The 144,179-nt window shown below is 40.5% G+C and overlaps 9 protein-coding genes across 9 annotated transcripts in view; 6 read left to right on the forward strand and 3 right to left on the reverse strand.

The window, feature by feature from the left end:
- Positions 1 to 293: 293 nt before the first annotated feature.
- LOC129097464 (cholecystokinin-like) lies at positions 294 to 3,559 on the forward strand. The gene is made up of 4 exons (XM_054606337.1): positions 294 to 352; positions 953 to 1,073; positions 1,193 to 1,348; positions 3,423 to 3,559. The coding sequence occupies exons 2-4, from the start codon at positions 953 to 955 to the stop codon at positions 3,557 to 3,559; spliced, it is 414 nt and encodes a 137-aa protein (XP_054462312.1). The 5' UTR covers positions 294 to 352.
- A 6,584-nt stretch (positions 3,560 to 10,143) lies between these two features.
- Positions 10,144 to 20,271, reverse strand: LOC129097692 (trafficking kinesin-binding protein 1-like). The gene is made up of 16 exons (XM_054606601.1): positions 20,221 to 20,271; positions 19,240 to 19,356; positions 19,025 to 19,125; positions 18,809 to 18,893; positions 18,537 to 18,615; positions 17,545 to 17,675; positions 17,387 to 17,461; positions 17,166 to 17,303; positions 16,933 to 17,009; positions 16,597 to 16,842; positions 16,211 to 16,485; positions 13,515 to 13,633; positions 12,408 to 12,624; positions 12,183 to 12,288; positions 11,489 to 11,614; positions 10,144 to 10,732 (listed from the first exon to the last, which is right to left on the reverse strand). The coding sequence occupies exons 1-16, from the start codon at positions 20,269 to 20,271 to the stop codon at positions 10,144 to 10,146; spliced, it is 2,532 nt and encodes an 843-aa protein (XP_054462576.1).
- Positions 20,272 to 30,737: 10,466 nt separating this feature from the next.
- si:dkey-166k12.1 (solute carrier family 22 member 6-B) lies at positions 30,738 to 35,002 on the forward strand. Its single transcript, XM_054606620.1, has 10 exons — positions 30,738 to 31,076; positions 32,227 to 32,330; positions 32,623 to 32,777; positions 33,085 to 33,253; positions 33,416 to 33,530; positions 33,818 to 33,924; positions 34,051 to 34,262; positions 34,358 to 34,466; positions 34,569 to 34,781; positions 34,900 to 35,002. The coding sequence occupies exons 1-10, from the start codon at positions 30,738 to 30,740 to the stop codon at positions 35,000 to 35,002; spliced, it is 1,626 nt and encodes a 541-aa protein (XP_054462595.1).
- Positions 35,003 to 36,373: 1,371 nt separating this feature from the next.
- zgc:110239 (uncharacterized protein LOC550326 homolog) lies at positions 36,374 to 45,354 on the reverse strand. Its single transcript, XM_054605941.1, has 11 exons — positions 45,215 to 45,354; positions 44,445 to 44,504; positions 44,270 to 44,362; positions 42,006 to 42,178; positions 41,110 to 41,371; positions 40,813 to 41,008; positions 40,521 to 40,714; positions 40,337 to 40,428; positions 38,488 to 38,649; positions 37,340 to 37,529; positions 36,374 to 37,254 (listed from the first exon to the last, which is right to left on the reverse strand). Exons 1-11 carry the CDS (start codon positions 45,255 to 45,257, stop codon positions 37,067 to 37,069), a joined length of 1,653 nt encoding a protein of 550 aa, XP_054461916.1. The 5' UTR covers positions 45,258 to 45,354; the 3' UTR covers positions 36,374 to 37,066.
- A 9,363-nt stretch (positions 45,355 to 54,717) lies between these two features.
- LOC129097391 (SH3 domain-binding protein 5-like) lies at positions 54,718 to 67,378 on the reverse strand. Its single transcript, XM_054606231.1, is given in 10 exon segments — positions 54,718 to 55,858; positions 56,934 to 57,170; positions 57,173 to 57,307; positions 57,477 to 57,693; positions 58,522 to 58,564; positions 58,848 to 58,978; positions 59,115 to 59,279; positions 63,530 to 63,658; positions 66,360 to 66,422; positions 66,979 to 67,378. Coding segments are annotated over 10 exon segments (1,389 nt in total). The 5' UTR covers positions 67,072 to 67,378; the 3' UTR covers positions 54,718 to 55,682.
- Positions 67,379 to 71,897: 4,519 nt separating this feature from the next.
- Positions 71,898 to 78,726, forward strand: mturn (maturin, neural progenitor differentiation regulator homolog (Xenopus)). Its single transcript, XM_054606670.1, has 3 exons — positions 71,898 to 72,201; positions 77,475 to 77,597; positions 78,619 to 78,726. The coding sequence occupies exons 1-3, from the start codon at positions 72,043 to 72,045 to the stop codon at positions 78,724 to 78,726; spliced, it is 390 nt and encodes a 129-aa protein (XP_054462645.1). The 5' UTR covers positions 71,898 to 72,042.
- A 2,574-nt stretch (positions 78,727 to 81,300) lies between these two features.
- LOC129097176 (E3 ubiquitin-protein ligase ZNRF2-like) lies at positions 81,301 to 88,029 on the forward strand. Its single transcript, XM_054605929.1, has 4 exons — positions 81,301 to 82,071; positions 84,286 to 84,381; positions 85,719 to 85,824; positions 87,085 to 88,029. Exons 1-4 carry the CDS (start codon positions 81,744 to 81,746, stop codon positions 87,140 to 87,142), a joined length of 588 nt encoding a protein of 195 aa, XP_054461904.1. The 5' UTR covers positions 81,301 to 81,743; the 3' UTR covers positions 87,143 to 88,029.
- Positions 88,030 to 89,562: 1,533 nt separating this feature from the next.
- Positions 89,563 to 94,949, forward strand: txnl4a (thioredoxin-like 4A). The gene is made up of 4 exons (XM_054606023.1): positions 89,563 to 89,700; positions 89,878 to 90,058; positions 94,313 to 94,416; positions 94,551 to 94,949. The coding sequence occupies exons 2-4, from the start codon at positions 89,906 to 89,908 to the stop codon at positions 94,720 to 94,722; spliced, it is 429 nt and encodes a 142-aa protein (XP_054461998.1). The 5' UTR covers positions 89,563 to 89,700; positions 89,878 to 89,905; the 3' UTR covers positions 94,723 to 94,949.
- Positions 94,950 to 126,424: 31,475 nt separating this feature from the next.
- The window catches only part of fam49al (family with sequence similarity 49 member A, like), a 19,430-nt gene continuing 1,675 nt past the window's right edge, over positions 126,425 to 144,179 (forward strand). Inside the window, exons 1-11 of the mRNA XM_054606052.1 lie at positions 126,425 to 126,885; positions 131,248 to 131,327; positions 135,161 to 135,282; positions 137,000 to 137,105; positions 139,919 to 140,055; positions 140,174 to 140,251; positions 140,487 to 140,603; positions 141,741 to 141,820; positions 142,195 to 142,321; positions 143,674 to 143,744; positions 143,928 to 144,179. The exon at positions 143,928 to 144,179 is cut by the window's right edge and continues 1,675 nt beyond it. Of these exons, the coding sequence (XP_054462027.1) occupies positions 131,255 to 131,327; positions 135,161 to 135,282; positions 137,000 to 137,105; positions 139,919 to 140,055; positions 140,174 to 140,251; positions 140,487 to 140,603; positions 141,741 to 141,820; positions 142,195 to 142,321; positions 143,674 to 143,744; positions 143,928 to 143,991 (975 nt within the window). The 5' untranslated portion in view covers positions 126,425 to 126,885; positions 131,248 to 131,254 and the 3' untranslated portion in view covers positions 143,992 to 144,179. The remainder of the gene's footprint in view (positions 126,886 to 131,247; positions 131,328 to 135,160; positions 135,283 to 136,999; positions 137,106 to 139,918; positions 140,056 to 140,173; positions 140,252 to 140,486; positions 140,604 to 141,740; positions 141,821 to 142,194; positions 142,322 to 143,673; positions 143,745 to 143,927) is intronic.

The following is a 144,179-nucleotide window of genomic DNA, read 5'->3' on the forward strand; positions in this document are numbered from 1 at the left end:
AAACAATAAAGACGATAAAACTGAAGCACGCTGTTGGTATTGTTGAGGTTGTAGCAAATATGCTCACATGAGGCTCGCAAACACACCGAGGAATACGCAGGATGTATGCCGAGGCAACACACACAAACACACACACACACACACTCACACACACACACACACACACACACACACACACACACACACACACACACACACACACACACACACACTCTCTCTCTCTCTCACACACACACACACACACACACTGGGCGCTGAGCGTGGAGTATAAAAGGGGCATCCTTCCCACTCAACAGAGAAGTGCTCTCCTCACTCTCACACACTCCTCCGACACTGAACGTCTTTTCTCAAGGTAAGGAAACCAATATTTATTTTTTATTGTATGACAAACCAGAGCTTTAAGCATTTTATAAGATGTTTTTTTTATTTTGTGAAAACAGACTTGTATTCAGACAAGGAGGCAGTTTTCATAAAAATGCAAAGAAAAGACGCAACATTTTTACACTTTGTGTCAATTTTGCACCAATTCTTTTCATACGTAAAAGCAATGTGTGTATTACATTTGATTTATTTGTTTTAAAATGATTAGAAGGTTTAGATTTTAAATAATTAACATGCTTCACTTTTTTTTTCATTCAGATTCTCATTTCATTACATATTTGGGTCACTTTTACCTGCTGAAATCAAGATCTGACTATCCACAGTGTGTTGCGTGCTGCACCTCTTGGATGACAGTGTGAATATGCTGTTTCTGATTCACGCTCCTTTTTTTTCGATGCAGTCAGAGCGTCTGCTATAACTGCGAAAGAGCAGTTGTCTCACAGATGGGCTCACTTGTGGTTTCCTCAGCGTGGAAGATGATTGTTGGAGTCAGGAGACGAGAACACATCTCAGATTTGTTAAACTTTTCCCTGTGTGCCTTTCTGTCCTTTCTCTCTCTCTCTCTGTTCAGATGACTGCAGGGCTGTGTGTGTGTGTCGTGCTGGCAGTCTTGTGTACGAGCTGTTTGGGGCTCCCCTTCTCCTCCCAGCCTCTAGATGAAGGCCACCGCTCCGCATCCGCTGTTTCTGAAGGTACAAACTTGTCACTGCAGGGGGATAAAAATAAAAAAAAAGCCAAGCACTTTGCACTAATATATCACAGCATGTTTCCTCATCTGACATCTGCCCTTGTGTGTCTTTGTGTTGAGCAGCTCTCCTTGAGGGTGACACCCACACCTTGGGAGAGCATCACCTTCAACACAGCCGCTCTGCCCCCCAGCTGAAAGCTCTTCCTCTGGCTGAGGAGGATGCAGACTCCCGAGCAAATCTCAGCGAGCTGCTGGCAAGACTCATCTCCACCAGGAAAGGTGTGTGTTAGTTTGCACTGTCCTTGCGGCACCTGCGACATCTTGAAGGATATGAAGGGGCTGGATGTTTGTGCATGCGAAAGTGTATAAAGAAAAACATCTGGCGACTACGTAGATTTGCAAAATAGGTTCATTATCGAGACAAGTGCTTGTTTTCCTGCCATTCTCCTCCCCTCGGCTTTGCTAATTACTGGAATCAGCGCACGGCCAGCTTTGTAAAATGAATTAGTGGCTCTGAAAAGCTTTTGTGGTTTGAAAGAGCGCGTATTAGAGTGTGCAGCCTTCCGGCCATTCTCTTCATACCATCTTATTTCACTTTCTTCACCCTCCGTCTGACTGTTTTTTTTTCTTCTTCTTCAATGACAAAAGAAAAAGCCATCAACCCTGTCATAGTTCCTCATGATCAGCGTTCTGATCTCTCTGGCTGTGCGACGGGACCGGGGAGCTTCTCTGACAGAACACAACACACACACACACACACACACACACACACACACACACACACACACACACACACACACACACACACACACACACACACACACACACACACACACACACACATATACTCAGCGTCAAGATCTGAATCTTTTCTTTGGCTTCCATCAACTTCATGTGCGTCCACGTCTCTATAAAGGACCAGTAGCCTGAAAGTTTCTCATTATCACAAAGCTGCAGACATGTGAACAGTTTCAACATGTGATCAAAGTTTAGAAAAAGACTCTCTGAAGAAAAGTTTTCTGCGTCTTTGGCCACATTTACATATTCAAGCGGCAAAGTTTATAATTTGCTGTTGCATAGCGACAGTACATAAAGAATATATGCAAAAGCAGACTCGGAAAACACTCATTCAGACAGTGAAGACTACAAAATGTCAAAGGTCACATTGAAATCAATATGCATTACCTTAAGGGAATATGTGCATTTATTATTTTCTGTTTAGCCGTGCGTGTGTGTATTTGTGGGTTTCAGTGTTCGTGTGCTCGCTGTTCACTTGCATGTTTCGGTGTAGGAGGTGTCGTTGTCGAGCCTTCTGCAGCCAATCTTCCCAGCACAACAGGGAACTTAAACGCTCTGTGTGTGTGCGCTCGCGTGCGTGCATGCCTGTGTGTGTGTGTGTGTGTGTGTGTTGCGTAGGAGGATGTGGGTGGAGTGAAAACAGCATCTCTGCTAGCGCTCGATTGATTACCAAACGGATAGCAGTCCTACTTCTATTTTTCAAGAAGGGAGGTCACAGTGTGTGATGGAAGAGGAAGAAGAAAAGAGGCCGCGATGCTCATTTTGAGGGAATGGACACGTGTTGGTGCACATGTAGGCTACACATTCAATAATATACATGCATGGACACACAAGGAGATGGTAATGGTATATTGTCACCCTAAAGTCCAGCTGGTGTTGGAATGTCCCCTTTTATTTTGGTGTTGTGTGAACGTGGGATAAATGACGAGATAATTATCATGTTCAAAAAGCAAAAACCAGCTTCAGAACATTTTAAAACCCAAATATTCCCAGAAACCAAACACAAATCAGCTGAGGAGCTGCAAACACTTTTGTCTCTGGAGGGCATAGACACCAAATTGTGAAAAGCGTAATTTGGTCAGGAACTCAACTAACTAAAAAAATCACTGTAAAAGTGATGAGATTCTTCATATTAAAAGCATCAATCTCTGCAAAATACATTTTAGTTCATTAAGACTAGTGAGAGCTTCACTTGTGTCCTATCTCGCCCAAAACTGCCACTAAATTTAACAGAATGATGAGGTTTTAGTTATTAGAAAAACTAAATGAATCCACTCAACTCCGTCAGAGTGTTGAGAAGAATAAAACAAATTAAGTTATTCCACCACATTTGCTTGCAATTTCAAACTAGCTTTCTCCATCTGTCTCTACGCAGGAACAAACCAAAAGGAGGACCACAACCCAGTGAAGTTTTTTCGCCGCTCTCATCTCTACAAACTCTGAGGAATACTAATTTCCCTCCCTCTCTGTTCCTCCTCCACCCACTCTTTCTGTCACCTCCACTCCTCCTCATCCTCCCCACTTCTCCTCCTCCTCCTCCTCCTCCTCCTCCCAGGTTCTGTGCGTAGAAACTCCACGGCGAACAACAGAGCCAACGGACTGAGTGCCAACCACCGGATAGCAGACAGGGACTACTTGGGGTGGATGGATTTCGGCCGCCGCAGTGCAGAGGAGTACGAGTACTCCTCGTAAAGGGAAGTCACGGCTCACAACCCTGCGTACAGGCACACGGGAAAATGTAGAAGAAGAAGAAGAAGAAGAAAAAAAAAAAAAACACACAAGCTGGCCCCCCACTGTCTCACAATAAAGAGTCTATTTATGATGTATTTGTTGTACATTTGTTTGTAAAACTGTAATAATGCAATATACATATGCCAAATTTTGCAGAAAAGCTCTCACTGTCCAAGGTTTGTTTGATTTCTGGTTTCCTCTGGTTTCTTTATCATTTTGAGTGGAAAAGATTGGGATGGTGTGAAGATATGTTGGGAATAACTGGACTGAATAAAGATTGGAAATATCAAACTCTGCATATGAATTCTTCCAAATACAATGCATGCTGCATTAATCAGATCCATTAACATTCATTGGGTGTCACAAAGAGGATTATCTGTGGCACCTCATTACTACTGCAAACGTACAATGATCTTAGTATTCTAATGTTATGAAAGCTAATACATCACGGGTGACAACATGAGCACGTCTGAATGCTCTTAACACAGGGCTTAAGCACACACACGGTTGCTCTAAAGGTAATTTTGGTGATAGTTTATGAGGGCAACAGCCTTCTGAATAAAAGAAGATTTAAAATCATCATTAAACTTTTAAATAATTTGTTTTGTTCCACATTTTAATCAAGACTTATTTTGGTCCAAAATCATTGTCATAGAGATTGGATCAAACAAATCCATCCAATTCCATTTCTTCCTTTTCCTCTTCTCTACACTCCACCGGGTCAACCAGACTGATTTTTGATACACAGAGGATGACTGGTAAGAAATTGTTGGCTGCGTTTAAATGCAAAGTTCTGTGTCCTCCCACTGAAAGTCTGCCACTTCCTTCTCTAAAATTTAAATTGCTGGAGATATTATTCCTTCTGGCAAGGGAATGCATTTTGTTGCGATGCATAAAGGAAGACCCTTCCACTGTCACTTTGTGGGACAAAGAAATGTTATATGTGCTACCACATGTAAGATTACAGCCCTAGTACATGACCAATAAAGCTGATATTCATATTAATATTCATTAAAAATCTGCGATTCATCGGATAAACTGGATTTGGTATGGTCCAGTTTGGTACGTCACAAACTCGAAGAGCCCATCGCTGTCCAATATGTAAAAGCTGGCAAGGAAACATGAAGCTTCCAGACACAGGACTTTCATCCAGGCGGCCGATGTTCGTGTCCTGTAAAGTGGACATTTTATCACGTCACTTGTAAGGGTCTAAAATCACGCTATACCAAACTAAATGGTGTTGCTGCCTAAAGAAAAATGTCCTGTGAAGACGGTTGTTTATTTTGATAGTATAATATGTATGTAACAAGCTTAGATCCAGAATTTCTCAATGAGGGAAAATGAGCTTCCAGCCCCTTTTCAGTTTCTTTTTTCTTGTTCCTTTTTACCTAAAAATATAAACCATAGAGAAGTATTTTTTACATACTTTAAAACGTGTCTGAAGGGGAACTTTAAAGATTAAAGATAAATCATATCTGAGCTTTTGAAGACACTTCCGGATCATGTCCCTCCAGATAGTTATCATATCATTAAGTCTTTATTGAAATGTGAATCTGAGAGAAGTAGGTTGTTTATGTTCTTGTCTGAATGGAGTCTGAACTTATTACTAATGTGTATGTGAATGTATTCATCTGTTGTATTCTGGGATTTAGTTTAGCTTTATATCTTAAAAAAATAAAAATAGTTTGAAAAGAAATATGTCAAATATGTGCTTTGTACATATCAACATGAAAGATGCAGTAACGAGTCTATCGTGGGAACGGTCGTCCATTTCTCATCCTCTGCCGGATGTAGATTCTGTAACATTGATTGTTACATGCAATAAAATAAATGTATTGCAATAAAATAAATGTATTGCAATAAATTAAATGTATTGCAATAAATTAAATGTATTGACATAAAAATCACCGTCATCCCTCTGCTATTCAAATGGAAACGAATAGAGAACAAAATTATTTCAAACTTTCAACTGAAATATTGCTGGAACCGTGGTGGATTATGGGTAATGATGATGGTATGATGAATGTAAAGGGAGAGATGTCTGATGTTGAGATAAAGGGTCAGCGGGCACAAAGGAGATGAAAGTCAGTGAATGCATCATTCAAGAAGCGGGATTGGGGGAATGTTGGAGAATATCTTCAAAAGAACGGCAAGATCATCATGAGCTTTAACGTCTGTGCTAACTATCGAAACGGTTCTGAAGCGTTTGGAGGAACTGATATCGATTTGAATTATTAACGCAGGCTCAAAATAAATCTGAGTAATTGCTTTTGGCTCCGATAACAGCTTCTAGAGTGATTTAGCGTTATGAAGAAATTTTGTGTTATGAGAAAAAATGTGAAACTTCTTGAGGCTAAGGCAGGAAAAAAGAGATTAGAAGACGCGATATTGACCGACTTGACATTTCATTTGTTTTTGTTATGATGCAAACATCAAGGACAAAAGAAAAGAACGCCCCGCTGTGCAACCTGCAGAAGGTATTAGTGATGGAGAGAGGAGGAATCCACGGTGGAGGTGAATTATGATGAAGGAGGACCATTATGCCGCGTCTGGCCTCGCGTGTGAAGTGAAAGAAGTGTCTGCGTGAGTGAGAGGTGCAGAGAAGGATCGATGTACAAAGCAGACCCGTGGTTTTGGACGCCTTGAGGGGAAAGAGAGGGTTTGCTGTGTGTTTATATGTTTGTGTGTGTGTGTGTGTGTGTGTGTGTTGACACCGGCCTGGACCGAGGTTGAATCAGAACTTTAAAGACACTTCAGATTCTGAAAGGGGGCTGTGGGAACTGACTCAAACTTTCTGTTTAAAGATCTGAGGCCGACTTGAGAGTTAAAGGCTCTGGGAGGGTTTAAAGGCTTCAGTGGGACTGCCAGGAAATGTATCCACTGTTGGTGTGTGCGTGTGTGTACCTGCAGATGTGTGCATGTGTGGAGGTGGATATCTTCTAGGAGTGCCAAAGGTGGAAGAGGCGTACGCCATGTGCAGGCTGGAGCGATTCGGCCAACTCACACATGCATAAGTGCTCTGGGTTGTGTGTGCTAATGGACAAAGCCACACACTCATGAAAGGAACATGAGCTCCAAGAGTAGGGCTGTAACGAAGATCCAGCAACGGTGACGAGCAGATGGTCCCAGCTCTTCCTGGCTCCTCTGTGAAACTGGCTCGACGTTCTCGTCTTTAGTTCTCCGTCCCGTCTGTCTCCAAAAAAATTTCATTTAACCTGAGATCAGCTTTAGTCAATTCAAAGGCCTTTATACTGGCATATAAAACAGAGGAACTCTTTGTAATAGCGGGGAAGTAAGAGTTTACTCCAAAAACCTCATAATTACAAGCTTCTATAATATAAATGAATCTTGCAACCATCACCACGTCACACAGCAGCAAATGTAGTAAAGATAGTGACGCATTTAAAAGAAAGTGTTTGACATTTTGAGAACTCTTTTACACTCACTTTCTTGCCAAGAGTTGCAAGGTATATAAGTAAGTAATTAAGTATGTAAGCAAGTAATTAAGTATGTAAGCAAGTAATTAAGTATGTAAGCAAGTAAGTAATTAAGTATGTAAGCAAGTAAGTAAGTCAATTAGTAGGTAAGTTAATAAATAAACCTTTCCCACTTCAGACAAAAGGCAGATGTTTGTGGGTGTTAGTGGGGTTTTTTTAAAATCTCATTTGGTTAATTCGTCTCATTTGAGTTATGGCCGGGCGCTGATATGATAAAGAGGCCGCGTAGGATTACCTACCAGCTGGTTGTAACTGACTGGAAATCAGTGAAATTAATCATTTGGGAACAATGAATGGCTGTATATAGTTTTATGGCAGACCTTTCAATAGTTGTTGTACATGAGATATTTCAGTCTGGAATAAAAGTGATGTTACAAGCTAACAACATCTCTAGAGCCAAACTGCTCACATGGCTAAAATAATTCACTTTTATGTAAATATATTTATGTAATACTTAATGTTAATTTTAACAAACACATTTGTGTGTTTATCTGGCTGGTTGGGAGCCATTCAGATAAACACAGTACGTTATTTCTGTGCTCTGACGTGGATCCGGTTTGCACCTGAGGTTTGGATGTCCTGTTTCCCCTCAGGAAGCAGAGGATATGATCTTGTGATGAATCACATTTCCAAAATGTTATAGCGAGGAGGAAAAATATCCACAGTGAAAAGACGTCAGTGACATTTGAAACAGAGTTTCTTCTCATTCATTCGTATTAAGACTCCGCAGCTGCCAGAGAGGCATTTTTTGATTATTGCTCACCTCTCATTCACCCTGCGGCTAATAGAGGTTTAATAAGCCGCCCTCATCATTTCCCTCGGAGCACAAGAGATACAGATGGTGAATGGGTAATGGATTATGACTGGTCCAGTGTGGACGGACGGACAAAAGCACTGCACTTCACATACTGAATGGTTTTCTGGTTATTGGTGAGCACCATCTGCTGGTGGAGGGGAAAACGATGATTTCCTGTCTGGGATTCTTCTTTTCATGTCTTTTAGACGGAAAGAAAACACACAAATGGGAAAATCATACGATTAAGTTATTGTTTGATTACAGATTTTTTATTTGGAAAAGAAAATCCCTCATTACATGATTACCCCAATTACTTACAGTGATGTGTGGTTCTTGGATACGCACTATAAATATTCCTTTATGCGTGAGCCATAACTGACAATTTAGTGACAATGAACAGTATATACAGTGAGCACATGTGAGACAACAATGTTTTAAATAAAAAATAGGTCAAATTTATTTAAATAAATAAGCACAAGTGCAACAACCGCTCTTTACCACCTTATGTCCAATGCAAAAAAGAACATAAATGATCAAAAATAGATGGTGGAGGCACTATATTGCTTCATTTCTCCAAAAGCTTCCGACCACAGAGGCTGATTTGCCACTTCCCTCATCCTTCTCTCTACGTCCTCTCTGCGAGCTGTGTGGCCTCACCGCATCGATCCGTCCCGTTCAGCGGGCGCATCAACTTCCCCGTCTAATGGCCAATTAGGAAACTAAACCAAAGTATCTTTAATACTGACTTAAAATCCATTTCATGATTTGTTGAAAAGCGACATGTCGGACTCACATCTAATCCCTTCAGGAGGGATTTAGGAAAGGGGGTAAGACTGATGGGAGAGAGTGAAGGTAATCTTTCGTGTATTTGGTGTAAAGTTTTGAATCATTTATAAAACGGTGGATCTTAATCCAGTAATAGAGAAGAAGAAAGGCATGGTTTCGTGCTACAGCGATTACAATGAGCCAACTAGCGCGATGGCAGATTTAACAGAGTGCACCTGTCTGGATGTGAGTGGGAACATGTGTATGTGTTTCAGAAAACGTCAAGAGTGGGAGTACTACATCTAGCCAGCAGAGTCAGTCTCCTCAGAAGGGATGTGAGTGGACAGCAGTGGGCGATATCTCGATAATATTCATATATATACGTATATATATATATATATATATATATATATATATATATATATATATATACACACATATATATATATAATTTGATATTCTGCTTTTAATGGATCAGTTCACCCAATTACATAAATTTAAATACATAAATTTGGTTTTACATGCCCAGATTTTTACATCTCAGTGTCCATTTATCACGTTTCATAATTTGAGCACATAAAACCCCAAATATCTGCATGCTGCATATGTCAGAAAAAAATTGGGGTTAAGTGGTTTTGCTTTTGAGACAGAGCACTATTAAGTCCTGCCAACAACGGAGGGGATAACAATTCATCTTCATATTGTGTGAAGGTTCCTCCTTGTCACTTTTGTCTGCTAGCAAACAACAGAAAAATGTCTAAAAGCTGCTGTGTGGTTGGATGAACTACCACCAGGGTAAAGAAGGCAGAACTAAGTTTTTACCAGCTGTCGAACCGAAAAAACAGAGTCTGGAAAGGAATGTGGATAAATCAGAAAGCTGTGCAGTAATATGTTTGCAAGTGCAACTTCCATATAAAGTAAACAGAGTTACCCCAAGTTGCAGACATGCTGTGGTGATGTTTTGCAGTAACGAGCAGTAGAGTGGTAACGTTATAAAGAATAAAAAGCCAGAGCAAATGAGAAAAATGTAACAACTCAATGCTTCATTCACACAAAGAAGCAAATTGATATCGCCAGATAGGTGACAACTTCTTTCAGCTCATTGACTGAAACCAGTGTTGCATTTAAGGTTTCGTGGAATTAGCAAGCTAGCTAGCTAACTGGCCAAATTACCCCGAAAATAGTTTTACGTCCATCATACTCATACGACTCTATTTCTATTTTTTGGTGCTGATTGTTTTCCCCTCCAGTGAGCGTGGTTTTCAAAGTATAAGGTGTTGCGCTCTGTCTCTATGAGTCTCCTTTTAAAAGCACTAAAGCGTGGATAGTGTCTGTGAGGAACCACAGCAGTGATAAGAGACTGCTCAGTAGTGCCACGTTGTTGTTGTTCTACAGTGTTTGGGCTCCAGGTGACTGATCAACAGTCGGTCCGTGGCCCAGCCTGGTTTCTACTTCTTGGCCACTCTAATAGCCAGCAGCAGTCCAGACTACTCCTGGGGCCCCGGGGCTTTCATGGCCATGCTCGCCCCAACCATGGCTGGATAACTCCGGTTCCTCCTCATCCCCTCGGGCCCAAAAGGGGAACCGGATCTGCGCAGCCCGCCCAGAGGCCCCAGGATTGGGCCGGGACTCATTGCTCTGCCCCCCGGACCTCCACCCACACCCAACCGCTTCACCTTGTCCAGCAGGTTGAGGTTGTGGACGGTCACGCTAACGTCCGTCTGGCTTTCGCAGTCCTTCCCTCGCTGCCTGCCCCTCATCCTCCCCGTCACCTCCTTCAGGATGGAGCGGGCCGGTTTGGAGGTCAGGAAGTTGTCGTAGGAAGGGCTCTTGAAGTCGAAGCCCGCAGACGTTGGCACCGCTGAGGCTCCCTGTCCCGTGGGCGAGCTGGGAGGGGTGGAGGGGCCCAGGGGGTCCGGGTTGGGCGCTCGGTTAGGGGTGATGGAGGTGCTGAACAGGACTCCACCCTGACCGTACTCCGAGCCCTGGCTCTGGTGATACATGGCGGCTGAGATCCCTCTCTCCTGGAGGAGGCGCACCAACCCCAGGGAGGTGCTGGTGGTGCGTGTTGCATCTCTGCACAAAGACGGGAAACAAATGAGAGTCGACATCACACTAACTGCAAAATAACTGAGTCACATAAGTTATGTTAATCCTAACAACGAGGGCTGGGAGATAATTAAAAACCATAACTCATCGTCTTTCAACTGAATTATATCATAATGAAAACATATATTTAGATTTGATGGTACACAAATGTGTAATCTAAATAGATAATAAGAAGCACTTACGAAGTCAATTTCCTCAGAAAAATATATACACATAGTCAGAGTACTCCTTAAACTATTCATTCGTTTCTTTCTCTATAATTTCACTTGAAACTGTTTTGTTGGTTTTGCAACTGATTTCTTAATTCAATGAGAAAATACTTTTATTTGTCAAGTATTTAATTCACAAAGGAGTGTACAAAAATGGGCTTTACCATGTGGTTATTTTGTATAGACTGTTTATCTATTGAATTACCATGAAACATGCTATATCCTGATATATATAAGAGATATAAAATAAAATAATCCTTTATTAGTCCCACAGTGGGGAAATATTGAGATATGAAATTACTTATATTGTCATAGAAAAAAGGAGTTGCTTGTAGGGTTGGGTGAAATGGCCAAAATCTTCTATCAGTTAAACAAAATAGAACCAAGTAAACTTACATATCTTGCTTTATAAAAGTGACTGAGTAACAATCTTTTTTTCTCACAATAGAAAGAAGACTTATTCAAAAGAAAACTGCTGAAAATGAATAGTATTCTGGTGTATTTGGGACCGTGCCTGAGGTTAGTTGAGGACTCGGATGGTCTCAGTCCGAGCCTGCGGGGCGTGCAGGGTGTAGCGATCGGAGTCCCCAACAGGGTGCTGGTCATCACGCAGGAGGACGACGCTGGGACTGGGTTCAGACTGGGTGAAAAAAGTGGAAATTAGAAACACTGAAAATGATTTCTCATCATTGTAGACTGACATTTTATTTACGCACGGGGGACTTTGTTTCTCGGAACGCCACAAGCGCCTACATTTATTATTTAACGCCCTTCGCCTATCTAGCAGACAACTGACTGAAAGTTGTTGCTTGGACGTGTTCCCACCTCAACGAATGTTGTTTGAATTTTATTTGTCCAGTGGGGTTTAGTCAAATTCAAACAGAGTGCACATTTAGCACATGTGGTAATGAAGGGACATTATGTTGATTTTCAGTCTTATAACATCACATGAAATGTAATACAAAACTCATTTTAGCTGCTTTTTAAAAGCATGCAACATTTAAAACAGATTATTTCATTAGGACTTTTGCAGTAAGGCAAATGTTTGAATATGGCTGCTTTTAGCACAAAAGCAAAACTTTGAAGTTGCTGATTATGAATAAATTCAGCAGGATCAAAGAGAAACTTTGAGAAACTCAAGAGGGAAGGGCCACAAAAAGTTGACTTTGATCATACAATTTTCAAGCAGCACCACATCTGTTGCTCACCTTGGCGTGACTCGCGTCAGCTCATCGGTCGGGTGGAGGATGCGACACGTTGTGAAGGTGTAGGTAGAGCTGGTGTGGGCCATGCTTTTACCTGGGTAGTATGCAGCTGCAGGTAAAAGGCAAACACATTAAAGTCATTAAAGAATTTAAAACAACATGAAACACTGCATATGTTCCAACAATTTACATAAATACAGAATGTACAAATGTACAGTGTGTCCTCACCCAGGACGTCAGTGTTGCTGAGATGTGGCGATGGGGACGGAGATGGTAGGTCAGGTAGAACGAGGCTGGGCGGAGGTGGCACGAGGTTTGCCTCAGTCGTGCTGGAGGTGGAGGTCACGGCTGGGGATGCACAGGCGGTGGAGGTGGAGGAGGTGGGCAGATTCTGGAAGTATTGCTCCCCCGGTTCATCCTCCTCAAAGCCACCCCAGGGATAAACCTGTAGACAACACAGCACAGAGAGAAGAGTCCAAATCATTACTGATGCACTTGGATTAGGAGAAGGGGTTACTTTGCAACTATATTAGATTATTATTATATCCTTATATAGTAAATAAGTCAAGTTATATTCTATTTTCACACACAAGGTGTTTGCTACACATCCCTTTCCTCTCTACATCAAAATAAAGTTGAATCATACAAAACCCTTCCAAGCACATTTCCTCAATTGTTTTGGTCAAAATGTATTTTATTAATCATTGTATTCTGCCATGGAACTAATAAAGAGGAAGAATATAAAAGTTTAAGGTCTAATGTGTAGGGATTTGGCGCCATCTAGTGTTGAGCCTGCAGATTGCAACCAACTGAAACTTCTTCTGTGTGCCAATCAGTAGGACAACTACGCTGTCCGACACGAAAAATAAGGGCCAGGGTTTGATTTGTCCGCTCTGGGCTGTTGTAGAAAATGTAAATTTAGATATAAACATTCAAAGGTAAGGAAAACACAAGGATTCATATTTGCAGGTGATTATATTATAAAGAAGACATATTTATCAATTTTTATATTACATTTCTGATAATAGACCTCACTAAATGCTACACATTGTTCCTTTAAATGGAAATGGACTGCACATAAGAGGGATCTGATGCCCTCTATAGTAAGAAACTAGAATTTATAGTGGTAAAAATCAACAGTAATCTTTACAGTAAAATAAACCCAACACATTTGTACTTTGGTAAACATACAGAGATGCAATTTTTTAGATACGGACACACACACACACACACACACACACACACACACACACACACACACACACACACACACACACACACACACACACACACACACACACACACACACACACACACACACACACACACACAGACCTGCTCCAGCTCCAGTTCGAGGGGTCTGTAGCCCTTCGGTACGACTCCCGGCCTGGCGTCCAGAATCACACCGAGGTGCGGCTGGGCTAACTGCTGCCAGTGATGCAGCGTGGCAGAGCCTGGTGGAGAAACATGAATACTGCAATGTACTCAATATCTTCAACCACACACACACACAAGTAAACACTTATTTATAACTCTTGACATGTAACCGGTTATTTTATTTCCTATTATTTCATGTTTTTGCTATGTAGCTGTCTGGAAAAGACAGCATTGCTCACAATGGTTTCAGTTAAAAGGCTTAATATGATTTAATATTAATCTGTGAACAAATTTAGTGATATTGGTGCAGGGACAAATTGACAGAAAGATGTATGTATGTAGATATCTCATACATATGTCATGCAGTACTAGCATATTGGCTGATACAAGAATATGCCACAAAAGCATGATAAGTAACCATTAAAAGTATGCATTTAATGCTTTAAATTGCTTTTCTTATAAGTATGTTTAACTAGCATTTCAATGAAAAAACAAAAGTGGAGAAATGCTACAGAATAACCATCAGTGATCGAGATGAAAAACAAAGATGGGGTTAGATCACAGAGACGCTAAGAGGCGATGAAGAGCAAAGAGGAATACGATGAAAATGAAATGGAGGAGCAATTAGAATGAGAAAAGGTTTTTATTAACCAACTCAATGAAAAACAGAGAAAGCAAGCAGTGACAGGATGAGCGAAGAAAAATCATACAAAACAGGAAGTTAAATGATGAATAGTAAAGAAACATATAAAGAGAGAATAATACATATGTAGGAAATGAGAACGTGTGAATACAAATAACAAATGGATGTAAACAGTGACCCGGAAGTCGATCTCAGTGCATCTTAAGGATCAAGGACTGAGGAAGCTTTACAGAGGGGCTACAAGCGAGGAAACACCGGTGTTTCCTTTGCTGAAGTGTTTTCGGACCTGAGAAGTGGCTCTGAACATAACTGGAATAAATTCAAACCACAGCGGGACTTAACAAATATAACTGTTCCTTTTGTTTTCATAAATTGCAGTTATTTCAAATTTTTAAACGTTCTACCGTTTGTCTGGCGCCTCGTTGTAACCAAATTATTTAGACATTTCCCCTTCTATTACTTGTGTTTTTATCCTTTACATCCAATTCAGCCGCAATAATCGTTTAGTTTTCAACAGCTGCTGGAGTCCTTTAATTCATCCATAATAAGATTCTCCTGCATTAAGCACTAATTTGTTGTATTTCATGTTGTCATATAGATAGAAAGGAGTGTTTGTTTGTACATAATATATATCACTCAATAATTTACATAATATGTGTGTACCATTATCTGTATGGTACGTTTGTAGTGCTTCACTATATATTTGCTAGAATATATATGCGTGTGTGTGTTTATGTATTAAATAAACCAATACAAATGAATTACATCTGTGCATTCTTGTCATATTATGAGCATCTTAGTCTCCTCTCGGGACTAAGACGCGAGGAGACGAGCGCCAGGAAGCAAATCCAGGATGTACGAATTGGGAAATTGAGAAAGGCCTTACATAGAGAAGAGATTTTAGCTTGCTGCTCGTAAATGAAGTCACCAGCAGAGGGCAGCACAGGCCAACAGCAGGTTAAATCAACACTGAATCACAAAGGGAATAATTAAACGCTGCTGCTGCTCCCTCTGGGTTCAAACTTGTGAGTTACTCTCGTGGCCAATCAGGTGCAGCTGTCGAATTAAAAACACCAGCTGTGACATCATTAAATCACTGGCCTACAGGTTAAGTGTTACACTAACTGGAATCATCCATCCATCCATTTTCCATAACCTGCTTATCCAGTTAAGGGTCGCAGGGGTGCTGGAGCCGATCTCAGCTGTCAATGGGCGAAGGCAGGGTTCACCCTGGACAGGTCTCCAGCCTATCACAGGGCTGACATATAGAGACAGACAACCACTCACACTCACATCCACACCTACGGGCAATTTAGAGTCTTCAATGCACCTAAGCTGCATGTCTTTAGACTGTGGGAGGAAGCCGGAGAACCCGGAGAGAACCCACGCTGACACGGGGAGAACATGCAAACTCCACACAGAAGGTTGTCCAGCCCGGGAATTGAACCCGGGCCCCTCTTGCTGTGAGGCGACAGTGCTAACCACTACACCACCGTGCAGCCCTAACTGGAATCATGTCCTTCTAATTTTATTTCTGTTTTCCCTTATCCCAGAGGGAGGTTTAGACCAGTCCAAGAGGCCAATGATTTGGACGCCATGGCGAGTGTTTCGGTCTACAGCCATCCCCTCGGCTGCGTGTCTTTGTAGTAGCTGTGTGGAGATGCAAAGCTGCCTGACTTGTGATGGTGCATCAGAGACCAGAAGGAGTTGAAGAGCATCAGTGGCAGAGGCCTCTTTTCTGCTCCCTTCACCTTCCTGCTCCCGGATCTCTCTCTGGCCCACCTCCTCCCTCTCTCCCTCTCTATCCCAGCTCCGGTCTTCCTCGCCCATCCCCGCTCTCTCTCCCTCTCCCCCTCCGTTGGCATCCACCCATCCCGGCTCTCCGGCCTTGCCTCCCCCTCCGTCCCCCAGCCTCGCTTACTCCCTTTCTTTGACCCGACCCCTCTCCGTCGCTCGCCCTCCCGCTTCCTCCCCGCCTTGCAGCTCGTCCCGCCCTCCCTTTCACCCTCACCTTCGAGCGGTTTGACGATCTGGAGCTTGTCGGGGAGGTAGGGCCCTCGTGAGGCCCAAAGGTGGAGGTTCCCAAGGGACATGATGCTCTCCGAGGGGGTCAGCGGGCTCTCCTGGACCAGGGAGTCGTGCAGACCTCCGTGTCCTCCCCGTCTGCGCTCATCTTCAAAGAAGCGCCTCTCGCTCAGGTTGTTTTGTCGTCGAAGTGACAGACGGCGCAGGGCGATACGCAGATCCTCAGGCCCGGTGGCCTTCTTATCTCGATTATCTGTGTTGCTGCAGATGACAGAGGGTCATATAAACTTTACTAGTAACATTTGGTATAAAGGTACTCTAGATGAATGCATATGTTTCAAAAAATGTCCCCCTTTATTATCTGTTCCTCACCTATCCTGATTGGCCGCCGTCTCCATCAGGATGCTCTGCGTTCGGTTGTCGAGGGCAACACCGTCTCCGCTGACGTCACCTCCGTACACGCTGGAGTGAGGTGTGCAGAGGCCGCTGGACTGTGGCGACGTACGCGCCGACAGAGACTGGTTGGAGCCCGGGATGTTGGCGTTGGTCGGGGTCAGAGAGCGCTGGCGGACCGTCTGGTTGACGTTCTTCACCGTCTCGAACACGCGCCTCCGATGGCTCCTGCACACAAACACACACACGAGAATGAGCCAACAGTTTGTGTTTTAATTCTAAAATGTAAACTCTTTCTGTTTAGTCCAGACGTACTTCTGTTCCTCACACTCGGGGTCATCCAGGCTCAACTCCTTCCTCATCGTTCCCTCGATCTCAGCTGCCAGAGAATCCTGCAAAAAAAAAAACACTCCTCATGAAGGACTGGACGATGATCTTGCACACACACACACACACACACACACACACACACACACACACACACACACACACACACACACACACACACACACACACACATCTACAGACGCGCCCACACACTCCCTCACCATCGGGTACAGTCCCAGAGGATGGAAGCGTCGAGGGGTTCCTGCAGGGAAGTTCCTGTTCCTCAGGTTCTTCAGCTCCTCCTGGGCCTCGTGCAGCATCTCTATACACTCTAAATACTTCTCGTCCAACTCCTGGAGCTGTTTGAAGACAATCAAATAATATTTTTCAGCTTGGCAAGGAAGGGAATTTAGTCAAGACAGGGCAGCGATGTGAAAGTTACCTCTGCTGTTAGCTGCCTTTGGGCGTCTTTAGCTGCCACCAGGTGTTGAGAAAGCTCCTCATTCTCCACCGCAAACTAGAAACACACATGCAGGTTTGAATTAGCAGAAATGAGCAGCGTATAATAACAGTGACATGTGTCGGTTCATGTGTGCTCACAGATTTGGTTTTCTTCTGCAGGTCTACGATCTGAGAGAGGAGGTGTGTGATCTCCTCTTGCTGGCGGGAAGCATCCCCAGTCTTACGAGCCAATTCCTCCGCTATGGTGGAGATTTGGAGACTGGACAACCCTGATAGGAGGGAAAGGAAAAGTTTAGAGGGGAGGGACAAGAGACGTGGGAGTAAAAGGAGACAGAGACAAGCAGATAATTAAAGAATCCAGCTCAGTCTCAGTAAGAGGTTCCCAAACTCTTCAGACCATGTACCACTATGCACCAAAACCACATTTCCAACACTTTCCTCTGCAGATACCAACAAGGTTTAAATAAAATGCTTAGTCATAGTCAGAAAGTCTTAGTCATGTCATCGATTAGTTGATTTAATCGGCAGATCTGTAAAACTGAGCCACCAACCACAGATTTGTTCAGAAGTTTCTTGGAAATAAATTCATGACCAGAGAGGGTCATCTTTCGTTATTCCTCTAATTTTCTCAGAAAAAATCAACAGTTTTTTGGAGCGTGTAGCCATTTAAAAATTGCACTCACATTTAGCTTTAATCAACGTCTGAGGAGTCAGAATCAAACTGCATTTAACAAATGTTACAATAAACGTTACGCTAAAGTTACTAGTTCACGCTCTGTCAGACATTGCGTCCTGTTGACACTACATGGCTAAGCTCAGTCAAATTGTATATTTAAAATATTTTAATGATAAATACATTTTTACAGAATTGATTGTCATCTGATATGTATATGTTTACTGTAATATAATGACGATAAACTTAAATGTATTGATTTTGAGTTATGGACTTTAGAGCAAGTTGGACTGCAATTGTTTGGTCTTTCAGCAAAGCTCTCGCGTACCACCAGCGGTTCGTGGACCAACGTTTGGGAATCGCTCTTCTAAATTATTTAAGTTCAGACTCATATAGACAAACACATAAAAGCTGAATAAAAACACAGATAAACAAATGCAACTGAGACAAGACTTACGGAGCTCTTTCACACATTCATTGACAAGCTGCTGCTCCTTTTCTTCATAAATTTCAGTCTCTGATTTCAGATGGTGTGCCTGTGTAGAAACAGCATTAATGTTTATATCTTAATAAACACTTTATAATCCAATATACGTGTCTTACATCATGTCAGTGTGTGTGTGTGTGTGTGTGTGTGTGTGTGTGTGTGTGTGTGTGTGTGTGTGTGTGTGTGTGTGTGTGTGTGTGTGTGTGTGTGTGTGTGTGTGTGTGTGTGTGTGTGTTGTGTACCTCTGAGCGGAGGGAGAGGTTCTCCTCTTCCAGCTCTTGGAGTTTCTTCTGGAGTGTTCCTCCTGAAGCAGTTTCCACTTTACTTCTCTTTCCCCTTTTGACAGATAAATATATACAATAAACGTATGATTATACATCTCTATAGTGTGTAAATTATGAGATACATTTTTACAGATTTGGAGGAGCGATATTGAGTAATAAAGAAAGGAGGCTAACGTTGGGGAGCTGCTGGACTCGTCCTCGCTCTCCTCCGCTGCGTTGGTGTAAAACTGCAGCAGCTCATCCTTCAGGTTCAGCTCGTGGTGCAGCTGGGCCACCTGGAAGAGGACCGTTCATATTCATGAAGACTTTGATTCATGTGAAAGCTACAGAAAAAGCTACTAAGTGGTGCCAGAGTTTGGATTGTTTGAATACATGTGAGAGCAGCAGACCTCCTCTGTGATTTGTGCCACTCGCTCCTCCAGATATTCGTTCTGCTCCGTCAGAGTTCGGTTCTTCTTGAGAAGCGACTGGCCGATTCTGGCAGCCAACTCCAAATCTCTCTCTTTCTATTGGCGGGAGGAGACAAATGTTAAGGTTTAAAAGCATATACAAGCACTGAGTAAATTGAGGAAGTAGCTGATTCAGAACGTTGCTGCTCACTAAAACAAAGAACCTAGATCAAACCACTCCAGGTCTGAGCTTCCAATGCTGGCTTCCTGAATTGATTTAAAAAATACTACTGTTGGTTTATAAAGCAGTGAATGGTTTATTTCTGATCTTCTTCTACATTATGGACCATCCAGACCTCTCAGGTTGGAGAAGCAGCGTTTAAATTGTATGCATTATATATTTGGAACAAACTAGTTCGCTGCAACTTTTGTTTCCTTTAATTCAAGAAGAAGACTTTACTGTTTGCCGCTGCCTTTATAGTAAATAAAAAATATGAATTTCCTACACTGTACTGTAACTTTAAATCCTGTATGTTTTACCTGTCTCATTCTATTTTAGCTTGTTTTTATAGTTTCTATTATCTTGGCCCTTAAATAACTGTTTTTAATTTGAAATGTGTTTCTTTTGCATTTTCTCCTGATGGTTTTATTGTTTATTTCGATTGCCTTGTTGTTGAAATGTGCTTTATAAATACACTACCCTTGCCAATATACCAACATCCCACAACGGTTTTAAACTACACGTGTTCTTGTTCCCGTCCTGTGGGGGTGCAGGTTCACCCACTGTAGGTAAACTTAGAGGCAGAACTCACTCTCAGCTTTCTGTGTTTTGCTGTTTACTTAACCACAATTGTTCAGACCATAAACACATTTAATTCGTGCAAATCTACACTTCTCTTCAGCGTCTTCCCAGTTGCACTTTGTGATTTAGACTAATTAAAAATCACACTGATAGAACAGACAGAAAAAAGTCTGTCTCACCTCCTCCAACAGACGTGTGACGGCATCGATGTCATTGTAGGTCTTCGTCATCTGGCCCACTCTGTCTGCACATAGCACTGTGGAAACATAGAAACACACCAGCAGAGTGAGAGGAAGGTAGCGAGGTTCACTTTTATACATTAAAAAAAAATCACTTCTTGTGTGATGCACAATGGCACGCACACACATTATGTAACACAGAAAGTTAAAGAGGTGGTGGACGGGTCATGTTTAGGATGTGATGCTTCCATCACCATTGATCCAGGGTTGGTGAACGAAAGAGCAGCACAGCAGTTGGCTCTGTTACCCTGAGGGGAAATTGATTTATGCACTCTAATCAATAACATGCTGTGAAAAAAATGATCTAATATGTTCTGTTAATCCTCTGTAATCCTAATCTGTATTGGAACCAGAACTAAATAATGTAATTGTGGTTTCATTGGATCACCTTTGAGTTTCTCCTCAACACTTCAACAGTGTTCAGAAGCAAGTGGACTGTGGGGATTTTGTGTGTGCATGCATGTGCGCTCGAGGGCTGTTATGTCAAAACAGAGCAAACTCAAAGTCAGTGGACTTCTGGGAAAAAAAATCCTCTTAATGAGAAGGACAAAAGCTCGGAAGTAAGTTGACCAAAAACACACAAAACTGTTACAAAATGCAGGTTTTGTTGCTAGATAATCCTAAAATAATAAAAAGAGCAATCTGATGATTAAACAGATTACAGCAACAAACAAATCTCGAGCTACAAAAGTCACCTTGCACTTTAATCTACTGCGCACAAAAATCTACGTAATGGAAAGAGATAAATGCCCCAATTAAACTCCCTCATCACACATTAAACCTGTACTGTATTTTCTGAACTTTACCTTCCTTGTCCTCCTTATAACTCCAGTCATCCAGCTCACGTTCAACACTCGCTAATCTGTCCGTCTCGCTCTTGTTGTCCATCTCTCGCTGACCTCCACGATGACCTCCTTTTCCAGCAGAAAAGCCGGTCCAAACACTGATCCATTCGCTTTCCCTCTCCTCCTCCTACTGCTCAGCTTCCGTATGACGGGAACAACCCTCCGCCCACATGGACGCTGTGAGAGCGTGGGAGGCGGAGAGATGAGAGAGAGTGTGCAGCGCTCTACAGCGACTGGAGTCGGAGTAGAAGTTGTATTTCAATTGAGAGGATTGAGGATGGAAGGAAGAGCCGATCAGTGATGGACTCCCACATCGCTCTCCTTTTTTTTAAACCTTTCTTTCCTCTCCTCCCCTGCCTCCTCCCTGCTCTGTGAGGCTGCCAAACATCTATCCGCCTCCAGCAACTGTTACCATGGTGACCCTCATCCGCAAACAAACCATTGACTCACACACATACACACACACACACACACACACACACACACACACACACACACACACACACACACACACACACACACACACACACACACACACACACACACACACACACACACACACACTAACTCTTAACCATTGATAATGCTGCAAACAGAGTTTGCTTGTACTTTACTTGAGTATTTCCATTTTAAGTTGCTTTATACTTTTAATCCACTACATTTTGAATGTAAATATTGTTCTTTTTACTTTTTTTTTACATGTATTTGACAGCTTTAATTACTTTGCATTTTCAGATTATTAATACAACATATAAATAAACAGATAAACTATGATAAAATATCACAAGTTCAAGTTACCAAGCAGTACTTAAAGCATTATAATTCAGTTATATATTTAATTCTAAAAAAGGGCCGTTCTGAATAATGAGTACTTTTACTTTTGGTGCTTAAAGTTGATGCTAATATTTATTTTACTTTCACTTAAGTAAGATTTTGAACTATACTTTTAACCATAATCTGTATATAAGAAGTGGACGTGGTCACTGTGACGTCCGTTGGTTTGTGGTTTTGAAGTGTCAAAGTGAAACCCATCAACACAAGATATTTGGAAAGCATATATTTTATACTATTTCTACATATTGCAAGATCATGAAAATGTAGTAATATGACATTAATACTATCCCATTTTTAACATACTAAATAGAGAGTATTCCCATAGTTTCTTGGTTTTAATACATTTTTTAAGTTTCATGTATGTGAGTTGTTGGTTTTGTCGTAAGCATTTGTGGTCTCCCCAATAACAAATGAAATAAAAATGTCGGCATGCTCTCAAGTCTCATGTGTTTAAATCTGCAAAGAAATTCCCCCTCACATTCACACAAACCAAAGTAGATTATCTTTCCAAGAAGTATTTGAAGGATTAAATGTACCCAGGTGGTGAAATCCTTCTCATGATTCTGACACCAGAGATAAAACCCCAGCAGTTTAATCTCCAGTGTCCCTCCTCACTTATTTCTCTGCTTCGTTTCCACCGCCTGAGTGGAGATGAAGCTTCCTGCACGCTTCATCATCGGCATCAGCAGCAAAGGAAACAGATACATTCTGTACGTAATTCTTTATATTCTGTCCTCTCTCCAGACTTACAGAAGTATTTGAGAGTCTCCTCGATCTGCTCGGTGGTCAGGTCGAGCCTGGCGTCCGGGGCGACGAGGGGAGTGTGCAGCCAGTCATCGTGCTCGTAGCCGTAGACGGTGTCAGCACGCAGCCGGTACACCGGCAGCTGCTCCTCCAGAAGGCTGATGATCTCAAACTCTGGGAGGTCGGTGCTGTTGCAGACATCTGGACATCACAGAGAGGAGAGAGGAGGGAGGGGACAATCAATGAACTGATGGTGGTGGAGCCCCGCAGGCCTTTATGATGTCACTGTGTCGGGGTCACATGGTGGTGGTGATATTTTTACTGTCAATCAGTGTGTCAATACTAAAATTCAAATCGAACCAATGGTACAAATCAGAGTTAATTGGTTTTTATTCAATATCTTTAAATTTAAATTTCCCCAAAAATATGTCATTGGAAACATTCATGTTAAACAATCTGTGTAGATCTGATCATTTTAAAGCAACACCAGTTTAACGATTTTACATCAATGTTATCAACTAATACCTTTAAAAAGTTCTTTGCTGTAACTAATTATTACTTACTGCCAATACTTGATTTAATCAGGTGGATACTTTTTATGTACACAAACTCTTTATCTGATCACTTACTTTAGAGTTGATGTTAGCATGTTGTTTGGAGTAAGAATAATACTATTTAACCAATAATGTTCTTAAGCCTGTGACGGATACTGGACATATATTTGATGTAAGCAGTGAAGTACATTTACTCAAGAGCTGCACTTAAGTACTGTTTTTTTTTAATTTATTTAACTTTATACTTTAGAATACATTCAAAGACAGACGTTGAACTGTTAACGCCACTTCACTTATCTGACAGTGTTAGTTTCTTTGCAGATTAAGTTTGTACCGTACATGTAAAAGCTTTGTCCACTTTATAATAAAAAAAAAACCCAGTATATAAAGTTTTTAGCTCCACCTTAACTAGCGACAACATCAAAATGCTAAATACACATTCATTATTCAGTATTAAACATCCAACAATATACACTCACAGGGGGCATTCTTCTACATCAACAGTATTTTAAATACCTGAAGTACACCTGTGTTGCTAATACATAAATTAACATTAAGCATTAAAACTGTTTACAATCTTTTCTTGATTATTTTTCATAAAATTATGCCATTAGGGATTTTAAAGCAGCATTACTTTATAACACAGATAATAAAAAAAGAACAAAAAAGAAATTAATTGAACTTAATCTACATTATAAATGATAAAGCAGGGCTGCTTATGTTTTTTGCTAGAAGGAACAGCAAGTTTCAGAATGCAGATGTGATGTGCAGAATTTGTAGCTATATTTAGAGATTGTGATGTTTTCAGTTCAGTTCCAGATGCATCCTTAGATGCTTGAGTTAACTTTCTTACAACTCACTGGATTCTTTGTAATACAAACTGAAATCAAAGCTCTGTTTTCTCAACATGCACACACACACACACACACACACACACACACACACACACACACACACACACACACACACACACACACACACACACACACACACATACCTGTGATGGTCTCGGCGTCCCTGCAGTCGGGCGGCGCCGGGTGCGTGTCGAGCAGGATGGACTCGCCCTCGCTCACATACTGCTCCTCGTTGGTGCGGAGGTCGGGATCTGGGTCCGGGTCCGGGTCCAGGTCTGGGGCCGGGGGCAGGGAGGGGGCCGGGGAGGCCAGCTTGGCTCACCTCTCACTGGTGGGGAGAAACAGGGGCCATGGGCCTCTGGAGCTGGAGCTCCACGGGGTCAGCAGATCCACCTCACAGAGCAGAGACGGCAGCGACCTGGAGGGGAGAGAAAGGGAGAAAAAGTCCTCACTCATCAGTCCGCCTCTCTGTTTCCCTACAGAGTCTTTAACTCCAAGTGCTGAGTCGGCATTGTGCTGCCTGCCAGCAAGCTGAATAAATCACAGGCCATCCACTGCAGACGCCACTCTTCATCTGTCAGGAAATGAAGGAAGGCACATGAGGGGGTTAAGAGCAGCTCTTGTTAACAGAATGATATCATAAAAGAGAACTTCTTAATTGATCCATGAACGGGAAGTTCTTATCTCTTGTTCTCCTGAAGTGGTTGATCAGATGACAGGTAAAACCGAAGAGCAGTGGCTCTCTGCCAGAGAGGAGTTCTGTGTTTCTAGACCACTTCAGCAGCAAGAATAAATGTCAACATCACATTTAAGAAAAGGCATCCAATGAAACGCCCACATAGATTTCTGACATTAAGACAAATACTTTTTGTATCACAAGTTTTCTGATATTGTATGTTTGAATATGAATAGGTGGCATTTTGTTGACATATTTGAGTCAAAGGATTGTACAGGGTAACCCTTTTATAACTCCATTAATCTTAAAATACTGTCAACAGCCATAGAACATTTGGATACAATATTCTATAAATCAGGCTATGATTGATAAATGGACAAAACCCTTCTGTAAAAACCTTCAGAATATAAATAGGAAATAAAGTGGAAATGTTGGTGTAGGTAAGTGCTACTGAAGTGGAGAATCTAAGTAAAGATATGTATTGTTAAATTAAATACTATTTTGAAGACACTGCAGGTTAATAGAATACATAAACATTAACAAATACATATTATTATGAAATTTCCCGAGTTGATTACTTACATTAAGGCAATTCTTTTTTCTATTACATTTTTCTGAAATTGTATATTTAAATATGCAACTGAGGCATTACCAAATGGTCACTTTTGTAGAATTTAGGAGAGATCTACAGACACAAATAGACAAAGTAGTAAAATAAACACTTGAATGTGTATTTTGGATGTTTTCTTTCCACTAGTCTGAAAATAGACATGTTATGGGGGCAAAAAAGCTCAAAATCTAAAAATGAACCAGTGCATTAAAACAACATCTCTTGCTTTAAGAGACAAACTCTTGAACCACTAAACCAACATTGCAACCCCACATCTCCTGACCTCCCAGTGACCCATCATGGACCTCCTCACACAGTACAGACTACTGAAGTGGCCCAGTAAGACCAGAGTTTGATCCTGGTCCCAGGACCTGAGGTATATACAGCAGTGCTCGTGCATAGCGACCTTGCAGCTCCCTGTCTTTATCCTGCAGGGCTCATTGTGTCGCTGCAGAAGCTCGGCAGGCTACAGTCGGATAAACACACCTCAGATCTGTGTCAGATCAAACAGCTAGCGATGAGGAGAATATAAATAGAGACGGAGAAGTGATTGTGTGTGTGCTCCACAGCTGCATGGATAGCTGGTCGTCTCTGCTTGCAAAAAGATGAAAGACAGCTGCTGATGGACGAGTGCATCCGACCTAAAACTCTCCCATAACTGACAAGAACATGGGGCGGCTGTGGCGTAGTGGAGAGCAAGGTAGTTCTCCATTCAGAGGGTCGGTGGTTCGATACCCGGCTTCGGCAGTCGATGTGTCCTTGGGCAAGACACTTAACCCCAAGTTGCTCCTGAAGGCTTGCCATCGGTGTGGACTGGATGTTGCATGAATGTTAGTTAGAGTCTGATGGTGGCACCTTGCATGGTAGCCTGTCATCAGTGTGTGAATGGGTGAATGATATGTAATATACTACTGATTGTAAGTCGCTTTGGATAAAAGCGTCTGCTAAATGACTGTAATGTAATGTAATGTAACATGCATGACCACACCAACACGTATGCAGGTGCACGGATGCTTTTTTGCACATGCTCTGTTCTCCGTGAAGCAGCTCTAAGACCTTGGGACGTCTTTCCCATTGCGGCAGTTGCACTGCTGTATTCACTCTCTGTTGGACTTGTGTTTGAGAGGGGATTTATTTGGCCTGTAGAACCCTTTTCATTGGGGGCGGATTTCATATTCAAACTTCCAACAAGCATATGCAAATTTGGGATTAATGGCCATTCTAACAAACTCCCAGATCACTCTCCCTTTAACCAACTCAAGCATATATGTCAATTTGTAAAAACTCCTCATGCTCACATCTTCAAAAGAGGACCCAAAAGATGAGCTTTTAGCAAGTAAAAGTTATTTAAAACATCTCCACGAAGACAAATATATCCAGACCCCAATGATTTAGAAATGAATTCCTGATCTATAGTTGGGAATCTGACAGTTATGAGAATAAAAATAAGGCTGGTTGTTTATTTTAATAATCCAAAATTACATTAAAATGATATTTCTTAGAAAGCTCAACAGCACACTGGATGTCCTACAGTAAATATGACTGAATGCTGCTGCAGCTGATCATGCAGCTGGCACTATCCCCAGTAAATAGGCCAGGGCTCATTCATGCATGTGGCACAAACAATGTGATTTAAATATTAGTCTGTCTGAGGGTGTGGCCTCATCGGCATCAGAGGATCAGGGGTGTCCATAATTCAGGTCTTTACAGTAACACAATAAGCGTGGAGGAAGCATGATCAGCTGACCTTATGATGCATGACATCACCATTTAAGAATCATCCATTCGTGCACAGAGCTCTATACTCACACTCAGGACTGACTGATCCAAAGAGTTTCTATTGGGAAGAAATTCTGGTGCATTAAGGAATCCTTCAGGGAGGAGATCTGCTTTAGATTATTGATGATTGTCCTCTGGATGAGCAGGGAGAACACGGTCTGTGTGTGGAGGCCGGGAGGGTCGCTGAGATATGCCTCTGGTCTGGTTTCTCTTCACAGATGATCTGGATGATCAAGGTCACCTTATGTTGGTTTCTCCTGACCCGGTCCAGTCCTCCCTCCCTTCAGCCATCTCCCTCTGTCTCTCGCTCTCTCTTTCTTGTCTCTCACTCTCTCCGGAGCCTCCCTCACCACCATGAAGCCATCCAGGAGGAGAACAACACGACTTCTGCTCATCTCCTTCAAAATAAAATCCGTATCTGTGGATGGATTTTTAACCCCCTAAAACAAGATTAAATTAAAGATAGATATTTCCCTTATTATAGCATACATTCATTGCTATTAAAGGCATGCATGTCCAATGTGAATACACTTTTATAAAGGATTGTCATATTAAGCAACCTAAACGGAGGAAATGGAGCTCCGATGACTATCCAGAATAAAATGTCATAATAATAATAATAATAATAATAATAATAATAATAATAATAATAATAATAATAGGCAAAAGAAGAAGAATAAAGAAGAAGAAGAAGAAGAAGAAGAAGAAGAAGAAGAAGAAGAAGAAGAAGAAAAAAACAACAACAACAACAACAACAATAATAATACTAATAAAACTACTACAAATAATAATAATAAAAATAATAATAATAGGCGGAAGAAGAAGAAAGAGAAGAAGAAGGAAAACAACAATAACAATACTAATACTAACTAATAATAATAATAATAATAATAATAATAATAATAATAATAATAATAATAATAATACAACTTTATCTATATAGCACCTTTCATACAGGGGATATAGTTTAAAGTGCTTTACAACAAGGTGAAGAAACAAGAGAATGAATAAAACCCAACCAATAAAAACAAAAAGGAATGTAAAAGTAATTATAAAACAAAGAAAGAGCGACAGCTATTTAAAGGCAATGTTGCAATAATCTGCTATTGATCAATTCATATGCTGAGATTTGAATGTGTATGCTACTGATATGGTTTATTGGTTATGAAAACCACAAGTTTTCTTTACTGTTTATTTCATTTGGTAATTCTGAAGAGTAGTTTGTGCTTTTAATTCTAAAGCGACGGTTTTGTTTCCGCTGTGCTTCCTGTGGAAGTCTATCTGACTTGACAGTTTATCTCCAGACTCCCAAACCAGCACCCAACCCAGTCTGAATGGAGCATCAGTGACGTCACGGGCACCCACAACAGGAAGCAGACAGGCTTCCGTTCTATAACACACATGTGAAGTAGGAAAACCCAGGTCCAAGTCATCCATATAATCCATCCAATAATAAATGTCTTCAATGTCTGTCATTTTTACTTGTTTAATTCAGTTTAGACCTAATTACATTATATTAACACACAGACATTATGTCCCAGCCAGGTGGATTATTATGCATTAAACATTAATTCATCCAAATACTGTGTGAAAATAGTATTTTTTATTTATTGAACACTGACTGAAAGATCAAACTAATTCCTATGAATCCTCAGCAGTGGTTTCTTCCCACTGAACCAGCATGACTGAAGAGAGAGGATCTATTGTTCTCCAGAGAATAACTAGAATACTTGGCTGAGTCATAAAATATCGCCTTTTCCAACTGAAGCGGTTCACTCAGGTCAACATGTAGTGCTTTCATCCTATCTTGCTTTATTTTGTGGGTCCTGATAGTCTGTTTATTTATGATCTGTGCTTGACATTTACTGTCATCATGGCTTTTATTGATTCAGACCTGAGCTCTTTGCTACTTTATACACAACTATACACATTATGGTGAGTGATATCAGGTGACTAGTGTCTGACCTTTTAGCAACACAGTGTTGTCAGTGTTTTTAATGACCTGGATACATAAATAATCAAGTAGAATTAATGTACCAAGGCTGTTCAGTGTATTACATAATTTCATATTGATGGTTTATGCACTTAGCAATCATATAGGCCTACTGAATTAGTCGTAGTTATCATATAACTATGTTTTCCTCTTTTTTTTTAAGTCGGAATCACCTTTATTGGTAAATTAGAAATATTAAATATATATTTATTTATAAAAAGCACCAATGACCAACAATAAAATAGATAAAATAAAAAAATCTATATACAAGTCAAGTGGTCTGTAAGTTCTAGAAAATACAAATAAATGAATACAGAATGTATGGACTTATGATTAATGTAATTAAAGATGTGTCCTGTGCAAAGTTCCCCGACTTACCCCAACTGTAAATATTTCATTTTACATATTGATATATCTTCAGTTCAAGTCAATTTAATTTATATAGCCAAACATAAAGAAAAAAAATACCTTAGGATTAACAATCTGCACAAAATGGCACCATCTATCAGGAAATAAAGTTCACAATAAAAACATTATGGTACCCCATCATTTTAACAAGCACATTTCTTATGTCTTGAATACAGCTCATAAAGTATTATCAGCCTGCAGAGAGTGATCGGGGTGCACCTGAACGCAGCAGTTAACCTTAATGATTGTCAACCAACAGGGACCAATAATATCAATGAGCACAAATACATTCACTGATCAGTTATCAGTAATAGCAGACACAATGAGGTCGCTGTAATTCAATCTTTTAACAGCAGATGGCAGCAGATGGACATCATCACACCATGTTTATTGCACATTTATAGCAGAGATGTATCATGTAGGTGTTATGTACACCACAAATAAACAATGGGTGCAAAGAACACTCAACATGGATAAGAAAATAATTATAATAATAAAACAATTAGCCTATAGGATCACAGTGCGTCAGTGGAGTGATGTCAGTCTATGGAGCGTCTATTATGGGATTTATTAATGAGGCTATAGCCCTGCCCTATAAGTCACAGATACATCACTCCACTCGGTGGGTTTCTCCAGATTTTGCACCGTGTGGAAAACAGCAGGAGCATCAAAAACAACACCGGACAAGTACTGCATGTGTGACATTTTCTTCCACTTTCTAATATTCTAAACATCAAAAGAACATCAAATTTTGCATTTAGTTTTTTTTCATGCATCAAGGTGATGCAGATTTCTGGATCGTTGTGAATCATCATTCAAGTAAACTGATGGACCTTTGCTCTTAAATGGACCTGTGTGAGTGTGCATCCTCGTTTTGGAGAGAATAGATGCTGTAAGGTGGGAAATGTGGATGTGAAGTTGATGTCAGTTCATGTTTCCTTCAGGTTCTTTTGGAGAATATTAAATATGGGTCATGTTGTTGGGCTGCAGCTGCACTAAAGGGACATGCACATGGGAATGGATGTGCCTTGTTTACCTGGTGAACAACAGTCCACTGCTCTCCACTGCCCCTCTGGTTGTCTACATCCAGCCTGACGCACTGGCTGATCCACTGGAACAGAGCCAATCTCCAAATTGACCCATAATCCCCACCCCAAAATATGAATTTCGACCAGATTCTCTCTGCCATCGGAGGCTTTGGCAAGTATCAGAAAATCTTGTACGTATGGATTTGTTTGCCCCAGATCCTCCTCGCCTTCCACATGATGGTGAGCATCTTCACCGGATCCACGCCGCCCTACCAGTGCCGAGAGAGCTCCATCTCAGTGGCCGGGAATCAGTCCTCTTTCCCCGCAACGCTCAGTCGGAACTTCAGCCTCTCTGATTCCTCCTGCTTCTCCTCAGACGTCCTGCTGCAGGGAAACCGGACCGAGCGGGTCCCATGTGGCCACGGATGGGTGTACAGCAAGGAGACTTTCCAGAGTACAACAGTCACAGAGGTACAGTGGGATGCTGATGTGGACATTATTAGTGATCTGTTATCACAGATGAGAAGTTTGCAACTCTCTCCTGCATGGTGGAATCAATTATTCCACTGCACAAATGAATATAACTCATCTGTTTACTATTATGCTTTAATTAACAAGAAATAAAAAACAAAAGTGGACTAATACATTCAAGAGTAACACCAAGATATTAGTATTAAAGCAATGCACCACCATCTTTACAACTTAAGATCATCACACTTACATAATGAAGGAACTACACAAAGTCCCTATTTAATGTAGACACAGATTATCCTGCTAGGCAGACAGTGTCACAAAATAATCTGCATGGTCCACTATCTCAGCTCATGTTAGCAATTAATTTAGGAAAAAGTAGGTGCAATTAATTAAGTGTTTCAAATTAATTCAGGATATTGCTCAGTGTAAGAACAGTAATCAGCTGAAACATTTTTTTGTATGGACTTAAAGGAGTCTACATGCTCTGAAATATTTGCTTTTTTTTCTCAGAGTAAAATGAAAGATTGACACCACTTTTATTTAAATTAAATTATACAAAACATCTGACCTGGCTTTGTTTTTATCTCTCCCTAATTAGCATGCTACTTCAAAAGATGGAGTGAGTCACTGTCCAACAACCCATCTGTAAAATAGTGATGGTAGTCGGTTTAAATACTTTTTATACAGTTTAAACAAAAATATATAACATGTTAATAAGTCAGCCAGGCTGGATGTTTCCCCCTATTTTCACTTTTTATGCTAAGTTAAGCTAATCGACTCTAATCGCCATATATTTACGGGACAGAAATGACAATAGTGTTTATTTTCTCTGCAAACTTTCAGCAAAAATGCAAGCGTATATCCCCCAAACTGTCAAATTATTTCTCTAAAGCTACGTTTTGATGAAGGGCACCTCGGCATAAAGCAGGACCCGACTTAAGGCCCTCATCATGTCTGTTAACATTGTGTTCTAGTGCTGCATGTTCTCATCTCCCCAAATGATATTCATATTACCATAAACCAATTACAACACAGTGAACCTTCAGCTTTGTACCATTTATTATTATCATGTCAGTATGGATACATTTTTTGGGAGCACCAGTCTATAAATGAAGAAAAAAGCTTCTTTGGTTTTCCCTTCTACCAGTGGGACCTGGTGTGTGACAAAGCTGGACTGAACAGTCTGGGTTCGTCCGTCTACATGCTCGGCCTGTTGGTGGGGTCGCTGCTGTTTGGGGCGATGGCCGACAGGTAGGCTTCACTGCTCTCTCTCAGTCTGGAGCCCTGCAGCCTCCGACTCTGTGCAGATACAACGCTCAGCCAGATCCTCAGCATCAAAGAGGGGCTGCAGGCGTAGACACATGTGGAGTCTTTGGCATGTCTGGTTTGACTGACACTGTGATGGGATTGAGTTTATAGTCAATGTTTGCACTTAAAGATGTGAATGTGTTGCCGTTTTCACACCCTGTAGCAGTCACAGTGGTTCACTTATGCACTCATTTTATTGTTTAATCTCATGTCCACTCCTCTTTCTCTCTGCAAGGTATGGCCGACGTTTCATCCTGCTGCTGTCCATCGCCCTCCAGACTGTGTTCGGAGTCGCCGTGGCCTTCGCACCCAACTTCCCCGTCTATGTGATTCTTCGCTTTTTAGTCGGCACCACGATATCCGGAGTCATCATCAATGCCTTTGTACTGGGTACTTACAAAACACAGATAATCAGTTGTAACAAGATTGAATTCCTCACATATGGATTCAAGATAAGAAACAGTGGATGTTCATCTCATTTGTCAGACCTTATAATGGCTTTCTTGTGCTATTTTTGCCCAGACCCACAACCCAATCCCTTACCACTCCTTCCACAACCTTAAAGCTCCAAACCACCACCACCACAGTTTAACCCTCTCCCCATGATTCCTCCTCTCCTCTCCTCTCCTCTCCTCTCCTCTCCTCTCCTCTCCTCTCCTCCCCTTCCAAACCCTGCACTGTTTTTTTTCCTCCAAAGGCACCGAGTGGACCTGCACCAAGAGGCGCATGCTAGCCGGTATCTTCACCGACTATGCGTTTGGTCTTGGCTACATGCTGCTAGCAGGCATAGCGTACTTGATACGAGACTGGAGAAAGTTGCAGTTGGCCATATCGGCCCCAGGGTTCCTGCTCATCTTCTATATATGGTGAGGAAAGGGCATCTGAACATTAGATCCACTGTGAATTCACACAATTCCTTGTCAGGGCACATGAATGCCCTCTTTGTGATGTGTGATGCACGTTTCCTCCTCTGCCCTTATGTCTGGGCCTTCCTCTTGCCCCTGTGCCCTCTCTCTCTCTCCTGTCAGGGTGCTTCCTCAGTCCGCCAGATGGTTGTTGGCCAACGACAGGGGGGAGGAAGCCATCGCACTCCTCCGCAAGGCCGCACTCGTCAACGGACGCATCTTATCTCCTGCTGTACAAGTGTGTCTCTCTGCATTTTACTCCATACTCTCTCATGCTTCTCAGCTCCATGCTAAGTTGAAGAATTATCTGTTAAAATAGTCCCATAAAAAACCAACAAAACCAAAACCAACCATGTGTTGTCCTTCTCTCCATACTTTCTTCACTCTGTCTGTGTCACTCTGCCTAAAGTAACATTTTTTTCCTCGTTGCAGCTGTAAATCTTTTCATTCGATAAGTTAAAAATAAGAGCAATGTAGAATATCACCACCCTTATCTTTGAAATGTTTGGGTTTACTTGTCTCCAGGTTGAGAAGTGTCAGATTTCAGGTGGAGGGAAGAGAAGTTATTCAGCTGTGGATCTCGTACGAACACCTCAGATGAGAAAGAGGTCCATCATCTTGTTCTACATCTGGTAAATACTGTGTGTATGTGTGCATGCATGTAAACTTTATAGTTTCTTTTTACATCTTTTACAAATCAAATTCATATTCCTTTTACCATTTTTTCTTCCATCCCTGTTCCTTCTCTTCCCCCCTAGGTTTGTGAATGTGCTGGTGTATTACGGCCTCTCTCTGGGCGTGTCCAGGTTAGGCACAAACCTCTACCTGACCCAGTTTGTCTTCGGGTTGATTGAGATTCCGGCTCGTTCTCTGGTCCTGCTCGTCTTACCCTACAGTCGCCGACTCTCCCAAAGCGGATTTCTGGCTGTGGGAGGGCTCGCCTGTCTGCTCATGCTCGTTGTCCCTGCTGGTATAGGATGGACGCTGTGTGTATCTGTTGTGCTCTGACAAGACTGCTACTCAAATGCATTTTGTCTTTGATCATTTCCCTCCCTCTGTCTGTAGATCATCCTAATGTCCTGACTGGTCTTGCTATGGTTGGGAAGTTTGGCATAACAGCTTCCTTTGCTGTAATCTATGTGTACACCGCTGAGATATTCCCCACTGTGCTCCGGTAAATCATCTGTCTGTCTGTGCAGTTTTTATTACGTCAATACAAACACGACCCCAAAAGTCTTTGTGGGTAATAACTACAACTTCCCTTGTCTACCTACAGGCAAACAGGAATAGGTGTATCCTGTATGTTTGCGAGGGTGGGCGGCGTGTTAGCTCCCGTTATAAACATGTTTCACGACCACAGCCCCAACACACCTCTGGCCATCTTCGGTGTCTCCCCGCTGCTGGGGGCTGTCCTGGCCCTGGCACTGCCCGAAACTGCCGACAGACCTCTTCCTGACACGGTGGAGGATGCAGAAAACTGGGACACGAGGTACCAGGATGTGACCTCTGCTCTTTACTTTGTGAGCTCTTTAGGCTACCGTGTATCTAATGCAGCCTCCGTGACCCTGAACAGGATATAAAATCTCTGTGCCCCTTTTGTCCGACAGGTCGCCTCTCGACAAGGAGAACCCTGAGATGTCTGGGGATGTGAGCCAATCAGCAAGTAGCACAGAGGAGCAGGAGCTACGACATCTGGCAAGCCAGGCCTAACGGTGTGAAAAAGGCAGCACACAGTAGATTATTCACATATCATGTAGAATATAAAATTAAAATTAAAATTAGTTCTTAAAGGTGCTACAGTCAGAGCATTAATATAGCAGCAAACAACTATTACCTTCGCCATGTTGTAAGCCATTTAGATGCAATAGAAATACTCTAAATCTCCAATATGGCACATTTAAAGGGAGAGTTCACCCCCAAATCCAAAATACATATATTTCTCCTCTTATCTGTAGTGCTATTTATCAGTCTAGACTGATCTGGTGTGAGTTGCCGAGTAAATTCTGCGCGGTGAAAAGTTTAGCGTTTGTAGTTTGACAAAAAGAAAATAGCTCCTGCACAAATCTGTTCACAGCCAGGTCATGATTTCTGTAAAGAGATAATACTGTTGAATTTTTCAAATAAACTTTTGGGGTGTTTTGAGCACCACAAGATGAGGGCCATTTAGTTAAATTATATTGGAGAAAAGCCAGACATCTCTACGGTCGCTATCTACAACACACAATCTGGATTGATAAATAGCACTACAGGTAAGAGGAAAAATATAGATTTTTAATTTTGGGGTGAACTGCCCCTTCAACATAACATCCTCTGTGCAGTTACATGTCAGGATCTGATAAAGAGCTCTATGCAAGAAACACCTTTCACCCACCAAAATAGCACATGTTCACGTGCACAAAGCAGGCATTCATATGTTTCACCAGGTAAACACACGATTAAGTCAGGAACAGTCGTACTTTACAATCTTGTGCATTTCTCAGATGTTTACACCTTAATTCCACTGTTGACGAGTGGTTTGATACTTTTTACAAATAATGAGTTCCCCTCAAGACTTCGCAGATACACAGATTGCATTTTTGTATATGTTGATATATCTAAAGGCATCAAGTCAGAGCTCAACTTTCTAAACCTGTGCTGATTCTGAAGAATCTGGACAAGTCTTTGGCACACTGCCACGTCCTCTCGCTGCAGTACACATTGAACAGCTATAATTAGGACTTCGTATTTTTAGGGCTTGAGGATTTATTACATTTTTGCATTTAATATTAGCACATATCTAATATTTTTGTATAAAAGTGTGCCATGTCTGTGGACTGTTTGTTGTATCTTAATGCTGTATTGAACAAGTAACTGCCTTGTTTTCTATGTCCTCATTCTCAAGCAGAGATAAAAAAAAAACTTGTCAAGTGAGAGATTGCATGCACTAGTTAACTTTATTGTGCAGAATGTAGCCTTTTGTTAGACTAATGTAGCACATTTGTAGTTTTGTAGGGATACTATGAGATGCGACTGTGATCAGCATGTGAAGAAATATTTAATTTCAGCATAATTTGTTGAGATTTGTTATCTTTTTATTATATTGAATTATACTCAGATTTATATTACTTACAGTGACTTGGTTCTGTGATATACTTTTTCTTTCACTGTTAAATGTTAAAGGGCTGTTTATTGTGAATACAAAAAACAGGCATGGATCAAAAGAGCAGGTCATGTAATATGCAATGATACTCAGGCAAAAGGAATTTGATTCTTCAAAATCGATTATTCCTCTAGCAAAGATATTTGAGAGCAGTGTGCTTGAAATGCATAAAATCTTGAAATCATGCCTCACTGTTACTCAACAGCATTTGAGTATGTTAGATTAAACCAGACAGGTCACTGAAGCCAGCAAATGGAAAACTTTCCAGTTTTTTTTTATTGCATTGATTCCATTCCAGTGCATTTGAATGCAATACATTATAAAGACCAAGTGGAAATATGTCACAAAATGTACCGTGTACAACTGAAAAGAAGGCACTGCAGCAATGTGCCACCAGCAATAAACTTGTTATAACCATGTTTGCAAAAAAGCGACTTGTTCTGTGTGCGAGTTCTGCAGCGTCTTACTTCACTGTGACACCGTTCAACTGCAACATTTAACACATCATTAACACCAAGCAGCACAGTTTGACGTGATATCCACACCTCAGCACATCCAACATAAGGTGTCATTCATCCTCAGGCACTCACATAGTGGCATTAACATTTGGTTAAACATAGAGTGAAGGGGTAAATCTATGCCAGTGTGACGTATGTCGCATCGGTGGTGACGCCACAGTTGTTATCCTTCATCGACATGAGGATGTAGCCGTCATTGCCCCAGTAGGTGGACCATGAGTTCTTTACCAACCAGTATGGCTCTCCACTCAGGGTGCCGTATCCCACCGCGAGCACAGCATGGTCCAAGTCTGCAGTGGTATTACCTGGAGAGCACAAGGAGCATGCAGAGTTATGGAGCGAGAAAAGACCGTTTCTGCTGTAGAAAGCGTGAGTGAGAGGCAAACCTACCACACGCCGGTTCATAGTAGACTCCGTGGCTGTAGAAAACAAATGAGCGGTGGGATGCGTCGATGCTGACAGCCGTCGGGCCGTTTTTAAAGAGCGCCAGCTTAAGGGCCTCTGCGTCTCCTGATGTCACGTTGGTGTAGCTCTGGATTTGTGCAGTGAGCTGGGACTCGTTCACGTGGCAAAATCCATTCTGTTCAGAGAGGGAGGCAGAAAGTTCAAACCGTAACCCTGTAGTGCAGCAGGACTGGAAACTGGAAATCTTCCTTTTGAAGGAAAGTAATATGACTAATCTGGAAATATTCACATAGGAACTTGCAACTCTAGTAGATGGTTTAAAAGGTGCAATATATGACATTTAGAGCATTAATATAGCAGCAATTATTTATGTAAAGCAAGTTCGCCATTGTTTCTACTTCTCTACGGTTAGCTGAGAGCCACCAGCTCAGCCGCCGCCATGTTGAGAGCCGTTGAGAGGCAACAGAAAAGCTCCCAAATGTCGTGTATAGCACCTTTAAAAATGTCCGTCTGAGCTTTGATGCCTCAGTTCAGATGTTAATCTAACATTAAATGCCATCTGAGTAAAAATATATTTTTTTAAAATGGAAATTAACCATTCATCTTAAATAAAGAGGGTGTTTCATTATCAGCCAAAATTAAACACATTCACAGTTGCATGAAATCCTAAAAAGAAAGGGTTTCAAAGCAGTGCTTTCTAATTTTGACTATGGACTCAGGCTCAACACTAACTTTTCATTTTACAAAACTAAAAATACAGTTGTCATTTTTAGTTACTTTATATTTGAGTAATTAAGATACTATGCAGTTATAAATCAGCTTAAAAATGAATATGAAACAAAAGAACAAAAACGTTTAAAACAGTAACCAAACTAAATTCTTTGCAGTTGTGTTTGTGTTCTGACAGTAAACATCCCCAAAAACAACATAATGTCATCAACAACAAACAAACATTGTGTATTGTCTGGTTCCAGTTCTAACTGTAACGGAAATATATTTAAATATCACTAATGCAACAAATATTGATAATGTATTTATTTTGGGGTGCACATTTTGCTGTCGAGCCCTGGCTTTACAGGTTATTCTGCTCCAACAGGTACAAGCTTTACACCATCAACACCAGTATCTCTCACCATTCCCATATAGGCTCCGTAGGTTTCTGTTGTGGCGATGCCTCCGTGTTTCATGATCCACTCGTACCCCCTCCACTCCTCCCCTCCATCACAGCCGTTATTGCCGAAACCCCAGGAACAGTCCACAAGCATCTGCTGGGACAGAACCTGCAGGGAGCCCGTCTGAAAGACAAGAGCCAAGAAACAGGATCACACTCTGCACACGGATGAGTAACCGACTCACATTCTCTGAAGTACAGTACAAGTGCAGAAAAGACATAGATGGTTTGGGGACTTAACCTTGACGTTCATAATGGACATTTTTACACCAGCTGTTATCTGCAGGTTGCTAGGCAGACGCTGTGAGGTCACGGAGAAGTACATTTAAAATTGGCCCCTGGGGAGCGGCTCTGTTTATGAACCTGCAGCATCACTTCCTGCTGCGTGCTGGCAGAGGAACAAAGACGAACCGCCGCTGCTTCACAGCAGTGCTTCCTCCAGGCCAACTGTACTCGGAAAACACTGAAACAATTAGTGGAGTACTCGTGCACAGTGAAGCTCAAACATCTTCTCCCTCTGTGGCCTCATTATTTTTGACAAATCCCTTTAGTGAATCCAAATGCCGAACATTTTTATGTCAGATATTAAACAGCAGGATTTGCTTGATTCTCACCATTTCCTTTCATTAAATAGAGGAAAAGAAAATTGCATAAAAGCAATTGTTTTAGCAAGTTGTTGAACATTTCAATGGTTAAAATATTAGTTTAAAATGCACTTAATGGATTTATTATAGATGTTACTTTCATAATGAGAGTCACATAAGATCATATTACACCGCCTTTTCTCCCGTTATATAGCACTCCACCAACACATTACCCTCTGCCCAGAACAACACTTCTTAAGGACTCTGTAAGGCCCCTCTTTATACAAAACCATATCTTTTTTAATAACCACCCAACTCCCAATTCTTTTTTTTCATTTTTCCCTGCAGTGGGTCAAGTGCCTACTTAGAACAAATCCAATATCAGCCTCAATTAAACAACTTCGGTCCCGATGCAAGAGACAAAATCAAGAGTTTGTGAGTGAGAGAGTCAAAGAAGTTGCTGCCATCAAATCCCATAATGAACCATCCAATGTTTGGGTTGAGTTGCTTGGCAACACAGTACAAGGAATGCCTTTGAGCATCGCCCTGCATTGGGATGGGGGCAGGCCAGAGCTGACACTCACTCAGTTCAATTTCTTTGTACACACTGTCAGGTCTGTTCAACGTGAGTAAAAGTGGCTCAACAAAGTTTCTTTTCGGGGGAGGACTTGTTTTCACTCACAGGGAGAATTAATGAGCAGCATCTCAAATCCAGAGCATCAGATGCAGATTTGTGCAGAAATAACTGTCACTAAGATGACTGAACACAGAGTCAAATTTGACCAAGACATGAAAGAATAATGCATTTCTCCACATTTAGATTTTTCACATCCTCAGTCCATCTTTAAACAAATGTCTACATTAATTACATTATCACGTTGGCCATTTTAACCTTCTATATTGATTTGGTGTCATTTATTTTCCCTTTCTTGCCGTTCTACTGGCGTCTTTGACTCACTTCACCTCAAATCTGCCTTTTCAATCATGCATTTATATTATATTATTTGGTTTTATTTCATTTTCCTTAATAACCCCTCTTCCCTACAACTACAAGGATCATCAAAGTGACATCTACTAATTTCTTAAATATTTAGAAAGCTGCCAATTATAGATAAATATCAAACGCTGGGCATCTGTGGCTTCAAAGAGCATAAGGAATCACCCCGTAGGTTAGAAAAACTGGAACGTGGCCAGTGACTGTGTTTATAAAGAATATATATTTTTCACCTTTAGGAAGAGAGCGCCCTCTACTGCTCCAGTGGTGGCAAAGCTCCAGCAGGAGCCGCAGATGGCCTGGTCCTTCACCGGGGTCACAGCACCTGAAAGAGCAGAGATGAGTTAAAAACTAGGATGTCCTGCCAGGAAGATGCATCTTTGTTTGACTTGTTTTTTTTTTATTGCATATTCGTACCGTAAAGCCTCCAGTCAAGTGACTCGGGCACTTTCACTCCTTCGTAATTCTTTAAGGGGAAAGGGAGCCCTCTGTTTGGGGTCTTCCCTTGTTTCCTCCCCCTCATGGTGGCCAACTCTGACATGGTTCTATCAGACAGAGAGTTCAGAGCCAGAGAGAAGGGCAGCCCCGCTCTGTTCTTGGAGTGGACGTACCTATAGTAACATGAAAACACTCATCAGATATAGATCTGTGCTTAACTTATTGGTAGGTCGCAGTGACACAGCGTATCAGTATTTAATCTTCCTCTCACCGGAGGTTATGAACAAAAGCGTGTCCCCGTTTCTCGTGTTCTCTTTCATCGCTGTACTGACGCTGGAACTTGTCCTTGAAATGGTCGAACATGCGCTCTGAGTGGCCCGATGCCGAGGTGTGGATGAGATCTTTCATTGGATTGGCCAACATGTGGTGCTCCGCTCCCGGACCAGGAAACCCACCACAGCTCATCCCTGTAGGAGGAAAAACAAACAAACAAACAGGAAACTTTTTTTTTTCCCCCTATCTTTTTTAACTTTTCTTAAACGTCTTGCACCTACAACGGAGCACAAACCTTCAGGCAGCAAGAAAACGTGGCGGTCCACATGAGTGCTGAACTCTTTGTAGTCCACCAGGTACTTGTCATAATGTGAGCCCAGCAGCGTGTTGTAACCCATCATCTCATAGTGGAGCGGCGTGGCAGGCTCGTCCTTGCCGTCCGCACCCCTCTCCGACCGGGTCACCCACAGTGTGTATGTGTTCTTCTTGTGGCCCACAGAGGTCACATTCTGCCAGACTTCACACAGGGAACCTCCAAAGTACTCCATCCTCAGGAACTGTGAGGCAGATCAACATGTTGACTTGAATGTGAAACTTTGGTATAATTAATTACAAAACAGTCTGTGGTTGAAATGTGGCACACACTTTCCATAACAATGTCTATTCTACCAGTGGCCAAAAAAAAAAAACTGTATAATCCTCCTCATTTTGCAGGAAGGAAAACTTCAAATCATGTGCAATATTACTTTTTTGGACATTTTACATTTCAGTATCATGTACAATGTAGGTTTTGATTACTTTTCAATATTACTCTTAATATTATGCAAAGTATTACCATCTCTTTTAAATTTATATTAGGCACTGATGTTAGTTTTACTTCTTGTGCACTTTTTATTTTAACTCTTTACTTTTTTTCTTATGTTGTTGTAATTTGCTTTTTTTGTGTTAGCTGAATTATTTAAATAAATGTATCATACTCTTAGTGCTATTCTGTTTTGCACTGGTTTAAGTATTACTTCTAATACTGGAAGTATTTATTATTCTATTTTGCATTGGGGTAAGTATTACTTCCGATACTATTAGTACATTATACATGTTATATTTCTACTCTATTGTCTTTTGGAACATTTGGTCGGTCTCTATGTTTTGATGTTGAAATACTTCACAGAGTGCTTTTTTACTCTCACCGACCTGGAAGCCCTGCACATCAGGCAGCGACGCCTGCGATGTGACTGCTTCCTCCTTCGTTCCGTTGGCCTGGAAACACTTCATCACATTCTGCTCCGTCTCCGTGGTCTCAGGAGTGATTTTATAGGCAACGCCCCACGGCTTCTCCGCCTCCAACTGGTAGGTCGACACCTGGCCTGTTGACGATAAATGTGAGAAGTTAAGACATTATTAGTTCCTTAAATTTCAGTTTGCATTTTCATGAAGCCATACATTACTGTTCTTGCTGTTACAGCTTTATTTTGTGCCCTTCGTGACACCCCTTATATATTAAGTATGGTGCTTGGTCACCCTTCTGCTTCCCCATTTTACTTATTTTATAACTAATCCCTGAACTGGAAGTGTGTGTCTCAATAAAATGTAACTGAGTGAATAATTCATATTCAATTGTCCACATTTTTGCGTAACAACATGTTAAACATGCATTATTTTCAGTGCAAAAATCAGTTAATGTTTTCTAAAAGGAAACAGAAGTTGGAGGTCTGCTGATCCTGGATCTGCTTTGGCTTTCTGAATTGAGTAGAGAGTACAGAGCGTTAGGATGATCACGTAGCGGCTGGACTTTAAAAGCAGGAGGCTTGACACAGAGGTTAGGTGCAGACCAACCAGGTGTTTATATCACCCATAACTATCACATAAATACATGACAGTCATCTTTTCACACAGTGGACGATGGGCAGCATGTGGTCTTGGCAGCGACAGCGCTTGATTGGAATATGGCAGCGTATATATAGACCTCAACCCCACTAAAATATAGATAACTCTGCCCCTCACATGACAACACAATTACCAAAACCACAACAAATACATTCAAATACATTCCTGTCACCTTAATGCCAATCATCTGCGTGATCTCTATTTATGTAACACGTCACAATAGAGTCAAATAAAGCCTGAACAGGGAACACCCCTCTACTAATTACTACATGGTACCTCCCGGAACTATAAATTGGTGCTCAGGTACACTGTGGAGTCTTTTAGCATGAGCACCCTTGAGAGGAGACACAACAGTGATAAGTGGTTTGAACCCAATACACGTTACATGTTGAATTCTTATTCGTTTACTGCACTTATCCTATTCGTAGTAGTTTGTAGCACTTATTATATTCGTATTAGTCTGTTGCAATTATTGTTTTCGTAGTAATTTGCCTCTGCACTATACTTTTGCTCTGGTTTATGCTTTAAGATGCTTGTTTAAGAAAGGAGATGCACTTATGACTTCTGGTGACTAGTAGTTCTCTTGAATACCTATGTTGAATACACTTCCTGTAAGTCGCTTTGGATAAAAGCGTCTGCTAAATGACTGTAATGTAATGTAATGTAATATATAACTGCACAATCAAGCAACAGTTTATCCCCTCAATCATCATTTTGGCCAAGATTAAACTACAATGAGCATATTATGTTGAGATAACCCAACTAGACAAACTAATCGTACTTTTGTCTTTACAAGCCCAGCCTCCAAACACTTCTGAGGCAGCTACAACATCTAACAGAAACCAATCAACATATTTTAATAAAACATTCAACCCTTTCGAGTGTGTGCATTACTCCTTTAAGCAGTCCTGTATACAAATTACATTACACAGAGCAAGCAAATGCTACAGACCACAGCCGTCTCTGGTTACATCAGAGCACCTACTCTGCAATACTGTGGCTATTCTGCCGACCTCTGAAGATGTTACTTATTTTGTTAATTAGTATTTGCTTTTTGTTTTGTTTTGATAAATACAGTAACATAAACTGATACAACACAGACACTAGATAAATGTAGGTACGTTTATAGCCACTGACAGAAACGGGGTGTACATAAGTAAACTATGTGCTCAAAGCACCAGGAACTTTACAATAAAAAAAAAACATTTCTGCTGCTGCAACACAAACATTAATAAGTTTCAATGCATATGTGATTATTACTTATAACTTAGAAATTAAAATTCTTACATTTTACTTCCTGGGGATGGCGAGGATACAAAAGAGACCGTTTACAAAATTGGCTTAAAAAGTAATGAGTATGTAACACGAGTCAATAAATTCCCCCAGAAATGCTTATTCATTCTTTTTCACTTCTTTGGTTATGTGCTGACCTTATGTTTTGCTCTGGTGACTTTAGTCTGACACATCAGGTTCTCAGTTTCACATCGTTAATCAAGCCAAGCAGGGAAAATACAGAGTCCAGTGAAAGGAGATAAAAAAAAAAAAAACACACAAGTCAAGAGGTTTCTTACCATGATAATAGTCTATTCTGCTGGACTTTGCGGCTAGGTCTAACCAGGCCTCAAATGGCTCCTTGATCTCAGCATAGGGCAAAGAGATCACTCCTGCAATACAAATGTGAAACAGTTCTGTAATGAGAATCAATTCTGAGGGTAAAGATGTGTATTCTAATGTATTACTGCTTACCTTTGACATGATAGCTGTTCCCAAAATTAGGAGGGGAAGGGACTGCTTTTCCCTCTGTAGCTGAAAACAAAAATTGTTAAATGGCGCTTTAAAAAAAAACTACATTTTCAGTATCGCTGACCTTCGCTGAACAATTCTACTTCTCCTTTGGACAACAGCATGAATGTTTCTGGGAATATTGATAGGTGACCTTGAACATTTTGCTAAAACAGTGTGTCAATATCACTTACAAAACAATCAAACAGCTGCAAGAAAGTGTGGTAATATAGTCAATACTGTATTCTTTCATTCTTAAAATACTCCAATGCAGACAATGAACTGAAGCAGTTTAAGATGCATTTTGTAGGGAAATGTAACAATTAGAAAACTGTATTTAGACCAGTCACCAGAGAAGGGCTTTTGACAAATAGTGATAGTTTTATCAATAAAGTGTCCACTATGGTGTGTTGCATGTATGCCGAATTAAAGGATAAGTTTCATCAGTTCATTCGGTATCATAATGCATAATTTAGGATACATGCAACTCCCATAATAATCAAGTGAACTTTAAATTGACAGATATTTGCATTGAGTCTGGCTCTGCAATCTCTGCAATGCAAAGCACGTCTCAGAGACAAAAGACACAGTTTCCTTAGTGTCTGCATGAATGTACTTGAATATGCATTTACCACAGCTGTGGAGCACCTGTCTCTGAAAGTATTTTATCATGAAATTGGCTATATAACAACACCAATTGCTAGTGTTAGCTCCTATTGTAGCATGCAACTTACCTGTGACAGCCCACAGAAGAGCAGCTGCGATGTGCCAACGCATTGCTTCTGCTGTGAGATCAGAAATACAGGAGATAAAGCAGTCACACTCTCAACAGAAACACGGAAACCTGCTGTGTGCAAAACACAGATATCATAATGACCGCAAACACAGACTTTGGGGGACATCCTCTCTCGACCAATCAGATTGCGGCGTGGAAGAGCGTCGTCCAATCAGATGCGAGGGGGGGCGGGGTTTTAAAATTACCTATCATGTGATCTGTGTCATGTGACTAAATGACCTGTACAGCTGTCTGTAGTGCTTTTTTAAATGGTAAATGTTGATTTTATTTTGTAGTAGTGAACATAGGTGATAATAATAAATACATTAGACACATACAGGACTTTGCAGTGCAGGAAAGGGGTCCTAACTAACAGATAAAGGGAGGAACACAGCATTAGGTCCTTGATGACTGTTTCATTTAAACATTTTCAGCCTCATCATGTGACAAGATCCTCAAACTAAATCATATTTCAATAAAAGTGTCCTCTCACGTATTTTTATTGGATCTTGATGGATATGGAGGGAATAAACCTGTTTTAACAAATAAATCATTAACCATTACTACCTATGAACACGCATACCATTTAAAATATACAGTACCAGTCAAAAGTTTGGACACACCTTCTCATTCAATGGTTTTTCTTTATTTTTCTTTATATATTTTTTTCTACATTGTAGATTAATATTGAAGACATCCAAACTATGAAGGAACACATATGGAATTATGTGGTAAACAAACAAATGCTCAACAAACCAGAATATGTTTTATATTTTAGATTCTTCAAAGTAGTTCAATGAGAAGGTGTGTCCAAACTTTTGACTGGTACTGTATGTATCAATACAACGCCTCTACAAATTGCCTGCTACAACAATATGTTACTGCTCCTGCAGTGACTTGGTTACACAGACATGTTAAAGTGTCTCTTTTATTTTACTTCATTGTATTAATTAATGTTAATGAATATCATGTTCTCTAGACACTTGGGGGGGAAGAAGTTAATTTTGCAGGCAAGATTTAAAGGTTGAGTTTGATTACGAACATGCTAGGTGGTTTGTTAAATGGTTATTTATAAAAATGAATGTTGAATTAATACTGTGAGATCATGCCTTGCTACGCCCCCATTGGTTCAGCCCTGCTCCTGCATGTTTGTGTATTTAATTAAGGAGATTGATGGCGGCACAGGTGACACCTGATGAGACTGGGGAGCAAACAGTTGTGGACCGTTTACCACTGCAAGAGTACACCGCTGAAATAGTTGTAGAAGTTTCTGTTACGTTTGATATTCAAGTTGATATCTTTGTTAAGAAATACCTTTGTTGCCCTCTTTATCAGGTCTGAGAAGAAGCACGCGGTTTGCATAAAAAGATGGACACGTAGAAGCAGACAGATTGGGCCCAGTCGTGAGTAAATGAATTGCTACTTCTTATATACAGTCTATGATTGATACGCTGTAAATCGTGTAACTTTATCGGTTGTTTGAGGAAATCATAAAGGTGGTTTAAAAACAGGAAAATTCAATGTGTACATTTGAGCAGGCTGTTTGGTTTGATCGAAAACTGCTCTGTATGACACGCAGCAATGGAGCATAACATACATTTGCAACGCACATCCTAAAAACAAATGAACAAACATGAATGACAACCCTGAGACTTTTGAATGGTTAAAAATCAAAGCACTAAAACCATGATCATTTTAAAAAAATGAATTACATAAAAGCTTTTCTGGTGAATGGTGGATTAACCGGAACTATTCAATGTATCCTTGGATACATTGTGACCGATCTCAACGTACTGTTACATTATTTCTCAGATGTTGTGCTCTCATGCTATAAACATTGATGCCATATGCCTACATTTCATGTATTTGTTAATGCTGTGCTATTAAAATAATTTCTATTACTTTCAGTTGGATTACTATTTGCATTTTTAAGTGGAACTGAATTATTTTTGTGTGACAGTGATTTCTCCTGTGGTTTAGTCCGTAATGGATTTTTTGACTGCATACAGCCGCTATATTTCGTCAACAGACTGTGTCCAATCCAAAGTGTTGATTTACAGAAACAAGCTGTTTTTATCACAAAATCCTTGGGACGCTTTGGATCTTTAGGAATCATTGAAACGCCAGGATTGCGTCTTAATTGGAGAGTTCATTCATGGTGTCAATTCTACTGTGTGGTTGATCATTTATTGGGCTGTGTCGATGGGATTTCTTGCACATTCGCATTTGAGAAATGGAAAACATTGGATCAATGTCAAATGTCAATGACTCAAAAATGGGTGAACACAAATGAGGAATCAATCTTGCTAACAGGGCTTGTGTGCCTTGGTCCAGAATGAGCATCAAGCAAAGGTTCACAAAATGAAGGGTGTGATAAAAACAACAAAGGATCTCATGCAAAAGGATGACAATGCCCCACAAGTGGGTTCTCAACTTCAGAAGTGAATTAAATGGTTGGAGCAACCACTGTTACATGTGTCTGACTGATTTACGTCCTAAAAAACTTCTGGAAAGACTAAATGGTTTGTGAATATATTCAAACGCAGCAATGGAGTTATTGAGAATGTACAGCATTGTTTTTGAAACTGGGAGACAAATAATCAATACCATTCGCCATGTTGCCACAAATTACATATCTTATGGACACCGTGATGAGGAGTCTCAGGTTTAAAGACACTATGGGCAAAATGTTGAAACTTCTGTCACACAAGATGAGATTAAACCATGCGATGTGTCAAACACTGGAAGCAGGAGGTCTGTCAAGCAAAGCTCTGCTGGAACTAGGAAGTGTCACAACTATATTATCAGCATGCATCAAAGCTGAGGATTATGTGGACGCTCTAAATGTACAACAAAGGAAATTAAAGGACACACATGCATTGGAAGCACAAGTGGAGGCGCTAAGGAAAAACGGGAGCAATTGGAACTTGAAGTGGAAATGGCCGCATCAAAGGCTAAAGTGAACACGTTAAGAGGCGATGGAGGGCTTTGTGTTGCAAGTAGCACATGTGAATTCTAATGGAAAGTACTCTGACATGAACTATTTGGAAAAGGGACAAAGGAAAGTCCAAACTGTGCTGATGCGGAACACTTGCGGCTCATACAAGCGTCATTACAAGGAAATCTAGCTCAAGATCAACAACACACATTTATATCGGCTTCTGAGCACAGCATTGAAGGGAAGACTGACGACCCTAAACGCCGCTTAAACTTCCTCAAACAGTACACTAGAGGGCAGCCTTGGGAGCTTGTTGGAAGCTGTCTGCATATGACTCATGCAGAGGTTATGCTATTGCAAAAGCTTTGCTACAAGTACATTTTGGTTATGCATAGAAAATGCTTCTGCCTAAATGGAAAGGGCACTTTACTGGCAGTCTATTTCTGAGAAGATGTTGCAACGCCATTGAAGAGTTGATTACATCTATGATTTGAACATGCCTACCACTATGCCAATCGTAGTAAAAGTTGCCCAACAAACACTGGGAAAGATGGAGGACTGTGGCCTATAAGTTGTAAGAAATCCACTGTTTGGAGATAGAGGATGCTCCAACAATGGCAGCAAATAAACGTGGAGAAATCCAAGCTTCATCCTCGTTCAAGAGCAAAGCGGAGTAGCTTTACCACCGACATTGCAACAGTGGAAAGGAAAGCTGAACTTGTTTTTGTGAACTGCCTTTATCTACTCGCAGTAAAACATGACCTATCATCGAGGCAGCATTCCTCAACAAAGACCTTCAAAGGTGGCCACAGCTGAAACGTGCAGTTAACTGAACCTGATTCAGGGATTGACCTGTTGATTTGGAATCAGTGTTCCCGAGCCTTTTGGAGCCATGGCAAGTTAAACGATGTGTAGATGGCGGCCCATGCATAGTCAAAACTATGGTGGGGTGAATGGACTTCTCAGAGGAGACGAAATTGGTAAAACTACTTGTGGACAGCCAGATGTGGAGTTCAAACTCTTTTGAAAACCTTGATCTGTGGAAGCCGATTTCCCTGAATGCTGTCAGGATGATCAGATTGGATCAACAGAAGGATGGTCAATATATGGAGTACGTCACAAAGTCTGCTAAATTGATGGATAACATTACAGTATTTTTTTTACCTTTTGAGGAAAAGGGATAAATATGCCCAACCAGAGTTGCAAAACAACTGGCTCTGAGCCTCAGGAGGACGTTTGATAAAGATGCTTCATTTCATGTTGGTTACGCTGCTTTCATGAACAATATAATATCAAAGAGCTTTGCAAAGAAGGTGCCGGCTGAGGATCTGGAACGTAGTGATGGTATAGTATATACCGGACCATGGTGTATACTACTTGAAGAAGAGAGCTGAGGGCCATCGACTGTGGAGTTACATTCCAGGAAACATCGCTGAATGTGCAGCTCCTACAGGGACCAGATCTTGCCGGCACACTGAACAGAGGAGACTGTTGTGCATAAGGCATTACGGGACATGAATGAGCATGTCAAGGCTCATTCATCAGATTACTGTCCCTGAGGATACAGATTTTTTTTCTGAAATGTCTCTTGTGGTTGGATTGAGACCATGATCATAGCGTGGAGAACGGATTGATTGCACATCTATTTGGAGCTACATCCTCACCCAGTTTTGCCCTTAAAGTATGAAGAGGACAATCTGAAGCAGTTCAGCTCCAAAGTACTTGAGGAAGTCCTGCACAATGTCTGTTGATGATTGCCTTGGATGCCATGGTTGCAAGATGATTGGACAAGATATGGAGGAATGAGCTGCAGATGCAACTTCAAAAGTCAGTTTTTGGACAGTACGTCAGGAATGAGATCTCAAGGTTTCAAACCTTTGCAGCCAACAGGCTTTCAAATCTCAGTGGAGGTATGTTAATACCACAAGCAAGCGTGTTGATTTGGCCTCCAGGGGAATCAAAGTGGAAACAATTCTGAAAGATTAAACATGGGTGTCTGGACCTCAAGAGGAGTGGCCCGGAAACCCTGATGGCTCTGGAAGAATCTCTCCAGATGACCTTGAGGTCAGGAGGAGTTTGATGGTGAATGTTGTGTAGGCTAAAGAGCTGGACCAGGTAACCGGTTTGACCAATCACTTCTCCTCTTGGATCCATATGAAGAAGACAATTGGTTGGATCCTCAAGCTTAAGATCCTGCTACTGTGTCTTAGAGGAAGCATTTGAGTGTGACTCTTGCTCAATCTGGAATGGATAAGGACCAACAAGAAAGGGAGACAAAATAAATGAAGACTATCAAGGTTTGCTGAGATGGAGATTATCTGCTTTTGTCAAAGGATGAGGTTTTCAGAGGGATTCTACAAGGAAGATCTCAACACCTCTGACATTATTTAGCATGTACACCAAGAGGTGGGACATGGTGGTCTTCACCACATGCTATCAAGACTGCGTCAAAAATATTGAATTCCTGGTTCAAGTGTCGGTATAATAATAATAATAATAATAATTATAATTAAGCCTTTATTAGTCCCACAATGGGGAAATTCGGTTCTCTGCATTTGACCCATCCCGGAGGAGCAGTGGGCTGCAATGAAGCGCCCGGGGAGAAATCTTTGGGGTTAGGTGTCTCGCTCAAGGACACCTCGGCATGTTGCCTGTAGAGGGGTTTGAACCACCGACCTTGTGGTTGTGGATCAAGTGCTCTACCTCATGTGCCACAGCCGCCAAGGAAGGAAAATCCTGTTCAACTGTATTGTCTCTTGGCAACTGCATGAAGCTCTAAGTCACCAGCAGATGACTTAAGCATTGGAGTACATCTGGAAAAATACCTCAATGTTTCGACCCTGTGTAGCAACATTCCAGGGGAATCAAAGTAGAAACACTTCTGAAAGATGACACGTGTCTGGACCTGATTTTCTCATTGGGCCTGAGGAGGATTGGCCTGTAAACCCTTGTGGCTCTGGAAAAATCTCTCTATAACCTTGAGGTCTGGATAAGTTTGATGGTGAATGCTCCTGAAAAGGAGATGAACGCATTAACCTGCTTGACCAATCACTTTTCCTCTTGGATCCATATGAAGTAGACGATTGGTTCGATACGTAAGCTTAAGAGCCTGTTACTGTGTTTTATTTAGAAGAGGAAGCATTTGAGTGACTCTTGCTCAATCTGGCTTGGACAAGGCCTCATAACAAGTATTGGAATTGCACTGGATCCAACTTGGTAGGAGCAGGGCATTTACTGATGAAAGCAATGGAAAGTTGGAATATTTCTCAAATGAACGACGCCTTCCCCAAGAAAAGAACTGGGTGGATTTTTACTCCCTGGAGAAGTATGGGACATGCTGTTGAGGTCTATCAGGAAGATCCTAGAAGAAGAGGGTCATCACACAGTTGTCTGCAAAGCAGAAGCTATTAACGGTTGTCACATTACCAGAGCATCCAGTGACTAAGAAGCTCTAACCCCTAAGGTTGCTTCTTCAGACCATGCCATTGTTGCCATAAGGATGGTTCTAGAAGGAGGGCATATGCTTGACGCAGATGGAAACAAGTTAAATACATGGTTGACTTGTAGCTCAACGTCAGGAGTGTCAGTGTGTCATAAGTGAAGTGTCATGAGCAACTTCATTCCCGGAGGTATGGTGCTCATAGTTGATGACTAACACCATGCAACTCATGGCATACAGGTAGAATTGTGCAAACTATCCCAGACAGAAGATGAGTTGTACGTCAAGTGTCAAAGATCAAGGTCACCTTGAATTTACGTCTCTGAGGTAAGATGATTTTTAATTATGGATAAAAATCTGTTAGTTTAAGTAGATACCTCAAGTGTGCTGCTACAATACTCTCACTTCAACCTTTATTTAAATTGGTAGTTTTATTTAGAGGATCAGATTGCTTTTCTGTATTTTTTGTTTTTTTAATACTGGTTTGTAAGAAAAGTTTTGACTTTTAATTATGGAGCAAAACAGGTAAGTTTAGACACTTCAGTTGTGATACTTCATGCTCACACTTGACAATCTCTACTTAGTTGCATATTTCCAACATAACTTTTTTTAAATAGAACTTTCTTTAGAGATTAAGGTTGACTTTGTGTATTTAAAATGTTTTTTGGGTAATCACCAGATTTTAATGAAATTAAACTTGTAAATTAGGAGAATAAGATTGTTTTTATGCCTCCCTTCTGGCGACAGCTGTGGCTGTTTGCATTATGTTTTCGGGTTGTCGTCCGTCCGTACCGACGTCTGTTCTATTTTTGCCAAGACCATATCTCAGGAATGCCTTGAGGGAATTTCTTCTAACTTGACACTAACGTCTACTTCAGACTCACTTGAATTCACGTCTGTGAGATAAGATGATTTTCTATTATGAAGCAAAGCTTTTAAGATTGTGTAGAAACATCAAGCGTGCTGATTGAAAACTCACGCTTGACGATCTCTCCTGCAAACCAGTGCTTTATTTTGAGAAGTTCGGTTTTATTATTATTTTACTTATTCTCAAAAAATCAAGTAATTAAGAAAATAGACTTTTATGAGTAACACATTTTCAAATATTTTTAGGTTGAGTTAAAGTGGAGTAAAAATGTAAATTACTTGTTTATCAATGCTATCAATGGAAATAAATGCATAATCCTCGACCAGGTAAACCTCTTGTTTTGTCCAACAGCCATGAAAGCATAAGCACCCAAACTAAGTCTTTATCTTTTTTTTAAACAATGTTGTTTCATTCTGACACGAATGATGAGTTTCATATATGATGAGAGTATTTGTCACAAATAGGCTGAAGCTCAGGCTAAAAGCCACCAGATTGGAGTGTATAAAAAACAGACTTGTCACTAGATGTCAGTATCCTACAGAACATGATTATATTATTGCCCAATTTTAGAGTCCAGGGCTTCTCTTGCACAGATGATTGAAATCACAGGATGCTGCATAATTGAAAGGTAGCATGCATTCAGGAACATATTTGCTGTAACAACGTGATAACCTGAAAATATCAGAATCGGTGATGTTCGAGGATGAAAAAAGACTGAAGAAACTCCTGAAAATTGCAGTCTGTAGAAAATGGTTGAACTGACTAATTGTCTTACAAATCCTTGAACTTTGAAACCATACCCCTTTTAACATACTAAACCTTTTGGGTATTTGTTAGTAGTTTGTGTTTTTGATGGGTCCGGTAGTCCTGTTTTCGTGGCTTTATTTCTGTTAGGTTTAGGTTGATGTTGGTTGTGGTTAGAGGGGAGAGTCCAGATCCTACGACCCATCGTGGGTTGGTCTGGGTGTCTTCCCTTCTTTTTATTTATTTTGGCCGGCCCATCAGTCTGTTTTTGGTAGGGTTGGGTTGACGTTTTTATTCCATGTCTTTTGAATGTAATTTATCTTGTTTATCAATAATGAAAATATTGTTTTTCTGCAACTCCTTGACTCTTCGGATCATGTTCGGCCTCTTTGGTGGCGTAACATCATTTGGGGGCTTTTCCATACTGATTGAAAACTTGTTGCCGAGGAACCAATAAATAAGGGGAAAAAACCTTTGCTCAGTCTTTCAAAAAGCAGCAGTTTGTGTCTGGACATGATTTAAACCATTTGGATTATGTTGGCGCTTTGTTGTTTTGATGGGTCCGGTAGTCCTGTTTCCGTGGCTTTATTTCTGTTAGGTTTAGGTTGATGTTGGTTGTGGTTAGAGGGGAGAGTCCAGATCCTACGACCCATTGTGGGTTGGTCTGGGTGTCTTTCCTTTTTATTTATTTTGGCCGGCCCATCAGTCTTTTGTTTACAGGTTTGGGTATGTTTAAGCTGTTTTTTAATCGTCATTTATCTTATAAATAAATCGAATGTTATTACCTGCAACTCCTTGACTCTTGATTCTTCTTTAACTCTATTATAAAGGACCCTCTCTTGGGGTCCTAACAACCTCTCCCATCTATTCTATATAATGATTAAGGTGTAAATTGTGTGACAAATCAGTTTCAGACTTTTAACCTCTTTCTTATACATACATTTTTCAATTGTTTTAACAGGTATAGACTTTTAATTCCTGGCACTCAGTAATTCTGATTCAGAAAAAATGGTCAGCGTTACTGTTAACTATCACTGCTAACAAGGTCTTTCTGGGCAAATCTGTTGGTTGAACATTAAAGAATAGTTTGCCATTGTGGGAAGCATGCATATTTTTTTTTTTGTTGTTGCTGAGAAAATAAAAGTTTAATTTAAACACTGTCCTCATTGAACTTTATACTTTGAAGGCGTTGGTTATTCATTAATTAATTAAAATGTAATTTTAACTTAGTGCCTGAGATATGTTTCAGACTGCTGACCTACTGGACTTTCATTCAAAGTCAGCTTGATGGTCACTTTTTTAATTGTTCACTGCAATGCCATATCTTCCCTGATGGAGTTGTTTAAAACCAAATTATCCTGTTTTAAAAGTATTTTTTTCAAAAAAGGCTTTGACAAATATTTTGTTTTATAACATTGAGTACTAACAGACATTGTTTAAAACTGAAATCTGTTAAGTGTAGCACATATTTATTGCTTATTTTGTGTTAAACAATAACAATAGTAACCACAAACCACTGTTCAAATACAAGAATACAGGAGTATAAATATAGATTATCTGTTCTACAGGGTAGTATTTGATCATTACTCAAAATCACAAGACACACTCACATAATGTGCTCAATCACCACCACCTCAGATGGTGATCTGCAGTTAAAACATTCACTCACTCATTCACAAATCCAAATGGAAGACCACTTGTTTCCAGTCCCGTCTGAAGAGTTTCTTCTTTTGTTTAGTGCTCAGAGTGCTGCTTGCACTCCGCGTTCCTCCTTGACAATTACTCCGCCTAAACAGTCGGCATCTTACATTTCAACTTTACATTTAGGAGCTAAAAGAGGAGCTCAATAATCCAGGCAGATCAAGCAATGAACCAAGATTCGGCATCTTGTTTTGTCCCATTTTGATCCTCATGTGCAGATACAGATCCAAAAAAAGAGGCTCCCTGTTGACATCTTAGTGGTGCCAACTGTATTATATTTACATCAATACATGTTTGACACATTACTTTAAAGCTGTAGACATGTTACAACATTATTTGAGAAATTTGACAGCCTCTACAATATGCCAAAGGAAAGACAATTTCCCATACTGCTGTACAAAACAGAAATGGAGCTACTGAAATCAGTTTCATGGCAACAAAGTCTCTCTTTGCAGCAGAAAGCATGGGTATTTATGAGAAATGCATCTTTTTGAATAATGCTAGCACTAATGATACCAACACAGACCGACCCCTCCTGTCCCTGCTCTTTTTTGTTGACACAACAGGTTCACAATTTACTTGAAAATGATGTACTGATGTTCAAAAACACTACTTATAGCACCTTCTAATATGACGCCATCGGATGTTAAGACAATATGAAGACACGATGTCAGGGTGCTTTGAGCTTGGGGTGTGTAGGTTCCTCTCTTCTGCCACAGAGTCCAGACAGAAGTTCCTTAGACACTGTTGAGTAACAGAATGTTTGTGGCTGAGCTGGGAGAGGGTATTTCAGGGTTAATGAGATGTGGGTCTTGTTCGTCCCCGGAGTCCTCTTCTTGTTTTTGAGCTACAGTCAAGGTCAACTTGTTCAAACCGGCTTCTAGCGTCGCCTCCGCTCCCTCTGCTCTGTCACCTGCAGCACACAGAAACAGAGGGCATGCAACTGTGAATAAATATGCATGTTAAATGAAACAATAATACACCATTTTATCTTTGCTGACTGAAACGGAACTCTACTGAAAACCTAACACGGATGGCATTCATTTTCCAGTTAATGCCATCCGCCTCTAGCATGGTGAACAGCATGCTGTTTTTTGCACAATAAAAAAATATTAATTGGGGTCACCCGGAGTTAAGATTCCATGCAAGAAAGCCTATATTTCTATATATAAACAAATGATACTTGTTTGGAGTAATATCTACGGTTTGAGTGGACCACATTACTACTTTTTCTTCCCAACGGACAGAATAAATACTTAAGAATCTTCGGAGTGTACGATATTGGTTTTGTATATTAAAAATATGCTAAATACTATATTAGACAAAATCAGGCTAAATCCTGATAACTATTACACAGTATCAATAAAAGCTAAGCTATTTCAAGTTATGATTAAAGTTTCATATTGGTGTTATGTGCTGAAACTGTTTTGTTTTTGATGAATAATGTATCAACATCTAAATCTAATTTGCAATAAAGACTCTCAAACCCACTTATAATGCCTGAAATGGATAATTGATTAATATTTGTTATGAATCAGAAATGTATCTTTATTTGACATTATCCAGTTTAATATTTTGGAAAAATGCTTCCTTTTCCATAGGGCGACGAGAATATAGATTTCAATCATCTTTGTGTATTACTTGGAGTCGGAGCTAAAGTTAGCTTCAGAGGTGGTGGTATTCAGATCTTTGAACGTTTGGCGGAGCCAGGCTTGTGGTTTCTCCTCTGTCTTCATGCTAAGCTAGCTATGCTACACATGTCCTGACTCCATCACTGTCCTTTATGCACTTGAAACATGAAATGTAATATTGATCTTCTTCACATACTCTGAAAGAAAAAGTATAAGCATATCGCATAACTAAAGGTTGAAATGTTTTTGTTTTTGTTTTTAAAAAGGCTTCAAAAATACAAACGCACACATGTTGAATCATCATCATCATCATCATAATTCAACACACATCTACACACTGATGTGATGAACACACACCTCTCTCCTGGTCGCAGTCTGGAGAAGAAGCTCCACTGCACTGGCTGCGAGGGCCCAGGAGAGGTGAGGCATGCTGGGAACCCCACACTGGGTCTGGGTCATGAGGGCTACAGGGGCTCGCTAACTCCTCTTCACCGGGGCAGGAGGAGGAAGAGAGGACGGAGGGAGAGGAGGAGAGGCACGAGCAGGGGGTGGAGGAGGAGGGGGAGGGGGAGGGGAAAGGGCGGGGCATGTCCAGGGGGTGGAGGCAGAGGTGGAAGGCTGGGAGGAGGATGAGGAGGGAATGGTTTGGGCGGAGGAGGTGGAGTGAGTGTCGGTCTCCTCCTCTGAGCTGCTACTGTGACAGCCCTCCTCTTCAATTGATACGGACACCACTGAAACACACACACACACACACACACACACACACACACACACACACACACACACACACACACACACACACACACACACACACACACACACAGAGATGCACATTAAACATGCAGACACACAGATGCACAAAAAAACAAACTTAATGTGGATGCATATAGTCGTACTCACTCGACAGACCGTCGGACTCCATCGTGAAGTTGGTGATGTCCTCGTTGGGCCCGTCTCCCTCCGCTCCGACACCCTGCTCCCTGGTTCCCATGGCGAGGGAGCGTCGCTGGGCATGGATCTCTTCGGAGATGCTCTCTAGGTTGCGTAGTGCTGTGCGGTAGTCGGCCTTGGCAGCCACAAGTTTGGCCTGACGCTCTTCCACATGGCGCTTGAGTTGCTATGAGGGTTTAAACAGTTTTTCAGTAAACACACTGTCTCGGTAAAACTGTGTTTACATATGAATATTTACTTTTTTGACACACTGTTTCCTATGCTTAGTGAGCATAACATTTACACAGTAGTAGTAGTGACCACAACTAAGAGTCCAAAGTCATGTAGCATTGTGTGGTTGTACTGTGGAACAGTGGTACTTTTGAGCTAAATTTGGGACACTAGCGGCAGGTCCCGAGTCCATTAACTTCACTGGAAGAAGTGAACCTGAACATAGATTATGAATTCATTCTTTTGCTCCATACTCAAAATATATATATTGGGCCGATTTCTCATTAGTCCCATATCTTTCAAACAGTCTGACACTGAAATGTCAATTTCAATAAACGTTTGTCAGCGCCTATTTTTCTGAACAAATGTGTATATATGAAAAATATTTGTATCCAAATATAACCCTTCTAAACAAGGGGGGAGGAGATAAACATATCATTACCACGTCCAGTAAAGAGATAGGAAGTGTTTACCTTTTCAAAAATATTGGCAGAGCTTGTAATGCTTTATCTTTATTGTAGAACATCTTTTTGTATATTGTTTACCATGTTGTCTCAGTTTAGCATGCTAACATTTACTTATTTAGACTAAATAAAGTACAGCTTTCATTAGTGTTGAAGGTATTTGGTCATAAACTGAAATACTTGTCATATTAAAACTTTAAACAATGATTGTGCTGGATGGAAAGCTATGACAAATGTTATTAAAAATGTTTAAACTCCAGGGCTTTGAACTGTTTTGGCCTCAAATTTTAAATTGTTTAAAAGCATGCTAACATACGTACCTCAAGCTGTAGATAACACTTGGCTTTCAGTTCAAAATACGGCCTACAGGGGGAGAAAAAAGAAGAAAAACTGAGAAAGGGAAAGGAGAAACTGTGCCAACTGTCACTGGAGAAACTGCTGGAAGAATAACACTCCTCTGTGAGCAGTCACATTCCTTGGCTCTTACAAAGGGAGCACACCCCAACACTGCACAACCAACAAATGAAACATCTGGACTGCATCAGATGACATCAAATTAGCCCCTCGCTTTCCCACACACAGCGAGGCCCGAGCAGGGGGGAAAAAAAATAAAGGAGACATTCAGAGCGCAGACAAAGGAACAGACCTGGATTTGTGGATGGAGCGTTTGAGTTTCTTCTCCAACTGCCTCATGTGGCTGATACAAGAGTTGTAATTGGCCGCTGTTTTCCTGTGTTCGGCTTCACTGCGTGTTCTCGTCTGCTCGGCCTCCATCACCTGAAACAACCAAGAGGTTTTTATTCATTGTAGAAACGAAGCAAAAGATGGGAGCGTTCGGTCTAAACTTCAACCCTCATGCAAGCTTGGAACTTTTCCCCTATTCTTCAGCTGTCTTGCGTCATGTTTCGTGTACCCTCTGTGTGGCGTGGTTGAGCATTTCCTGCCAGGCGGAGTCAAACTGGCGGCTGTCCTCCTCCAGCAGCCTCTCCTCGGCCAGGGCGATGGTCTCCTTGGCCGCCCGCAGGATCTCAACCGCACGCTGGAACTCTTGAGTGGCCTTTTGGGCTTCAAGCTGGGCCTTGAGATCAAAGAGAAGAATCCGTTATAGCTCTAATAACATCAAGTGTGAAAGCGAGGCAGCTACAAATTTCCTGCTTAAACTTAGGGTTTGATGATGGATTGGGATTTCACTCGATTGAGTGTGAAAAGCTTAAATCATAGCGTTGTGACATTAATTTGACATTAATCTCTACCAGCAGGTTGGCCCAGCCTTTGTTCCCACATGGTACGAGTGCAGCGGTTGACCTTGTGCTGCTTCCAGCTCTGTGTTTATCTTATGACCTACATTTCCTCCAGAAGAACCGCAGTCGATTCCTTATGACAGTCATAGAGGGGCGAATAACTCGCACACAGACACGGAAAGACAACCGTGCCTTCCTCCAATGGACAAACAGGAGCTTTGTCGCTAAGAAAATTCGACACACTTTTAGTGGGCTTTTCCTGCCCACAGTCTCGGTCAATAGGAGGATTCATCCCGTCATGCTGGACATATTTGGACCCACTCTCTCCACTCAAGACAGGCGTCACTTTAAAGGTCAATGTATTGGCTGAATACTAAGCAGATACAGGGAGGGGAAAAAATCTGGTTTTCCTAGAAAAAGATAAGAAATGATAATGAAAATTGGGTTATCTGGGTAATTTGTAAATTGAATTGGGATATTATATCTTTAAACTTTGCATTTGAGGATTCCCACATGGAAATGAGTTATAGCAAGGACTTATCTTAGACAATCACCTTTACTTTCTGGTGAAAGTATTATATTTAAAGGCATAATAATAAACTAATATGAATTAATTTGTTGCAAGACAAAGCAACCGTATAGAAATAAGCTTGGGCTGTGACACAGACATAAATACACACATTAACATCACAATACATATGTATGGAATGTTTGAGGAAAGCTCAACCGCTGTATATCAACCATAAATCACAAACATATAAAAGAACCCAACATCTTAGCCCTTCTATCCATCGTACAGATCTTCAGTTTAAGCAACTGAAATGGTTTCAAGTATGCAAAAAAGCAAACTTGTATGTTAAATACTCTGCTCTTAGCCAACTGGCGTATCATTTTACATGCATCTGAGACATTATGCAACAGCAGGCCGTCCCACTGTTACTCTTCCTCTGGTCCTTTAACTGCTTAATGGGGTTAAAGAACATTTTGTACAGAGCAAGAGTTTAATTTAGAACACATTTCCCTTTTAAGCTGAAGGGAAATCAGTTATTGTACGTGGTGTTCAACACTTTGACATTTTACAACACGTCTGTAAGTCCCCTTGTCCTGTTTTAACTGATTAGCCTGTCTGCAGTGACCGTATACTACAATGGTAATGACTCTGTCCTTGAGCATTTTGAATGGATTATTGTTTGCTATTGTTGCAGCTAAACGGCCATTTTAAAGTACGATATAAAGCCTTCCATTCATGTTAAAACGATACAGTTTCTACAGATTTAAACATAGATTGTTTGAGATTCAAATGTATTCTTTGCAAAAATCAATAGATGACAGGAGAGAAAACTTGACCCCACCATAGAAATAGTTGTTTTCCTCTACCTTAATCTGCTACTCGGTGCTTTGTTTTTAGAAAAGTTTTATTAATGATATGGCTATACTCACAGTGTGCATTAGAACACTGAAATGTTCGGGATTTGACACATTATACCTTACAAAATGTATAATAAGAGTGGAACCAACACAGTTTGAGCTCCTACTGCCGCTGTGTTCTGCACACAAAACCAAACTACAGGTGTGAAAGCACCATAAAACAGTAAAGATGTGTGACGTAAAAGCAAAATATTGCGCTAAGCTACCAATAGAGATGAGGGGAACCGCAGTTCTCTGTGTGTTCGTCACTATGAGCGACACGTTTCACATTAAACAGCTGTAACAGCTCCCAAAAGGGTCAGTGTAGGTCCTCTCAGCTGTTGCACGCTTTTTTCTCACGGCGTTCCCTGGCTTTCTGTTGCATTAACCCCCGTGACATGACCTCCTGCCACTGTCAGCCATGTATATGATAACGGCTCCTACGGTGACGTGAGCAAGCGTGGATCTGCATCATCTTGCGCAAATTGTAGAAAATCCAGCAGCGGGCATCTTTTGTGTCTATTGTGGCGTTATCTTGACAGGTTAGATAACTTATCCTGGTTTGTCGAAGCCCCTTAGAGAAGGTGAAGAGAGAGAGGAAAGGAGTGGGAAGATAACAGCTGATCTTTGCACCTAATCTGTTAGTTTGACTGGCAAAGATGACTCCGACCTCTTTGTCTCCCATCATGACCCATTTCCCAGGCTCGGAGAAGAGAAGGGGTGCAGGGGAAAACAGAAGGACGATGATGGATATTTGATGAGGACGGAATAGAGAAGAAACAGAGACTTTAACACTATCAATCAATGGCTTTTGTCAAGTTGAAGATAAAAAAATAAAAAAATAAAAAGTCACCCAGAAGTGACCGTCCTCCAGCAGCACACTTCCTTTCTCATGCCGGTTTGGTGTTTTACTCACAGTGTTGTCAGTGGCGTAGCTGACCAAACACAGTGACTCTGCCTCTGTGAGCAGCATGCATCGAGGGTGGAGGACACAATTTCCCCGTTATCTTTGTGGCACAGAAGCCTGCTGAGCATTGAGGGGGCATTGTTATCAGTTAATTAACTTGATGTCACAGAGCCCACAATATCTGACTGTATGTGAGGGAAAACAATACAATGGTTTTAGTCTTAAATGCCATGACACGCTGTCAGCTCGCATATGCACGAGCTGGCTGTGCACATGATTCATTTTTTAATTCACGTGTCGGAGGCATCATCATGTCTGACGCCTTTTTGTCTTGAAAATTCACCCCATTTACAGCTTTCTGGAGGTGAGAGATGGAGGGTGAGGACGTGGAGAGAGGTGAGGAAACAGGAAGAGAGAGAGAGAGAGAGAGAGAGAGAGAGAGAGAGAGAGAGGGGTACAGGAGACAGACAGGCAGCGGGGCAGAAGACAATGCTGGGTAAAAAGGACAGTAGAGGCAAATTCCTGAACACCGAACCCCAGTTTGTTGGAATGTGGGAGGATAAACATGGGGGGTTGGGGTATGAGACTGGCTATTGGGTGGGGGTAGGTGCAAGTGTGTGTGTGTGTGTGTGTGTGTGTGTGTGTGTGTGTGTGTGTGTGTGTGTGTGTGTGTGTGTGTGTGTGTGTGTTGTTAGGGTCAGTGAGGATAAGCATTTGAATTCCTTTAAAGTAGGTCATGTATTAAATATTAAATATTCCTCCATAAATCATGACCAGACAATACGCCAGTTTAACTTTGGGGATTCATCGGCTTTGCTCTATTTAATCCCCCCAGATCATGCACACACACACACACACACACACACACACACACACACACACACACACACACACACACACACACACACACACACACACACACACACACACCCATAAACACGTGCACAAAGCTAAGGAAGGCTTTGCATCTTTTCACGTGGTGCCATCAAAATTCAAAACCTCCCAGTAATCCCAGACTCCCTCGTGTAACTGGCAGGTAGTTTGTCATACAGCAACAGGGATAAGCAAGGACACACACACACACACACACACACACACACACACACACACACACACACACACACACACACACACACACACACACACACACACATACAAAATCTATTTCAGTTTGACATCTCAGCTCTGACACACAAATGTCAGCCATCTGATGAACGACTCATAAGCTTCTTCCCTATTGGCTGAGAAGAGGGGGTTGCCGGACTCTAAATTTCTGGTGCTGCCCAATCAGATGAAAGCCTCAGGAGGCCGGAGCGACTGAAACGGTGAAGGACGTGACCCATCAGAGAGGGAGCGGCACACACAAATGCCCCGACCATCGCTCCCCGCTTTGCTTCTACCTGCAACAGTGCAGCAAAGGAGGCAACACAGATTGTGGAAAAAAAAATATGCCAAAACCAGCAGTTTTAAAGCAGCTTAATTCCTCTTTCCCACACTGGGTCGGTGTGTGTGTTGGTGTGTGTTTGTTTGTGTGACACCAGTTTAGGATACAGAGGTGTGACTGAGTTTAAAAATAGGCATCACGTGACTGTGCTCCCTTTAAGTAGATATAAACTGAGCTCCTTAAACTTCTCATCGGTAATCCTCAGTAAGCCTGACCTCACGCTCCCTATCTGCCGACACACCAGCTCTCTTTTGTGAATGTGTGTGTACGTGTGTGTGTGTGTGTGTGTGTGTGTGTGTGTGTGTGTGTGTGTGTGTGTGTGTCTCTACCTGTCTTGCTAATTTGCGGGCTTCCCAGTACGGTTTGGATTCGTCCACAGGTCGTCCGACCCTCTTCGCCTGCTCGTCCAGCTTCAATGTCGCCTCCACCAGCACGGCGCGAAACCGCTGACGGTAGTCCTAGACACAGATACATACACAAGATTCATTATTTTCTATAGACTTTATCATCTATTGATCTCATTGTCAGTTGACCACTCATCCTGTTGTGTTAGCAATAATAGCAATACAATCAAATAGCTTATTTATTAGGCTAAAATATGAATCACTGATACAGTATGCATAAGTTTAAAGGTATTTTTTTTTTTTATTTTACATTTTTACCAGTTCTATGTGACTGATAGAGAAAAAAGGTCTGTTCCCTACATTTAAGAAGGCCTGACATTATCATTTATATTACTGAGAACCTTGAATAAAATGTCCACAACATGACTTTTTTTAAAGCTACTGCAAATTCATCTAGCTGTAGAAACTCTAAAAAATACTTGGATTACAAATGTTATATGAGTTTATCTCATTAAATAGATACACCACAGAAAAATGTGCAATTAACCACCCAGCCACATATGTACAGTAACAGAATGTACCACATGCTGGCTATCTCACTGCTGCACAGCATGAATGTTGATGTGCATGCTCTATAGGAAGAGCATGCCAGTTTAGACCTATGATAACTTGAATGGATATAAAATGATTCAAACGTGACTTCTGGACTTTCCAAATATCATGCGGCTGAACTGATCAAATTCTGATAGTGAAACGTGTCATTTTGCTCAAAACTATCCAACACTGAGAGCCAGTCAGCATGATTGTGTAACGCCACAATTCAGTACTCTTTAGTTCACAATTTTTGCACTTTTTCTGCAATTCTTTTCTAACATGTAATTAGAAACAAATCCCAGATTTCTACTTTACTCAAGACTTTAATGTTTTAAGCTTCAGCCACGAGTCGGCTTGCCCTGCAGCATGTACTGTCCTGCTGGCCCTGATCAATTTGGCCTGGCGCCTCCAAAACGGCTCTTCTAATTCAAGTCACCACTAAACCATAAGCCAAATACAAGCACATGCACTGATATACAGTGCTGCTGTGTCTCACTTTTATTTGCATGCTCCTGAGTGTGGTTGTGCCTACATTCTTTGGAGGTTAAATCATGTTTTGAGAACTGTTATTGCGCAATTGGCAATATCTCTGTGTGTGTGTGTGTGTGTGTGTGTGCGCTTCTTTGGGGTGAAGCCCAAGGTGGCACGGTGACAGTAGACCTTTTATTCATGGGCGACGTCTGTCATCTCCTAATCTATACGCCGGGGTTACTTAGTGTGAGTCTGCATGTGTTGCAATTCTCAGAGAGGAGAGTTTGAAAGACAGCGACACCTGCATCCTGTCCGTTACGACGGACGGAAGAATACGAGCGAGGGTAAAAGAAGAAAAAGGGTGAGGGCGCTACAGGAAGCACACTTCCTGTGACTTCATGATGTTTCCTGACTTCCTGTTCCTGCATAAAGATAGTGATGCAGCATGAAGGCTAGGAAGTATATTCTGTCCAGTCATATGTATACATTGTAGGAGATGTCACTCACTCTTCATCTCTAAACGCAATCTTGAATCTCTGCCATGAGAGGTTTTTAACTTTATGTTGGCAGAGTGGAGAACCTCAAATATGAGGTTGGATTTTTAACCTCGCTGCCTCGGCTTTTCCTGAATCCTCTGAATCTACTGTACACGCTCCTTAATCAACTCCAGACTCTGCAGGGAAACAGCCTGCAGCCTGCCAGCGGCACTTCTCACATTCTTCAGCTCCCCGACTTTAATTCTGCCTCACGACGAATTACCTTCTTTTTTTTTTCCTTCTATGTTTGCTTGTGTCTGTGTATGTTTTTATATCAGTTATGGAAATATTTCCAGTTTTTCCACCGAATAAACCCTGCAAACAGCCGTTAAAAACCGCTCACAGCAGATGGGTAAACTTGAGCAGCAATTATCCAGTATTTATCTGGAAAATCTAAATTAAGCCATTTCTAATAATAGTCCCAACATTGAGACGTGTGTGTATACAAATCCTGTCCTCTACATTTATTCCTGCAACTTCCTTGTGGCATTTGGATGTGAGTGAAGGTCTAATGAGAAACAGAAGGGGCCTACTTCGAGGAAAAGAAAACATGGACGGCCTCTGGAATGTTTTGACTTTTGCTGAACAGTAACCTTCCTAGTAAGCGTTTCAATCCAGGCGAGCGCTGTAAAAAAAACAAAAAACTACCACCCTCCATCTTTCTGCTCTTTCTCAATGCATTGTGCAGCTTTTTTCCTGCTTTAAAAAAATGTGAGGTATGTTCTTAAAGGAAACAAGGAGAGCACTTGGGTTTTACATTGCTCCAAATGTGCCATTCAAATATTATATTTAACATTCAGATCACAGTTACGCCTCTTGTAGCACTAAGAGTTCCTACGCTGCAGCGTTATTAAGGAGGAGTGACAGTCAGCCGCTTCAGTTTTTCCAGATTTTCCCACAGAAGCAGCTCCCGCATTTAGAAAAAAAAAAATCTCCATCTTTGCAAGACTTTCCATGCAAACAGTTTCTATGATGACCTCGCTGCTAGGCAGATTCGTGAAACCCAACTGGAAACAAGATGAATGATCTCACAGCTCCAACGGGGTTTCCCTTTTGTTCAGAGTGAGATTTTGAATCTGAATGTGAGACTTAATGGCTCCTCGAGGTTGGTGTTTTAGTTCATCCATGACTGGGAGTGTTTACCCCAGCAGGGAGACAGGCACTGATGATGATGACATTCACGTTGGTGGTTGGTGGTTGGTGTTTGGTCTTACCTCCAGCTCGCTCTCCCAGCGGTTAATGTCATCTGTGGACTGGTTCAACTTCTCCAGTTCTCCCTGTTTACAGAAAACAAGGCATGCATGGAAGGACACGGAGGGAAAGAGGGTTAAAAAACAGATTGTGAGTCTGGAGGCCAAACTGTGTGACTTCTGTCTACCAGACTGCTGAGCATGCACGTGTATATGTGTGTGTGTGTGTGTGTGTGTGTGTGTGTGTGTGTGTGTGTGTGTGTGTGTGTGTGTGTGAGAAAGCCTTAAAGGACAAGAACTCTCAATTTATTTAAGATTCTATTCAATTTCATGCACAGATGACACATTCAGTAAATAATAACTTGTGTTGAGTGGAACAGTAGTTGTTGCATTAATACAATAAAGCAGTTATATTTCATATATATACATATATATGTGTGTATATATACATATCTATCTATCTATCTATCTATCTATCTATCTATCTATCTATCTATCTATCTATCTATATTTAAATGTCCACTGTATAACATTTCAATTCATATTCTACACGACCTGACTTTGACTGGGCTTCTTTTTTCAATCTCAATGTCACTTTCACTGGTGGCCACATCTGGATTTAATTTTTTTTTTTAAATCCCACCTGGATTCTTGGATCCACTTGTTCCTCTTCTTCTTCCTCATCGGCACACTGCGAGTCCTCCTCACAATTATGCCCATTTTGTAAAGGATCCATTTTCGGGATATCTGCTGGTTTATTAATTTTTGGGGTGAAAGAAAATGTGGGTCTCCACTGCAAACAAAAGAGCGACCCCGGAGAGTGCTGGACAGCTGTGTGCGTCCTCACCAACCTTTACACTGAGTCCACTCCATGCTCCAGCCTTTTCTTTTTCTTTCTTTCTTTCTTTCTTTCTTTCTTTCTTTCTGTCTGTCTTTCTTTCAGGCTGCAGGTCTTCCAGAGGAGCAGAGGATCCGCAGTCTGCAGCCCGGGGAGCGCGTCTATCCGCTGGGAGATCCGACACTCACTCACTCACTGTGGGGAAGACCACAACCTCAGGGATAGGCAGCAGAAAAGACTGTGGAAAAGAAAGTAGTAAAGTATCTATAATGATCCACATGGATACTTCTGCTGTAGACTTTCAAAATAAAAGCCATTTAGTGTAGCAGCAGTTGTATTTCAAAACGTGGGCAGACTATGATAGCTATCAATATGTTGATGCTTTGTCAAACAAACTTATCATGCAATAAATACTTGGCTTTATATATATATATATATATATATATATATATATATATATAAAGAAAAAAAACAGCTTGGACCCTTTGCTTAAATTGACCTTAGTGGACGTAATGATGGTTTTGGATAGCGTCCTAAGAAGTATGGGCCTAACGTCAATTCAGGAATCAAACTGGTGACAAGTCCTCAATTAGAACCTTTACTGTACATTTTGGATGTCGATATTCAGCCCTAAGATAAGATAAGATAAGATAAGATAATCCTTTATTAGTCCCGCAACGGGGGAATTTGCAGGCTTACAACAGCTTAGAGTAAAGTGCACACAAGAGACATAGTAGAAGAAGACAAGATAAAAAATGAAAAATAAAAATAAAATAAAACAAGTATTATAAATAAGCAATAAAAAAAACAGTAGAAAAAACAACAATAACTGAAATATTATATTTACAGACAGAGAAAAAAACAACAACTATTTTAAACTTTTTTTTTTAAAACACTAAACCTACACATGACTACTAGTGTGTTAACCAGTTAAGATCCTAACAAGGAATGACATTGAGCATTGCATAATAATAGTACAAATAGTGTAATGTCGACTCATAGATGAATCATAATAGTTATAATGATGATTTTGACTCAGCAGACGAGGAGGAGTTTTGGAGGTGTCTAAAGTTGGATTAAGAGTCGGGCCATGGCCACAATCTCCCCTGCTGTGACCATTAGACCATTCTCCCCACAGGTATATGCAAACACAATTTTGGACTTTGATACATGTTGACACCTTGTTTTTGTATTTATTTTATTTTTCTATTGTCTCCTCTTCTTAGTGTTTGTTTGTTTTTTACTCTATTGAAGCTAATTTCCCGTGCCCACATTTCTTTTATAATCTTCAGTTTGTTTTATTACTTGTTTTACTTTCATCCACTATATTAACTGGTTTTGTGTGCCATTATGTTTGCATTTAATTGAAAAGTTAATTAACAACTTCAATTAAAATACATACCTATTTTGATACTTTCTCATAATGTACTTCCGGGAGCCTGTTGCAGCAGCTCTCTCCCAACTTTGCTCCTTTTCCATTTTTTTCTTCTACTTTTATTCATTGTTGTTTTCTTTTTTCTTTTTTTTGTATGTTCCTGCTTCAGCATCTTAGTTGTAGCGTTTTTTTTTTCCTCTCTCTTCGTACAATTGGATTTTTATTTTTATTTTATTGTATAATATGTTTTATTTATTATCTTAATCTGTTTCTCTGTACTTGAGCTGCTGCAACACCCGAATTTCCCCCATGGGGATCAATAAAGGAATATCTATCTATCTATATCATAATCTATATCTATAACCTATAGCCATTAACAATTTGTGACTGATTCTTGTTCTTGTGTCATACTACTAAAACAAGTGTTATTTAGATAATCTTATTTAACCTTAATGTAAATACGATTATCTAAATAACACTTTAGCCCGGAAGTTCATTATGAGAAAATATCAAAATAGGTATGTATTTTAATTTAAGTTGTTAATTAACTTTTCAATTAAATGCAAACATAATGGCACAAGAAACCAGTTACTATATTGGATCAAAGTAAAACAAGTAATAAAACAAACTGAAGATTATAAAATAAATATGATCACGGGAAATTAGCTTCAATAGAGTAAAAAAACAAACAAACAAACACTAAGAAGTGGAGACAAGAGAAAAAAATCAACATATATGACACAGTTTCTTTGCCCAAATCCTTTTACTTTCCCCCAAACTACGCTTTTATTTTGGCAGGACACTTGCTCATACTTCCTGGTCTTATTGCAGCTTCTTGATGGGAGCTTGGAGCAGCTCCAGCCTGGGATGGGATGGTGAGCTGGTTTCACTCGCCCTCTGGTGGTGAGGACTCCTGGGAGCAGGGAGGGTGAGACCGGAGGCATGATAATGGGCAGCCCATTCCAGTAAACACTGTGGTGGATAGTTAAACCAGTGGCTTCCAGTATGGCATCGGTGGGAGGTCATTTAAGGTTGTTGTTATTGTGTCAGAGAGTTTAGGTGAAGTAGTAATTCTATACATATTTTAGAATGAAAGTTTATGTTTTTATGAAAAGGAATACATTAAAACAGTATCTTGTGCTTTAACTTTCCATTTAATGCAGTTAATTAAGTGAAAAAAACATAAGGTTTTGGGTCAAAATATGACATTATTTTAATGAATATTGATGTTGTATCCACATATTATTTTACTATCTGAGCCGGAGATTTCATTGCTCACTCTCGAAATAGTAGTTTGACAACAAAAAAAATAATCTTAGCACAAGGTCTAAGGTCAACCACTTGGTAGAAATGTTCCAGAGCTTTCTGATCTTGTGCAATTTTAAGAAAACACATTATAAATATTACATACCAAACCTACTCATCCTAAGCAAGTAAAACCAAGCCTACATTATGGGGATATGATTATGTATCAGATAGTTTTTTATATATTCGTGATTTGGGGTGAACTAGTCTAAATCTATATCAACTTTATTGGGGGGGGAAAAACGTATATTATGGTAGTATCGGTATTTAGACAGCATTCATTAGACAATGATGACTCTAGTGTTTTCCTCAGTATAGCTATAATAGCTATTCCTCATAGCTATAATAGTTTTTCTGTCTGTACATATAATATTTCAGTTATTGTGGATTCTTTACTGTTTTTATTGCTTATTTATAATACTTGTTTTTTATTTTATCTTGTTTTTCTTTTACTATGTCTCTTGTTTGCACTATACCCTATGCTGCTGTAATCCTGTAAATGTCCCCGCTGCGGGACTAATAAAGGATTATCTTATTTTATATTGTATTCATATTAGTCTGTTGCACTTATTGTATTCATATTAGTTTGTTTCTGTACTTTTGCTCTGGTTTATGCTCTTAGATGCTTGTTTAAGAAAGGAGATGCACTTATGACTTCTGGTGACTAGTAGTTCTCTTGAATACCTATGTTGAATACACTTATTGTAAGTCGCTTTGGATAAAAGCGTCTGCTAAATGACTGTAATGTAATGTATAGTGGACAGACAAGGACATGTAATGTAATGTAATGTAATCTTATTTTATAGTGTCTATATATATATATATATATATATATATATATATATATATATATATATTGGATTCTTTACTGTTTTTTACTGTTTTTTTATTACTTATTTGCTAATTTATAATACTTATTTTTGATCTTGTTTTTTTACTATGTCTCTTGTTTGCACTATACCCTATGCTGCTGTAATCCTGTATCCTGATTATCTTATCTTATCTTGTATTCGTATTAGTTTGTTGCACTTATTGTATTTTTTTTGCACTTATTGTATTCGTATTAGTCTGTTTCTGTACTTTTGCTCTGGTTTATGCTCTTAGATGCTTGTTTAAGAAAGGAGATGCACTTATGACTTCTGGTGACTAGTAGTTCTCTTGAATACCTATGTTGAATACACTTATTGTAAGTCTCTTTGGATAAAAGCATCTGCTAAATGACTGTAATGTAATGCAATGTAATGTAATCTTATTTTATAGGGTCTATATATATATATATTGGATTCTATATATTATATTTGCTTATATATACTTATTTTTGATGGATTCTTTACTGTTTTTTATTTTATCTTATCTTATAGTGTCTTTTTTTGGATTACTTATTGCTCATTTGCTTATTTATAATACTTATTTTTACTATCTTGTTTTTTTTATGTCTCTTGTTTGCACTATACCCTATGCTGCTGTAATCCTGTAAATTTCTTATTTTATCTTATCTTATAGTGTCTATATATATATATATTGGATTCTTTACTGTTTTTTTATTGCTCATTTGCTTATTTATAATACTTATTTTTGATCTTGTTGTTTTTATACTATGTCTCTTGTTTGCACTATCCCCTATGCTGCTGTAATCCTGTACATTCCTCATCTTATCTTATCTCATAGTGTCTATAGCTCTATAAAACATTCACATGATTCTTCTTTCCGCAGCTTCTACAGGACTAATGCATAATGCAAAAACCCTCCCATAACTATAATGTAATCCCCTCCTGCAGGATAAAACACCATGCAGTGGCCCAGCCTGCAGTGTGAGACAGCTGCAGCGGGCCTATAGGCTGCAGCGCCTCAGACATGGACGGCTGCCCGGCTCCACTGTTCGTCATCGCGTTTTTCCACCGGCGTCCTTGTGCGTATGCATGCATGCGACCGACGGGGCTGGTTTCATAACGTGGGGAGGAAGAGTCTGGGCACCCAGACCCGGTAGGCTCTATGCACCAACGGTGTTATCTCTATTTCCCTGGCCGTGCAGGCGGCGCACTGAGAGGTGGGATGCGGTAGTGGTAGGCTGCTGATGCTGCTGATGCCGTCTTTTTTTTGCGTCTTGAGCATCATCGCCAGAGGAGAGACCATCAAGACCACCAAGATCACCCCGGAGCCAGGGACACCGCAGACTGGATAACGGAGGGATGGAGTTCAAGCATCTGGTGGAGTCGGCGGAGAAGTGGTGCTCCGGGAACCCGTTCGACCTCATCTTCGCCGAGGAGGACGACGAGAGGCGGCTGGACTTTTACGCAGAGCCCGGCGTCTCCTTCTACGTGCTGTGTCCAAGTGGCACCGACAGCTTTGTGAGTGGGAGCTTCTTGCAGGGCCTGTGGGTGTAGGTGTGGGTGTAGGTGTAGGTGTAGGTGTAGGTGTGTGTAGGGTGGGTTGGAGATGGGATTGTCTTGGATCTTGGATGATTACGCACGGCCAGGAGGAGGAGGAGAGGGGCGCATTGGGCCGAAGTGTGAAGGAGATGATGTCATTTCAGTTTGGGTGCACACCACACCCACACACACACACACACACACACACACACACACACACACACACACACACACACACACACACACACACACACACACACACACACACACACCTCCACCCACTTCTGTCGATGGTGTTTTCTTTCCTCCATCATAATCTACTGCGATAAACCCCCCCACCAAACGAAACACAGCTCCATCAAGTCATCCAGGTTATAAAAAAACACCAGGCCTGTGGATTTCAAAATAAAAGCTCTCTGCAGGCTTCTCATGTTGCATTAGGAACACACAGAAGGGCCTTCTCATATTCAAATCAAGAACTTGATGTAGTCTTTGGGGGATTATAATGAGCAGATTCTGCCTTTTTTATTATAATGTCATTTTCGTTATATTCTTTTTTTTATTTATAGCAATGAAGGCCTCCTTCTGTCACTTATTGCATTCGTATTAGTTGTTGCACTTACTGTATTCGTATCAGTTCGCTGCACTTATTGAATTCGTATTCGTTTACTGCACTTATCCTATTCGTAGTAGTTTGTAGCACTTATTATATTCGTATTAGTCTGTTGCAATTATTGTTTTCGTAGTAATTTGCCTCTGCACTGTACTTTTGCTCTGGTTTATGCTTTGAGATGCTTGTTTAAGAAAGGAGATGCACTTATGACTTCTGGTGACTAGTAGTTCTCTTGAATACCTATGTTGAATACACTTATTGTAAGTGGCTTTGGATAAAAGCATCTGCTAAATGACTGTAATGTAATGTAATGTAATGTAATGTAAAAAGCTCAAACTTCAGTTTGTTTTTTTACACCAGACTAGTGAGTAGACAATTCTCTTCATAGTTAATTAACTGACTGATTTATTTGAGAAGTTGTTGTTCTGCAGACCTAGAGTCAATAATTAACAAGGGACACGTTTTCACAACTTTATTTTGAAGGAATTATTGACAGCTCTTTGCTCTGATACATAATCCAAATAATCCCAGTGAAAGTTTATGAATAAAAAATGTTTGCCTAGACAAAAAAATAAAGTGAACTAATTTAAAAGTGTTCTCCACACATGATGGTCTAAATAACGTTTCTAAGAATTCTCCACACTGATATAGTGGAGAAATAGCAAACCATTTCATTTGACTTTTACCTAATTTGTTTTATCTTAAACAGCCACATGTAAAGACCCTATATGATATCAGAGTCAGCCTTAAAGAAACACCATATGGATTTTTCTGTTTATAAATGATTGAACATAAACTCCTTAAATTGTTAAAATCCTATAAATACCCAAAACAATATGGAGGATATGAGCTCAGTGAAGGTCTTGGCGATGTGTGGAAAATAAAACATTACAATATTTATACCAAATACCTTGATATTGATATTGTGACGATATTATAGGGCTGAGCAAAAAATATCTACACAATCAGATTTCTGATAAATAGTATCAGTAATGTGGATATTATGATTTAAGTGAACAAAGGCAGATAATAAAACAACATTTTACTGTAATGAAGCGTTAAAACCAGTAAAAGACAACACTTATGCCATATAACGTTATACAAATCTAACATGGTATCTAATCTCATATTACAATATCTATATATAATGTTGATATACTGCCCAGCCCTTAGCTCAGTGTCTTCGTTGGCAGCCCCTCAGACTGTCTTGACACGAGTTATATCCTACTCCAGTGTGGTGCAGTGGTGGTGCTGGCCCTGCTCCTCCCTCCTCCTGCTCAGTGACAGGGGCTAACAGGGTGGGGTGGGGGGGGGGGGGGGCAGATGGAGATGACCCAAGGAGCCGAGGCTCAGTAAATAACACATTATGTCACACCGACCATGCCTGTGTGTTAGGACGACGTTTGGTCCGTCCCACAGACAGAAGAGCAGGGCTGCTCAAAAGGTGTGTGGGGGGGGGGGGGGGGGGGGGGCTGCTATTTTATTCAGAATATCATTACAGAGAAGAAAAAAACACAACAGAGGGTTAAATAACAGTCAAACACACAATATGTAGGTACATCATGTGGTTAGTTGTCTCACCACCAACTTCATTTCTCTCACTTTATCTCCCTCACAACACTTTTTCTCCAGCTTTTAAATCTAATGCATGCTCACTGCAGCAGCACTGACATTCATGGACACATTTCCACAGTTCTCTCTCCAGAATAACACTCTGTCTCTCTGCAGGACCCTTGAGATTTAGTTACTCTGGCTCGATCAATACTTCTATCAGCAGGGCGTCTCACTGTCTCTCTCTCTCTCTCTCTCTCTGTCTCTCTGTCTCGTGTTGTAGCAGTGTTCTTTCTCTGGAGGGCGCTGTGAGATCAGTTCCACCATAAACAAGAGCACAGCTGCACATCACTGTTTCCAGATCTGTAATTTCCCTCAGGGCGAGTTTTAGTAGTTTTCAGTCATCCAGGTCGGGTCATAAAGCGTTAAGCAGCTGAACAACAAGAAGGGTCTGATTTGTTTTGTGAGAGCTGCTGAAAGATGGAGATTTTCCCGGTGCAGCAGAGGCACACCCTCATGTGAGAGTTCATCCATCAGTGTCAAAACTGGAACAACCACCCATGAGCAGAGAGAGCCAGAGGGCTCCGTATAATCCCCGTCTACAACACTGTGAAAACAATATTCCCCGGACTGATTCACTTAACTCTGACATGACTTCAAAAACTCTACCATGAAAGTGCGTCTTCCACACATGGTGAAACAAAATCCCTTAAGAGAGTCAAACCTTACAAATCCATAAATTAGCTAACTAATAATGATGACATTAAGGAGATTTTAATGGAATTTTAATGGGAAAATCAATGGATGAATTAATAAATTATAATACCTTTAGGCATTTTGAAGAGGGTCTTATTTTTTAATTAGGCTTACATTTAGAAATGCTTTTCATGAGGTTAGGTCTATTTTTAAGGGTTTTATTATAATAAAAATAACTCCTGAGTATGATAAAAGTACCTTATTATAACAAAACAGAAATTATTATTAGTATTAGTATTCGTCAATATCCTCATGTTTGGCATAAACCCCTGTATGTTCACCTGAATTAAAATATAAAACTATTTTAAGGTGTAGATTAAGGGATGGTTTTCATTGTTTTGATCTTTGCATTTAATACATTTAATTAATATTTTACAATTGAATAATTTACCCAAAATTTGTGGTATGAATACCAAAATACTTTTAGGAATACAACTATTTTTATTATCACCTGAATTCTTAAACTGAAATCCCAATAATCCCAGATGATATCCTGAAATAATCAAATCAAACATCAGTCTCAAAGGTTTTTTAGTTGAACACACCCAAACATTTACTTCAAAGCCTGCAGACTCCACATTAAGATCACCTGCTTTTGTTTTACACCTGCTGCTTATTTCCTCCATGTCACACCTTATGTCATTATCCAATAAATTATCAGTAACAGTTTGGCCTTTCACCTCCAATCAAACAACACTAAAAGTAAGTGAGGCGGTACAACAGCCTTTTACAAGCAGATGTTTATCTGTGCAGATTTTTGAGGTAGCAAACTTTGTTGATTTTAATCACAAATGATGTAGAAAGCAAGACATTAATCCACTTTTATAGCAACATAAAGAACATGTCTACAAACTGAGAGGGGTTTTATAATTTGAGAGGAAAATGTATTAAAACAATCGTGCAGAAGAGCTTCAGTAAAACAATTTGTGGGCGGCATTTATGGAATGGGTTGGATAAATAAATTAAGCAAAGTAAAAATACAATAAAATGTAAGAAAACGTATGAAAATATGTTTTTGAGGAGGAGGGGGCCTGGTCTCTCTTGAGACTATGATGCTTGTTGTTGTTGTTGTTTTTTTATTGTTTATATGTTAATGTGATTATTTTGGGGTTTATTCTTCTCAAACATATCAAATTTATTAAAAAATCTTTGCTTGCTGTATATGTTTATTTTTCATATTATCACTTATTCTTGTTTTTTTCTTATTATCTGTTACATGTTATAAATACAATTATCTACTGTTATCTAATCTGACTGGAACTCTTTTATCCGAGAAGGACGTACAATTCATTGTTACTTTATACAGTTTTATTGGCCATCAGCAATATTTCTGATGTAAGTATTAACTATCAAGAAAGTTACAGTTCATTGTACAGCACATGTGTGAATGGATGTTCATCTAACGAGCGTAACAAATGAAGTTTTCTTCAGGTAACACTTTACAATAAGGCACAAAAAGTCATGAAACTAAAAGTTGAATTTCCACTTCAACCCAGTGGCTGCAGTGGTGAGATCAGTGGTAATGTTATGATGAGGAAATCATGCATTCCTGGGGTTAATGAAAAACGTTACTAATACTGGGTACAAAAGGGAATGAATTATTAACCATTGGTTTCGAGACATTTAGCACCGGATGCAGAGTTAATATGCAATGATCCATGAAGACAGTGGTCAGAATTTAGATCCATAAGTAGTATGTAGATATGTAATAATCATAATAATAATGATAATCTTTATGTATATAGCACATTTCATAAAGACTAGCTAGCTCAAAGTGCTGCACATTTTTTAAAATAAATGAAAACAGAAAAATCAACAGATGAATAAATCAGTGTGCTCTCAAGAATTTATCTCTAATCCTTGTTCCCGATTTATTCAGGAACTATTATTGTTAATTTCTTACAATTTAAGTAAATATTCATAACCTTGTGTATGTTGTTATTTTCACTCCTTTGTGCAGCATGTCCTTGAAAAAAGGACTTTTTTTTCTGGTTTAATTGCTTTGTTCTAGTTTTTCTTCTCTTCTGCACCGCCCCTGACCCAGCTTCACATATTTACTGGTTAATTCCTGCAAGTTGTTTCTCTACATTCAGCCCCCCTGAGTATTACATCTACTGTCACAGTGTTAGTTTACTTTAATTTTATTTGTTTGATTTACACAGAGGAATAAAGTTTACCCTTCCTCTCCTTTCATGCACAAGCTGAATCATGTTTTTCTTCTTTCAGCAACGTTAAGCGTCTGCATACAAATTGGTTAACTCATGCAATGTTTTTTCGCCGTGACATGTTTGGAATGAAGCCTACTCACATGATCTTCTGTCTTTGTCTGCAGCACGTGTGGAGCGAGAGTGAGGACTGCCTTCCCTTCCTTCAGTTGGCCCAGGACTACATCTCCTCCTGCGGGAAGAAGACCCTGCTGGAGGTGCTGGAGAAGGTCTTCACGTCCTTCAGGCCTGTAAGGGAACAAAATGTTTTCTTTTTAACCCACTGCACCAAACCGAAGCACAGTGACCCCTGCTCACTGTTTTTTTGGGTCCGTTACAACCCTGATACATTCTGTTCTCGCTGGTTCGGACAAAACATGCTGAACTCCACCCAGAGTTATGACATTTTCATGTTGCATTGCTTATCGGCAAATGTTACAAAACAGGACCAGCATATAGAACATGATTCAAAGCATGTTTTTTTTTTTATGAATTCTTGGAATATTCCTGCTATTTGACCTCAGACTTATGAACTGATTTGCACTGCTTGGCACTTTCTTCCTCAAGCTTTGTCATGGTAAATAGGAACACATTAGAATGAAAACTAACATAATTAAACTTATTTTTAGAAATAAAAAATAGGTGTTGCTTGGTGCGCTGTGTGGTTTCACTACGAAACCTAATACCTTATTTTCCTTTTACCCAAAAATTCCATTAATTCAGTCAACAATAATGATGCATATAAGGTATTGTTAAGGGCATCTTATGCGGATCATTAATGAAGAAATGAATGGATTGTCACATGTAAATTTCTATTAATGGATTAAAAGAATGCAAATATGGGCGTCTCCCAAAATGTTGGATGACTCATTTAAGATCTTTGATGTGTTTTCAGGGGAAAAAACAAAAGTATTATCATCAAATTATACACAACATTGTTGTTCAGGTAAATCTGTAATGTATGAGTTGATTATATTTTGTATTGATAGTATGAATTTGCAAAGTATCTCGTACTAAAGCTGTGGTGGAGCGAGAAGCGTAAATATTCCACCTCTGGATGTGCAGTATGTTTAGGAAAATAGATCAGCCTAATTATTAATATAAGGCTGTAGATCTTGTTTTACCTGCTACTGAATGTTTCCCAAAAAAACAAAGCGCCATTAAACTGCCTCCGTATGACACACAAAGAAATGTGGTTTGACACACATACTGTACACACACATCTTCATGTCACGACCTGTCTAACTCAACCTTTTCCTTTTCACCCGTCAGCTGCTCGGCCTGCCAGACATAGAAGACGACAGTTTCGAGCATTACCACGCTGACATGGAGGGGGAACCAGGGCCGGACCACCAGCAGATGGGGGTCAGCCAGCAGTGAATTCGAGGCCTGAGACGAGGCCTGCCGGCGTGGGGGTGGGTGGGGGGGGGGGAGGAGGAGGGAGCCGACCTGCTCAGAAGCCCCCGAGGCCTCCTCGACTAATCAACCCAAACACTTAACGACACACACATACTTAGGGCCAACTTGCTAAAAAAAATGCACCACCATGTTCTTGAATGTCTCAGTGGCTTTTGCTTCCCAAAGAGTGCACTCTGTTGCACTGTGTTGAGCCCCCCGTCCCGCCGCCCCGAACCAAACACACACCTACACACACACACACACACACACACACACACACACACACACACACACACACACACACACACACACACACATTGGAGCTACGTGAGCAGTACCATGTACATGGCAACTATCATAATCATTCACCATCTGGTTAGTTAAAGTTCCACAGCTCAGCAATATTACATCAGCCTCAGCTGGCTTTGTTATGCAGAAAAACAGTTGGATGTTACCCCAATGCACACATCCCCCCCCCACACCCACACCCACACACCCACCCTCTGTGGCTTTGGAGATGAATGTGACAGATAACCTACTTTCTCAGCCTGCCTGTTGACACAAAGGATACACGAGAGCTAGTTTGAAGAACAAATGGGTGAAAACTGACGGTTTGTGGCTGCGTGAGGGCAACTGGAGGGTTGCAGATAAAGAGAGGGAAGGAAGGGAGGAGAAGCGGTCTAAAGTTTTCCACTTAACGGAAGGAAACAAGGAGGGAACTGAGGGACGTATAGCGGTGACGTAGATTCAGAAGGGGAAGCTCTCAAACTATCCGGTTTCAAACACACGGTTAACATAGTTTAGTCTCGGTTGTAATCAAAAGCATTTTACGCCTCGTGTGGGAATCAAAGTGTGCAGCTTTACAGTAGCATGGATCATATCTGAAGGTGTGTGTCTTAATGTTTCTAAGGCTGTGCACCTCAAAGAGTTAAAAGTCACAAAATGAGGACGTTTTTAAAATCAGTGTTACTATCATATGACCATCAAAACAAAAGGCCCACGCTGCAGCTTAAGCCCTTCCCGTTTTGGGTGTCTCATTGTCACATGACACCTTAGTTCTTCTGTTCCGTAGTCTTCCTGGTTGTTGGTGGTTCGCAGTTTGTCCTCCTTTCTCAGCACAATCTGATGAGATACCTTCCCAAATCTAGAAAAAGAATCTCTCCTTTTGCGTGTGATGTTTTGAATTTACTGGCGCCTTTCGTGGGTTCCTCTTAACCATAACCATAGTTTAATAAGTGCACACACAAAACCCTGAGTGATATCATAAAGGGGGGGAGAGAAAACATCCATTGACAGCCACCCTTTTCGTCTGCCCTGTTATCGCTAATCTCACAGTGTGTTGTTGTATGTCACATCCAGTGCACTGCAATGCTTCAGGCCTTCAACCACTCGATCCACAAGACTGTTTCAGAGGTTTATCTTTAGCCTGTTTACTTTGGCTTGTAAATGTTTGTCTTTTTATTGCCTATTTGAATGTTTCTCATGCAGTGTATCTTCTGTTTGTCCCTCCGATGTGTGTGAAATTGTTCAATAAACCGTGTGAACAGAGTGTTCCTCGTGCCTATTTTTGCCTACTCTTAATGGCCTGAGGTTAATGTAACACAAAGGTCCAAACATGGAGGGCTTTTCATATCACAGAGTGGACTGGTGACCTGCTGCTGTGCCAACAGCCTGCTGGTGTTACTGGGATTGACGTCATGCGCCACCTGATGTGCCCACTCAGAGCTGCGTGAAGCTGGAGACAAGGATGGGACTGCAGACAGGAGGCTTTGTGTAGGCCTTCAAAGTAAAAGCACAAACGCTGTGTATTAATGTTAAAGTTTTCAGTACAGTTCAGATAGAAATATAATCTTTTAAGACTAGTTGTTTTCCATATTAAGCTATAAAATATATGAACAGTTTATAAAATATGATGCACTTTTACGGATTAAAGTGTATGTGTATGATGCAGTTAAATGAGCTTCATCTCTAAAATAAGATAAGATAAAATAAAATAATCCTTTAATCCCGCAGAGGGGAAATTTACAGGATTACAGCAGCATAGAGGATAGTGCAAACAAGAGACATAGTAAAAGAAAAACAAGATCAGATAAAATGAAATAAAAAACAAGTATTATAAATAAGCAATAAAACATCTCTACCACCTGCATCTTTCAAGGACTGCTTTAATGTCAATGCACCAATATAATGATCCAATAATCTTTGGTGGAAGAAGTATTCTGATCCGTTTCTCAAATAAAAGTACTTATACTGTTCAAATACATGAAAGCGAAAGTCCTGCTTTGAAATGTTACTCCAATAAAAAAATAAATATAATCAGCAAAATGTAATTTATGTATCCAAAGTAAAAGCACAGAGAAATGCTCCCTGTGATTATTATATCATTTTAGACTTTGTCATTAAATGTATACTATGTACTAATGTGAAACGATATTTTTATGGCTTCATTTTACTCTGAAGGCGACTTTATGTTATCATGGTGAAGTTCAGGTGGTTTGACGGAGCTGGAGGAGGAGGAGGAGGAGGAGGAGGAGGGCAATCCCTGCTTTTATTTTTCTTTCCAGACGGCCACAGTTGAGCACAAAAACAAACTTGAACCAGGCGAGCTGTGAGTCAACACTCAGCCCAAATGTCCTCGTCTGAGGTGGACAATCCGACTACTTTTATCTGAAGAGATTATTTTTAATTTTTTTTTCCATTGTTGGAAAAAAAAAAAAAAAAAAAGGGAAGGGAAGGGCTCTGCCAAGAAAACAAAAACAACCATTTGGAAATGAAGTTATGGTTCAGAAAGTGCGCACTTTACGCACGGCGCGCACCCGTGAACCACTGAGATGTTGGAGCACCTCGCCTCTGTTGCTGTTCTCCTCTTGTTCTTTATTTCCTTTGTTGCTGTCAGTTCTTCAGAACACTCTGTAACAATGTATCGTTGCGCAATACTTTAAAGCGCACACATACACCCAAACAACAACAACAGCAGGAGAAAACAGACCAGAGACAGCATGGGGGCCAAGCAGAGCAGCCCTGTGTTTGATGGCAGAACTCGGGCTTATTCCAGCTCTGATCTCCCATCTGGAAACTCCAGCGGAGGGGGACGGATTGCGGGGTTCAGGTACACCAATGGACCAGATGGCCCCCGGATCCGTTACACAGGTGGGGGGCCAACCAGCTCCGGTCTCAGTATCCCAGCTGGCGGCAGGTCAGGGTCACACGGACTCAATCAGAGCCTCGATGGCACGGATGGTGACCTGGAGGGCGAGATGCCGCCCGAGGGCCACAGGTTGCTTATTGGATCCCTGCCGGCCCACCTGTCACCTCATCTGCTGGGAGGTAAGACTGTGACGCGTGGTTTACTTCAAACTCATAACAGCTGCTCCATAGAACATTATTATTATTATTATTATTATTATTATTATTAATTATATTCCTTTATTGATCCCCATGGGGGAAATTCAAGTGTTGCAGCAGCTCAACTACATAGACACAGAAATAAATACACATACTATACAACTACACAGACAATAAATACACATACTATACAACTACACAGACAATAAATACACATACTATACAACTACACAGACAATAAATACACATACTATACAACTACACAGACAATAAATACACATACTATACAACTACACAGACACAGACAATAAATACACATACTATACAACTACACAGACAATAAATACACATACTATACAACTACACAGACAATAAATACACATACTATACAACTACACAGACAATAAATACACATACTATACAACTACACAGACAATAAATACACATACTATACAACTACACAGACAATAAATACACATACTATACAACTACACAGACAATAAATACACATACTATACAACTACACAGACAATAAATACACATACTATACAACTACACAGACAATAAATACACATACTATACAACTACACAGACAATAAATACACATACTATACAACTACACAGACAATAAATACACATACTATACAACTACACAGACAATAAATACACATACTATACAACTACACAGACAATAAATACACATACTATACAACTACACAGACAATAAATACACATACTATACAACTACACAGACACAACTACAATAACATACTATACAACTACACAGACAATAAATACACATACTATACAACTACACAGACAATAAATACACATACTATACAACAAAATAAAGAACTCAGTCACATTCATACCAGTAATATGTCATTGCTCTGTGCCTTTTTAAGACTTTTTTCATCTCCTTAATTCCTTATTCTAATATTTATTGCGTGTTTGTTGTTTTAAGTGCGCTGTCTGTCTGGTGTCCTTACCCTAAGGAACATTGTTTTCATCTCATGTGCCATAACTGCAAAATGTCTGGTCTTATTACTGTGTTTATGGCACCCAGAAAGAGTTTAGAGTCAACATGTCAGTTCTTGTTCGAGATATCATAAACTATAGGTTACCCATTACAGTCAAAGTTGCTTAGTATTTTTCCATTTGACACAGGACACCTGGCATATGGTAAAAGCAGTGTGGTGACTGACTGAGCCCTTTGTTTAGCACTTCTGCACTTTTATTGAAGCCACAGGTGGCTCCGCTGTTCTGCACTGTCTTCCTCTGCCTCTCTACATGTCTTGCAAAACACGGCCTGTTTTTCTCGCCGACTGAGAGGGAAGAGTGCTTTATGTAGGTCAGCAGATAAGAGCTTCCTGCTGGTTACACATTGCCTGACACACAAACACGCGCATGCACACATACATACACACACACTTCCTGAATGCGCAAGTCTAGATGTTTGTCAACTGGTGGACCACAGCAAAACAAAAACAGACCTAAACTTATAGGACTGTCTCAGCGCTCCAACATCCACGCCTTTGAATAAAAACTCATTATTTAACAGTGTTTCCTGAATCTTTATTGCTGTTGGAGATATTTTAAACGCGCCAACTTCCTCATCTTTCATAACATAGTCTAATTTCCAGTAATTTCCCAGATGAGGATGTCTAATCATTACAAACCTCATCAATAACCTTTGCTCATCAGATCCATGTGATTATTACCCTGCAGGCCTGATATTGTGCCCACAGGATTATCCCGCCTTACATACACATGACACAACACAAACATGAGGTTCACACCAGACACATATATACATACTCCCTGCATATATAAATGCATTTGTTGTTACTTTCTCGGTTTAGGTGTTATAATGTTAGACATGCTGTTAGGTAATCTCAGGTCAAGCAGCGCCTGGCTTATCAGTCTTTATGCAGCTGAGAAGATGCACAGAGGGGGGGGCACTGCATGTATGAAATGTTCGTACATTTCATACATGCAGTGCCATAAGTTGTTTACAGCAGACAAAGAGCTTCTAACTGCATGGAGGTGGAACACCATGCAGGTGTCCATGTAGGATCAAACTCATGCAAACCGTCCCACGCCCTCTGTTGTGTACATATCAATAAAAAAGTAATAAGAGATAAGTTGGCACATCTCTGCCCTCATGTTCTTGTCTTTGTGTTTTTCCTTCCGCAGGCTTCCACTGTCCTGTTTGCTCCAAGTTTATGGCGTCAGATGAAATAGAGAAGCACCTGCTCATGTGTTTCAGCAAATCGCGCCTCACCTACAACAGTAAGAAATCAGGGATGAAGGTTCAAGAGGGCAGGGGAGGTTCTTTAAGAGGAAGGAGCTGGTAATAGTTTTTGGCCACAGCTGCCATGTTAATCTGTTATTTTTCAATTCTACTTGTTCATTTTGGTTTAAAAAAAAAAAAAAAAGACATGCAAAAGAATGCATGAAACTTAACAATGACAATGGTAACTTCTGGTGCAGATCACATCGCAGTATTCAGATCTATTACTACAATAGAAGTCGCAGTACCACAATGTAAAAATACTTCATTACAAGTAAAGGTAGAGGTAATCAAGTACAAGAACATCAAAGTTTTACTTGAGTGCAGTACAAAAATGTACTTATTTACATTCGACCATTGCATCTGCGTTCCCTTCCTTAGTCACAATGGTATGCCATATTTTTCCTACAACTGGATCATGAGGATGATCATTAATTGAAATACAAAGTCTTGCAATAAACGATTTGTAGATAGACAAAGAACTCGTTAGCCACAGAAATACACCAGTACCAGATGTTATTCATTGTTGCATGCTGATATGCAGCCGCACATCTACACGGCCACCTATATGTATGTGTGTCAACTGTGTTGGCTTCCTGCTGCTAAAACACACACACAATCACACACTTACACAGGAAAAGGCAAACATATTTTGCCTGTTGACATACAGCTGTCACGTCACACGCTCTCTGCCAATAGAGACGTCCAAGGCTCGAGAGTGTTGCATGGATGCAAACAAGAGTAGACCGCTCGTCTTTAAATGTTGACGCATGCGCGGAGACCTGCGCACACGCACTCACAGCAGCATGCGTATTACTGACAAATGTACAGTTCACGCAGCTCACGGACTGCTCAGTTTGTCGTAGCTCATCGAAGGCATACGGACATGTAAAACCTGTACAATCATCCTTTTATCATTCACCTCGCCCATGCAAATATTTTCAAAAGCGCATTTTAATTGTCTATCTTACCTCTCCTGCAGGATTCATTTTTAAAAAGAGCAGGTATTGACACTAGGGCCTATCATAGTTTAATATACAGGTAAACATGTGACACAAAAGAACTTAATCACATCTGTTATTGAAATATACCATCAAGCAATTATACAGGTAGGATAGTAAAAACTAAACTATGATCCAATAACACAACCTTTTCCCAGTGGAGTCGGCATCATTTACTGCAGAGGGATACCAGTTCTCATCTGGGCATTTCTGGTACCAAAGGTTAAACAGATGGTTGTGCAGGATTCAGTGACTGAGCTGAACATCTGATGCATGGTTTGGTGTGCGAGGCGGCTCTTCCCTCAGTTTGTCTCAATGCGTATTGTCTTTCTCAGAGGACATCCTGTCCAGAGACTCTGGGGAATGTGCCATCTGTTTAGATGAGCTGGAGCAGGGAGACACCATTGCCAGGCTGCCCTGCCTCTGTATCTATCATAAAGGGTAACTAACACACACAAACACACAAAAATAAACAGATTGTGGTTGAAGAAAAGTTTGACAAATGCACAAATGGCATCAAGCGTAAACAGTCACGACTTCCAAAAGCAACCTAAGCTTCACTTTTAGAATACTAACATCAGAGTGGTAGCAGTCTTCTCAAGAGAAAAAACAAGCGTGTATCTCAAAATGTCAAATTATTCCTGTAATATAGAAGTTACTAGATTGTCAATAGCAACGCAAGAACTTTAAACTGTATGTATAAAGTAGAATAAGTCACACACTAGTTTGTTGACCACGGTTTTGGGGCCTTGAACTCAAAAATGTAGCCGTCATCATCTATGATTGTTTTTCGCAGCCGGAAGTGACACGAGAGGGTGGAGCTAAGTACAATTGAACGTTGAATTGACACAGAACTTTTTTAGGCCACCAGAAATGTTCCAATTAACTTAACTGAAAACACACTGAGAAAGAGTTAAAGTTCAAAGACGAAAACACGGACAACCGCCGGACTGGACAACGTCATTGTAGAGACCTGTCCATCACAAGGTAGCCGCGCTGTAAAGCATCTGCTGCTTTTTCTTTTTAAATTACAATAATGAAAAGACAGATGCAGTGAAACAAAGTGTTTATTGACAATTTAAAACTTTTATCATTATAAAAGAAATAAAAAAAACACAGAGTTACATAAAACGATTGACACCACTCTCATGTCTTTATGCTGAATATGAAACTACCACCAACATCTGGTAAGTTTAGCTCAGCAGAAAGGGGAAACAGCTAGCTCTGTCCAAAGGTAACAAAATCAGCAAAACAAGATACAACACTTCAGTAAGTGAACTTTAAAGGTGCTGGTAGGCCAGTTTTGTTACCTTCGGAGGGAGCCAGGCTAGCCGTTTACCCCTGTTTCCATTCTTAATGCTAAGCTAAGCTAACCTGCCACTCATGGTAGCCCTATAGTAAACAGACTAATATGAGAGTGGTATGAATCTTCTCATCAATACCTCAGCAAGAAAGAAAATCGGCACAGCAACAGGCCACAAATATAATATCACTTATATCAGCTATTGAATGAAACTACTTGAGAAAGCACACATATTGCCATCCATTTAATTAGATAATTTATAAAATAAGAGATAATTTGATAAAAATAAATGGAGATTATTATTATTATTGTGTGCTAAACGTAATTCAGCTCATGTTTTCAACTTCCTTTGATCACAGCAGATTAACTTCCCTGTTGTCTTCCTCTTCCTGTTTCAGGTGTATAGACGAGTGGTTTGAGGTGAATCGCTCGTGTCCGGAGCATCCCTCCGACTAGGAGCTGCAGGAGTACAGTTTCAGTCTGCTGTACGTCACTGTGGTGGACTGTGTGCCCTGACCTCATCATCACAACACTGTCTGTTCCAGCCGAGCATCAGCGCTCCTCAGGGATTGCAAGACATTGTTGTGCACAGAATTTTTCATATTGCCTCATGGAATAGTGATGTACTTTGGATATGTTTCTCTAGACGTCGTGGGACGTTCAAAGAACCACTGGTCGAGTCATTTTATCTCCAGAAAATATGTGAATGTTCCTTGTGCCACCTTCTGGCCTAAAGTGGGTTCATGAAACCTGGGATCTGAACCGTTCTGCTGAACAGGGTGTGGCTTTATGGGAGAGGACTTGTGTAACCAATGCGGTGCGAGAATTACGTCTCTTTTCAGCAGAGATTTAGATTGAGAGACTGTTCAGACTTGATCAGAAGGCTGATGTTGTGCAATGTGAAAACAAACCCAGCCGTTCAGAGTTAGAAATGCCTTTTTTCAGCTTTAAGGGATGATTACAGTGTTGATCGTAGCTAGGATGTAAATCTTAATTTTATCGTGAAATTGGCCAAATCAACCTTTTGTTAAACAATCGTGCCCTCGACCAAATAGTCTAATGTGAAAAAGTCAGACTTTGTTAATCATTTGTCCATTCAGAACCACAGTAAAGTGATCGTGTAGTTTAGTGGTGGAATCAAAGATAGGCTACAACATATCTAATTATGATTCATACTCTAAGGAGTGCCATAATATGCTGCTATGTCATAGACTGGAATGTTTCCTATAACCTTTGAACCTTTGTTCAATGTTCTTTCTATTTGTACTGTAATGTTTTGCACAACAATAAATGTTTTGTCTTTGTGTCTCAATACTGCATACAAAGTAGTAAAAATGTTAATGTAAAGGCATAATTTATATATTTCTCCATATGAAATGGAAATGAGTCTAAGATGGTTGGAGAAGAAGAATAAGGGAAGGGAAATAAAAATAGATTTTTTTTAAAAAGTATTCATACATTGGATGTATCATTAACACAGAGAGTCTGCGGCCTGCAGTTTGCAGTAGTGAAACTTCTCAAAAGTCATAAAGATATTTTATCATCTATCAAAGAGTCTCCACTATTACAATCCAAAAACAAGACAGCTGATTACTTAAGTTCTATCAGCCGTAGACAGCAGTGGAGATGACTAATGACTCGCTAGAAGTGGGCATGCATGGACATGGATAACATTGATTAAGTGTTCTTTCTCTTGGTTGCAAAATGAGCAGCCTGAGGAAATGCTATTTTCATTTGTTGTGTTGCAGAGATAATACCTTAGCCTTTCTTTTACTATATCACAAAGGGTATTTTTCCTGTGTCCAGGAGAAGATAGCATTTGAAGGACAACTATTATTTTCTGAGAAGAATTTCTGATGTTTACCTATTCCATTTTCTATACAGACTGAAACCCCCCATGTTAGAGAGATGTAAAAGAAAAGTCACTTCACTAACTGTCTTTATCTTATATGTGTTTTATTTTTTTCTAGATTGTAGATTAATATTGAAGACATCCAAACTATGAAGGAACACGTGGAATTTAGTGGTAAACAAACAAATGCTCAACAAACCAGAATATGTTTTATATTTTACATTCTTCAAAGTAGTTGAATGAGAAGGTGTGTCCAAACTTTTGACTGGTACTGTATGTGTTTTATGGCAAATGTTAGGCCATTGTATCGATTGGAGAAATTTAAAAATGCACCTTCAATAAGTCAAAAACAAGGAGTCCGTCTTGATACTAGTGTTAAATGAAGATGGTCTTAATTTTTTATTGTATATTTAGTATGTTTGAATTCTTCCATCAGTGTTTTTTGGTTTGCTTTTTTAAAATCCAAGATACAGTACCAGTCAAAAGTTTGGACACACCGCCTCATTTAATGGTTTTAATTTATTTTTATTTTTACCTACATTGTAGATTAATATTGAAGACATCCAAACTATGAAGGAACACATATGGAATTATGTGGTAAACAAACAAAGAATATATTTTAGATTTTAGATTCTTCAAAGTAGTTGAATGAGAAGATGTGTCCAAACTTTTGACTGGTACTGTATATTGTCAATCTTTGCACAGACTGGTATCAATTATTTTTTTATCCTTAATATGGGCATGGAAACAAATAGAAAAACATCCTTACACATGGTTTCACTATGCAAAGTCAGCTGGGTGAAATAAAACCATATATTTATTATATGTTAATAATTCCATCAGTTTTTTGGTATGCTTTTATTTAAATCCAATATATATTAAGAGAGTAAAACATCCAAAACAATCTTAATTTTTGATAAACTCCAGAAAATCACAACATCATCAAAACCTTCCACCACATGTCATCCTGTTCAACTGACTGACTTCCATCGATTACGTTTTCTGTGACGTAATCACGTCGTGGACGCGCTGTCGCAGGTTGATGACGTAACGCGCAGAGAACGTAACATTTGCGAAAAAAGTACACAGCAGCAGCGGCTAACGGGGAGTTTTGTCCTATTGTTGTTGTACGTTTTATATACTTATTGTGTTTTTTTATTAGGTAAGTTTTTAGGTTGCTATCCTCTCATTCATATCTGACATGTACAAGTTTAATTATTTAATCCAGACTTGTCCTTGGCTAACGAAACAAGCTAGCTAGCTAGTGTTAGCTCACAGCTAGCTAGCTAGCTAGCTAAAGGCCATTTTGTGTGTGTGTGTGTGTGTGTGTGTGTTTCAGCTTTGGGGGTTGTTGACTTGCTATCAGGATGTCGTACATGCTACCTCATCTCCACAATGGCTGGCAGGTGGACCAGGCCATCCTGTCTGAGGAGGACCGGGTCCTGGTGATCCGGTTCGGTCACGACTGGGACCCCACGTGTATGAAGATGGACGAGGTTCTGTACAGCATCGCTGAGAAGGTCTGTCTGTCTGTCTGTCTGTCTGAGCCTCCAGTGGCTGTGTGTGTGGAGGGCGACACATGACATGATGTGAATAAATAAATGCATAAATGAATACAGGAATAAATAAATTAATGCATAAATAAATACAGGAATAAATTAATAAATGCATAAATAATTGTGTAAATAAATACAGGAATAATGAAAATAAATAGTAAATGCTTATATAAATGTAAAAATAAATCAAGAAATAAATAAATGCGTAAAAAATTGTATAAATAAATACAGGAATAATTTAAAAAGTAAATGCTTATATAAATGTAAAAATAAATTAATAAATACAGAAATGAATATCGATCGATCACACTCCTGTAACCAATCCTGCTTTAGACAGAGGTTAAGACACAGAAATAGATAAATGTAAGTGAAAAGGAATGTAGAGATAAATGTAGGATATGTATTTATTGTCCTGTTTGATTATTAACTTTTATTTATTTATCTTTAGATTAATGTATTCATTTCCATATTTATTTTAGCATTTACTTATTTATTTATTCTTTTATTTATTTATTTCAGTATTTATTTAACCATTTATTTATTACTGTATTTATTTAAGCATTTATTTATTTATTCCTGTATTTATTTATACAATTATTTATGCATTTAATTATTTATACCTATGTCATTGTTCGTCCTCCATACATGCATGTGTCATTGTGTTGTAGTTGTTTGTGTGTTGTACACATTGTGTCAGCATCAGAAGTCAACCAAGATGTTTGTAATTCAGACTCATTCAGTAATATTATTACTTATTACATGTTTGATGCAGAGCAGAGATATTACTGTGCTGTTTCTCTGTAGAGAGGAGGCAAAGGGACGAATTCATCTCGTGGATAAAGTACTATAAAATAGTAAAGTAAGGATAGCGTTAAAATGGTGAAGGAGAGCACATGAATAAATATATAATATGTTTATATACATGTTACATTTATTTATTACATTAGTATTTTCAGTGCTTAACATTAAATATAGGACTAAAAATGTATTTAATAAGTCAATAGACATCAAATTAATCAAAAATGTTGTCAGAAATTGTTCAAGCAAAATGCTCAACATTTTCTGTTTGACATTTGTCTGCTCATCTGCATTGTTGTAAATTGACTATCTTTGAAGTTTTGGTCTAGTAACAGGTATACATACACCAGCATCCAAAGACTGGAACACTGTTCTTTCCTTAAACAATTCAATTCAGTTTATTTTGTAGAGCCCAGAATCACAAATTTGCCTCAGAGGGCTTTACAATCTGTACACATGCGACATCCTCTGTTCCTGAACCCTCACATCGGCACAGGAAAAACTCCCCTAAAAAAACCCTTTAACAGGGAGAGAAAAGGAAGAAACCTCTGGGAGAGCGACAGAGGAGGGATCCTTCTCCCAGGATGGACAGAATGAACAGCATAACAGAGATACAACACATTCAATGTATATGACATAAATTATTCATATAATAAGAGTAGTAAGCAGAGTAACGAAGGAAAAAATTGAGACTACTTATAATAACAGCAGCAATTATTATAGTGGAATTATAATTATGAAATAGTGAATAGTAATGTGACTAATAATAATAATCGAAGTAGCAGTGGGTGTCAGCCGGGTCTACGGTCCAGGGACCACAACGATTCATGGAAACCTGCAAAGTGAGAAAGCAAAAAGGGCTTCAGGGTGGAAGCAAAGCTAATATGCGCAATGGTACAGGAAATAATAATAGTAATGTGACTAATAATAATAATGGTAGTAGCAGTAGGTGTCAGCGGTGCCATAGCAGGATGCACGTCCACGGTCCAGGTACAGCCACGATTTATAGAAGCCTGCGAAGCGAGAAAGCACAAAGACTCCAGGGTAGAAGCAAAGACAACAAGCGTAATAGTACAGGCAATAATAATAGTAATGTGACTAATAATGATAGTGGTAGTAGCAGTGGGTGTCACATGTTTACTAGATAACCTAGCCCTGTTTCAGGAAGCAGATTTAGTGAAAAACTCTGAGTTAGTTTACCCTGAGATTAAGGAAACAGGGTTTATTCCAGATGTGTGACAATCCTTAAGATTTTAGTGCTGGTTGATTTAGGGTTTTTTTTGCATGTAAACAATGGAATTGTGCTTCGAGTTTAGCAGTCTGGAGTCTTTGGCTGCCATGGCAACTGACTGAAGCTAACCTGCTCACTGAGACGTTTTCTCAGTTTCTCTTTGTCTCCTCCCTCTTCAAGCTAGACACACAACTCTGTTTCCCTATTTATTCAGCTCGAATTAAAGCTCGAATCTCAGTGCAGTAATTAGCCGGATTTTACTGGTCAGATATTATAAGATAGATATTATCTTGATATTAGTTTGTTACTTGGCAACAAAGTTTCTGCATATATGTGCGTTGTCAGTCATTTATTTGAACAGCTTTAAGTTGCCCTCACATTCTAACATTACACAGCGTCACTCAGTGCAAAATGTCTGCATTTCTTTCTTATTTGAGAGGAAGTATTGTTTTTTTTTGGTTTTTTTTACATACACTGAGTCTGTGCCCACAGTTGATGTCAGCTGTCCACTGATGGAATATGATTCCTATAATATTGGAGATTATAAATCAATATTTCTCAGTGAGCATGACCGTGGTGCAGCTTCAGAATTCAGTTTAAATGTGAGTTTCTTAAATATGCTGCTTTAAGGTTGAACATGTTTAAACATTAGCATTTAAATTATTAATTAACACTTCTCCTTGCTCTTACTCAGGCTCCTTTTTTAGAGATAAATGTGCACAGTTCATACATTGCTTACTTAAAATGGAGTCTCTGCCTTCTATTTACCTGTTGCCATGGTGAATCCTGGTATTGGAGCTCCATTGATAAAGGCTTTTTTCAGTTACCGTGCACACGCTTTACTCAGAGAGAACTTGGAGTGCAGACTTAGGCTCAGAGTTTGTTAAACCTGCTTTCTGAAGCAGGGCAATTTACTGTTTAGTCTTCACTTTATTCCAACACTCCACATCAGCTTCATCAATAAACCTTTTAGAAATGCTTTCTGGGGAAATTCACACATTCAGCTGTTGAGACCATAAGGAGCATCACAGTTTATGGTTTTCACCTCAGCTGAAAATCATATTGATTTTGCAGGTAACAAAATCATGTGCGCTTTCTGGGATGCTGTAGATTTATTTTCCAGTGCAGATTTATACTGTCTGCTAAAGGGGTGTAAAGATTCATCACTATTTTCATCAGGGTGCCCACTGCTCCTGGCAGTTTATTGCTGATTTTACAACAGAGATCCCTATCACAGGATTTTATATTGGAGTATTTTACTCTCAGTCAGCAGTTTGTAGACCGTTTTCAGCACATGCTGCCCAAATCTATGATGGCTGTTGAAAAGCTGAGGCATTGCAATCATTTCTTAAAGATATAAGTTATATTCTTTTTGAAGCCCATTTTTCATACTAGTGAGGTACTGCAGGTAAGGCAAAGGAGGTTTATGGCAAACTGGATTTATTGAACTTTTAAATACAATCTAATCCAAATTTATTTATACAGCACATTTAAAAGCATACTATACTAAAACAGTTGAACAAAGTGCTGTATAGTAAAGAAAAACACAAAGCACCCAAATAAACAGAGCAGTTATATAGACAAAAAGACAATACAATTATAAAAGCATTCAGAATTAAAAGCCCCAAAATATAAAGATGTTACTTGAAACAGGGTTTAAAAAACAGGCAGTGTGCTGAACATGCAGAGGCAACTCGTCCCAGAGTTTGGTGGCTGCAACTCCAGAGCCAGGATCTCCCATGAGCCTCAGCCTTGATATTCAGACAGCCAGAGGCAACTAGCCAGCGGACCTGAGTGATCTTGAGGGGTCGTGTGGTTGTCAAAGGTCATAGAGAGGCTGGAGCTAGCCCCTCTAATGATCTGTAGACAAACACTAAAATCTTAAAATCAATCCTAAAACGAACAGGGAACCTGTGAAGGGGAAATGTCCTCTTTCTTGTGTGATGCTGTTATGAGACGAGCTGATAAGCCAGGTCGTGTGTCATGGAAATAATCCCAAAAAGTAGTGTAAAGCAGGTACTGCCATTTTCAAAAGAAATAAGTCGTCCAAGAGAACAGTTTTTTTTATTTTGAAACTAACCTTTCCCTTTTGTGTTGTTCTGCCTATAATGTTAATTACTCTGATGTTCATATTGATACATTGATGGTTTACTGTTGTATCATTATTCTGCCTATGTACTTTGTCGCAGGTGAAGAATTTTGCAGTCATTTACCTGGTGGACATCACAGAAGTGCCTGACTTCAACAAGATGTACGAGTTGTACGACCCCTGCACCGTCATGTTCTTCTTCAGGTAAGGCACTCCATGTCTGATTTCAAAATATCAGAGAAAATGCTACTTCCTGTAATGTCATTTAAAAGAAAATTGGTGTCATTGTTGAGGAAGTACTGTAAGTAACTTCAGAACTTCATATTGTTGTTTTTCAGGAACAAACACATCATGATTGATTTGGGTACTGGTAACAACAACAAGATCAACTGGACAATGGAGGACAAGCAGGAGATGATAGACATTGTTGAAACCGTGTACCGGGGAGCCAGAAAAGGACGAGGTCTGGTGGTGTCTCCAAAGGATTATTCTACAAAATACAGATATTGATTTTTTTTGATTTTTTTTTAAGGAGTTGTTTTTTTTACCTGATATTTTGTGACATAACACACAGACTACAAGTTACAGAAGACATGGAAGATCTCTTTCAACATTTTTTTTTTGCAAGTGAAAGAAGAACAATATTCTTATTAATGGCCGTGATCGTGTTACATTGAGCCATTTGTGTTTTTTTTGTGTAGACTGATGTGTAAATCAGTTTCTTCAACAAGTTGTTTTTGAAAACAAAAACAAATTTCTGGGAAACAAGTGCTCAAAAAAAAAACTGTGTAAAAGCCCCCATACTTAATTGTAATAAACATGGATGAATATTTACATGTTACAAGTCTATTGCTGTAGATCCTTTCAAGTTTTTCCAATCTGACTTTCAGTGTGATTCACACAGTAAAGTTGTTATAATGGGACAAAGTAGTTCAGAGCTTTTTTTTTTTTAATTGTGCAGAAAAGTGAGTAGAAAACAAGTGCAGACAAGTACATTAACACATACAACCTGACTATTTCAATGCCTGAAGCCAGAGATTGTATTTCCCTAAAATCTCCATCAGGTGGAGCCAGAGATGTTTGGCAGCATCACTGATTACATTTCTCTAAAACTGAAGATTCAGAGTGCTTATTTATCACTGATTAGATTAGTTGAGGGTATTCATTTGTCATGGACTATGTACAAATACAATTAAGAGATAGTTAAACCCAAAAGAAAAACATACATGTTTTTCCTCTTACCTGTAGTGCTAATTATCAATCTAGATTGTTTTGGAGATATCGGCCTTCTTTGAATTTAATGGGACTATATGACAAACTAGCTCATAGTGCTCAAAGCACCCAAAAATATATTTGAAAGATTCAACAGAAATGTATCTTTTGACCCAGTTATTCAAGATTATCCCCAAACCTTAAGGGCGGTTTCTACCCAGCTTTTTTTTGGGGGGCTTTGAACACCACAAGCTAAGTTCAAAAGTGTCCCATTCCATTCAAGAGAAGACCGACATCTCTACGACAGATATCTCCAAAACTAGGCAACTAACATCCAAAGAATTCAAATTGATAAATAGTACTATTGGTAAGAGGGAAATGTGTATTTTGGATTATGGGGTGAATTGTCCCTTTTTAAAGAAAGCCGATGTACCAGATGTTACAACAAAAAAAAAATGCAAGGGGGGCATGACCTCAGACCACCCCCTTGTAAGCAAATATGACCAACATGCATCCTCCATATAAACCTGCCACACCTCCTGCCCGTTACCACCTCCCTTTCCACCCCCTAGCAGACAGAGTGCAGGGGCAAACGGGTCGTCATGTTGGTGTGAACCTATGTCCGAACCAAAGATATTATTATTCTGTGCCCACTTTAAAGTTTTCCACATATTTTATACAGGCGTAATTCAATAAAAAAATTAAAATCCCATCAAAACTTTATAAGATATTACACCTTCATTATCTTAAAATGCAAGTTTGATTCATTGACCTTGCTGGCGTTAGCCCGCTGCTATGGTTCTTTGCATGCTAGGCTGCTAGCTTTAGTCTGAAGCATATGTGTTAGCTGGCCAGCTAACTAGTACACTAGAACATTAATCTAGTACAATAGAACATTAATCTAGTACAATAGAACAGTAATCTAGTACAATAGAACATTAATCTAGTACAATAGAACATTAATCTAGTACAATAGAACATTAATCTAGTACAATAGAACATTAATCTAGTACAATAGGACATTAATCTAGTACACTAGAACATTAATCTAGTACACTAGAACATTAATCTAGTACAATAGAACATTAATCTAGAACAGTAATCTAGTACAATAGAACATTAATCTAGTACACTAGAACATTAAACTAGTACAATAGAACATTCATCTATAATGTTATAGTTTAACTTTTATAGTTTTATACTAGTTGTACTTTTTTACGTATTAGGCCACACCTTTCTAGAAATGTTTTCAATTTACTATACTAGACGTTTTTATTATTTTTTCAATGTACTCTACCATGACTTTTATTTTTTTATTTCTTTAACATTTTTTTATATATCAAGACTTTTTTTATGAAATGTTTCGCGTACTATTTTATGACTTTTTTAAATATTTTTTTTTTCAACATACAGACGGACTATACCAATTTCTTTTATGGCGTTTGTCAAAACACCTTCATATGACTTTTTTCAACATACTATACTATGACCTTTTTATGTCTTTTTTCCAAGGTACTCTGCAATGACTTCATTTCTACAACATTTTTTATATAACATGACTTATTCATGGCATCTGTCGACATACTGTTCAATTTTTTTAGACTTTTTAAATAACTGCATGCTATTCTATTACTTTTTTTCCCAAATACTATACTATGACTTTTTTTGACACACCATACTATGATGTTTTTGGACATACTATACCAATACTTTTTTCAGCATAATATATTCTTTTTTTAATAACTTTTTTAGACATACTATACACCTTAATATGACTTTTAAATGGCTTTTTTGACGGACCATACTAAGATGTTTTTTGACATATTATGCTATGACTTTTTGTGACTTTCTCGACACCCTATACTTTGACTTTTATATTACTTTTTTCAACATGCTATACTATATTTTAATACATATTTTTCAACATGCTATACTATGACTTTTTTCGACCTGCTATACTCTACATTTTTTTTCGACATAATATACTATGACTTTTTTCGACCTGCTATACTATGACCTTTTTATGACTTTCTCGACATACTATACTCCTTTACTAGACATACTTTTTTGACATACTAAACTATAAAACATTACATTACATTACATTACAGTCATTTAGCAGACGCTTTTATCCAAAGCGACTTACAGGAAGTGTATTCAACATAGGTATTCAAGAGAACTACTAGTCACCAGAAGTCATAAGTGCATCTCCTTTCTTAAACAAGCATCTAAGAGCATAAACCAGAGACACTACTCATTACTCCCACTAACCAGCCTATTCCTGGCTGTGATTTCAATGTCGCTAAAAAATAAGATGGATAAATCAAGACTTCAGGCAAGCAACGGGAGGACGGTGACTGTTTTGCCTCCATCTTTACAGCGACCTGGCTCCATCGTGTTATCCAGGATCAATATGCCCTTGAAGGACAGAGCGCAGGAATCCAATTTGACGAGAGGAGGCGGACTCTGTGTTTATATCAATGATGCCCGGTCAAAGTTGATGCACAATGTTTTTCTGATCTTGAATGTTAAATTGTTAAGATGCCAGCATTGTTTATTGTTTATTCACTGGATCCCCTTCAGCTGACCCCTTGGCGGCTGCTAATCTTCCTGGGGTCCACAGAAAGGAAAAAACATAATACATACAATACATGATGTAAAACAAACAGTTAAAACAGTACAGTCAGAATAGTGAAAAATGCCTTAAAGGAATGTACAACTGGTCTTGAATTGCTTTTTGTCTTTTGTCTTGTGATGCAAATAAACTATGGCTGCATTTTGTTATAAATCACTGTGTTGCATAATGATAATAAAATATATTTAAATCCTTGAGTCATGTACTATGATATTTCTACATGCTTTAATGCCATTTTTTATTACATAATATACAATAACTTGACTTTTTTTCGACATACTATACTATGACTTTTTATCGACATACTATACTATGACAATTACTTTTTCGACATACTATACTATAACTTTTTTTATACATGCTATACTATGACTTTTTTTCAACACACTATACTATGACTTTTTTTCAACATACTATAATATGACTTTTTTCAACACGCTATACTATGACGTTTTAATTACTTTTTCGACATACTATACTATGACTTTTTTCGAATACTATACTATGACTTTTTTTACATACTATACTATGACTTTTTTAACATACTATACTATGACTTTTTTTCACATACTATACTATGACTTTTTAATTACTTTTTCGACATACTATACTATGACTTTTTTTCATACATACTATATTATGACTTTTTTTCAACACACTATACTATGACTTTTTTTATACATACTATACTGTGACTTTTTTTCAACACACTATACTATGACTTTTTTTCGACATGCTAGACTATGACTTTTAATTACTTTTTCATACATAATATACTATGACTTTTTTCTACTCAACATACTATACAATTACTTTTTTGACATGCTATGCTATGACTTTTTAATAACTTTTTCGACATACTATACTTTGACTTTTTTATGACTTTTCCAACATGCTATACTATGATTTTCTCACATGTTATACTATGACTTTTTCTCTCAAACACTCCCATTATACAAATGGAATGGATCAGGGAGATGCTTTGAGATTCTGCCAAACACGAACGGCCATTGTTCTATCACAGAGAAGCCTGCGTAGATAGAGAGAGAGAGAGAGAGAGAGAGAGAGAGAGAGAGAGAGGAGCATTATTAAGATACAAATATTTCAAAAAGTTAATAATATTCTTTCTAGCAGGTAGAGCAAGGACTATAACTACTGAGTTGTCATTATATATAGAGGCTGAGACGACTCTAGCATCAGGATAATGCCATGCTAAACTATGCTAGAAAACAGCATATATAGTGTGACATTTTATATGATATTTTGACAAATAATACTTCAATATTTCTGTTTTATGACAAACTATATTATAACTATATTTCATATTTTTTTTAAAGTTTTTAGTTATGACATACTATGCTATATATGCTTTATCATTTCTTCAGAAATTGCCCTTTTTACCTGAACCATGGTGAACAAATCAAAGCATCTACTGTAGACAGACAAAGCAAAAAACTAGCAACTTATAGGCAACATTACTTTTATATTGATAAATTACTACATGCCTTGATTTTTCCACTGGATCTTTAGATTCCTCACAGTTTTCAGCAGTTATCTATCAATGAGACAATGATAAATACTGACAGAAATGAGGATAGCAAAGAAAAGAGAAAGTTAAAAGTTGAGATTGAAGTGAGTCTCAATAATATTGGTTAGCTGTCAGCTCCATCTCTCGCAGCTCCTTATAACCAAACACCACACATTACTAGGGAGTCCAATTTAGTGAGTGACGGATGAAGTGAAAGGGGAAAAATGCTGTGTCTCTCAGTCAGTTTGGACCAAAGAGAAACAGCGATCCTCTCCAGAATAAATAGCCCGACCGTTTCACCTCTCCTGAGTGAGACAAGTTGGGAGTCACTTGGCATAAGACTCTCTTCTTCCCTCTAGCTAGACAATCCACTGTACTGTATGTCTCTGGTCTTGGAACAACAACCAGATCCCCCCCCCCCCCCCAGCTGGCTGCCGAGAGGAGGTGAGGGAGGGGAGAGGAGGCCGATCTGCTGTGGCTGCTGCAAAAACAAAATACTCTAAACACACTTAGTAAAATAGTACAAAATCTCTTCAATATCAGTTTTTCAAGAACTAGAATTGTTCTAGCGCACAGAGTGACCTCATTGTACTAATGTGTGTACACTGGCAGGCATGACTGTATTTACAGTTCAAAATAAACTCATTTCCTCATCTCTCTTTGTGTGTAGACCATGTTGAGGACCTACAGACATCCCCTCCAGGCCTCCCATGTCCATTCCACTTACATTAACTTACAGTGTGCCATGCTTTTTGCCCTTTGTCTGGCCCGTCGCTGCAGGGCTTATGTACACCATTACTGTGCCATTGGCCTCATATGGAGCGCAGGGCCAAAGGCCGCCTCCATTGGTCCATTATAATTCATATTATCATGCATTGTTGTTCTCTATTAGTGTTAATCAGCTCAGCCTCTGGGGGAAAAGGAGAGGTCTGGACAAGTAAGAGTAAGCGGGGAAACTCCAGTCTGGACCCATATGGAGACATGACGGGATGCACAGCACAGTGCAGTGTTCATCTGCGTGTGAGGAGAGAAAGTGTTTTGTTTTTCGTATAGACTATATAGGTAGTATGCACATTCCCCCCTAAAGCTGCAGTAATCCTGGATCTGTTTTCAGCTGATAGTGTTCAAACGGGTCTGCACAAAGAGGGTGCAGCAGACAGGCCGTGAGGATCATCTGGAGCCAGGGGGAAGACATGCTGGCATACCTCCATCTCCTCTGTCTTGCTTTCCTCCCCCCTCCTTTTTTCTAGTCTGTCACTTTCCATGTGGGTGCCCAGCGTGGGGGAAGGGTGAAGGGCAATTGCCAATTTCTGGGACAACCGACCCCCACCAACGCTGCAGCTTCGCCTATTGGCACTGATGCAGACGCACACATATGCATCCTTTTGCCCAGTAACTGTGTAACTGTGGTAACTGCGACTCACATCCAGCTGTGCATCACATCTTGTTTTGAGCCGATGGCTTCTGAAAGTCGGTCTCACAGTCAACCTGAATCATCACCATGAGTAAGTCAATGTTGCCTTCCTGGCTTGTGATCACTAAAACAAAGTTGTGGACCACTTCTCATATCTCTACACTTGGTTGCCATTTAAACCAAAAATTCAAATAGCACCAATTAAGTACTTGCTGGATATCCCACTGGGTACAAAGGTGGAGTAATTAAGGGGAATAATGTGCATTTAAATGAGACCTAGGAATAAATTACAGTGCCAGTACTTTGTTTCAATTGCCCAGTATATTTAGTGTAAAGGAAACTGGACCAGCAGGCGTATAGTGGAGATACACCAAGAAACAGAAAGACGTGGCAGAACTCAAACCGGTCCAAACTTTCTCATTTTACAGCTGAGCAGTTCAATAAAAAATGTTTCTGCATAGATATGTGGGTAAAAATAGGCATCAGCGTCGTCTAGTTTGACAGTTTGATCTGACTTTAGCGAGGCGTTGTGCATGTTTGCTCCAGCCGGTGGCTCTTCTGGAGGTTAGAAAAAGAGCATTTAGTGATTTTGTTTTGCAAAAATAATATTAACCCTTGCCACTTTCACATTAAAATAGCCTTTTGTGTTAATATGCATGTATACAGTCATCCCGTCAAATCTCCAACTGTGTAAATCTGTGACATCTTTCCTGCATGTCCTTTATATTGCTCCATCTCTCCTCTTGGGTTATATCACAGTCTCTTTACATAACCGGGACACCAGAGAGAGCTATCAAGACTCATCTCTCTCGCAACAGTTTTCATTCCCTAATTTGCTTCCTTCAAAGTGAATGCCCATCGAGCAACATGATGGAGAGATGTGAGGAGATAGTTCACAGTTACATATATAGAGGAGACATGGTGAGCAGAAAGGCTTATCTCCAAACTCCTTCTCAATCAAGATCCTATGTATCCATCTGATCTATTTTCTTTTAAGATATGCTCAGTTGCGTGGGCTTTACTGTGGGTTTGAGTTTTTGTCCCCATGGGGGAACCACTCTGAGTAAATGAAATATTGCCATCAGGTTGGTAAAGATTAAGAGCAGATGTTTCATACTGATAATATGCTAAAACAAACTCCTTCCCTGACTCCTTTAGATGCTGACACACTTAGCAGCAGGGTGTTATGTTGGTTTTAATTCCCTTCTCTTCCCCTCCTTGCGTCTGCTTTTTACTCCTCTTGGGGACCTGTGACTAAATGGATTTGCATCTCTCTTCCAGCATCATTCCCAAAGGGGTGTCTTCCCTCCATCTGCGACAAAATGGGGGGTCCATTTAATTTAACGGAGACAGATACGAGCAGAGAGGAGGTGCATTTATGCAGTCTGAGGCACTGCTGACGCTGATGAACAAACACACATGGATCACATGAGTCCCTTTCGCTCTACGCATTCACATCCATTCATGGCAGGCTCCGCCATTCAGAAGCTTCAGGCCCAATTAGCACCTGCACAGTCCTCACAGTCAGACCAGGCCTCCTGCTACACAGGAGGTGTGACGCTGGGAAATGCTCCAGCTGAACCAACAGGACCAGCACACACACACACACACACACACACACACACACACACACACACACACACACACAACACACCAAACACACACAAAACCCAAACACACGAAAGGGGAAAAACTCAATTTTATCTGTTCCCTGTCACTTGCACTAGAAACCGAGACTCCCAACCCTCCCACACACTCTCTGTCACACACAACACTCTTACGGAAACTGAACTTTGTAATTGAAACTGGTCATGCATGCTCAAAAATCATCTTTTTTTATGTAATGGAGTGCATTTATTTTTACATATATCGCATCAAAGTCTAATTACAGGTATTGGGGAGTGGTACTATAATATATCATTTATAATATATAATAATAAAAGTTGTATAAAGCCTTTTGTGGGTCCAGAGGGAGCGACGCAAAGTTGAATAAATTAATAAATTGGCTCAAATGATGTCAGTGTCGTTAAAGGTTGAAGACGACCCGTTTAAAAATGCCTGCTCTTAATCTCTGCTCGTGGCTACATTAGCTACTACTAGCATAACACTTCCCGAATCCGCAAATGAACTGTCACAGGTCAAGTTGGATTGTGGGTAATGTAGGTGTCAGGTTTTTTAATAGCCAGAAGACTCTGTGGAATAAGTAAAAAAATATATCTCTGGTTCTGCTGCATCGGTTATGACTTATGTTTTAGAAAAACAATGCTAAATATGTGCAGTACTCTTTTACGTAAATTTGCTTTTGTTCCTAAAATTGTGCGATTATGTAAAGCCTAATTTTTGTACTCTTAATAGTTTTCTTTTCTCAGCTTAAACCAACTCCTTTTCTTGCCCCTGACAATGCTTCTTTATTTTATTAAGGTGAGATTAAAGGGTTAATCTTACTACCACTACTTTATATTTGATTATCAGTTTACTGGTCATTGGGATCACTACTGTGAAAACGATTGTATAATGTTTTCTGTGGCTGTGGAGGAGCTTATACTTCAAACTGGGGATGCAGAGTTTGAAAGATGTGGGCATTAACCAGGCAAATGAAAAGACACTATCAAGTTGCATCATGGGAAGAATAGGACCCATCATTTTTGAAGATGAATCCATACTACGGATTACGTTGATTCGCACAATTATTTTTGTCTTTTGCAAGTCATCCATCTTCATGAATGTAAAAAACTAAACTGCTGGTGCAGCCCATTATTATCTTAGATCAATATTGGCCTTTTTCTAGAAAATGCATATTGACCATATTAAATGGATTCAAAGCTTTTTGTTTGATTACATTTTGTATAACTGATCAATACTTTATTGATGGTGGGTGAAGCTGAAAAGTGACATGTGATCACCCGATGAAATATATTTATGCAAATATGATTACAATTAGGACATATGATCACTGTGATGATCGTGACGAGGAAGAACAGGATGTCAATAATGATGATGCTGTCATTGTTATCAACACTGATGCAACTGGCGTTATTAGTGCAAATGGAGTTCGTGAGCACTGCTTCCCACCAACCAGCAATTACATTTTTCTGTGTCAGCTATTGTGGCTTGCTGATATGACCTTTGGGGATAACAAACATCATCGACTGGGATGAAGCTTTTATGCATTTTACAGTGATATATTACAAGCAATGAGGAAAAGGCTAAAATTGTATAATTGCTAATTCTGGATCCAAAGCCTCCTGTGTATAATTTATGTAACAAAATAAGGTTTAGCGTGGCCTACTGTATAAGTGAGCATGATCGATGCATAGTGTTCATTCACATAGTTCATTTTATGAATGGCAAATTTAAAACGTGCTAGGATTTTTGGTCTGCATTACCCATGCTTCTTTAAGCTTTGGAGACATTATCATTACGTTGGATATATTATCATGATGGGTTTTGGAAGAAATATTTGAAATATCATGGTCCAACAGCTGTTTTTTCTCTTTTTTTGTCTTTCCAAAAATAACATTTAGAAATTTTATTAGGAAATCTTATATTCAAAACAGAAATCAGCCGTTTCTGATCAAATTAACCTTTGGTTTTAATGGATAGTCCCTCTGTCTAAATTCTGTTTCTTTGTAGGTTTTTCACCCTGCAATGACATGAAATTCTGGGAGAAAAACTAGCCCTCGAAATATTTTGCATGAGACTGAAAATCGATGCAACAAATATGCTTCTGGCCTCCACAGTTGAAATCACACGATCACCATCACACCCTCTCTCCCTGGCCATCTTCATCCCTCCTCCTCCTCCTCCCTGTTCACAATAAACTAATCTCTGCTCCTCTTCCCTCCACATCATCTTTCTCTCCTCCTGTTGTCGAGCCACTGTCCCCCTACCTGCCTGCCTGCGCTGGTACAGCCCCCGTTTTCTGCCTCTGTCAATGTATTTTGCCCTTATAAGGAGAGAGCACAGGCAGACTGTACTAACCGCGTGAGCTCAGCGGGGGTGTTGCCGGGGCAGGGAGACCACAGCGACTGAAACGGCAGGGCGAGATAGGAGGAGGATGGAGATGGAGGAGAGCGGATGGGGTGGGGGGGAGTGGGTGGAGGTGTGGAGCTTCCACACTTCTATCAATGACTCCAAATGAGACGACAGAAATAGGCACAGGGGGAGGAGGAGGTGGGGCGACGGAGGAGAGGCTGGAGATTGGGGAGAGAGGATGGAGAGGAGAAGCAGGTGAATGTATCTGTGAGTGTGGATGTGTGGATGTCAGGTTGCTAAGTGACGGAGCACTTCCCCGGCAACATTTAACTTCCATGTCAAAAGCCAAAGTCTGCCCACACTGATGATATACATTTACAAAGCTCTCATTTTCTCAACTCTAATGCGGTGTGTAGTGTTTGCGTGATGCCAGCTCACCAGCTGCCCACGTACTCATCGATATGGAGGTCTAACATTTAGCTGGTGAGAGTCATGGAGGGAGAGTGTGGGCTTCAGAACCGACGTCTGTAGTGCAACGTGACGGGTCCGGGCTTCAGATGTTCTGTCCTTTGATGAGACGAAGAAGACGCCCTTTGACTTGGTGAACACAGTCATACAAAATAATTGATTTAACATGCCCTATTATGCTATTTTCCGGGTGCATATTTTTATCTCAAGTTACAGTTACAACATGTTTACATGCATTAATGCTCATAATCCTCCTTGTTTTTCTGTCCTGCAGCACCTCTTCTCACCCTCTCTCTGAAACGCTCCATTGTAGCGCTTGCTCCTCCCTCCAGAAAGCAAAGTCTGCTCTGATTGGTCAGCTAGCCCGCTCTGTTGTGATTGGTCAACGTTTCACATTTCAAAAAACTCTTCTTCCGGAGCTTCAGCTCCATCTCTCTCTTTTGTTGTTTGAGGGCCAAACTAGCCAGAAGTTTTATGTCACTTCTGTAACATTATGACCTCATAAAGTTACAGAAGTGAAGGAGAGAATTCAATGGAGCCGTTTCAGGAGCTCAGGAGCTTCTGAGGGGGAGGGTAACTCCTTTTAGGGTGGACTTCAGGTTTTACACTCTACGGACCATTTACATGTACAAAAAAATATATAACACACTAAAGAAGAGGGAAAAAGTGGAAAAGCATAATAGGGCCACTTTAAGGTTCTTGAGCATGTTCACGTTAATTATCTTTAGTACTTTACAGATTTAGCATTGCTAAAACTAACAATGGACAGTTAAAAAAAAAAGGCAGAAGAATAAAATATTTAAAACATGACTGGATAAAGTCTGAAATGAGTGTCCTCAGCTTTGATTTTCTCACCCCAGGTTGCTCTTTCACTGTAACTCACCTCAATGGTACTGGTGCACTTTACTTCTGCTCATAATTCATTAAGTCTGCCTTTATAAAGACTGAACTCATCCGAGGACACGCTCACACACCACGGGGCAGTCTCTGCCATTCATGCAACAGAAAGCAGGACGGGACAACTGACCTAAAAAATAATAGACATTGTATAAATAATCCAAGGTGCTGGTTGGCAATAATGCTTAGATATTAATATTTCAGCAAAGACCTCCACATCTGTCTTGCACTTTTCCATATTGCTGACTGGTTCTTGAAGAGAGCTTGTCCTCCTTTACACCTTTAATCAATACAGACAATCAAACTGAAAATGCTTTCAATTTCACAGCTATAATGATGTTAAAGGAGAATTATGGTTATCAGATAAAGAGCATGAAATAAAGGCCTCTGTGCAATTAACCAAGTAAATGAGCGGCTTAGCAATCATTCACTCATATGTATGGACTAAAGGACTGTATACAGTAGGTTTCTCTGGAGGCAAACTTTCCCTAGAAGCTTATGCAAATTGACTTACTCACCATCCTCCCTCAGTATCCTTGGATACCAGCTATTTATTCATTTTGGTCTCCTTTCGCTGCAGAGCCGCTGTCTTTCAGAGCAGGTGATGATCATGTGTCTCAGCCGGGGTCTGCAGTATCTGCCTTTCAATCAGGCACACACACACACACACACACACACACACACACACACACACACACACACACACACACACACACACACACACACACACACACACACACACACACACACACACACACACACACATTGGTCTGCCCTTAACAGCATACACAATTGAATTTCACAGTGTGGTGAGATGTGAACAATTTAACTATTAGCCTGAGTTCAGTTGGTCAGAGGGAACCAATACAAGGCCTCACATCAAAGATGCTGTTTATTCACAGACAACAAGCAAAACTCTCTGCCCTGTTTCTTGTTTCAGAGAGAACATCTGGTCCCGTCATGAGGGGTGTCCATGCTTGCTACAACTGTGAAACTGAAGTATTTGATTGTTTGAAAGCATTCCAGATTGGGATGCACTGAGTAAATAAATGATCTCTGTTGGAATCGTTTTCAAAAGAAGAAATTAGAATGGCATCATTGATCGTATTGGTAAGACAAGACAGTGAGTCAGTGGGGTCACACATTCAAAAACGCCCCGCAAGACGCCTCAGGCCAACATGTTTAACCTGCTGTGCACCGAAACCAACAGATGCCACCATTTATGTGCTCAAGTTTCAGGATGTATCCTCAGGACCTGTTCACTCAACAGATGGGTGCAAACCTACTTGTTTCCCATACTGAGGTAGGAGGCTCAGTGCCCATTTGGGGAGCCAGATCCCAAAAAAACTAAAATACAGTATCACATCAGACTGAGATCTCACACTAGCTTTATAATAACCTCCCACTCAAGGGGCTTCAGTGACTCATGAAACATTGGCATTGACATCGGTTCTCCTCCATTCCTCAGCCTCATCTGACACCCCTGTGGAGAGGAACTCTTGTCCCAGCATGTGTTTAATAAAAAGCTAAAACATCCTCACACCACGACAAAATGAAGTGCTCACTGTTCTTTCCTTTCATTGTCTTTGATGTCCCTCTTGTCTTTGTGGCACTCAGTTGCCAGCTAACAGGAGGGTGTCAACCACTGCAGCACCACTTCCATGTCTCTGTGCGTCTCGTCCTCTGTGATGGACTACAGATGGCACAGGTGCATTCTGGTATATGAAGTCTACACAGTGTTATTTCTTTAGAAGTTTGACTGGAGATTATAATGCTCAAATATATATGTATGCATGCAGTGGGTGAAATATATTGCACCTATGTGTGTTTTTCTTACTAAATCATGGTGTGGTTTATATTCAATTTATTCTGCAAACTTTTTCATTCATATTACAAGATGATGACTGCAGATTATGTAACGTAGCATCACGGGGAAGTTGAGGCAAAAACGTTTGATTTGTTCATGTGATTACAAGCTGCCTCTCTAACGTCTGTTTTTCTGAGTTGTGAAAGTAGCAGTCTGATGATTCTCCACAAAAACAGGAAGACCCATATTTACTGTTAGTCATTAAAATCTTCCTTTGGTTTTGGTTTAGGTTGAGCAGACAGCACAGAGCCTATCAAAACCATATGCAACCGAGCTTTGTTCAAACTGAACTGAATTGAAAAAGTAAAAATGTTTTAAACAAAAATGTACATTGCATACATTTGGTATTATTAGCTACTAGCACGCTAGATGGGTCCTTTTCCATAAGGGCCAACAAACAGCATTTCTTTTGACAAGCCAAATCAGTTTGGTGAACAATTAAAGTGCAAAAGCAAATTTTGGAGTCTGATTGCATCTCCTCATATTCTCCCGAGAAGCATCCCCTTGTGCTCATTTGACCCAACAACCTGTTTAAATATTAATAAAAGTCTGCAGTGGGAAGAGTTCATCAACTGGACTCCTCTCACTGTCCCCAAATACACACACCAACATGACCTGATTATAAAAAGGTCACCAGGTCTTTCTGCCCCAACTTTGGCTCGAATGCAAACTGTGGTTGAGTATTTCAGTGCAGCATGTGGCCTTCAGCTCTTTTACAATGTTCCAGTCCCCCGGGTAGTCAGGACTGGTCTGGGTACAAGACCACCAGACAAAAGACACTCTGTCCCCCCCCATCACACACAAACACACAAAAAGCTGTACATCCATACTTGCGAGGACCCTCATTGACATAATGCATTCTCTAGCCAATAACCCCAAACCTTTACCATCACCACTTAATACCTAACCCATTCCTTAACCTCAGCCTAACCTGACCTGAACCCTACAAGTCTGAAGCCTCAAACAGATCTGTGCAAAGTCGAGGACACACAAATGTCCTCACACACACACACACACACATCGGTCACATAACCTGTAAGTGAACGTTTCCTAAATACCAGCTCGTCTATGCTCATGGTTGATATGTGCTGTAACTCTTTCCTTTCCCCTCTCTGCGGGCAGCACAGTAGCGAGTGATGCTCGGCAGTCACCCACTCAGTTTGCAAAAATACCCTGCTGCACATCCTTACTCACCATGATTCACTTTCACACCGTATGGACAAAAAGTCACTCTGCTACTGAAACAATGTCAAACACAATACAACTCCTATGCACCGCAAACACACACACACACACACACACACACACACACACACACACACACACACACACACACACACACACACACACACACACACACACAGAGAGAGAGAGAGAGAGAGAGTGGTGCCCCCTCCTCTTATTGCCAGCAGGCTAGTGGTAGATGTTAAGGGGGAGGGGGTGTTGTGAGGACATGCTGCATGTGTGTGTGTGTGTGTGTGTGTCTGTGTGTGTGTGGTGGGGGTCTTTGTGAGCGAGCGTGGTGGGAGGAGAAGGGGAGAGGGAGGGGGGACATGGCGTTCTATTTCTCATAGACCAACAGCTGCTGTCTTTAGTGCAGAGAGAGCGAGCGAGCGAGAGGAAGAGGGAGGGCTGTGTGGCGTGAGGCAGTGCGTGTGCTCAGTGTTTAGGTGAATCCACAGCCCTCTGGCTCACAAGGATAAAGGAGTCTCTCCAAGGAAGACAGAGGAAAAGCAACACAAGGACCCATTTTCCCCCTCTTTTTAATCTGCATCCTCTGTCTCCTTGCTTCATTCTCTGACGAAGCCACCAGCGGCTGGTGTCTGTGTTTTGTCTCTTTTTCTGCCCTGCTCTTTTGTTCCCTGCATCCGTCTGTGTTTCACCCCCTCGGTCCAGAGAGAAGGAAGGAAAGAGCAGAGTCCGAGGCATCATCCTCTCCTCCTGCACGCCCAGCCGGTAAGCTGAGCCAGCGCTCTCTTCATTTATTTTCTCTCATCATCTTATCTCACTCCATCTTTTCAGTTCTGATATTAGCAGGATGGGGCCTTACAGTCCCACCCTGCACCTTAAAGAGAGGATGCGAGCTGGCTTTTTTTTCCTGGAGATGGAGGCTGAGCCCGATCAGGATGGATGTGGGTTAGACTCTAGACTGAGGCTGGTGGCTGACTGGTGCTTGGTTTAGGAGGAAGGGGAGGAGGGGGTGAGTGGTTTGGCTGAGGGACAACGCTAGAGCCTGTGGGAGAGAGGACTGGATGTGGAGGACTAGCGTGGGTCAGGATCCCGAGGGAAGGGAGGTAGTGTTGAATTTGGCCCGACCACGTCAAACCCGTTGGGCTGGTCAACCGTTGGCTCGTCCTCTTTCACTGCAGTGCTTATAGCCAGAGCGCCACGGTCACTGCCACACTCACAGTCACACACACACACACACACACACACACACACACACACACACACACACACACACACACACACACACACACACACACACACACACACACACACACACACCTCAGCAAAGATCCATATATCCTCTGTGTGTTAGCAGGACTCCATCAGGAGAATATGGAGTCCACATAGGCTTTAATGTGTGTGTGTGTGTGTGTGTGTGTGTGTGTGTGTGTGTGTGTGTGTGTGTGTGTGTGTGTGTGTGTGTGTGTGTGTGTGTGTGTGTGTGTGTGTATTCAGTGATGGATGACGGTTTGGTTACAGGACATATGTGACCTAGAAGCATCACAACACATGCATCATATATCACATCGATGCACTGGAGTGTTCTGGGAACAATGTGGGTAAAATGCATGTCAAGCCTCGTCCCCCCTTTTCAGCTCCATTATCACACATGCAGTACATCAGGAGCTATTAGCATCACTACAAAAGGGCGACTCATTTCACATACAGTGAGGTAGGTGTTTGAGGTGTATGTGTGTGTGCTTGTGCAAGCCGTCTCTGCAAACAGCCTGCTAAAAACAATAGCCCCAGATTGCACTGCTGATCAGAAGGGGTGGGTTCATGCGACTAGAGTGGAAAACAGGGAGGAGGGAAGGAAGATAGCGAGGGGGGGGGGGGGGAGGAAAAAACTGAATGGAGGAATGAATGAATGAATGAATAAGGGTTAAGGCTTTTCAGGGGTGTTTCGTTATCTTTCATATGTGACACATATCAGGTGGAGGAAAAAGGGTGTGCATGAGGTTGTCGGAACGGAGCCGGAGAGCGGAGAGGGTGAAGCAACCGTGTGACTCTGCAGGTCTTCTTTGTGTGTGCGGGAGGAATGTCAGAGAGAGAGAGAGAGAGAGAGAGAGAGAGAGAGAGTGATGGAGATCCATGGAGAGATGGATAAACAGTAAGGTGGAAAGAGAAAGCATGATGAAGTACTGTGGGTGTTGGAGTGCGTATGGGCGGGTGGAGGGGGAGAACCAGACGGGAGAGGTGTGTAATTGAAATATCGGGTCCCTGCCTATCCCTCTGTAATCTACTGACTCTGGTTATAATCCATGTGAGTAGATTAAATGATGATTTACTGCCATGTTGACTTTGCACACAGACACACACAAAAATTTGGTTTAGAAGGAAGTCAATGTGTGGTGCCTTTCTGCACATAGCTATACATACACCTATTCATCCAAGCGTGTGTGTGTGTATGTGTATATATATTAATATACATAGTACTGAACGTCATATATCTTGTCTATATTTATTAATAAATAGAGAAAATATATGTTTCATGTCCATCATAATTTATTGTTATTGTAAATGTGCTGTCATACAATAAGTGATTTATAGGTTTCGCAGTACATGAATCCAATTATGCAGATTTTAACCCATTTACTTGCGTGAATAAGCAGCAAGGTGCACTGGAACAACTAAAGTGTGATAATAAATGTATGTGTGTGTGTGTGTGTGTGTGTGTGTGTGTGTGTGTGTGTGTGTGTGTGTGTGTGTGTGTGTGTGTGTGTGTGTGTGTGTGTGTGTGTGTGTAAGCGTTTTTTTCGGTCTAAAATGGAACGGTGGAGCGATGGTATTTACTCTGCTGTTGCTAGGACACTCCCTTTGAACATTTTAACCGAGCCTTCCCATTGGCCCCGCTGCGATGATGCAAGATTCCCTCATCCCAAATCTTTCCTGAGCGCCCATAGAAACATGCCCGTCTGCATTTCCTCCTCTCTCCTCACTCCTTCTCTGTCACTCTTTGTCTCACACCCCCTCATCTCCTCTCACTCTCTTTTTCCTGTCTGTCAAATCTTCCCCTCTATTCATCTCTCTCGCTCCGTCATCAACTCATTAATTCATCCCTGCTTCCGATCAGTCTTAATCAACTCGGTACATTCTGTCACTTCCTTCACCCCCATGTAGTCAGAAATGCTCCGCGCAAAATGGTGTTGACAGCATGTGGCGGTGTCTTCCAGCGCTGCACAATCATTCTGTCCTGCTGTCTTGCAGAGGATTAGTTCTCTGTGTGTCTCACAAAGTACCATTTCCTTTATCCATATGAGGTGCAGTATCTTAGTAGGTTGCCTTAGCATGTGTCAGGATTATCAGGTTTGACAAAGCGGAAGACAGGACTGGGGGTTGGGGTGTCAAGGCGGTGGATGCTCACTTTATATTTCCCTTAATGCACATCACCTTCTGTATTTAAATATTTTTCTCCTCAACAACATGCACAGATGATTCACGTTGTAACTGCCATTACCCCAAGTTCACAGCCACACAATATGTATCATGATGACATGTGTTTCACGCTACAGATGTGTTTAATCTAACGACTCCAGCATGTCGGTTACTACTTGTTGAGGGACTGGGAATAGAGGATGGGGGGCATGTAAGGTTAGAAGGAATGAGAAAAAGAGGAGGATGGGTAATGGTTTGTCTTGTTTGCTGCTTTCTCGCAGTATTTGTCGCCTTCGAAGCACTGTCAACACAACCCAACCGGTGTAATGATGTGTAATGATCTCTCCCAGCCTTCATTGAACTAGACATGGCTGAGGTCGCAGCATAACCCTCACTGGCAGTCTATGAATAAGGCATGAGTGACACGTCAATGACACGGAAATGTGTGCAGCTACTTCAAAGTGTCATGGTTCACGCCTGAAAACGTGTTTTGTCAAAACATTTTGACACTGAATAGACGCTGATAGGACAGCCTGTAATGGCATTTCATAGAAAGCGTAGCATCACAATGACGGTTAAAGACACAAGGACATTTGCTTCTTCTTGCATCGTTCGCTGAAGCAGTGATGTTAAGAATGTCTTATATCATTTAACTTACTTATATAAGTTTTACTTATATAATTTAACCATGCCATGATTGCATTGTGAGGAAAATGTGTTTTTTTTTAAACCCAAACCATGTCTGAACATCCTTTACATGATTCAATGATGGATTATTGCTCTTTTTTTACTTAGAAAAGCTTAGCAGACACACTTCCAGTGTTATATAATGATGTCAAAGACAAGCGGATGGACAACCATGTTGCTTTCAATCCTTTGATTAAAATACAACATCATCCATATGTTTGTCCATGTGGCTCAACTGATTTCCTCAAAAAGGCCAGACAATCCCCATAACCACTCGTAATCTTGTTGACTGGCCGACCCATCTGTCCTGCTCTAACATCTGTCTTTCAGACATCTGTGACTTAAGCTTTCATCCTTGAAATTGATGATCCTTTTTTTGTTTTCACTGAAGTTCAAAGGTCGGATCAGACTAGAACAGGAGCCAAGGTTGAGAGAATTTGGGAATTTGAGATGTGATCCGTCTCCACCTGGTAATCTTTGTGGTTTTTAAGCCAGTATAGTCAGAAATTAGGGATTACTACTTCAAAGCAGAGATGATCGTGTTAATGGGGGACGGGGTGGCGCCGAAACGGTTCAGAATCAGAAACGGTTTATTGCCAAGTACGTTTGAACATACAATAATTTGGGCTTGGTGCATGACAATAAACACACTGCAATAGTAAAAAACATAATTTAAGTATAGAAAATATGACATATATATATATATATATATATATATATATATATATATATATATATATATATATACATCCATCTTCCGTAACCGCTCATCCAGTTAAGGGTCGCGGGGGTGCTGGAGCCGATCCCAGCTGTCAATGGGTGAAGGCAGGGTTCACCCTGGACAGGTCGCCAGCCTATCACAGGGCAGACATATATAGACAGACAACCACTCACGCTCACATTCACACCTACGGGCAATTTCAGAGTCATCAATTAACCTAACCTGCATGTCTTTGGACTGTGGGAGGAAGCCGGAGAACCCGGAGAGAACCCACGCTGACACAGGGAGAACATGCAAACTCCACACAGAAGGTTGTCTGGCCCGGGAATTGAACCCGGGCCCCTCTTGCTATGAGGCGACTAAATATAAGGCTTTAGTCAGCAGCTGGTTAGCTAAACTTAGCATAAAGATGGGAAATTGGGGCAACCAGCTGGACTGGCTCTGCCCAAAGGTAACAAAACGCACCTGCCAGCATCTCTAAAGCTCACTAATTAACACTTTATATTTTTTTCTGTTCAAAATACAAGCAAAAGTAAAAAAGAAGAAGTTGTGGTTTTAGAGTGGGCTTGAATGTATGTGCCAAACAATTTCTTGGCCACGAATTGAAACTTACTGAAGTCTCAGCTGGTTGCCTGGCAACCTCAAGTTGATGAGATGACTTTAACACTTTTGAACAGAATAAAGTATAAAGATATTCTATGTTAGTTACAGAGGTTTCGAGGTGCTGGTAGACATGCTTTGTTGTTTTGTATCGAGCCAGGCTTGCTGCTTCCCCTGCTTCCTGTCTTTATACTAAGCTAAGCTAACCAGCTACCAGCTTTACAGACATGTGAGCACCATAGATCGTCTTTCCCAAACTGTCACACAATACCTTTAAGAGGAATTAATGAATTCTGCTTGGTAAAGTTACTTGTTTCCTGTGCATTTCAAATTGAACAATATTGTCAAATGATTCAGGAATTTTCTGGTGTCAGTAAAGAAAGGAGGGCGAGAAAGAGAGGGGTGTGACATGCAACTTAGGACAGAATCTTACCCTCGGACATTGTGGTTACAAACCCTTGGCGAACAAAGCGAGTGTCTGATTTGTCTAGAAATAAAGAGGACGAAAGTTGACAAAATAAAACACTGATGTGAAAAGCTGATTTGACAGAAAACAACATTTTCTAATCAGCCATCCCACTTAGATATAAACCTAACTTAATACTCAACACTTGCCAAACAAGTTTCGAATCGAGCGATTGTTTAATTTACCACACGTCTATGAAGTAACTCACTGAACCATTGAGAAAATAGATTGAGGAGACAGTGAGATTTAATTCACAGTGACAAGGGAGCCAAGATCTGATAACTCTTTGATCATACTACCTAACTCTGGATGCTGAGTGGCACTTGTGGAAACTACTGAAAAGTCTTATTAAACTCTGTTATCGTCCTTGTGACGGGTGTCCTGCTGAAACTCCTTGAAATGTGCGATATAACATCCAGTAAGGCACAGAGACAGGCCAAAGCGAATCCTCTCCCGCCTCTGCGAGTCTATTTCTAACCAGACATGACTTGGCTTGTCAAACTCTCCTCTTTATATGGCAATAAAAGAGGAGATGGAGAATTTCTGGATGTAATCGGATTACTCCAGATCTGCTCTGCGAGGACTTCCTACAGGATCATGGCCTGCTGGCAGTTGATCGGATCAATTTCTGTCCACTAACGTCAATAAACAGCACTAACGCCCGCCCTCTGGTCATATTTAAGATCAATAACCCAAATTCAATGGGAAGGTGAAGCCAAATTAGGTCGATGGAAAGCTAAAGAAAGCAGAGCGGGAAGAGAGGAAGCGAGGGAGTATTGCAATTAGTGTGTATTAAGTGAAGAGGCAAAATATCTACTTAGCGATGGTATCTCAATGGAGGCTCCAGCTCTGGTAGTAGATTTTGCTGGATAATATAGCTGACTGTTTAGTTACTAAGGCCCCAAATAAATACACTATCATGAAAGAGGAACCCTTTCACTATCTCATATTGAAAACAGAGTGCATTTAGTGTAACTGTCATGATGTTTGTTTGATAACACTGCTCATCATGGTTCCTCAATCTCTATCTTTATTCAGTTGAACGTTGGCTAACAGCCTGAACATGGACTGTCCAATCACAGCTTAGCTTTTTGTATGCCTTTTCAAAACCAAATACACAAGATGTGTGTATCTTCTGCTGCAACAGTTAACATTTCCAGCTAACTAGCTTACATTATTATTGATAATGTAGCGCTACTTCCACAACCAAAGCAGCATATCATGATCAAACTAGAAGGACACTCGGAGAAGCCAGATCCAAGCCAAGGCCAAAAGCCAAATCATGCATGTTAACAAAAGTTATTGTTTTAATTCGTCGTGTGATTTGGATCCAATCCAAAATGTTATGGGTTCTTCCTTGGGCCAATCCACACCTTCTTATCTTAAAGGTAAACAAGAAGTTGCTAAACTTTCGCAAGATGGTGGCAGTTGGGCATTGCTTGGTTAAGGTTAGGATAGGTTGTCTACAGCAAGTCTTGCAAGAGTTTTCGCAAGTCATGGGTAACCATCTAGACCAGGCCGTGCTACGTCCTCCCGCCAAGTTTCACGAAAATCGTAGTAGTTTTTCTGTCATCCTGCTGACAAGACAGACAAAACCACCAAACTGAAAACACACCGTCCTTGTTAGAGGTAAATACATTATTTATCCAGGTTACCTTCAGGACTAGGACCTCCATTGTGTAGTATCTACCGACAGCGTGGGGGTTCTGAATGCTAGGCTACTATATCAGAGTCTAGGCTCTGTCATGCTGTTCATTGGATTTGACACTCCAGCGACCCCAGACCACATTTCTGGATATCATTACATTTGCCAAACACATCAGTCAGTCCTTATCCTCAAGTTTTGGTTTGTAAAGGTAAAGTGAGACCTTTCTTTAAATACTCCCAATAAAGCATTAATATAACTTTAAACTCTGTGTCACTCCAAGTATGTTTTCCTGTAATATAAGCAAAGAAACAGGGTTATATCTCAGCAGCTGTCTGATCTTAAAATGATCATACTGTCCTGTATGTTATACTCTAGCCTGCAGTGCATAAACAACACTGTTCCTTTATTTCCATGTCTCATACATGTATCACCAACTGATGAGGATGGTGAACAACTTGCTTTTGTCTACATGTGAAAAAAATGACCAAACATTTGGAGTGACAGGCTGATCAATCGTTATCATTGTAAACTGCATGTGTTGTGCAAGAAAGGAAAGCTTGACAACAGAAACCAAGGAGGGTGGGGCTTAATGAACGGTTATTTCTTATTTCAGTATCATCTATGTCTTTTTATATTGCTATCTTTGTGTTTGTGTGTGTTTGTGTGTGTGTGTGTGTGTGTGTGTGTGTGTGTGTGTGTGTGTGTGTGTGTGTGTGTGTGTGTGTGTGTGTGTGTGTGCTTGTCCACATGTGTGTATGCCAGATCTGCGGTGGGCACACCGGGGGTGCTGGCAACCACGCTTGTGTTCAGTGTTTGATCAGGCTTTTGAGACGATATATTTTTCCCCTTTCTGTGCACACAAACACTCACTAATTAGTTCAGCTTTAGCCTGTGAGGATTCATCTTCTCTATACATCATTATTTTTTGCATCAAACAATAGGTATGCAATCCAAAAATAAATCACTGGACTAAAATAAACCACAAACACAGCCAAGATCTCAAACTTTCACACTGGGGATCCACCAAAACGTCCCAAATCGACGTTTTTTCATTCTCATCCTGTTCCATCTTTTTTTTTTCTCTTTTCTCCGCGTCATCTTGAGACCATACATTACATCGCAGCCAATTTCCTATATTTGAGCACTACTGCTGCTATTCTACCCCTCCCAGTGGGACCAGGAATAGTGTAACACTGCATCCTCTGCCATGCGAGACACACTGCAGCACAGTGTGATGGAGCATCGTCTCTTTCAAGGACACACTTCCCGGTATGTAGAGGGTGGACGAATTTGACGCACCGAGCTGTATATAGATTCTAGGTCACGCTGGTGTCAGAGGTCACCCCATTCATTCATTCATTCTCTGTGGTCATGTGCTGCTGTGTCCCGATTCCAGACTATGTAGTAATAGTACAGTATGTACTACATATAAGAATAAATAGGATACTGCTTCTGTTGTTCATTTACAAAAATACTGATCATCAGACTGCCAGTAGAAGCCCTTTCATTTTCATTCCATTATCCCCTCTTTCATCAATTTTGTTTGTTTTAGCTGCTTTCTGTTGAGGTTGTTATTTTGTAAGTGATGTTTCTATCACGCCAACATGATTTTCATTAAGCTCTGATATTGGTTTCTATGAGCAGTTAAAGCTTTTCACAGTGTAGAACTTATTTTTGCTGTATTCGTTGGCTTATAACAACATGTAGCCGCTGAGTCAAGTTACATGCATGTTGCCAATTTTGGTTTTTAGTCCCACATATAAGACATTTTTTCCCAACGAGTGAAACAGCCGTCAATGTGCACGACACCAAACCCTTTGGAATTTCAGAAAACTCACAGATGAGGACAATGATTCAGAGGTCTGTTTTACTGTTTTGTGCAAGAGAAAGCAAAATGCTTTTCCAAAGATGAATTACTATTTTTGTTTTCCATTATCACTCTGAAAATGTCCTGCAAATTCTACTATTATCTAGTCCCATTGTGATATAATAGATAATACATTTATGGGCATTTTTTTCCAGTGTTTACACATTATAGACTTAAAGAATAAGAATAAGAATGCCAAGAATATGTAAGAATGGGGGTTTGGTGCTTTAGACACAAACAACATTTACAGTTTGATGAACATTTCCTGACTGGGCTTCTTTTTTGCATGTCATACCGTTCTCTCTCCTGCCAATTTTTCAGTCTGTGCCAGTATAATCATTAACAGTCCAATAAAGGTAAAGAAAGACAAAAGTCTGCAGTATGGAGTTGGAACACACCTTGAATGAAAGAATAGGAATTTATATTTTATGCCTGCTCCACAAACCAATTATATAATTGTATTAAAGAAGAGACCGATGGCTGACGTACATGCTGACAGTGTAAAGGGCGGGGAAGTGGACAGACAGAAAGACAGACAGGCAGACGGACAATGAATGGACTGAAAGAGTGAAGGAGAGTTAAAGGAGAGTTGAAGGAGAGTTGAAGGAGAGCGAAGAATCACAACGTGACAGCAGGGAGTTGAGTTCAAACTGCCTTTATGTCCTGTTTTATGGAAGTCCTTGTCCCCCACTCTCTGTTTTACACACACACACACACACACACACACACACACACACACACACACACACACACACACACACACACACACACACACACACACACACACACACACACACACACACTAATGTTTAGTTATCTCCTCAAGAGGGTTCATGCGATCTGTTGCATGTGTAAGTGTGCACATGGATGGTAGGGGATGCATGTTACAACACAGCTGAGTGCATTTGAGTGAGTGTTTTGTGTTCACTTTTACTGTTTTGGACGGTGTGTTTGACTATAAGCCAACAGTTTACGGAACTAAAAAATAACCAAATTACTGCTGAGTACACCGCTGCAAGTGGGCAAACAGCTTTGCGCTTTTAATTTCGTTTTTGACAAGATTCTATTAAATGTCTCAAATGTCGACTACGAGCGAATTGCCTGCAGACACACCTGGCGGAGATCTGCACCCTACTGAATGCACCTTTCTAGTTCAATTTGATTCAAGTCAAACCACTTCAGCTCAAATTAATTCAAATGAATTCCAGTTGGATTTACACACACACACAAACAGAAACACATACTGTACTTACAGGACTCTGCTCACACACACACACACACACACACACACACACACACACACACACACACACACACACACACACACACACACACACACACACACACACACACACAGTACAATTAAACTCCATTCAAATCAATTCAAATTTTATTTTCATCCTGATTGAATTAACTTCATATGTAAACACCCACTCACACACACACACACACACACACACACACACACACACACACACACACACACACACACACACACACACACACACACACACACACACACACACACACACACACACACACACACACTGCCCTGACCCACATAAAGCAGTGTGTAAGCAGTCCATCAGGGACAAAGAGTTTCTAGCTGTACAGACGTATATCGCTTCTGTCTTTGTTTACAGATAGCAGGGGGTCATGGAAGGATAAGGAAAGGGGGGGGTGCAACAATAGCCCTAGAAATCACAGTAACAGGGTATGCACATACACACATCACGAGCCCCCATGTGAGTGCGTATAGACCCCTAAAAGCCTATAGCGCTTCCTTTGATAGCAGCTAATTGGCATCCCACATCACAAATAAGGATAACAAGCGCTTTACTGTACATCCATTCATCGTCTGACAGCCAAAGCTCTGAGAGCTTAAATTTGCAACTAAAAGCTGAATTTATTCCAACTCGGCTTTTCCAAGGTTTCAAAATGCCCAAGAGCCAAATTGTGGTATTCAAATATTTATGGCTGAATTAAATATAAGGCATATATTCATCTCCGTGGCAGAGAAAAGAACGAAAACAGAGCATTAAAATTGAGTTTTATTACCAATAACCTCTCATGCTGGACCCTCTGACAAACAGGATACTGTAAATAGCCAATGCAAACACACTTGATGTATATAAACCTTCATAGTATTGACACAATAGAGACATTAGAGCTTTTCGAACGTTTTTTATCCACCTCTGAGGAGATAAGCCTTGAAATCCATCAGTTGCTGCCCCAGCTCTTTATTACAACTGAAAAAACGATCAAGCTGAAGCTTGTTACACAATGAAAATGGATTCAAGTACCAGCTTAAACATGCCATACCCTCCCTCACCGTCTCTCACTCTCTGACATCTTTCCTGTCTCTCACTCTATCCACCCCTTTTTCTTTGTCAGCCTCGTGGCACAGAATCACAATGCTCATTTGCAATCGCCCTTTCATGAGGCACTGTGCACCACACTGGACTGTGTGTGTGTGTGTGTGTGTGTGTGTGTGTGTGTGTGTGTGTGTGTGTGTGTGTGTGTGTGTGTGTGTGTGTGTGCGTGTGCGTGAGGGAGAGTGTGAGAGAAGGGGGAGGGGTGATGCTGAAGAATCGTAACCTCCTTCCATTTTCCTCTCTTTTTTTTTTGCTCTTTGGGGCTTCATCCTTTGCTCTCACGCTCAGTCAATCTAACCTTTTACACTCCTTTGCTCCATCAACTCAGCGAGGGACGGCAGTATCTATAATTGTATATGAATGTGTGTGTGTGTGTGTGTGTGTGTGTGTGTGTGTGTGTGTGTGTGTGTGTGTGTGTGTGTGTGTGTGTGTGTGTGTGTGTGTGTGTGTGTGTGTGTGTGTAGGCCTGAGGCAAATCAGCTGTAGCATTCCATCGGCAGTCAATCTTTAACGATGGTCTAGCTGGGTTTGACACTGCCGACTCCCATTATACTCTGAAACTAGCTCTTTGTCAATGCTCCTCTCCTCTCCTCTCCTCTCCTCTCCTTTCCTTTCCTCTCCTTCCCTTTTCTGTCTTCTCCTTCTCTTCCCTCTTCTCTCCCCTCCATTCCTTTCTTCTTCCTCTCTTCTCCTCACCTTTCCTGTCCTTTCCTTTCTTCTTCCTTTCCTCACCTTCCCTCTCCTCTATTCTCCTCTCGTCGCTTCTCCTCTTCTGTCTTCTCCTTTCGTTTCCTCATCTCTCCTTTCCTTTTCTGTCTCCCACTTTCCTCGAGTTTCCTTTCCAAATTTCTTTTTCTGCATTGTCCTGTCCTCTCCTCTTCTCTCCCGTCCTTCTCCCTTCTCTCATCTCCTCTCCTCCCACAGAACTTTCCTCTGGTATTTAGTCATCCATTTCCCTTCCCACCTACCACCAGCATCAGCATGATGCTACTAGCAGAAATATACAGTAAACTAACACTGTACATTAGTTCCCATTTCCTCCAAACAAAACAAAAGGATTAACTGAGTTCAGGTGGGTGTGTAGAGTTCATCCCTATCTCTAAACCTCCTGTCTGTCAAAACACAGCCACTCATCTCTACCTTTAGGGAGGATATGCAGAGAACAAAGAAGGAGAGGATGTTAAAGACCCACAAATAGAGGAAGAGGTCAAAAGTGTGTGTGCGGTGAGAAGATGAGTGAATGAACCGCTGCATAAAAGAGTCAAAAGAGGGCGGAGAAAGAGGGGTGGGCCGAGAGAACTCTGTGATCCCTTACTTTCTCCCTTTCCTCCCCCCTCTGACCCTCCGACTCTCTCGCCATCTCTTTCTGAGATCGCTGAAAAAGCAACTATACATTATAAGAGTCTCCCTCTCGTTGGTCAGACTGCTCTCTCAGTGTCTGCTCACTGGAGGCTGCAGAGTAGTCCAGTATTTGATTAGCGGGACACTGATTCATGACGGGGCTCATTAAGTGACAGCTCCAATATCAAAGTCTTCCAGGAATCTGATTGCATTAGTTTTGACTTTAAATACTTAAACCGGAAAAAATTGTATTAACACAGACTAGAGAGAAATTAAAAAGGAAAAATTCACTAAATATGTGGAGAAACAACAAATCCATATGCTACTTTACTAGGCAGTGTTCATTGAATGTGTAAATGAATATACAGATGATATGAATGAATTGATGCTTTGGCAATTAGAGCCACCAGATCATCTAAGCAAGCTATGAGAAATTCTGGAGCTGTTTGTCATCTGCGATTAAACACCAAATGAGGGGAGAATCATGCTCAGTCAGCCAAACAAGTTATGTTTAGGCAGCAAAACAACCTAGGTTTAGAAAAAGAGCACAGCTGACATAAACTTGACTGACTAACAATCCACGCGACAAAATGTGAGCATGTTTGTTTAACTCTTTGGTGTTTTGATTGGACTGTGTTCTAATATATAAAATCAAAGTTTAAATGTGTCTCAGATTGACTAAATCTGATCGAACTGTATGCAGTTGCATCTCAAACCCTCATGCTGTAGAGCAACTACAGAGACTGAAGTTGAAGTTTGTGTAAGTATCAGACTAAAGCAGCAGTGCTGAGAAGGCAAACAAGTGGCAGGGAGCTCTAATGGCAAAGTAAAGCACTGAACTAATTAACAGAATTGAAAATGGTAATCCATCAAACTGTGTAGTCAGGGCCCTGAAGCAGGAGTAAAAATTATATGTCTGCTCTCAATTTGATCTGAACAAATCCATTAATATTTATGACAACAGCTGCTGGCCTTTCATTAATGATACATTGTACCTTAAACAAATACTTCTCTGCGGTTCAAAAAATGAGAAAATGTACATGATGTGAGTTTTACCGTTGACACATTGCAGACATAGTTTGTTACCACTTCACGTCAGTTTTAAAGGACAACGGGTAGAAGACTTTAATAAGCAAAGTGAGACTCATAAAGATGTAAATACCTCAACTCTGTCCACACACGTTAACGTCAGTGTCTTAGTTCAAGTCGTCACCTCTCTTGACCTCATCATCCTGTGCAGTACCCGACCTTTGCCCTTTCACTGACAGGAGAGATCAATAAGCGTTAGGCAATTTACTTTAAGGGAACACACACTCAAAATAAAAATCTCTATATATGGTAAAGGACATGGAGTGGATGATCTGGTTTACAACCCTCTAGAGGAGGAGAGTATAGTCCATCCATCCATCCATCAAGCCATCCAATCCAGTTGATTGCTTACACTAAACGGTACCCGACTTTGTGTTGCCATGAGAATAAGAGGCTGTGTTTCCCTGGCAACTATTCTTCAAAGGCCCTGCACCTCTCTCCTGTCTGCACTCTCTCTTGATGAGATTGGATGATGCAAGGGCAGCAGCAGTAGTGTTAATAGTTACACCAGTGAGCGGGCAAGACAGCGCTGGAGCTGTGAGAGCCGCACAATGATGTGAGATAAGCTTAATGAGCTTGATCCATTATCGAAATGTAAAAATAGGAGAGAAAGAAACACCTTCTAGGTTCTCAGATTAGACCGCTTTTGGGTGTGAAATACTGATCATTTTGGATTAAGTACATCTTTTGTCTCTGACCATGATCCACATGTGTTTTAATGCTGTATAGAAACTGTATAGCTCAGATAGCATCAGTGCCATCATAGGACACTTAAAGTAGCTTATCTTGAGATATAATAATATAAAAGCTGAAATGACTACATGTAATGTAAAAGGGGTTGTTCGTAGTTGCAAAATCACAGAGAATTATCAACCGAATCTGAAGTTCCTCAAAGCGCTACTGTTTCAAAGCACTGTTAGTTTGCTCTTCACCCTTATCAGTCAGCTGTTTTCAGAGAAAGAATAAGAATAAGCTCTAAAGAACCACTGCATGCCGCCTGCTAATCCCCGAATGGCAGAAAGAGTTAGCGGCTAGTGAGCTACTGTAGTGAACATAATGTAGTAGCATTACCAGCTAAGAGTCTGATATTTTTCACAGGAGTTAGCGGCGTCCAAAACAGGATTAAAAAAAAAAGTGAATATTGGATTTACATTCATTTTGGACACAAAAACAACTTAAAATCTATGCTAATGTTAAACTATATCTGCTCGATGTGCAGGTTAGTTACGTAACGTGTTCACTCAATCAGCTCAGGTGATTATTTGTTAGTGCTGTGATAAAAGCTTGTTTTTGATGCCACCTAGTTGACAAAAACAGTTATAGCAGGTTTGATTTAGTAGCAGGTTAAATATGTGATTCTCAAGTGTCACTGTAAAGCTAGCTAAAGTTAGGTAAAATCATATCCTTATCTGATTGCAAACTAGCACTAGCCTATCATTTTTTGTTCTTATGTTAATTTGGCCTTCTTGGTCCATGCTTTTCTTTGCCACGACTAACTCAATGCTTCTTAAAACCAAAACTTCTACACTCCTGCTTTTTCCCCCACCAGTCTGCTGTACATGTTGTTGAATTTTATGTTAATTTCTCTTTCTCTCTGTCCACCTCTCCGTCTCTTTGTCAGGTGGTGGGTGCTGATGCTGTAACCACTGTGAGGAGCTGACAAGCACCTGGTTGATGCAGTGAAGTGTTCCAGAGGGATAAACACAAGCGAAGGTAGGAATGAAAAATGAGGAGTGGAAAAATGCTGAGAGAAAACAAAACATGTAAAAACAAAAAGAACAGCAGCTAAAAAAATAAGGACACAGCAGAGAAAACACCAAATAGAGGAGTCGGAGAGAGGAGAGATGGATGGAAGATTTAGGAATAAGGAAAGAGGAAAGATGAGAGCTAGTGGAGGACAGTCGCTGCATCCGTTGTATACAGTACGGCTGCTGCATGGGTTTGATTCACTGAGGCCACTGAATACCCAGTGTGTGACAGAAAGAGAGATCATTGTGGTCTTGAGGCAGAGAGAACGACACACAGACGGAGAACGGGAGTTCAGATGGTATTATTGGTGAGCTAATAGCGGTTGGACTTGGCAAAGACGAGCGGTGCTGCGTTTCTGTGCTCAGTAAATCCACACTGGTGAGGCTCCTGGGCCGTAACAGGAGGAATCTTTCAGTGAGAGCTGAAAGGAAGCTGGGAGGCCTCGCTTTGACGCCTTGGCTTCCAGTCTGGAACCAGGTTTTGCTTTTCAGCCGCCATGTGGGGAGCCGAGCCGTGTCTTTATTAAGACTCAAGGAGCCCCCTCTCGGTTTGTTTTTTTCTCTCCTGCCGGACTACAGATGAGAGCTGTGTGCTGCACAGTTGCATAAGGCGAGCACTTTGCTCCACTTTCACGCTGGCTGACTGCAAACGTTGTGTGTCGGAGAGAGAAACTGAAACCAGTGGCCACCAAACACACTTCCTAATTTGCAAAATGCCATGTCTTAATGCTCAAACAGTGAGCCTGTGATACAGCCAAGGGCTTTTTATGTCACGCACATTATGGACGCCAGTTTAAGAGGAAAGGTGTGTTTGCCGTTTTTAGGTTCTGCCACTTAGATTTGTTTGCACCTAAGGGCCACCGGTGAGACTGAACTGCACCGTGACAGAGATGTTGTGTGACAAGACAAGGGCAGATAAGTGGGGAGAGTGCTGCTGAGTGGTGAAATAGAGAAGTGAGGCGGAGAGGAGAGCTGGAGGGGATATTTTTGAGGAACCCATTCTGACGTCAGAAACGAAAAGAGAGAAGGAGTTTTCTCTATTTGTGTAACTGTTGAAATATTACGGACACACATCAGGACGATGCAGTCTGAGGAGAAAAAACAAAAAAGGCAGAAATGCAAATGCGATAAACATTTATTATTCTCTTAGTACTAACAACCTCACCCAGCAGAATATGTTCTTCTACAAACAGCTTGAAAAACCAAAAAAACAAAACAAAAGCGCAGCATCGAGCGCACAGACCAAATAGAGAAAACCACAGGCCTTTAAATAGACGGCTGAAAACGAGAAGTGTGAAGTGGACGGAGATGTACGGAGGCAGCAGGGTAGAAAGAGCGAGAGCAGAAGTTTACATCAGTCTCTACGAAGAGCAGAGTGGCAACCGGTGCCACCGTGGGACTGCAGCCATCGCTCAGAGCCGGAGCCAAGCGGGGATTTAATACCATTTAATACAACGAGTTCACAAAAGCAGGGAGGGACAAGGACGGGGGAGAGGAAACTAAAGATAAAGGAAGAGGTTTACCAAGAGGGTAAGAAGAGAGAAGCTGTTGGTTAGTTTCTTGATTTCCTGTTTAAGGTTTAGTGTATTTTTGTGTTTATCAGATGTGTTGTGCAGTTAACACAAAGACAGATTGCTGCTTAGAGCACTAAAGATTGGTGCATCAGATCACTGTTGTGAGCAACTGACCCAGTGTGTGCGCAGAGCTGGATGCTTTTTCTATTTTTTATTTATTTTTTTATCTTCTGCTGAGACGTGCAGACGATATCACCAGGCCAACAGTATCCTGGCAACCATCAGCCGAGCTCTGCTCTGAGGATGGACCACATGCTGCTCCAGACTCAGTGTGTGTGTGTTAACGTTTGTGTGTTTTTGTGTGTTTGTGTAGCTCTGAAACACACACACACACACACACACTCACCTGCTCACATGTCAGAGAGCTTTTATTGCTTTATATGAAAGCTCCGATTTAAATCTCAGCCTGTTTTTTTTTTGTTTTTTTTGCCTTTGCCATCTTCAACCTTGTCAGGCTGAAGATGTGAATCAGTTATTCATATATTCATAGTTCAGCGTGCATCTTGGAGCAGGTGGTGTTAAAAGTCAGAGAGGAGACGGGGTGCGTTTTACACGTCTGGACGGATGCTCACAGGTTAAAGTAGTGACTCAGCATAAAGCTCTCTCTCTCATCCAACAGATTTAGTAGATGGCGTAAACTTATAAGAAAGTAGATACAGTACTCATCTGAGAGAGAAAAATCGCTACTTTGGAGAGTGTCAGCGATCTGTCTCAACGACTGGATGGTGTAACTCCATCCCCTCTCTGTCTGTACCTCAGTGCTGCATTGCAACACCCGTTCTTGCTGAGTTACAGTGAAAAAGGCCGGGCTTTTCCTTTTTTTTGCAGCGACGGTAGCATCTCATAAACATGCTAATGCTGGATCCATTAATCACCCTTGCAGTGGGGAAACTGATAGGCCTCCGCTATGTGCTAACATGGCACATAAACACAGAGGATACGGCAGAGGAAGTGAAACTTGGCAGCTGATCACCTTCAGCTACCGAAGGCCCTTTATGATCGAGAAGGAAAGGGAAATGGGGGGGGATTAACGAAGGGAGGCTTTCATACTCACACAGCTGAGAGTCATTTTTGAATATTGGATTCCACTTGTTTTTTTGTTTTATTGTGGGGTTTTTTTTTATGCGACACATGTTGCCTCTAAATCCTCTTCCTCTTTGATTCACTTTTTTCTTAAAATGTCCTCTTTAAGTAGCTGTCAGTTTGTTAAAAACATGTTATAATTCCACACTGTCTGATAATACCACATTTACACTCTGCATCAGCTTGTTCCTGCTCTTTATTGGAGCTGCATGACGTTTACAAGGGTTATGTTTACGAGTGAAATATTCAAACCCGAGACTACATGTTTCATATGGCTGCTACATTCAACGAAATGGAAATTACAACATATTTGGTATCTGTAGAAACTTTGAAATCTCCGCTAATTACACTGCACTAAACTGTGGGTTTGAACTTGGGCTTAGATACCTTAAGTATAGATACCGCTAATGCTAAAATACTAAGTCCTGTTTTAAGTATAGATACTACTATAGATAAAAAGATAGATCCATCTCATGTTAGATCATCTTCCTGTGTGAATAATAGTTATAATTCATCACTGTTAGTTAAAAAAATTCAATTCAAATCATAATTTCCCATCAAAAATGGTCCTGTCTCTTTTTACACGCTTGTGATTAATAAACTAAAGAATAGTAAAAACATGTGGTTAATATTAAGTGGCAATGAAAATGTATTCAGAAGGATCTTATTAATGATGCATCCACCTTATAAATTATGACACATAGCTCCTTCACTTACATGATAGAACATACGCTGCTCTTCATTTTTAAATGCTGGCTCTGGCCTTTTTACTTGGTATCAGATCAAAATCAGATTTTGTGGTTTATTGGCTCCACAGCGTGAGTTTACACTGTCTGACCTACGGGGATTTAAGAGGTTAAGAGCAGGGACAACTGACATGGTCTTCAGTTTTAAAACACTCCACATTTGTTGGTCCTGTATATCAACATTACAGGCATGTCTTCCTGTATCTGCCGCCCGTCTGACCCAGAGTTTAATCTGATAAAGCTTGCATCATCGTTTTCATAAAGTTCAAGTATCTGACGTTTGGTTATGAAGTATAGAGAGCTGGTCGTAAAGTATCTATAGGCTGCTGTACTTAAAGAGCATTAAGAGAAAGTAGGCTGTACATAGCAGGTCTTTTATTAGGTTACTATAGTGTAACTGGATTAAAACCACTGCTCAGCTCTAGAGACTCCCGATGAGTGAGCTAAATGATTCACTACTAGACTTCGGCCCCCCTCTAATCGAATACACGCTGTGTATGGGATGTGATCAGTGCCATTTATAACTAGAATGTCTGACTTCGCTCTGGAAATATTGCTTAAACAGAAGGATTAGAGGAGGAGAGGAAGAAGAGATAATTAGAAAAAGTGCAGATGGGTAAAAAAAAAAAATGAAAGACTCACAAGCTGCTGTGCTCTCTTTTTTGTGCATGCTGTGTGTTGCCATTGCGGGTTGCCAGGTTCTGCGTACTGTATGCATTTTGTTGTTTCCTCCCGTCCAGGTCGCCAGCCATGGGGAACCTCATTAAGGTCCTTGGCAAGGATTTAGAGAACTGTCCACATTTTTTCCTGGACTTTGAAAGTAAGTGAGTCCGCCGGGGCTGTGTGCACGTGTCTGTGTGCTTGAAACGTGTGTGCACATGTGTGCAGCAGAGGTGTTCAGTGGGAGGTGGACGGGTGGGGTCACCGGAGGTATATTTGGATGTGAGCTGCTGAGTTGTTGATGGTGTGATGGAGTGTTGTTGTGGGCGTGGTTTGTCATTATCAGATGCTCTCTAGTCCCACTCTCAGGGCTTTCTGACTCTGAAAGCGGTTCTATCCAATGATGGTATAAATATACGGTGCGTAGGTTTAATAAAAATGGTGCTCAGGTAATCACAGTGAGAGAAACAAGCATCAGTATGAATAAAAACAAACACATTTTCAGAGAAGAGTTGCCTCTTAAACACTGTCCTCAAATGTTAAAAATAAAAAAGTTTATATATTTTCTTTTTATTCAGTATCTACGGCTTTTACTCCTTACTACATGTTAATGTGCATTTATATAGACAGTGATTTTACGGGATTAGATTTATATTAATATTATTGAAAGTAAAATATAACAAGAATTTAAAAAATAAATGGTGACACATTATATGACGCCCATTTTTTAAAATACTGTATTATAAAATATACTCATTGTGTGTTATAATCTGCTTTTAGCACCAAATAATCTTATTTTTAAGCCCTCATGAATATTAATGTTGTCTCATAAAATAATCATAACTCATTATAAAGCATCGTTTAATGACTTCTAAGGTCAAGTATCATACGACTTTTAAAAATGCTGGTCACTCACCAACATATTCTTTTTGCAAGGATCCTAGTGTATATAGTAATATAATTCCCGGAAATAAAAGGCTTTTTATAATGCATTATTATCCCTGATATAATGTATCATAATGTAATTATAATTTACCTTAAATTGTAATTTTTTTGCTTAAAGTAAAGTGAAAATTATATATCTAAAAATTGTATATATATTTAATATCATTAAATCTGTGCAAGACCAACACATAAACTTTTAACGTAAACAATAGGTTTGTTTGGGTTTCAAATGATTTTTTATTCTGTCTTAATTACACTTTTTCTGTATTTGATTCTTGTAATATTTTGCTCAATTCGATTAAGAACAAATATAATCCCACATAATAGACGATTTAAATAATAGAATAAATTCTAGTATTTTTCGGTTTGTTTTTCAATCATTTTAATTCTTGGGATAATTTGCTCAATCAAAACAAATAAAATCTCATATATTATAAGATTTGTGCCATAAAATGTGGAATGAATTTGTACATTTATATATATTTTAAATAGAAATCCTAGATTTTGATTGGACTTTCTCTCTTTTTAATGTCCCATTCACACACATTCACTATAACCTTTGACCTTTACATTTAGGGATTACCATCACCACCAACTCAAACACTTTTTCTACTCAAAGCGAGCTCTAAATAAAACCAGGAGTGGGATTAAAGAAGCTCTGTGTCCGTGTTGCCATGCTTCACCCGGGACATACTTCCATCATGCCATTCCAACGACTCCCCCTCTCATCCAGTCCCTCACCCCCGACACCTTCACCTCTCACACACCACAACACACGAACACACACAAACACATACAGCTCACACACACACACATGTACACGCGCACAACCCCGACACCCGTCCCCTCATCACCCACAGACTTCTCCCCTCTCTCTGTTCCAGGGGGCTCATGGGAAACCTCCTGAAAGTGCTGGCTTGCGCCGAACTTGAGCATGGCCCAATAGTTTTCCTTGACTTTGAACGTGAGACCATCCGCTTCTTATTTTTTTGAGTTATCCCTTTCTCTTCGTTGCCTTTGCTTTTTCTTTTCCTCATTCCATCAATCTTAGCTGGCCATTGTGTCATCTTTGCATCCTTATTTGCTCCTCTCCTCCTCGCCCAATTGTTTATCTCTTGATTTCTGCTCCAGGGACTGGCATTTAAAAAGGCCTTTGGCTTCTTTCTAAAAGGTTCTTATTCACTCGTTCCACATCTCAATAGACGCAGACAGACGCACAATGGCGTGATGACGGCGTTGCAAAATGACAACAATAAGGCTTTGATCTCGACTCCTAAGCTACAAAATACTGAGGGGAAATAAATAGTAAATGCCAGTCCTGCGTGGGTTCCTGTTGCTCGGGGATGAAGATGGATAACAAAAAGTCTATCGTCATCCCTCCACCTCCTCATCTCCTCCTCACCTATTGTGCGACCTATTGTGTGTCTGAACTGTCTGTGTGTGTGTGTGTGTGTGTGTGTGTGTGTGTGTGTGTGTGTGTGTGTGTGTGTGTGTGTGTGTGTGTGTGTGTGTGTGTGTGTGTGTGTGTGTGAGTGTATTGCACTAATTAAATGTGTGAGTGAGAGAGTGAGACTGAAAAGAAATAGAGAAAGATCGAGAAAGAGGCTGGTAAATAAAACCATCTCTATCTTCCCCTTTTTTCTCAATTTCCCAGTCAGTGAATTCTAAACTTTGCAGTGTGAAAAAAATCCATCTTAACATTTCATTTTTGTTCTTAAAATCTTCTGTAGTTGTGCAACACATAGCCTAAAAAAATAAATTCTGCAGAAATGTTAGCAGCTCTGTGAGGCTCTTCTTGTTGAGTTAAATGCTAACATCAACATGCTAGCATGCACACAAAGACTACGTTTACATGCATTAAATATTCCGGTTATTGCTGAAGTATTTCTACTTCAGTATTGACTAGTTGGTTTTGGCTACAACGCACAGAGCTGGTCGTAAACAGGAAGACTCCATGTGTCTCAAAGTGCCCTAAAAACCCCTTTTGAGACGCATATTCCGAATTAGCTGTATACATTTCCAGAGAATACTCCTAAAACCCGAGTAATATCGGCGTATCGCACATGTCTTAAGCGGAAAAGGCTCCAATTGGAATAAGGCCTAATTCTGAATATCCAAATTCCAAAAATTACATGAGCCACATCAAATTTGTTACAATATCATACTCGAAAATAATTGTAAAATATGAGTATGTAAACGTAGTTAATGACAGATTTACTGTAATGTTGTTTACCATCTTAGTTTAGCCTGTTTGCATCTTTGCTAACTAGCACTTAACACATGATGTTGTCATGACTAAAAATCCAAAACCAAATAATCTTTTGTCAAAAAGATTTTAAGACTGATTATGAGACTAAATGAATTGTTGAGATGGAGATGTTTTGCAGTGTATCCCGATATATTCTGCTCCTCCTCAACTCACTTTCCCCCCTTTAACAGCTGGCTTCCTCCTCCTCCTCCTCCTCCTCCTCCTCCTCCTTAACTGACTGTACCTTAGAGTGGGAGTGGGAGAGCTCACTGCTGGTAAAGAGACGTCAGTCGTCCAACAGGCTGAGTTTCCCCTTAATTTATTATGCCTGTGATTCACTTTGCTTCAAAATTCAAAAGCAAGTGGAATGAGTCAGACTCAGGCATGGCATTTTTTGGACACGACTCCCCCCCCTCCCCAACCAACCCAGTGCCATCTGTGAGCTCTCCTCAACCCAGAGACACAGTCAACTCTGTCACACAGCTCAAAGTTTGGATTAAACTCTAGTCTGAGCTCTGAATAAACTATTTATGGCTGAATGTTTAACATTATAATACAGTGTTAAAACCTTTTGAAGGATTTAATCTGATGACGAAAATGTTGATCATGTCTAATCCCTCATCCTCATGTGCTAAATTATCCTCACATGCATCCTCGTGTACTAATTAGCAACCCGGATTCCTCAAGGGAAAGATTTGACATTTGGGGAAGTGCGTTTATTCGCTTTATTTCTTTAAATTCCTCTTTTAAACTACAGACAGGAGTTGCTTAGGTTAGCTTAGTTTAGCAAAATGACTGGACAAAAGGGGAAATAGCTAGCCTAATTTGGTCAAAAACTAACAAAGCACATATAAAGCTCACTTTACAAGTTATATCACATGTGTTTAATATGTGCATCCTTTCAAGAAATAGTCCTGCATTATTAAAACCTTTCAGGCGACCTTTCACCGAAAGTGTGCCAGGCTGCTGATTTACAAATCCTGCTGTGGTGCAGGTGTGACCCGCCGTCTTCTGCCTCTGATTGGCTAACACATGTGGCCTTCATTGGTTTGATTGATTAGATTTAGCCAATTAGGAGTGAGATTAGTTAGAGTAAAGGTTAGGGTAGGAATATCAGGTTAAGTCAATCACAAGCAGAGTAGGGCGGGCCATCCCCTCGCCATAGTAGGATTCATACTATAGCAACCAGGCTAGCAGTTTCCCCCTGCATCCAGTCTTTATGCTAAGCTAAGCTAACTATCTCCTGGCTCCTGGTTGATATCTAGCGAACAGATATAATAATGATATCGATCTTATCATCTTACTCTGCAAGAGAGAGAGTTATTCCTTTATTGCATAAGCATACGCTCAGCTCATTCAATTATTACTGTAGCTAGTAAACAAAATATGTTGAGAGAAATGCACATCGAAGAGAAGCAGTCACTAAAATAGCCACGCTTGCTGTGCTTATTATGTCAGTGAGCGTGCACGTAGGAAAGCAAATATTCCATGATTACTATATTTCTCTCTGCGGGGAGGCAATGCCTCGCGGTGCAAAAATAATCAGTGTTGCTACCGCACGTAGAGAGCTGGCCGGGCAAACTCCCACTCTCGCTTCATACCTGAGTCACACATTGAGACGGATTGTTAGAAAAAAAAAGGAAGCCAAACACAAGGATGACTCAAGAGGACACATCCTAAATTGTGTCGCCTCAAAACACTCAATCCCTCCCGTGTGCATGCAGCACACCACAACAAAGCAGAAGTGTGACTGGGAGGCGCCCTGCGGCAAAAAACACTGAGTTTACAGTATGCACGCTGCTCGGTGTCTAAGAGCGGAACATAAAAAGAGAGCGCGCCCAGAGGCTGTCCTCCCTGCTGCTTGTTTGTTTTAACATTTCTCACAATTAAACCTCAAGGTTAAACAAAATGTCTCTATTTGTAGACATGATGAGGGAAATATTACATTGATCTGATGGGACTAAACTCCAGGTCTGGATATAAATCTCCACTGATTGAACAGCTGAGACGATGACAGTTTAGGAGTCAGACACATTGTTTAAGTGGCGCTTTCACAGTTTCATCCTCATCCAAATAGTTTCCCTGAGGTGAAACTGACTCGTCATCTTCTGGTCCTTATTATATATACACTGTAATTAAACCTCACTGTGTGACAGAGCGTGGCTTGCAGGTCTCTAGTTTTAACTCCACGGTGGGTAATTTAGATCATTCATTTACTCGCCAGATTTTCACCTTGGATGTGAAATGCAGTTGTTTCATTTCTGAGTAATTAGTTATCTCAGGTTTTTATCTGGCCTTCTAGGATTTCATCTTTTCAGCTCCTCCTTCTTCACTAACCTCCTTCTCTCCTCAAATTTTCTCCCCCTTCTTCTCGTTTTCTCTCCCGGCCTTCTTTCCTTTCCTCTTTTCTGCCAACTCCTCTCAATGTTTTCCAACCGAACCTTACATCACACTTTCACTTCCCACTCCCACTCCCCCCCCCTCTTCTTCTCTCCCTCCTTCCCTCTCCACTTTCCTTCCATCCTTCCTTCCTTCCTTTCCCCTCCCAGATGCTCAGCCCACGGAGGCAGAGACAGCCGTGTGGAACCAGGTCAGCGCCGTGCTGGAGGAGGCTCATGGGATCCTCGCCGAGCTGCAGTCCTATAACGGAGCGGGCCAGGAGATACGAGAAGTGAGCGCCAAGCAGTCGATCATCAATACATCGAGTTTAGTCGAGGCCACGGTGCAGTGTGTGTGTGATTCACATGTTCTGCCGGGCTGAAATCCTGACATAAAGTTCACCATGCAGTATGCACTAGCCAGAAATGTGTGAAAGTCATTTTTCAAACAAACATGTCATGCAATATGTTTTTTGTTTTTTTTGGCAATGCTCTGGTAGAAAAACATCATCCGTAACAAAACTCGTAATCGATGAACACCGTGCTCAAATTAAACGACACATTACTGCAAACCAATTCCCTCTGCAGCGTGAATGATTGCTGCTGATTGCTCAGCTGTTGGCATTGCTCTACTTGGAAACAAATAGCGCTGATTGGTTTCCTCTCCTCGCTTCCTACCCTTGAGGACTCGGAGGCCTTTCTTATAAGATACACTCAGGAAGACTCTTCCACCTCGCTATAAAAGGTGGAACATGTGCACCTGCTGAGGATTAGGACTGCGACGTCTCTACTGACATATAGGGATATTCTGTGTTCCAAGAATGCAGAGGCTCCATCAGGGAGAACAATTCAGAATATGGCACTACCATATGTGAGTGCATCTTTTTAAAAGGATGTAATTATCAGTGGTGCATTAAAGGATAAGTCTGGCAACATTCTGTATTTTCTTATTGTCACTAAATCCCATGAAAAGACCAAAACAAACAATGAATTGATCCAGCTAAAATGTATTGCCTGTGTAGCCAAAGCCTAACATGCAGTGGCTTATTCCTTTGTGCAACCCTGTCGTCTACAAAATAATGTCCAATACAACTCAGCTTCATACTCCAGTTTGAAACATGTGATTAACATTGTACATTGAATCAAAAAACCTTTGACCCAACCCACCTCCCTCCTATATGGACGGACTTTGATTGGAAACATTTATGCGATACGTCAGAAACAAACTGGGAGAAATTACTTTCCCCTCAAATCCTAATTGACAACTCGGTTTTGTTGTGTAGGAACGTCATTTTAATGCGACCAGGCTAATTTGCACCGTAGGTCCTCACTGTTGTGCAAAAAGCTGTTAAAAATTCACTGGATGACATGTTCCTTCATTACGATTAACATGTAGTGAGTAAATCCTACACACGCTCTCCTGCTGCTTGCAAATGTGTATTAATCCATAGCTGAAAATAGTTCCCAACAAATGCCCTTTTCCACTCTTGTTTGAGTGACATATTGCTAAGACCTCAGTGCCCAGCTGTTATTGAGCCTTTTTTAGAGGGGAAACTATATTTTTGTGACCCAATTTTTTACAATTTTCTTCAGTTAGACACATGGCCTTGGGTGCTGAGAGCCACAGAAGTGCTAAAGAGTTGGAAATCATTGAGAGCCAAACAAATGTATTGTTGATTTTGTACTATTCATGGGATTTATTGACGATAAGAAACATACCGAAAAACACAAATCTTATCCTTTAGGGAATTGTGCTCCCATTTTGATGTCTGCCTGGTGGACAGTTTGGTTAATTATATTGAATAATTTATTACAATGCAATGTCAATAAAACTAAATTAGCTTTTTTTGTTGGTCGATTAATGACTAAACTGAAATCGCAATAATATGAAAGTACTATCAAAGTTGAAAGTGAAAATGTTTTGCTAAAGTGAAGTATTGCTTTAAGGAAGAGAGGCTAGAGGAGAAGGAGAGTAACATCTGTGCATCTGCCTGTGTTCCTCGCCTGCAGGCCATCCAGAACCCAGGTGACCTCGCTCTGCAGGAGAAGGCCTGGAACGCAGTCTGTCCCCTGGTGGCCAAACTGAAGCGCTTCTACGAGTTTTCCCTCCGACTGGGTGAGCGTAACTAATACGTACAGTCTATAGAGTCATTTCAGGTGATGTATCAAATGATCTTGTGGCCTTAGAGGAGGTCTGATAAGATCTTGAATTATAAATTTAGAAAGAACGAAGGCCTTGACGATGGCTATAAAATAAATCGTTACTTCACCTTAGTGGGTGAAAGTGTTGTGTATGGGTTTAGAGTAAGAAGAAGGGAGGAGGATTCCAATAAATGAAACAGCAGAAGAAGGTGAAGGGTGCACACAGAGAGAAGAGCATGACTCAAACTCCTGTAAAGGCCATAATGAGCTGTCCTTGCATTCCGGCAAAACCAGAAAATCGTTCTTTGGTCTCCGCTTGTCAGATTTTGTGACACAAATATGTGTGAAAAGGTTGTTTGGATTGTTACTGAGCATTCGCGGTGCATACAAGTGTGCAGGATTGCTGAAATGTTCAACAAATGGTTTCACAGATTAGTGCTGCACGGTAACACGAGCTGTTGCTTTTCTCTTTCTGACAGCTACTCGACAGGTGCAGGGTGTGAGACGTGACACGTATCGTATGTGGCAGACAGTTGCTGTTAATACATTGTGACCCTGACAAATACAGTAAAAAGAAAGAAAAAAAGATATTTTTAACACAGAGAAACACATTGTGTATGTTTCACTGAACCTGAAATGAGGCAGATTAACTTTAAATAGATGAACATGGAGACTCTTATTATTACTGAAATAGAGATTACATCATTACATACGAGAACAAATACAGGGACAAAGCCAACATTATCAGGCTTGTCAAAGGTGGAATAAACTACCTGACACCACAAGGATTATCTCAAGTTAATGTATATGAGACAATAGAAATGTGTAGTTAAAGATGATATAGATCATTGTATATAAAGTGGGTAGTGCTTGTTTCTTTTGGCATCTATTAAAGTGATGTTTCTATGTTTGAGGACTCTTGAAAACAATAAATAAAGAGATCCTAATAAAATAATACGATTTTACATGCAAATTCAGACCGGCCGCATTCCTTAACACACACATACACGCAAACACCGATGTCCTCTCACTCATCTCTGCAGCATCCCGACCTAGCAGCCAGGCAGCCGTTGCTACGGAAACAGTGGTACATGGTCGTCCAGCACAAACAGAGACAGAGAGAGTAGAGAGAGAGTAGAGAGAGAGAGAGAAGTATGAGGAGAGGAATGGAGTTGAGCTGCCTGCCGCCTCTGCTCTGCCTTCCAATAATAATACTTCGACCTCGCGGACAGCGTGTACTCAGTTTACCGTGGAAAGAGGGATGACTAATAATTGATGATAATGTATCTGCGCTAATGTATCCGTGAGATATCATACAACAGATATCTTGTCGCGTTCTCGCTCCTCCTCATGGAGAGAAAGGGATGAAATATTAATGAGTAGGAGGGTTGTTTATGTGACCAAAGGGGAAAACAAGAGGTGAAGAGGTCACATAGAGAGCAAACAAACAGCTGCAGGGTCTCTGTATCCAAGCTGTCAGTACATACATATATATATATAAATATATATAAATATATATACCCTCAGGAATCAGCGGATAGGGAGCATGTGATCTGTGCTAACAGCAGGAGGGAGAGTGGGGCTTCTGCCCAGGCCCTTCAGATGAAACACTTCATTGCTGTATTTATAGAAGGCCCTTGTGCATTTTTAATGCAGAGGAAGGGATGAGGCCTCGGGGGACTTTTGCTTCTGAGGCATTACTACTACAGAGAGCCTCTGAGGTCCGGCTCTGGTGGTGTCTGATTTGTGAGAGGCAGCAAAGCAGTGGAAAGGCTTTGGTTCTGTAGCATGTGTGACACAGGGGATCGTCATGGATACCACAGCCGCAGTGTGACCTCTATGGAAGGATCATCTACACTATTTAGTTCGTCCTGTGAGATAATCGTTAACGCAAAAAGAGAGCCGCTGAACTGCAGAACCTCTGCAACACGCTCCTCATCCACTAGCACAACACACCTGAATCATTTGACCACCAACTGTTTTGGGGGTCAAGGTGCATTGTGGGTAAATAAGGCGGCAGGTTTTTGCCGAGAAGGAAGAATGCAGGAAATTAAAAAAGATGAAAATTCTTGGTTCTGCTGCATCGATTTTTATCCTTTTTTTTTTTTTTTTTTTAAACGTCCCTGGTGAGTCTGACAATTATAGGAGAGCAATGCTAAATAAGTGGAGTATTTTTTAAAGGATCATCAAAGTTATTAGGATTAATCCTGAGGGGAACATGAATGGACCAAATTTCATAATCCATGAAATTAAAAATGTTTATTTTCTGGACCAACGTGGCCGATCGACGGATTCGACAGACCAACATCCCCATCCTTAACGTCACGCTAACACAAAAATCCACATTTAGAGTTAACAAGACATGTTGTCCAAATGCTTGAGGACTCTAATGCTTATTTTCTGGTCACATTAAAAGTTAAATCTCCGCCAGAAGGGCCCTGTTTGAGGAACCCGAGCCCTGTCCAAAGGTCTGTTACACTGCCTGAGGCCGGATCCCACTGTGCTCTAAAAGTGCTGGGACCATTTCTAAAAGCCCGACAGGACTCCAGTGATATCAAACGAGGAGGCGACAGAACTGGAGTGAAGTGATTTCACCTTTCTGAAGCAGTTTAAATCCTGCTGTTGATGCTGTGTTTTGTTTTTTAAATCTGGGGGACATGAAAGAGATTTCAGATCAAGGCCAGATTACAGCAGTGTGAACGTGAGGAGATAAAAATCTGTACATAAGCAGCATGTCATGATTCCATCTTGTGCAGTGAGATTTCTAACGTGTAAATGTGTTTGCAGAGAACGCCTTGCGCAGCCTGCTGGAGGCGCTGACCAGCCCGCCGTACGCTCCCATGCAGCACCTGGAGAGGGAGCAGGCGTTGGCCAAACAGTTCGCTGAGATCCTTCATTTCACCCTCAGCTTCGATGAACTAAAGGTGACCGGGGTCATTTTTTTCCAGGTGTTATTACAGCCCCTCAGAGACCGACCTTATACTGTGGTGGAAAATCAATATCATGAATCTCAACCTCTTCTCCTCTCCTCTCACCATGCAGATGACAAATCCAGCCATTCAGAATGACTTCAGCTACTACAGGAGGACTATAAGTAGGAACAGGCTGAACAACCAGCAGGTGAGGCCTTGGAGACATGAAATATGTTGCATGGCTTCCCTTTCTTTCTCTCTTCAATCACTAATGAATGAGGCTGATGAGTTCCTTTCATTCTAACAACACAAAGAGATGTGCATGCAATATTCTATTTCCCTTTCCAGTGACACATATTAGAGCCACTTTCAATTTACCGTCTGGGTGACACGATTATTGGATAAATGCCGTTTAAAGATATCCGTTTTGTGTTGGCACACAGCTGGAGGCGGAGAACGAGGTCAACAACGAGATGGCTAATCGGATGTCCCTGTTCTACGCTGAAGCAACACCAATGCTGAAGACTCTCAGTAACGCCACCACCAAGTTTGTTTCAGAGGTAGATTTACAATTCTTCCTAAGTCAGAGCTTTAGATATGTTTACCGTAACAAGGGTTAAGGAGAGTTCTCCAAGCAAAAATATCATTTTCATGCACTAGTCAATTTTGAGATTTGGCTTTTTTTGCTTCCATAACATGTCTTCTTTCAGAGTAGTAAAAGAAAGCATTCAAAATACACATTTAGCTGTTTATTTAAGGACTTTTTGTCAATCTGCGTCCACAGATTTCTCCTAAATTCACTAAATGTTACCGTTAGATAATGCCTCAATTTCAAGAAACTTTTCATGGTGATATCCTGTAGTGTTTTTTTTACCCTGTTATACTTTAGTATCTTCAAAATGTACGTTATTTTACAAAACATTGCTCAAAATTAGTTTTTTCTTACTCTGAGCAAGAAATTTCCATTTCAGTTGCAATTACATTCACCAAACTTCTCAGTTTCATTCTTATCTATATTCTTAAGGTTTTCTCAGAGGGGTTTGTTCATATATCTTTCATAGCCTGATTTATTGAACATTTTATTCCTAAAAACATTCCAAAAGAAAAGAGTTTCTTTCCACCCAAATAAATAAATCAAGAGATCATTCAAGGTGACGTCAAGACGTCCTGTGCTGACTGACCACAGACATCACGCAGATGACTTATTATAAAGCTGCAGAGCACAGAACACACCGCTGTAGGCTGAAGTGTTTTTGCCCTGTAAAAAATATTTTTATAAGAAACATCATAAATATATATATAGAGTGGAACTGATTTAAGGTTTCAGTTAGTCAATGGATGCACATCTATTATTGAGTCTTCCCCTCAAAGTTGCCATGCTCATAAACTTCCCTCTCTTCTTTTCTTTAAGGCCAAATAGATTTAAGTGTATTGGAAGCAGTCTGTTTCTAAATTCAGTGCATCTCGACGAAACTGACATTCAGACTTTTGAAATATCTAGAGGACATACTGTTCTTTATACTCGTATTAAACTCTGCAGATGTGCTTTGTCTCCCCCTGGTGGAAGAACATTTTGTTCAATCAGTATATAAAGTACAGAGGACAATGAGGAAAAGGATGGACATTCATCAAATTTCCAAACAGTCAAAGTAATATTGTTTCCTTTACTCCTTCACTTTCCCCCCCCCGTCCTTCAGAATAAGACTCTGCCCATAGAGGACACCACAGACTGTCTGAGCACCATGGCCTGTGTGTGCCGCGTCATGCTGGAGACTCCGTGAGTATTTTCCACACTTTTTCCCTTTCTCTACATCAATCCATCTCCTTCTCTGCTTGTCCTCCTCTCTAAAAGGTCAGAATCATGGATTTTTAATTAACAAGCCCTTTCAAATTAAACACAAAAGAAGTCGTCTCAAGTTTGAGCGACTAATTCAGAGAGTCGGAGAGTTTTTCATGCTACATTTAAAATGTTTAATCTTTTTTTTTTATTTGATGTCTTTATGTGAATAGAAAGTCATCAGCAATTTGTCAAGGCAGTCACACAGTGCTTCAAATAACAGCAGCAATATTCTGACCCTGACTCCATGTCCCCTCCTGTTCTCATTTCTCTTTTTGTTAAACTCATCTCCTCCATGGTTTCCTCTGTCTCAGGGAGTACCGCTGTCGGTTCACCAACACAGACACCATGCTGTTCTGCATGAGGGTGATGGTGGGAGTCATCATTCTCTACGACCACGTTCACCCTGTAGGGGCCTTCGCCAAGACCTCCAAAATCGATGTGAGTACAGACGAATAATCTGTGTTTTAAAACAGACGCACATCTTTGTGATTTCTGCCCTGCAACACTGTGAAACACTCCCTTTAAGATTTCTAAGTGAATACATTAAAGACTGTTTGCTTCTTGAAATTTTAAAGGGAAGTGTTTACAGTGCTGCAAGTCCTTGGTAGACACACACACACACACACACATACACTTCTTTCTAATAATTCATCATCACAGCGTGGTGCCAGATTAGACTTCACGCTAATAAAACCTGCAGAAAAAGCGGTCTAGTTCTGCCTTTAGACGTCGCTGAGATTTAGTTTGTTAGTCTTTAAATCACTTCTTCATTACATTACATTGCAGTCATTTAGCAGACGCTTTTATCCAAAGCGACTTACAATCAGTAGTATATTACACATCATTCACCCATTCACACACTGATGACAGGCTACCATGCAAGGTGCCACCATCAGACTCTAACTAACATTCATGCAACATCCAGTCCACACCGATGGCAAGCCTTCAGGAGCAACTTGGGGTTAAGTGTCTTGCCCAAGGACACATCGACTGCCGAAGCCGGGTATCGAACCACCGACCCTCTGATTGGAGAACTACCTTGCTCTCCACTACGCCACAGCCGCCCAATCTTCAGTGCTCGTGAAGATACGTTTGGGTTTCTGGAGTGCCTATGCCAACTCAGAAACTGTGAAATAAGACAACCTCGGGCAGTTTTTTGTGGGCTTTCTAGATCTGAAAACATGTGATTCAACAAACCCTTCATTCAGATTTGGGCTTTTTTCAGGAGGGGGATTTAAAGAGACAGTCGCTCAAACGAAGCGTTTCAGTCAGAGGGTAAATACAAGTATATTCAGACAGGCAGAAGGAGAAAAATAAAGAGTTTTCTTTAACATTAAAGCAGGTAAACATGTTCTAGTAGAAACCCAAAATACATGTATGAACCTGAAAATGAGCATCATATGTTCCCTTTAAGAAAATGTTGGAAATAAGTGAATGCCTTAAACAAAACTCCAGAAAATGAATCGAAGGAAACATCACCCTCGTTATTAGGCTTGATATTGATCCAGTGGTCTAGGTTAATCTGAGGGGATGATGAGTCGAGAAGGAGAGAAAAGGTTAATGTTTTCTTTTCTTTTTGTCTAATTTGTGCTTTTTCTTGTGAAATACTTTATATTTTTACCTTTTCCAGAAGTAGAAATCCTTTGAATCAAACAGGCCGAGAAGCAAAAATCAGTCATGTCCACACAAAGACCATCACCTGTGAGGACAAATAAGCAATGCAGGTCATATGGTGGATCTGAGGCCACTGACCTTTCTGTAACACCCTGTGTTGTCTTTGTGCCCGTCAGATGAAGGGCTGCATCAAGGTGCTGAAAGAGCAGCCGTCCAACAGTGTGGAGGGACTCCTGAACGCACTGAGGTGTGTATGAACATGTGTGTGTGTGTGGTGTGTGTGTGTGTGTGTGTGTGTGTGTGTGTGTGTGTGTGTGTGTGTGTGTGTGTGTGTGTGTGTGTGTGTGTGTGTGTGTTTGTCACAGAGAAAGACATATACAGAGACATGACGCACAAAGATCTATCATTTAAAGACGTCTCTCTTCTTCAGGTACACGACACGGCATCTAAATGATGACAGCACCTCCAAACAAATCAGGGCCCTGCTGCAATGAAGAGGAGGACGGAGGGAGGAAAGAAGGAGTGCACTTGAAGGAGGAGAGGAGGAGGAGGAAACAAACGCCCGTGGCTGATAAACCCGTTTGTTTACAACGAACAAAAGGAAATCATCTCCAGGCTTAGATAAACCTGATGATAATAAGAAGAGGAAAAATTACTTATATATATTGTCAGCTGTCCATCA

Source organism: Anoplopoma fimbria, chromosome 10 (genome assembly GCF_027596085.1).
Source record: "Anoplopoma fimbria isolate UVic2021 breed Golden Eagle Sablefish chromosome 10, Afim_UVic_2022, whole genome shotgun sequence".
Lineage (NCBI taxonomy): Eukaryota > Metazoa > Chordata > Actinopteri > Perciformes > Anoplopomatidae > Anoplopoma > Anoplopoma fimbria.

What these genes read in the sequence shown, in the direction of transcription:
- LOC129097464 (XM_054606337.1), top strand. Translation starts at nt 953, where the DNA reads ATGACTGCAGGGCTGTGTGTGTGTGTCGTGCTGGCAGTCTTGTGTACG. An exon ending in CGCATCCGCTGTTTCTGAAG is followed by an intron (nt 1,074 to 1,192) that starts GTACAAACTTGT and finishes TGTGTTGAGCAG; the next exon opens with CTCTCCTTGAGGGTGACACC. An exon ending in ACTCATCTCCACCAGGAAAG is followed by an intron (nt 1,349 to 3,422) that starts GTGTGTGTTAGT and finishes TCCTCCTCCCAG; the next exon opens with GTTCTGTGCGTAGAAACTCC.
- LOC129097692 (XM_054606601.1), bottom strand. Translation starts at nt 20,271, where the DNA reads ATGACGAAGACCTACAATGACATCGATGCCGTCACACGTCTGTTGGAG. An exon ending in CTCTGGGACTGTACCCGATG is followed by an intron (nt 17,010 to 17,165) that starts GTGAGGGAGTGT and finishes TTTTTTTTGCAG; the next exon opens with GATTCTCTGGCAGCTGAGAT. An exon ending in CTGACGCGAGTCACGCCAAG is followed by an intron (nt 11,615 to 12,182) that starts GTGAGCAACAGA and finishes TTTTTCACCCAG; the next exon opens with TCTGAACCCAGTCCCAGCGT.
- si:dkey-166k12.1 (XM_054606620.1), top strand. Translation starts at nt 30,738, where the DNA reads ATGAATTTCGACCAGATTCTCTCTGCCATCGGAGGCTTTGGCAAGTAT. An exon ending in AGAGTACAACAGTCACAGAG is followed by an intron (nt 31,077 to 32,226) that starts GTACAGTGGGAT and finishes CCCTTCTACCAG; the next exon opens with TGGGACCTGGTGTGTGACAA. An exon ending in ATCATCTTGTTCTACATCTG is followed by an intron (nt 33,925 to 34,050) that starts GTAAATACTGTG and finishes CTTCCCCCCTAG; the next exon opens with GTTTGTGAATGTGCTGGTGT.
- zgc:110239 (XM_054605941.1), bottom strand. Translation starts at nt 45,257, where the DNA reads ATGCGTTGGCACATCGCAGCTGCTCTTCTGTGGGCTGTCACAG. An exon ending in GCTTTTGTTCATAACCTCCG is followed by an intron (nt 40,715 to 40,812) that starts GTGAGAGGAAGA and finishes ATGTTACTATAG; the next exon opens with GTACGTCCACTCCAAGAACA. An exon ending in CTACTATGAACCGGCGTGTG is followed by an intron (nt 37,255 to 37,339) that starts GTAGGTTTGCCT and finishes TGTGCTCTCCAG; the next exon opens with GTAATACCACTGCAGACTTG.
- mturn (XM_054606670.1), top strand. Translation starts at nt 72,043, where the DNA reads ATGGAGTTCAAGCATCTGGTGGAGTCGGCGGAGAAGTGGTGCTCCGGG. An exon ending in CAAGTGGCACCGACAGCTTT is followed by an intron (nt 72,202 to 77,474) that starts GTGAGTGGGAGC and finishes CTTTGTCTGCAG; the next exon opens with CACGTGTGGAGCGAGAGTGA. An exon ending in TCTTCACGTCCTTCAGGCCT is followed by an intron (nt 77,598 to 78,618) that starts GTAAGGGAACAA and finishes TTCACCCGTCAG; the next exon opens with CTGCTCGGCCTGCCAGACAT.
- LOC129097176 (XM_054605929.1), top strand. Translation starts at nt 81,744, where the DNA reads ATGGGGGCCAAGCAGAGCAGCCCTGTGTTTGATGGCAGAACTCGGGCT. An exon ending in ATCGCGCCTCACCTACAACA is followed by an intron (nt 84,382 to 85,718) that starts GTAAGAAATCAG and finishes TGTCTTTCTCAG; the next exon opens with AGGACATCCTGTCCAGAGAC. An exon ending in CTCTGTATCTATCATAAAGG is followed by an intron (nt 85,825 to 87,084) that starts GTAACTAACACA and finishes TTCCTGTTTCAG; the next exon opens with GTGTATAGACGAGTGGTTTG.
- txnl4a (XM_054606023.1), top strand. Translation starts at nt 89,906, where the DNA reads ATGTCGTACATGCTACCTCATCTCCACAATGGCTGGCAGGTGGACCAG. An exon ending in TGTACAGCATCGCTGAGAAG is followed by an intron (nt 90,059 to 94,312) that starts GTCTGTCTGTCT and finishes ACTTTGTCGCAG; the next exon opens with GTGAAGAATTTTGCAGTCAT. An exon ending in ACCGTCATGTTCTTCTTCAG is followed by an intron (nt 94,417 to 94,550) that starts GTAAGGCACTCC and finishes GTTGTTTTTCAG; the next exon opens with GAACAAACACATCATGATTG.